The sequence below is a fragment of the Tachypleus tridentatus genome, chromosome 13 (assembly GCF_004210375.1).
Source record: "Tachypleus tridentatus isolate NWPU-2018 chromosome 13, ASM421037v1, whole genome shotgun sequence".
Classification (NCBI taxonomy): Eukaryota; Metazoa; Arthropoda; class Merostomata; order Xiphosura; family Limulidae; genus Tachypleus; species Tachypleus tridentatus.
In genome coordinates, this window is record NC_134837.1 from 80,368,903 (window position 1) to 80,513,081 (window position 144,179).

General features: G+C 32.2%; 2 protein-coding genes across 7 annotated transcripts; one reads left to right on the plus strand and one right to left on the minus strand.

The window, feature by feature from the left end:
* The first annotated feature begins 13,713 nt into the window (after positions 1-13,713).
* On the plus strand, positions 13,714-80,873 carry LOC143240275 (fatty acid CoA ligase Acsl3-like). Of its 6 annotated transcripts, none has more exons than XM_076482459.1 (18): positions 28,656-28,792; positions 47,472-47,580; positions 47,899-48,064; positions 50,200-50,406; positions 51,796-51,973; positions 53,785-53,891; positions 55,699-55,840; positions 56,816-56,893; positions 59,789-59,858; positions 62,559-62,617; positions 67,003-67,067; positions 69,087-69,158; positions 71,008-71,147; positions 72,279-72,451; positions 72,847-72,921; positions 76,083-76,271; positions 77,534-77,809; positions 78,821-80,873. In XM_076482459.1, the coding sequence occupies exons 3-18, from the start codon at positions 47,930-47,932 to the stop codon at positions 79,000-79,002; spliced, it is 2,148 nt and encodes a 715-aa protein (XP_076338574.1). In that variant the 5' UTR covers positions 28,656-28,792; positions 47,472-47,580; positions 47,899-47,929; the 3' UTR covers positions 79,003-80,873. The 6 variants fall into 6 exon arrangements, with proteins under 6 accessions (XP_076338576.1, XP_076338577.1, XP_076338574.1 ...); XM_076482460.1 differs by having other exon boundaries at positions 28,665-28,792; positions 47,503-47,580; XM_076482461.1 differs by lacking the exons at positions 28,656-28,792; positions 47,472-47,580 and adding an exon at positions 13,714-13,840.
* A 1,213-nt stretch (positions 80,874-82,086) lies between these two features.
* Positions 82,087-105,694, minus strand: LOC143240276 (ras-related and estrogen-regulated growth inhibitor-like protein). The gene is made up of 4 exons (XM_076482465.1): positions 105,251-105,694; positions 88,593-88,649; positions 87,128-87,204; positions 82,087-83,780 (listed from the first exon to the last, which is right to left on the minus strand). Exons 1-4 carry the CDS (start codon positions 105,309-105,311, stop codon positions 83,334-83,336), a joined length of 642 nt encoding a protein of 213 aa, XP_076338580.1. The 5' UTR covers positions 105,312-105,694; the 3' UTR covers positions 82,087-83,333.
* Between the last annotated feature and the right edge of the window lie 38,485 nt (positions 105,695-144,179).

Here is a 144,179-nt window from a genome sequence, read left to right on the forward strand (position 1 = left end):
CTCAGTAAATAAAACACACTATTTTAATTTTTTAGGTTGATCTTATTAATAGTATTGGTTAGAATTTCTGGTACAAACAGTTTATTTATTTTTATATTAATATTTTAATATAAAACTGATCTTCCATTATTGACTTATTATATACTTTTTGCTTTAATCTTGTTCTCATAAATCCGAACCTCATGAGATGTTATTAGTTTCACGGCCGAAAACACCGTTAACTGCGAGGGTAGTCACACCATGAAACAATGCATTATAATTTTAATAAGTGAGAATCTCAGAACAATGATATCAATCTTGCTCTGATCCAGGTAGATAACTTGCTCTTACCTAAGTAATTAGCTTGTTCTGATCTAAGTATATAGATTGGTTTGCTCTTATAGGTAGCTTGTTCTGATCACAAACTAATACCTATTATTCTAAATATTAATAATATAAGTCATACAACGTTTAATAATTGTTATTGCACGAAACTATATACGTACGATACTGTATTTTATTTGTTTTAAAGTGCAATGGGCTATATGCATTATGCTACCACAAATATCAAACTCAGATTGTTAGTTTCATATGCTGTACCACTAGAGGATGTTTACGTCTACAGAAAGTTACCACTGCTATATCACTTGATGTGGTATTATACTATTGTGACGAATTCTGATAACAAAACGTTTCTTTAATATTAGAACATCGTTGTCGAATTTATGAGAAAATGTTCAAAGTCCAATATATTGGCAATAAAAGCAAAAACATGTGCATACTTTTGATGTAAAAACAGTTAAAAAATAGCTGTAGTAGTAAAAAAATGTACGCGTGTCCTAGAAAAACTACGAAATCAAGGTTGAAGGTAACCTTATTTTAAAATTATAGCATCTGTGTTGTATCAGCCAGAAATAATTACATCTATCAGATTCGCTAGAGTGACAAGGCCGCGTTGTATATACGTGTTTATATGCATAACATTATTCAAAAGGAAATGTTTTTGGTTTGTCGATCATATGGCATCATTTTGCTACGGTAAAAGAGAGCCACATTATATACCATGAATTAACAAAAACTCTGGTAAACACACGGAGAATGATTGTCCTGCTGAGGTTGCATGTTTCTTACCGATGCAAAGTGTAAGAGGAGAGATTATAATACTCTAATGGGAAAACTCCAAATAAAAGTGAATCAGTAACCAGTCGTTTAACCACTTTTCTCAAAATGTTGGCCAAACACACTTGGTCACGATTATGTAGTGTCACACAGCACTGCAATACGTACTGTAATAAATATCTCCAAAGGAAGAAAAGGTCAGTTTTAGATCATACATCTTGACAAACTTTCCACACACACATTACAGTCCACATAGACGTCTACTTCCATAACATTTCACCAAGTAGGTGGTGCATCATTATTCAGTAGGTTATGGTGACATGGCATTGCTAGATATCTTAACTCTTGCTAGTTGACCATATTCAAGATAGCACAATTAACTTTTAACGACTGGGGACAACAAAGAGACGTTCAAATCATTCTTCAGACTACACATGAAACATAAACAATAAGTAATGGGATTCATCGGCTTAAATAATGGTTTTCCATTACAGCTTAGTTTCGACTTTCAAGAAACTGTCTTTTATTCACAGCCCATCCGAAAAATCCTGCAAGACGAATATTCCTGTAAACAGTGGACACACTGGCTAAAAGTTTTGTCCTGTCATTAAACTCCTGGATAATGGATTAAAAACCAGATGTGGAGTTTAATATTAGAACATGTTTAAATGTTCGCATGGATTGAAGAGCAGTTAATGTTGGGTTGTCCAGTATCCAACAGCATTGTTTCCAGTAGTCTTCACTGACTTACTCACAGTGAATTTCGATCAGAATAAACGTTCTCAAAATTTTATTATACTCATACAACCAATGCTGAATCCCATAACCATTCGTCTTTGAAAGTCTATGTTTTGTTTTGTTTTCCTCGAAAACTCTTACTTCCTACTGGATATTTGTTTCTTCTTTACTACCAGCTTATCTCCATCTGGACGTCTGTTTCTTCTTTACTACCAGCTTACCTCCATCTGAACGTCTGTTTCTTTTTTCCTAGCAAGTATTTCAGTTTAAATAAACAAAAGTGTTCAGAGATCAAATGATTCATCTTCGCTCCAATATTGTTTTGGAAGATATTTAGAAATTCTTTGTGAAAATAAATAAATAAAACTTCAGAAGCGAAGTAACGAAAAGCCCCATTCCCCTAAAAACACAACAACTAAAACTCCTGAGTCTTTTTGCTTGCTCGAGTTGCTTCTCTCTCTGATCTGGTCCATCACACTCAAGCGCTTTTTTTGTAAGGCCCCTTGCAATAGACTCACCCACAACACGGGATGGCCAGTATTATTTTCAATATACTATCAATTAATAGACACATTACACAATAAACCATTCAAATGAATCATTCGTGTTGAAATACTTTGCAACGCAATGTAGAAGTAACCATTACATGACTAAAACAACGAACTTAACAAATGACGTACCAGCAATGTTTACGTGACAGTATAGAATTAAGTAAATATCATTACAGTTTTTGTATGTTTTTAGAGAAGTGTTTGTTCTTGCTTGGTCTAAAGCCTGTAAAAGAAAGTCCTGGAAATGCGAAAAATGCTTAGGGGTGATTAATAGTTAGTGTTACGTACATTCAGGGAGAACATAACGTCTGATCACAGAAGTTGTACTTACCTCGATAGCTTTGAGAATGTGTATCACACGATCGCATTAATATCTTAACCACGTGAGCAGTTGTTAATTAACCTAGCTACGCTTTTAAAACTGCTGGCTGCCACAACGTGAAGTCTTTCCTGGGAACAGATACAGGGAAATACAGCTTCTGACAAAAGTTCCTGTCTGTTTGTCAATATCTTCCTCATTTTTTGATAAAACTGTACTAGTTGCATGTGAACGAACAACACGTACATCATTCACCATTAGTATGTTAGAATTTATACTTTTTGTTGAATTCGCCACAGAATAATTATGAAGAAACCCCCAAATTAAAATGATTATCTATGTATTCTAGGAAAACAAACTTCACCAGAAATGTATTGAAAATAATAAAGTTTATTCAGAACAGTTTCCACACGAAAATACAAAATCTTTCAAAAACGCTCTTACACTACTCAACTAAATCCCTTTTATCACAAATAACTATTGCTCTTGCGTCTCTTCTTTTAACGTCTCATGGTTGGACAGCGGTAGGTCACCGGACTTACATCGCTAAAATCCGGAGTTCGATTCCCGCAGTGAATACAGCAAATAGCTTATTGTAGATTTGGTTTAAAACAAATAAACCCCTAGTTTTCTTTAAATATGAAACTGACGATTTAAACGCAACACATATTAGTGTCTAGAATCTCTAATATCGTGCGATTGTGTTACAAAAATAACGGTAGTGTTACTCTAGTCAAAAGGCAATTCTAAATGAAAATTATATTTTCTCTTCCCGTACACTGCGCATTAAACCAGCAATATTTTGTAGCTGTTGAGTTCCCTCAAAAGAGATGATTATTACAATAGCTCATGAAAGTACAGGGGTCTATAAAATGCAATTTGTTTCCACAATTCAGATTTATTTAATTACACATATTGTGCTTGTTTAAGAGTGAAAATACATAACTGAATATCTGCGCTGTAACCACTTCAGAGATCGAATCAAATTTAAATGTTATAAACTTAGATCTATCGTTGATTCATTGGAGAGACACATATATCTTCTTCAACTTATCATAAAAATGTTAGAAACCATAATTTTATCTCCAACTCTCCCATAAAAATTTCAAACTTCTTATATCATGTACAAATAAATGTTCACATTCCATCTTCACTCATCATCCATTCTATCCTGAGACTCATCATCCATTATATGTTCCTGAGACTAAACTGGTTTGTATTACTGATGCTAGGTGTGCACAACAATTCATTACACAATGTAATAAAATTTTTACTTTTTCTTGTTTCTGGGCAGAAAGTGTTATTTTCCAATTGCTTATGCCTAAAGTAAATGGAAAAGACCTGTTTTTCTCTTCAAACTTTGCTTTTGTGATTTGAGTAATTAAATTTCAAATTTACCCATTTTTTCCAGAACATTCCAGTTAGAATCAGTGCTTAGTAGCTGATCAAGAATTTTGTCAAACTTCTAGAATTTACAAGAATGTTGTAGAACTTACGAGAATTTTCAAGAGCCATTTAGGAATTTCTAGAACTTTCCATAGTAATATATATAGAGGGGCTCACCACTTCAGTTTAGTTCTATCTGCTTAAGTGAACACATAGACCTATCTGATTTTATCAGAAATAGCACCAAGAAGCTGCAATCATTCTCCAGACGCATTCTACTAAGTATGCAGCCAATTTATCAAGACAAGAGCGAAAGTACTCTGTGACAACATCTACTAAAATGTGTGAAGCATATTTTGACATGCCTGTCGAGGATAAAGACAAACCCTGGGCACCTCATTTTACCTGCGAGCACTGCAAAAAACTCTGGAAGGTAAGACGGACAATTTTTGCTTGCCAGAATACTAAGATTTTATATTATACAAGTTTTAGACCTTTTAAAATTTAAATATCTTTTAATTTATTCTTTCAGTTTCCAATAGTGTATGTTTTCTTATAATAAAGCCGCATCCGGCTATCTGCTGAGCCCACCAAGGTGAATCAAACCTCTGATTGTAGCGTTGTAAATCCGTAGACATACCGCTGTACTAGCGGGGTGCTAATTTTTAATAGTATAAAAAATATCAGATATAAAATATTTTGCATGAACCTCTTACACATTAGTTGTGGATGAAATACATTTTTTTTTCATAATAACAATTTTATTTTGCTCTTTTGCAGGATAGTACAGAGGGGAAAAGAGAGACATGAAATACGCTATTCCAAGAATTTGTCATGAACCCACTGACCACTCAAGCAACTGCTACTTCTGTATGGTGGACTCTTCCAAACGTCGGGCTAGCAAGAATGCATCTGTTATCATGTATCCGGACCTTCCATCATCCATCGCCCGGGTGCCACACTGTCCTGAGCTCCCTGTACCCACTATGCCAGAGAGAAAGCAGCCATCCTTAAAAGAGAGCAGCATATCAGAAGAGAAGGTAGACGTTGAAAATCGAGATTACAATTTCAGAGGTGCAGCTGGTGAGAGAAACCCATACTATTCCAACTAAAGAGACCTCATTGACTTGATCAGAGATCTTGGTCTAACAAAGTCGAATGCCGAGCTTTTGACATCTAAACTCAAGGAGTGGGATTTATTAGAAAAAAAGTGTGTAAGTCGCAAGTCAGAGGAAGCATCACCGACGTTTTTTCAAGCTTCTTCACTCGTCATGATGGGCACTGCTTCTGCCACAATGTATCCAATCTGTGCGAAGCAACTGGAATTGCCTATAACCCGAACAAGTGGTACCTCTTCATTGACAGCTCATCCAGAAGATTCAAAGCTGTGCTGCTCCACAACGGGAATAAGCATTCGTTTCTTACCCTGGCTCATTCGATGCACCTGAAAGAGGAATAAAACAGCATCAAGACCTTACCAGAAGCCTTAAAGTACGATAAAAATGACTGGGAGGTTATCGGAGACTTCAAAATGGTGGCATTCCTGATGCGTCTCCAAGGAGACTTTACCAAGTTTTCCTGTTACCTTTGCCTTTGGGACAGCAGGGACACCGCAGCGAACTACAACAGGAAGCATTGGCCACAACGGACCGAGTTCTCTGTCAATTGTGAGCCACTAGTAGACTTCAAGAAGGTGTTGTTCCCACCATTGCACATAAAGTTGGGTTTTATGAAACAATTTGGCACAGTTCTTGATAAGGAGTCTGCAGTCTTCAAGTACATTTGAAACTTCTTTCCTAAGTTGTCTGAGGCAAAAGTCAAAGCTGGTGTCTTGGTTGAACCACAAATAAAGAAGTTCTTGGAGTGCACATAATTCCCCAAAATGCTCAGGATGAAGGGATAAAAGCTTGGAGCAGCTTTATCATAGTGATTCAAGGCTTCTTGGGCAATAACAAGGTCTAGAATTATGAGAAACTGGTTGAGACTCTGGTGAAGAACTACGGTAAAATGGGCTACAGGATTTCCCTGAATGTCCATATCTTTGACGCTCATTTTGATAACTTCAAGGAGAACATGGGAGCATACTCAGAGAAGCAAGGTGAGCACTTTCAACAATATATACTGGACTTTGAACGCCGCTACCAGGGAGTGTATAACGAAAACATGATGGGAGACTATATTTAGGGGATGATACGTGAAAGTGATTTGCACTACAGTCGCAATTCTCGAGAAACTACTCACTTCTAAACATTTTGTATAACTTGAATATAAATACATGTAAATGTTGATTCATATGTTGTTTTATTCAGACATTATGCAAATGAAAATGTGCAAATTTGCCAGTTTTTACACAGAAAATAGGTTAATTTCTAAATTTTATTATCTAGATCATAAAAGCAAAGTTTGAAGGGAATAATGGCCATTTTCTGTATTTTTATAACGTAAGCGATTAATAAATAACACATACCATCAAGGAACAAAATTTGTGTTCATAGTGTTACGTTTTCACCTGTGTAACAGGGAATACCAGTCGAGCATAGGTGATTCATGATGACAGTCATGTTGAATCCAAGAATAATACGCCTTAGCTCGAAAATGCCATGACCGAATTTTTGCATGAAAAATATTCACTTTGTGTGTGTGGTACTGTCTGTTTCAACTGGTATACAACCAGTGTTTGTGACTACTGAAATTCTTCAGACAATTGAAAATTTCAAAGGTGTATCATCTGATTTAATCTCTTTTATACATCAATTCTTTTCATGCTAATCCTCCGGAAAATACAGCCCGTGTTTTTTATAAAATGCCGGGCCTATAGCACTTACAAAGAACACATACAATTCACTTTCTTCTGAAAGGGACCTTAGGGTTGGTAGATAAGGTAATGTCTTGTAATTCCCGCTGTTTTACTAGATCACTTATTACTTCTACTGTTTAATGCACTTTAGTGACAAACCCTGAAAGATTGGTTTCCTCTTTCAGATCCTGGTTTCACCCTAAATTTTGCAAAATAAAAAAGAAAGCATGATATATTGAGCAAATCCAGCTAAAATATATCATTAAATCTTTTCCATGTCTCCCACCGGCTCAGCGGTAAGTCTGTAGACTTACAACCCTAAAAATTGAGTTTCCATACTCATATTCGTAGTTGACACAGCACAGATAGCTTTGTGATTAATAACAACAAAGGAACCTTTTTCACAATAGTCATCCTATGTGATTGTATCCATTTGCTAAAGTTTTCAACAGAAATTTCAAACTTATTATGAGTGACAGCTACAGTATTATTTCTCCCACAAGGAAGACATGGACCAAGGATCGACATAATGTACCCATCAGTGGATGCAATTATCCATGGTCTGACAACTGATTGCTGCTCGTGCAAACTGTGATATCGCTTGTAGAATTCACACTTGGAACTCTTCGCTTTCACAGATATATATATATGTAAATACAAATATATATTTACCACCAAAACGTTGGATGTCAATATCGTTGTTCCTTTTTCGTCAAAACAGTCCCTCGCAAGAAGACAAGGGTGTTTAAGTATCAGTTCTTGGCATCTGGTATGTTCAAATCCAAGATGCCCACAAACAAAACTGCTCATCGAAGCAGGAATAGCCGAATGCATTGCTGCCTCTTTAGCAAAGGCATTTTACAAACCTAGAACTCTAGACACAAATCTTTTTGGTAATGTAGTATGAATACTAATAAAGAGAATCCCTAAATAGGTTTACATTGATCTTACATAGACATTCCTTGAGGTTATAATTCTGGAAAACAGATAATCAAACTGAGACTTGATCATTTCAGCTAGTTTAAAGTTTTTACTCCTAATTAGATCATTAAGAGATATCAAAAGCAGTTTTACTTGATCCTTTATTCCCCTTTTTTTGAAGGGGGAGCTGTTGCTAACGAGTTCTCCAAAGGGTCAATCATATTTATTCTGTTGCACATTATATCATTTTTCATCTTGAAAATCATCAAATGGCAGTAGTCGATCACATATATTTTCTGTCTTGGTGGCTCTTGCAGTACCAGAATCTAACAGAGACGACAATATTATACATAATAAATATACCTTAATCATCATTGGTTACTGCTTTGCTCTATCACCTTTCGGTTTACATGTTTTCCTTTGTTGATGACTTTTGTCCATAGTAAATGCTTGGATCTCTGCTTCGAGAGTACCACAAACAAATGCATGCATTTTGTGGTACACAAAATCTTTTAAATGCGTCTTAAATGTTTAAGTCCTCTGGTGAAACTTTGCTCTCCTATGACAAGTATCTTGTAAAATATAATTAATTTAAATATTAGATTTTTTAAGTAGTCACGCATCGTGTATATTATCAAAATTCGTTAAATCTTTCGCTACTTCTATCCATTTCATAATCAACATGAAAACATATATAAGAAATATCCAACCAACATGAAGTTATCGCTTATGAGAAACAAAAAAGGGAGAAAAACCTTTTTGTTCGGTACCCACATTATTTTAACTTGTTTTCTCTCTGTAGAGAAACAAAGATAAGAGAGAAAAATACTTCAATATTATTTCAGCCTAAGATAAAAATACGTTCATTTGATACTTTGTATTCGTTGTGATCGCTAAAACTCAATTTGTTTAAACATCCTGTCTCTATTGAAATTGGCAGCTTCATTTCCCGCCTTCAAGGATATGAAAGTTTGACCGTTATCAATTAGGATGTCAGAAATGTGTCTGCCCATTGCGACAGCCATTTTTAACCATAAATCGACAATTGCAATGCTGATGACATGTCGTAGTCTCATGTGGAATGTAGTTTTTTTTTCAACATATCTTATTTACTATTTCTACATTTAATTTTAATTTATTACAAACGTATGAACCATTAAATAAGTTCGTTATTTAATGGAACATTCAGTACATCAAGTATGAGGTAAAAATGTTTCAGAATTTTTTTCCGTATTGTAAGCGTTCGGATTCTCTCTTGATTTATTTCTCTCTTTGGCTCGGCATGGCCAGGTGGGTTAAGGAGTTCGATTCGTAATCTGAGGGTCGCAGGTTCGAATCCCCGTAGCACCAAACATGCTCGCCCTTTCAGCCGTGGGGGCGTTATAATGTTACAGTCAATTCCACGGTTCGTTGGTAAAAGAGTAGCCCGTGAGTAAGCGGTGGATGGTGATGACTAGCTGCCTTCCCTCTAGTTTTACACTACTAAATTAGCGACGGCTAGCACAGATAGCCCTCGTGTAGTTTGAGCGAAATTCAAAAGAACAAACAATACCCAAGGTGGGCACAGCGCAAATAGTCCATTGCATATCTTTGAGCTTAACAACAAACAAACAAATGTTACCATGTTCATTGTTTCCAGTTGGATCTCTCAATTTTAGCAAATAAATTAGTCTAGTAAGTATATTAGTAAATAAAACCAGTTGCAGCACCCATTGTTCTTGAAAAATTATTTCAAAAAATGGAAAGTTATTTAGCTTATGCAATGAAACGAAGGTGTATCATTTTGGTATAAAAAACACAGTGAAATGTGTAGTTGTTCTCACAAAAGGTCACATATGTGATTGATAATATAGTCCTAAACATATAACAGGCTGTCTATTTCGTATTTCCTAGCATGTTATGCAGTAATAAATAATAAAAATAACTAGCAAATTGCTGATGAAACAGCAGTCTTATTGAAATATTTGTATAGCATGCTAATAAGTTATTATTTATTATTTTAATGTGTGGCATTGAGGTACATTATTAACATTATAAATATTACAATTATAACATAACTTCACAATTACAGCGCATTTATTGCGATAGATAACACTAATGAATATTGTAAGAAACGTGCCATTTTCCATATATCGCATATGTTAACTTCAGAGGCACATGAATTGTAAGCATCACAATTCAGAACTCTGAAAACTTCAAGATTACAGTCATTAACGAAATTAGTATGAAAACATTACTTGAAGAATAACTGTACGTGTTTTCTCCTGTGTAGCTTGTGTTTTTTAATGTGATATTAAAATGATGACGACCACGATAAAAATAAATAAAAAGTAATTTAACTTAAAATTTAAGTACCTGAAATTAGGCCTATACAAATTTCAGATAATTATAATGCCATGACGGTTTGTCTACAATAAAATCTGAGTTTTGATACCAATTGTGTTGATTTCTGCTTAACTTCAAAGAAACAAATATATTACTATACATGCTCCAAGTGTTTTGAACACAACAACAACAAAATAAGTGATCACAATTTTACACCTTGAAACGTAAACATCATTGGCTACTTTACTGCTGTTTTAGCTTTTCACGTTATTCTTTGTTGATGACGTTTTGCAATTTAAGCATTTCCATGGCTTAGAGGCTTTGTTCAGTTTTAGGCATAAATTGTGGAACCTTCCAAATGTCGATGTACATAACAACGTACAGTCATTGTCAACACTCTCTGGCTTAAAACAGTAGCAGCCAGAACCTTTAGTTGTACAGGTTAATTTTTCATAACTTGCACTTTTTGAGACTCGTGGACAGTGAACTATTTGCCAAGGAACTCTGGTATGACAGCATTCTTTATGAAGCCCGAAACTTAGGATAGGTTTTGCCAAAAATTCTCCACTTGACAAAACTCACTTGATGAAGCAGCCTTCCTGACTTCAAGAAAAAAAAAATCACAATATTTAGCATCTACCAAATGTATTAGGGCATGCATTTGATAGTGGTACGTATGATGTAGTTTTAAATACACGTTTTCATTATTAGTTCTTTATCTAATTAGAATATGAGGTTATCTAATTTGCCAGTTGCTCACTCGGTAGTCAAGCAATGGGGTCATTTTATTTTCAGCACTCCTTTACCCTGACAGTCACACTTAACATACCATCTAGCGGTGCTCCTGTCCATGAAAACCGAGAGTTGGTTATGAGACTTGAATCTTTCAGCTACAATAAAAAAAAAAAAAGTACAATCGAGTTTAAAGTTGGCACCACTTTAGACAGAGGCAGACCAATGGGGAGGAGGCATGCCCTAATAAACCCGACTTTTATGTGTTCTGGAACAGTTACGTGATTATTTTAATGTGTAATAAAGTTGTGCGAATTCAGCATTTAATAGCTTTATAAAAAACTGCATTTGAAATATAAATTTTTATATATTTTGATATTTAAAAATTCAGACTATATGTTCATAGAGAAATAAAAAAATCTAGTTTGATGAATAAGTTACCCAAAATATCATACAAATTAAATAGTTAAATAGTACGTTGCCTTCTAACAATTGATAAATTAATGTATGCTTTGCTACTATATTAGCTGATTGCTTCATTTGAGAATTTGTATGAAAGGGTATAGCAAATCTTTTTTACAGTTTTCTTGGGTTTGTCTTTACTGTAGCATTGGTTTTATGTATACACTTGTTTATATTATACAGTGTATAATAATTTATAAACATAATTGAATGTAATTATATTTAAAACTGTTGTTATCAAATCTCTTTTTTTTTCAGTGACATACCTCTGTAATATGCAATGTTTCAGACATTAGTTTATAGTCTAATTTGTCTATTATTTAAAACAAGTAAAACACTGCCTTTATGATAATATAAAATTTTAAATACTGTTTCATGTGCATGTATTGTAAATTTAAAATTATGTATACACAAACAAATCTGCTCAACTGTCAAAAATTTAATTTTAAAACGACTTTCTACTCTTTTACAGTAATTGTTGAATGTCCCATTCGAACGAATTACTTGAGTAGAGCGCTTAGGGATTAGGACAGATTAAGCTGAAGTCTTCGATGAATGTATCTGTCTAAATATCCAGGAACTACTGAAAGAACGGCACGTTCCTTCTTCTCTGATTCTTGAGCTTCACTTTCATGTGGCTTGGTGTAAAGATGTCAGTGGTCCTGGAGCAGCTGTCTTTAATAGGTGTATTTTATGCTGATTTCTAGTGAAACTGATTTTAATACTCTCTGCATATTACATTTTTCTGATATCTTCTAGGCTTGATTCATTTAATAAGCAAGGTCTTTCAGTACAGGTCTGTCCAGTTTTCATACGTACTGCAAATAGTACAGCTACCATATGTTAACATACCTCTCACAGGAAAACCACGTATTTCAAATAAACTGCAAGCACAACTCCATTCTCTTGGGTCCCTACCCATGGATGCGTTGGAGTTTCACTAAAGTTCAGCGAGTGGTTTACCTGTAACAGTTGCAGATGATATAAATGATTGTTTGTTTGTTTGTTTTTGGAATTTCGCACAAAGCTACTCGAGGGCTATCTGTGCTAGCCGTCCCTAATTTAGCAGTGTAAGACTAGAGGGAAAGCAGCTAGTCATCACCACCCACCGCCAACTCTTGAGCTACTCTTTTACCAACGAATAGTGGGATTGACCGTCACATTATACACCCCCACGGCTGGGAGGGCGAGCATGTTTAGCGCGACGCGGGCGCGAACCCGCGACCCTCGGATTATGAGTCGCACGCCTTACGCGCTTGGCCATGCCAGACCAATATAAATGATTAAAATACTGACTGGTGTTTTTTTTTAACTAATATTTTACTCATTGTACCTGGCTTGCACATAAGTAGCAGCAGTGTTGGTTTGATGTATGCACTTTTATAGAGTATAACGCATAATTATATATAAGTATAATTAAATTTTATTACATTTGAAATTATGTATATATATATAGGCCTATCACAATGAAATATGTACTTATTTTAGTTTACAGTGCACAGTGTATATAACTGTAAATAATTTTCAATAAAGTAAAAAATTATATACCTAGACCTCCGCGCATTCACGCAATGAAATATGATAATGACTGTTAGTGTCACTTACCCTAGTAGTGCTTTTATATGCCCTCGTTGTGTGCCCTGTGTAAGGTGGTAAGATTTCTACAAGGTAAACATAAATGTTGGCAGCTTCTATGTCTGTCTTAGGGATGTAATTTGACTCCCAGTATTTTCACTCCTCCATGTAAACAACATTTGAGGCGTTGTGGAGGGATCACAAACGACAAAATGGCCACATTCTGCTTGTATCTCTCAAATTAGTGTTCTGTGAGGTGTCTAGTATCACAAATGATAAAACTGTGACCTTCGGACATATTTATCTCACGACAACTGTTTATTTCATGCTGTAACTAAAACTAGCTAAAATATTTTGGTAAGGAAAATGGCGGACTCGACTGCATAGGTTATGCGAATGCAAACTCTCCATTGCAGCTTTCTTTATATTTTGATATGATATTTTTTAATGTACCGATTTAAAATATTTACTGTTAATACATGATGAATTTGACAAATATTCTATAATTCGACGAAGCTAAAACACTCCAGTCTATTAATGAGTATGTAGAATATTTCTTTACTTATAGTAACTGTTGGATGTAAACAGGGAAGAACACTGAGGAGCAAATACAGTGAATACGGTTGTTTTCCTGTTGTTACTTACTCAGTATATTATAAAATCATTACCTATATACTTTACGTAAATTACACGTGTTATATTTTAAATAGGTCAAGAACAAGTAGACTGCTAGCGTTGCAGACCGTGCATCAAAAAAATAAAATAAATAAAAAATTGCACTCCATTCTTTGGGATAGTGAGTGCGTTTTAAGATCTAAAGATTGTTTCAAGAGTCGCCAGTAGGTGGTAATGACTTGCTCTAGTCTATAACTTCAAAATTAGGGACAGCGAATACAGAGAGCCCTCAAGTAGCAGTTTTGCACGAAAAAATAAAAGGTAATGTATCGGAAACGAAATGCTTTTGGTGTTATATGGTTAACTGTATAAACATTATAAAACAATGGCATATAAATCAAGAGATATCAAGTTATAATTGCTGAATAAACAGCATGAATCTAATTTGTAGAGATTTCTGTCGTCTGAACGTGAGTCATGAGAGAACTTTTGGAATGCCTTAGTTAAGCCTAGTTAAATTTCGTCATTTTAAAGATTTGTTAATAGTATTCTGGAAGACTAGTGTATTGAATCTCATGTACAATATTAATATTTTTTGCATTATATATATAGTTTTATTTGCGAAATACAACTACGTAATTTGTGTTCTTAAATGCCGTTTCGCGTTATTGCCTTGATGTGTTTGTTTATTTGTAGATAAGCAGAAAGCTAGCTACATAATGGGTCATTTGCGCTGTACCCACCACAGGTATTAAAACCCGGATTCCAACGTTATAAATCTGCAGACTTACCGCTGTGCCACTAAGAAGACGGGAATTACCTCCAATGTTGTCAGAAATACAAGCGCTGAAATTATGTTTCTAACAGAGATCAAGAGAAACACCATACATTTAATTTCAAAATCATGTTTCAAGTAAAAAATTGTCTAAGTCAATATCTAGATATGAAAAAGGACTATAACGTAAAATGTCACCTATCAGTTAATTATTTTGGAAATATATAAATTTGTAATGATTATTATGACTTTTGATATTCGATTTGGTGATTTTTCTTATAGCAAAGCCACAGCAGGCTATCTGCTCAGCCCACCGAGGGGAATCGAATCCCTGATTTTAGCGTTGTAAATCCGGAGACATACCGTTGTACTAGCGGGGGGCTTTGATATTCGAAGCGGCCCTTTTCTATTTATCATCTATCTTCAACTACAGGCTTGGCATGGCCAGGTGGTTAAGGCACTCGACTTGTAATCCAATGGTCGCGGGTTCGAATACCCGTCACACCAAACATGCTCGCCCTTAAGCTGTGAGGAGTTATAATGTGATGGTCAATCCCACTATTCATTGCTAAAAGAGTAACCCAAGAGTTGGCGGTGGGTGTCAATGACTAGTTGCCTTCCCTCTAGTCTTTCACTGCAAAATTAGGGACGGCTAACGCAGATAGCCCTCGTGTAGCTTTGCTCGAAATTCAAACTAAACCAATATTTAACTATAAGTTTGTTTATATTGCACAACTAGTTATCTCTTATGCTGGCGATAAACCATAAACTATCCCATTGTTCGTAGGGCCTGGCATGGCCTAGCGCGTTAAGGCGTGCGCTTCGTAATCTGAGGGCCGCGGGTTCGCGCCCGAGTCGCGCCAAACATGCTCGCCCTCCCAGTCGTGGGGGCGTTATAATGTTACGGTCAATCCCACTATTCGTTGGTAAAAGAGTAGCCCAAAACAAATCCCATTGTTCGTTTGTAATTGTGACAAAGTTTTATTACGACCCCTCGAAATGTATTCTGACGTCAATCAGCTATTTATTATGTCACAAAAAAGTAACTTAAAAGTTAATATAAGATTTAGAAATGAATAAGTTTATAATATTTTAAAAATGAAATTAATTTCATTATTTCATTTCAATCTAGTCAGGTCTTTTTCTGAAACTTAAGTATTTGAATCGACGTAAGCAGTGCAACGTGACGCGTATATCTCGTGAGGTAGCTGTAGTGTTTGTTAGTGCACGAAACAATTGTTGAAACTATGTTACTAAAGTAACATTAATTGTTTAAATTGTTATTTATAGTGACAGAGACAGCGTTTGATAGCCTACGAAACAATAGCCTAAAGTATGTTACAAGAAACTGTGTTACAACAGAATTTGACATTAACGCTTTAAGTAAAATATTTTATGAAGAACAGAAAATTATAATTGATAAACATGCTAGACAAGTAAGTGACATAGTTTAAAGAAAAGAAATAAACGTCATCATCGCCAAATGCTTGACTCTTATCTCTGTGAATTTATAGAAATACAGATGAAAATCTGTTAAAAATATATTGTTTAATGTCGCAAAATCCACTAAATAAATGTAGTTTAACGTTTTATTATTAATTATTTTATTTTACTGCATTACTGGTGTTATTTTCTAAACAATCTGTTCACGGGCATCAAGCGTAAAAGACTCGTCAACTCCTTTGTGAACCAATAAAAATTAAAATCTTTCATTAAACGAATTCGTGACGTGTTCATAAAATACATGTAGGTAAAAATCAGTTAAATAAACAATATACAGAAAATCCCCTTACATTACATTTCAACAATGGCTTGAATGTCACGTTGCTTATCAACAAAAGTATAATTTAATATTGGTGTTTTCTATGTACTGAAAGAATAATATAAAATGTATGAAGAACAAAACTGGAAAACTATTTGTTTACTTCTTAATTTAGAGCCTCCGTTGATTGAAAAGGTTTGTTTTTATTTTAAACGTTGCTGGTACGACATAAAATATCTTAATTAAGAAACGGCTTAAATTTATAATTGAATCGATATTTCTACTTAAACGATAAATTTTATGCACGTTTATCTCGGCTAAGTAATCCTACGATACGTCTTTACTTTAAGCGTCATCTATAAGGTTTTATAGCATCTCTGTCATGGCAACCTTGCACCTTCTATCATTAAAATCGTAATGAACAGACAGCAATCGAACTATTCAATATGCGTAAATGCATTTTAGCTTTTATGACTCGTCCTATTTCGAGAAATCAAACGTGACATGACGTGACACACGTTGCCTAAACTAAAAACCAATAAAAAAAAAGAATGAAGTCAGAGCCTTAAAAGAATTAAGGTTTAACAATCGCATTTACATAACAAAGGTGTTTGTATTGAAGTAGTTGATAAAATGCATTGCAAGTACGAGGTCAACGTCCGACTAAATAAGCGGTTATATATTTTACTAAAAAGTCACTCCACTAACAAAGTTAGTTCAACCATTAAAAACTCGCTAAAGATTACCTTAGTTTGACTACTAGTCAAAACTTCTATTATGAGCACCCGCAATTATGCTTCCATTTTCTAAAAGGATAATATGGTCAGGTGGTTAGGGCACTCGATTCGCAAATGCGGGTCGCGGATTCGAATCCCCGTCACACCAAACATGCTCGCCCTTTCGGCTATGAGGGCGTTAAAATGATACGATCAATTCAACTATTCACTGGTAAAAGAATAGCCAAGAGTTGGCGGTTGGTGATGATGCACAGCTGCCTTCTCTCTAGTCTTACACTGCAAAATTATGGACCGCTAGCGCAGATAGCCCTCGTGTAGCTTTGACGAAATTAAAACAAATCAAACCTTACAGACCTATTGCATCCAGTCTAGACTCACTGGCATGAAAGATGCTAAAGTGTTTGTTGAGAAATTAAACTATTTACTCAAGAATATCTCCCTTTCTCTCAAAGAAAAGGAAGGAAAACGCTCTAGACTTTGTAGATATAATCAAAAACTTTGAATTAGATCAAGAAGAAATTTTAGTTCCTTTTGACGTAAAATTTGTCTTTACTTGAATACTTGTCGAATAAACTTTACTTTTAAAAACTGAACTAGATTGTTTGTTTAACTTAGAGAGAAGCCACATTAGGTGGTCTGCTGTGTCCACTGAGTAGGGTCAAACTCTGGATATTAGTGTTTTGAGTCCGTAAACTTAATGCTGTCTGACCGGAAGTCGAACTAAACAAGAACAAGACAGTTTATATTCTAATGATATAGACAATATAATTAGTCAAACATAATACTCTGTGAAAAATACTTAGTTTATTTACCATGGTCAGTTTTATGGGATCTACCCTTTTCCCTCTATTTAGTCACCTTTTACATATAAAACAACCTAAAATCAGGATAAGATAGTGAAGGCAACATGGAAAGGAACCTCTACTTAAGTTTACTGTGTTCTTAAAGGCAGGAAGTAAATGGTCGTAATTTTTACTAATGAAGAAGAATCTGACAGTTGTTTCCTTATAGGTTACCGTAGTAAACTAACTACCAGCGTATATAGCGTTGCAACACATAAGATCAAATCATCAATTTAAACAAAGCACGTTCTCCTAGTTTACCTATGTAGCGCTGTGTACCTAGAAAGAAGATAAATAATCTAAACTGAACACATTCAATAACACATCGTTTTCTATAGAGTTTTACCCTAATATCATAGCTAGAATTTTTAGTAAACTTCATAGCCGTAAAACATTGGCCTGATTGTTACTGACTACCATGTTCTTTTTTGTCTTCTGCTGTTTAAATTACTTCCAGCTTCTGTCTACCCTATGTACCGGAAACAGCCGAAATGATATTTGAAATAGAAAATTCTTAATATTGTTTAGGAGAGAAAAGAACTCATGATTCTGTCGAAACTAGTTTCGTACAGTCATGTTACAAAAGTGATGTTTATTTTGTTTAGGTTAATTTATCCAACATATACAATATAGTGTATTTTACACTACTGGTAAAATGGTGCTTATTTTTTCAAAACATTTTTCATAGAATTTCCAGAGTTTAAACTTCATGTGTAGTACAAAAAAAGGAAATGATCAATAAGGATACATTTAGAGAATGGTTACTGGTGGGTGTTCATAATTATTAATTCAACTGAGCTAGTTTGTACATGCAATCAAATGTAACAGTCAAAACTGTATAATAAAGTGGATAAGTCATTTGGGACACAACACATAATAGCTGAGGAAAATACGACTTAATAACACACAGGCTCTTATTTAAAAGACTTTACATCACTGTCTGTAAAAATATAATAGTATCGTCTGTTGTGTGTTCACGTAACACTTCGTAAGATATGATGTCATTAAAACTGGTATGGAGGTTCACTACGTCCAAGCGGTGGTACAAACAAATTTTCAGTTTCGCATTTGCGTTTTTTACCACTACTTTACCTTTTGTTGATGAATCTTCACCATAACTGGTATGAAGTCCTCTCTTTTGAGTAATTCCTTTTTCTTACAATATATATTTAATATTTCCTACAATATACAAAAATTGTCCACAGGTTTGCTTTGATCTGTTACTCTACGATTCATGCAAATCTTTTGCAGTGTTTACCTCACGACAATACGGGGGACATCCCAGATCTATCTACACTAGTATTCTTTGAACGTTGTATTTATAATTTAGAATACGAGCATAAGACAAATTAAATTTTTATTTTGAAAATGTGTACAACCCTAGTCAAGCTGTTTTCTTAAAATATATTATCCATTTATATATGTGCTATTGCAGTCAAAATTCATTCACTCTTTCAATGGTTGACATAAACAACTGTCCTCCGCTGATACAACGGTAAGTCAATGGATTTACAACGTTAAAATCAGGGGAATCGAACCCCTGAAAACACATAAACAACTACAGATTTGTAATCAATTCCAACGTTCACATAAAGTATTTTAAAAAATGTAAATTTTAAATTGTTTGTTTTTTGGAATTTCGCAGAAAGCTACTCGAGGGCTATCTGTGCTAGCCGTCCCTAATTTAGCAGTGTAAGACTAGAGGGAAGGCAGCTAGTCATCACCACCCACCGCCAACTCTTGGGCTACTCTTTTACCAACGAAAAGTGGGATTGGCCGTCACATTATAACGCCCCCACGGCTGGGAGGGCGAGCATGTTTTGGCGCGACTCGGGCGCGAACCCGCAACCCTCAGATTACGAAGTGCACGCCTTAACGCGCTAGGCTATTTTAAATGAATGTTACTGTTTTATCAACTAGTATTCAAATATGAAATGTGTCAAACACCGTTCCCCGGAAACTGTTTGTAAATTACTGTTGCTTTGATGTAATTACACATAGTGTAATGCCAGAACGTCATAAATTTCTTTGGTCACAGACTTGGGCACTTATGGATATATACTACATACATACAAAGGCACCACATGTCTGCAATATGAGAATATCCTGGTGATACAGGGCAACACTTTTAAGGCTTGTTCTCGTGATATAAAACACTGTGTAGTGTAGATATTAATTTATTCATTTTGTGACGAACACTTTATGATTGTTTAGTTTTTTTTGTTCGTAAAAAGTGTTAGAAGTGATTATTTTGAAGCGAATGTTATGACAAGTTTAATTACGTCAGTTGGTAAGAATCATACATTGAATTTACAACTCATTGATGTAGAGATTAGATAATTTCGCGTGAAATCTATTAATGTTGAAGATATAGCGATCAAATGATTAAGTAATAAACATATAAATAGTATTAAATGAGCAGGAAAATTAGACAGAAAAACAAAGACAATAACAAAGGAGAGTAAAGTCACGGCCAAGAAAAAATTCTGCGTGGAGTGATAGGCCTAATAATTAACATAGGCCTACCGTTTAGTATGTTAGAGTAAGATGAACAGTAGAAAATGAGATAAGAAGAGTACTTTTTGCGTTAAAACATGATTCTAAAGTAATTGAATTAGTCTGAGTGGACTTTGACAAAAGGAAGAGAGGATATTTTAAAGAAACCATACAATTACGTTAAGAGCAGCATACGACTGACTCCGGTAACTTGCGTCATACTGCATGTAAATGTACACAGTACTAGAGCCATATATTTAGGAAAGGTAGTTCGGTTTGTCAACTGAAATTCTAAAGTACAGTAAAACCTGTACAAGCAGGAAATATCAAATTTTTGCAACGTTATCTTAAGCTTTCTTTTATAAAAGGCCCTTTATATGGCGGAACCTGCGTAACGCGGCGAAAACCATCTTTCACCCACCTTATCTATCAACAAGTAGGATTAGAATCTGAGTAAGGCGGAAAAAATATTTTTTGATTAAATATTAATTTCTTAATTGATTAGTAATTTATTTAAATATTAGTAAATTCTTCTTTAATTAATAATTTGTTTAAATGTTAATAAATTCTCGGACATGTTGTTACAGTAGTACTGGTTAAATATATTCTGTTCTTTTTCTGCCGTCATTATTCCAGAGGTCATTATTCGAAAGAACTATTGGCTGATGGAAAACTAGAGAAACCACGGGTTAGAGCTAAAAGTGAAAAACCGCGCTATTTCGAAAATTTGAGGAAGAATCAATTTCCTGTGGAATGGAAAGCGAATAATAAAGCATGGATGACAAGTGCTATATTCGAGGAATTTTTGAATAAATTAAACAAAAGAATGAAACAAGAAAATCGGAATATTCCACTTTTCCTAGATAATGCAACATGTCACCCAAAAGTTCAACTTTCAAATGTTCGTTTAGTCTTTCTACTTTTATGTACAACATCAGTTCTACAGCCACTATATAATAGAATTATACAGCGTATAAAATTGAAATACAGAAAACTGATGCTTCAGCATATTATTGCAAACATGAACGACTGTAAGAGAACACCTGAAATGACCATGAAAATTGACGTGATAGATGCAGTTGCATTTTTAAGTCATTCAGTCAAATGCATAAGAGATGAATGCGCAATAAAGTGTTTTCGAAACTGTGGATTTATTCTTGATAATGGCGGAAATTGTGGAGAAGTTGTTTGTTATGACGATTCTAGTGAAATACAAACTCTTATTGAGAAGACTGATGCAGATGATTCTGTGAAAACGGTAAGTTTTGTGAACGTTGACAAGAATGTTTTAACACAAACTGATGAAATTAATTTAAAATCTATAATAAAATCGCAAGATGGCAACAGTGTGAGAGATTCAGAAGATGAACAAAATGGAAAAGTTAGTAAGGAAATAGAAATTCCAACTTCTTCGCAAGTGTTAAGTTATATTAACGCTATCAAATTGTATGCAAAAATAAATGGGGAAAATGAACTTCATGAAAAGGTGGTAGAATTGGCGTTCTTTTTTAACCGCATAAGAAAGCTTATTAAAAAAAACGAAACAGTTGAAATCGGACACTTTCTTCAAATAAATTGGATTAAGATTTTGTGTACTTATGTATATTTCGAATGTCTATTTTTGTCCTTATTCTAATAAATATAGCATAAACCGTATAATAACCCTATTCACAAACATCTTACTTTCCTTGAGTCAGGCCCAGCATGGCCAGGTGGATAAGGCACTCGACTCGTAATCCAAGGGTCACGGGTTTGAATACCCATCACACGAAACATACTCGCCCTTTAAGCCGTGAGGGCGTTATAGTGTGACGATCAATTCCACTATTCCTTGGTAAAAGAGTAGCCCAAGGATTGGCGGTGGGTGGTGATGACTAGCTACCTTCTCTCTAGTCCTACATTGCTAAATTAGGGACGGCTAGCGCAGATAGCCCTCGTGTAGCTTTGTGCGAAGTTAAAAAAAAAACATCCCTTGAGTCAAGCAAGTTAACGTTCTGCTCAAAAATTATATATAATTAAGAAAATGCGTAATGTTTAAGTTTCCGCAATAAGAAAGTAAGGACATAATAATTATCTCACATGGACGCAAATAAGGATCAAACTATAAATTAGTAACCTTCCCCCACCAGTAACTCATTGGTAAGTCTAAAGGTTTATAACGCTTGAAAACTGGTTTCGATGTCTGTGTTTGGTACAACATAGATATACCATTGTGTAGCTTCGTGTTTAACAACAAACAAGTAAGCTGAAATATGAATGTACTAGACATAAATTATGTTTATAATATATATATGTATATATTATTCACAGACAACGAGAAGACTAAGAATTATACTCAGAGGCTATTTTAAGGTGTTTGCAGAGCTACAAATTCCATCGGTTAAAAGTGTACTTCATTGTAACGTCATATAGAGAGTGTTAGGCATTATTTTATGTACTTATTTATTTATTGTCGATTTGCTTTATGGATGCAAATATCGATTTTTGCGCATAATAAAAATGCTAGTGAGATCACACATATTCTTTTGAGTAAAATATTCATGAAACTTTTATAAAAATGCTATCGAAGGATGTTAAAATCTACTTAATACATAATATTGTAACATCCATTGTTATACGTAAAATATGACACTTTTTTAAAATAAAGTTTGTGGTTTTGAAACTGATATTTATATGCAAATATGTAACTGCACAAAATTCAATATAAAGTGTATACTGAACGTTTAGAAATACAAAAAATTGTTTAAGATGTACGGTAAACTAGCTCTGATAACATTAAACGTAAACAAAAAAACAATCTTCCGACAATTTTCGGTACTCTTTATGTTTTGCTGTTTGTTTGTTTTTTTTATAATTGCAAGATATATGTTTTAGAGACATTTAATCATGTTGCAGAGGCATATGCAATGAACCTTATTCCATTTATATGCAAAAACGGCTCGTTTGGGTTGAGAAAATATTTTACATAGAAGAGCGAACAACGTTTCGACCTTCTATGTAAAATATTTTCTCAACCCAAATGAGCCGTTTTTGCATATAAATTTCTCAACAAGTGGGTTTCTCGACATCACTGAACCTTATTCCAGTTAGCAACATTAGTTAAATTCTCAGGACTAATATATAATTTCAAACTAACGTATATTAAATTTATTGTAACAGAAGCGTGGCGAAGAGCTTGTCAAATAGGAAATAACAGAAGCGTATCGATAGACAACATTTTCAAGATTTGCAAATTTACATACATCCTATCATTAAATAAGTCTCTCTAGCATAACTACACGTCTCACAATTCCAAAAAATATAAAACTACATTTTCACAAAAATATGCAGAGTACCTCGTGCAAGAAACGTTACTTTTACTCCTAAATACTCAAATATCTTGTTTTTGTCAGACAGATTTGGTTGTTTGGATTTCAGCACAAAGCTATACAATAGACCACCAGGGGTATCGAAATCCGGTTTTTAGTAGTGTGAGCCCGCAGACATACCGCTGTGCCACTGAGGGGCTTGTTAGACACCTTCCTAACTTGTTCAAGTACATATCATAGAGTCGGTTTTTCTTGTATGTGAGAATTCATGTCTACCCTGAAATATCCATGATATTATGATAAATAAACTGCATACCAATATTCGGTATTTTCTATCTTACAATTGCAGCAACATTAAAATTAAATATGCATTTTACAGTGTAATATTGAAAGTAATGTGAGGATGATCTGTTTTTAGCTGTATCATCCCATATTATTTTATGGATTCTTTTTAATATTGTTATCCCTACAACATTTTAAATTTACAAAGTCATGTTATTACTTGTTTCAAAACAGAATTTAGGTAAAATGTGCACTTCCATGTAACTTTAAACAGCTACACCATGCATGACGAGTGCAGCCCTAAGCATCTTTCCACTTTAACTGTAGTACATAGATTGAAATGAAATGGCCACTTAGTATTAGGCTAACTGAATTTCAGATACATATTTAATTTTGTTTTAAAAAGGAAATATGTGTGTAAAAAAAAAAATGTTTATGTCATGCAATGCAAATGGAACTGTTTTATGTTTACACAACTTTATGTGCAACATAACCAGTGAAAATCAACGCAATAATTGTACCCAACACATGGAAATGAGAGAAAAGGGTGAGGAAGTGTAATTTCTTGTGAACTTTTGCAGAATGCAAGTTTATCACAAATTGCTGAAATATTATTTGTATAGTTTATTTTTCATCGCGATTCGATCCACGTTTCGAACCAGGGAAGGTAAGATTCAACTTATTTCATCCTCTCTTATTGAATCTTACATAATAACTCTTATTCACAATAAAATCCTGTTTAGTGATCATACACACATGCACATAATCCTGTTTTTTTACATTATAAACCCTTTTTAAAATAATTATTTTTGTGCCTAGGATTCAGTTACTTTGGCACTGTTTGGCCTATAAGTTTCTTATTTATGATGTTTAGAGGTAAGAAGTACTTAGGACTTCGTGTATCATATATTATGTAACTCTTTAGTTTGCTCATCAGTTCATTTTTGTTAATATTTTTTTTATATAACTGAAGCAAGTTATCTAGAAGTCCATGTGATAGCGTTGGCATGTTTGAATAGTTGTGTAGAAATACTGAGTTTGTTGATCGTGATATTCTAGATGCTTTCGTTAAAATATAATTTTGTGTTTGCTTTATTGGTGTCTAGATTCTTTTCATAGTCAGCCATGATGTTTCACCTCTTCGTTCCTCCTGTACTGGTGTTTAGTTGTACTGTTAAATGTTTTTTACGAAATTAGTGGTTCCCAAATTCTATTAGTCTGAGGCTCCCTTGATGTGAATAAAAAAAGTTTGAGTTTCCCACCCCCAGCCTATAAAATACCTTATAATGTTGTCCTCCCAGTACTTTAGCATGATGACTGAAAAATAGTGTCGTAATAGAAACAACATCTCCTTTCGACAGTGTATCATTTTATGATTTCATCACAATTTTTATCAGCTTATTGTTTACTTAGAATTAAAATCAATTCAGCAATTTTGTTTTCTGCCCAATTTTTGCGGTGCCCCAGAAAAAAACAAATCTTTACGGCTCTCATTTTGGAAAACACTGTACTATAATCTCTCTCTCGCTCTCGGGGATAGGTATCATATGTACGTACCCTGGAGAGTCAGGTGCTCTTTGACCTCTTCCTCCTTCCTTTACTTGTGTGGTCATGCAGTGTTAGATGATGTTAGTTGCTGCTTTTTGGGTCAGAGTGAGCTGAATTACTCTGACCCTTTTCAGGGCAATGTCCATGTATTGATATACATTAATAGTTATTCTTTTGCCCTACCAGTAAGAAGTATAGTTTGTTGGTGGCACCTTTTTTATTACATTTTATTTATATTTTTAATATTTTATATATACATTTTTCATTTATTTATGGGGAGAGATATTTAGGACTAGCTTCATCATGTATGAGGTACCTGTCTAGTTCGCATAGTAATTCGTTTTTCATCCAATTTTTTATCAAAGTACGTTATTGTACGATGTAGGAGTCTATCTGGTATGGTTCGTATGTTTCAATATTTATGTATAAATTGAGATGATGTTTCTCTGGGAACTCTAAATGCTGTCTACACTATAACTCTCTCTATCTTTCTAGGTGTTTGGGTATATAAATTTGTACACCTGGGAGAGACAGGTACACTGGACCTCTTCCTCCTTCCTTTTCATTGTTGGAGTAGACTTATTAATATATTTAAAGTAAATACATGAGGGTCAGAGTAATGAGCATAACTCAGGCCCTTTTCAGGGCAATGTCCATGTACATTATTCTTTCAGATTTTTTCTAAGTCTAGAACACAGGTGAGCTGTTTTATTTTAGCACTAGTTTTTTTTTATTTAAATGCGTTTTTATTTTGCTTTTTAATATTATTTGTTATTTTTATTGCTTTTCATTGTGTTTTTTCATACTTAATTTTAACTTAATGATCTAATGTATAAGTTTATCTTGGAGAGGTGTTTAGGACTCTCTTAATCATATGTGCAATACCTGTTTAGTTCATATAACAGCTCATTTTTCTCCAATTTTTATCGAAATATTTTATTGTACTATGTAGATGTCTATCTGGTATTGTTTGTGTATTAGAGTATTTGTCCACGAACTTTGAGGAAGTGGTTTTAGGTATTCTATATGATGTTGTAATTAATGTATTCTGTAAAGATTGTAGTTTGGTTTGCAGTTGTTTTTTTACTTATGTTAATCCATGCAGGAGCTGCATAGTCTACTACTGGTCTTATATATATTTTCTATATTTTAAGGATGTTTTCAGGTGTTGTTCCATAACTTTTACCTGTTTGACTCCTAGCATTGTTTATTCTTCGACAAATTTTAGTTTTTTTATGTTATTATCATGCTTTATCCAGGTAAGATTAGAATCAAATGTTAATCCTAAAAATTTTGCAGATGTAGCAGCCTGATGCTTCCTAGAAACTGGGATGTATCCAGAGTAGAAAGATAAATTAAAGATAGTTAATAGATGGTCAAATAATTTTGAAGTGCCTTTTTTGAGGAGAATTGTTTGTATGCCATCATTTCCTGGTGATTTGTTTTGGGAATTCTTGATTGCTTGTTTGAGTTAATGTGATTTTTTTGGTGATCAAAAGAGTATTATAGTCATAAGAATTATCAGTGTTATTGTTAATAATACTGATTGGAAAGTATGGTTTGTATAATTCCATGTTATTTGTTACATGATTGTTTACTTTGTTGTAGAAATAGTTGTTCATGTCTAGTTCATTATATGTTTTGAATGTGTTTTGTAATTGATGTTTAAAAGCTTCTGCTGTTTTTCCTTTATTGGTGCTGTCTAAGGTGTTGTTATGTTTTTTAAAGTGACTTCATCGGTGAATCTTTTTAGGTGTGACCAAAACTTTCTTGGGTCAGTTTGTTCGTTTAGATGGGAACAGAAATTGTCCCATTTTTCTTGTTTTAACAGTTTAATTTCTATTCTGATTTTATCTCTGATACAATTTATTTGTGTTTTTGTTTCTTGATCTCTAGTTGCTATGAAATGTGTTCTTAATAGAATCTCTCACTCTCTCGGTGTTTGGGCATGATATGCTCGTACCCTGGAGAGTCAGGTTCTCTTTGACCTATTCCTCTTCTCCGTACTTATGTGGTCTTGCAATATTTAATAGTGATAGTTACTTTATTTTTGGGTCAGAGTGAACTGAATATTTCTCCGACCCTTTTCAGGGCAAGTGATACATATAAGGGTATTATTTTGCCCTATCAGCAAGATGTTAAGTTTGTTGGTGGCACTTTTTTATAATTTTTTTAAAATTCATTATATGTATTTTTATTATATATTTATTTTTATTTATTTATTTATTTTTGTTTAAAATATATATTGACTTGGGAGAGATGTTTAGGACTAATTTCACCATGTATGAGGTACCTATCTAGTTCGCATAGTAATTCGTTTTTCATCCAATTTTTATCGAAGTACGTTATGGTACTATGTAGGAGTCTATCTGGTATGGTTAGTATGTTCGAATATTTGTGTATGAATTGAGGTGATATAGTTCTTGGAACTCTGTATGCTGTTGTGAGGAGTGTGTTTTCGATTGTTTGTAGTTTGGTTTTAATTATTTTGTCACTTACACTTATCCATGCTGGAGCTGCATAATATATTACTAGTCTAATATATGTCTTGTAGATTTTTAGTATGTTGTCTGTAAATGCTCCACTGTTTTTACCAGTTAGACTCCTAGCATAGTTAGTTCTTCGCCATACTTTATTTTTAATTTCGTTGACATGATTAATCCAAATTAATTTTGAATCATAGGTTAGACCTAAAAATTTTGCCGATGTGGCAGTCTGAAGTAGTGTGCCATTCATATATATCTCTGGCTGTTGTTTTTTTTTGTGTTTTGTCAATTTCGTAAAGACTACGAGTTGTGTTTTTGCTGTGTTTATTTTTATTCTATATTTTTGACAGTATTCGCTCATTCTATTTAGTTGCGGTTGTATGTTGGTGGTTGCTATTGTTGGTGTTGCGGCACTTTTCCAGACTGCCACATCATCAGCGAACTCTGAAGCGAATCCATGATTAGGATCTTTCAATGGCATATTGTATACATACATGACGAAGAGTATAAGGCTAACCACCCCTCCCTGAGGGACACCAGCTTCTGGAGTAAAGTACTCAGAAAAGGTACCCTAAACATTCACTTTCACTTTCAATTTTCCAAAAAGTTGGATAGCCAGCGAATAATTGCACGCGGTAGTCCCATTTCATTCATTCGGATCCTTAGACCATCGTGCCATACAGTGCCGAACGCTTTCTCGATATCAAGGAAGTAAGCGACAGAACATTCTTTTTTATTGAAGCTATTTATTATAGTTTCGGTTAATCTAATTAAATTATCTTAATGTAATGTTGGCATATAAGTAATATTTCAAATTTTCCCGCGGAATTCTATGCGTTATATCACTAACTTCCTGGGTTCAAGGATGTATCACGCCACATGCTCCTAAACTCTGTACCGGCGTGTTTTAGTGTAAGTATGTGCGTCGTCGCTATATAACTTCTTTGGAAGCTAAGCCTTATTATGGTCATGTTGTTTACTTTATAATTATATCTTATTTATTTCCTAACCATAAAATCTTCTTTGACGTGAAGTAGGTAAGAAGCTTTGCATTTGTACTAAATGTTTAGGCTGATACTTAAATATATACAATTTAACATATATATATGTATATTTTTATTTTGATTTGTCATTGGCTTACGCAGTGTAATTGAACATGGTTACTGGCATTAACTACTACGGTGACTAAACAGAAAAATATGCTACTATTCCATGTGTCGTCATTTCTGTGGTTCACTATACTTTCTGTTAATCGTTGTTGCACAAGTTTAAATTTATATCAGTTTGGTTAGTATATGCAATATGGCTTTTGTTTGTTCTTAGTTTTATTTTCGTTAACTCTTATCTGTATTAATGTTATGGTAGTTACTTAATACTATTGGTAATAATACTAATTTACTTAGTAATACGCTTAATAATTTAAGTTAATAGTAATCGCGCAACTTCTTTCTGCAATTTTACTGTCTTTTGTCTCTTGGAATGTATTTAAAATTGTTAATAATAATTTACAGAAATATTAATTAGTAAGCTGGATTGTTACTAAACTGATGGAAAAGTAGATTGATACATTACTATTATTAGATAGAAAAATTGGTTCACAGTTAAAGTAGGCAGTAAGTGATAATAGTATGAACATTTTCATTAGGAAAATTTCTATTAGTGGTACTTGCAAAGGTGCCCGTGTTGGAGTCTGTTGTTTGTGCATTTTGTGCCATTAACTTGGATAATTTCAAGAACAGTAATATTTCCATTTTCTATAATAACACGAAAATGTTAGAAAAAGTGACATTGGTTATGCCAAAATGTGGAAAATATTAAGGATATGCCAGTTTTTAGAAGTGCAAACTTGTATACAAAAAATCTTAAAAAGGATTTCTTGTATGATTGATAGATTGATGTTTTGGACAATAAGAATATTTTTATGTGATTAGTTAGTTAAACTTCAACACTCTTCTGGGTATTTAGCTGTCTTGAAAAGAGCAAATTAAGCTTATTTTTGTGTTTATAAAAATTATACATTTAATAAAATTTTAATAAAGTTTAAAAATGGAGCTCCACCACTTTTACTGTAGAAAGACGAACACATTGATAAATTGTACAAATGGTCTGCTAAATGACACTTTAGTTCAATCATTTAAACTATGAAGAAAAGTTTTATTTTTTTTTATAATTTATAACAATTAAAGAAATGTAAGACACTCCAAATTGTTACATTTGGACATTTTTCTCGCTTAGGTGGTAGAATGAAAAGGTTCAAAATGTAAACTTGGAGTAAAAGGTTAGAAATTTGAAAGCAAAGATACACATGTGTTCATTGTAGAATTTTCAATTTGATGAGCCTTTAAATATCTTTCAAAATACAGTACACTGTTTGGAAAACTCTCATTTCTGAGAAATAAGTGTTGTTATCCTCATAGGTGGTAATTATAAATACTTAATTTTTTTTGAGTAAGTAGAATTTTGTACATTTTTATATAACTTTTAATAGGAAACCAATTAATGATGAGAACTGTGCCTAACTACAATAAAAATGAAGCAATGCTGTTAGCTGTCATATTACTTGCACATGCTTGTATTTTTTTTAAGTTAGATTAATCTTTTAGTTCTTTTGTAATGTGTTTTTATTATCTATGTTCATGATCAGATGTTTTTATTGTAGCAGTTTTATTCCTTCATAATCAATCACAATTATTAATCTTCCGATAATGGCAGTAATATAAAGAACAAAAGAGATTTTAAACAAAAGTTGTGTTTTATAAACATGACAGCAACTGGAAAGTTTTGAGATAGAAACTAACATATTTTTAATATGTATGATACAGTTGAGTGTATAAAAAGTTAGATAACTTGCCAAGTGTTTTTTTTTATCAGTTAGACATTGCAGTATCTTTCATTCTAATGAAATACAGCTTAAAAGTACAAGTAATAAATACAATATTGTGAAATGATAAAGGAAAGATAAATAATCTGAAAATGTGAGAGATAAAATGATTTATCTTGCAACAAAAGGTATAGTATCTGAAAGTGATATTGTAGCACCAGCTTCTTTTGGAAGCTAATGGTAACGGTAATTTCAAGGAATCAGTTATACTAGCACTTGAAGCTGTTTGTCTGACTGAAAAAATATAATGATGAAATAGTTGTTTGTTAAAATTTTTCCAAATTAAAACTTTTTTAAAAATCTTTATTCTTGTGTATTCTTTGAATACTTTTGTTTTATAGTTATTTTTATTTAATGTATAAAGTTACTGAGGAATAACATATATTACAATTTTTTTGTTTGTTAACATTATACAAAATACATGACCATCAATTATTTATTATATTTTGTGTGTTTATAGAATATGGGTATAAGGTGTAAAACCTGTTACTAGGGTTTATCTGTCAGCATGTATCCTAGTTGTGTACAAGTTAATTTTTTTTTGCTTAATTTTTTAAAATTTGTGTATAATTGGGTCAATTAAATATAGCTATTTTTAAGTTCTCTCTTTTTTAATATAATATACCAAATCAAGTAACTGATCCTACTTAAGTGTATAAAGTTTTTTCTTCTATGAACAAGGGGGGGGGGCACAAGAAGATCAGATAATCTTATGCAAAGTATGTTGCATAAGTAACCTTTCAGCTTCTGCTTGAAATGCTTTCCTGTGCAGACTTGCATTTTCTTTCACCCCTGTTATGTATATATACCAGGTCTGTTTGACATTTATCAGCTTTTACCTGAACTGTTTTACTGTTATACCACAAGTTTGTTTTGTGTGTTGCTTGCAATTAAAGATTAACTTTTAGTACTTTGATTAATTTTTTTATATGTTACAAATGAGTTATATAAAAGGTGGTTTGTATATCTTACTTTATATACATATGCTTGTAATATATTGCAATCTATTTTATTAATTTAAATATGAAATTTTTAAGTAACAGTGAGGAAGAATATATAATAATTTGCTAACCACATTAAAATCTGTCATATCTGATGCTGATGAGACTTTTCAGTTAATACCAGGGTTCATCAGGTATGTTTGAAGTAGTAGTGGTTTAGGCACTATTTATATTAATAATTTTCATGAACAACAACCATTAAGGTGTGATAAAATAAATGAATTGTAATTGTCAATTTTATTTAAGTCATAAATGTTTAATGTCAGTATTAACACTATTATTTATGATGTGGCACAAGTGCATGTGATATAAAAATAGCAAACAACTAAAGGTTTCTATAGGTGGACTGTTATAGCCAGGTTTTTCACGTGGGGAAAGAGAGGACAAAACAATTTCAGGACAGCAATAAATTTTTAATAAAATGGTCATTAAAAAAAGTCAAATGTAATACTGTTTGTAGAAGTTATATATATTTTTTTTTATTGAAGTATATACAACGAGTTTACTGATATAGAATCTGAAAAATATGTGATTAATATACCTAGATTTTTCAGAGGGCCAAGCCCCCTTGGCTTCAGTTCTGTATGTGGATCTGTTTCTTCGGGCGTAGAGGAAAAAATAATTATTTTCAGAGTAATAATTTCTATAAAGTTTTATGAAAATTTCTGTGACTTACGATATCATACTAAGCATCCGAAAAGTTATATTGCAAGTTATCTGGAAAACCACTACGTGTGCTATCTCGTTTACGTGTCGTAGTTTTCTCTTATCGATCTTCTTGTATTTGATATACGTGTACTACTAGCATGCGCAGTTTCATTCTGGAATGGTGCTGTTAGTGATAATATTCACAGTACAGGACTAACTTCATTGAAGCCTATTTCACAGTGCTTAGTCAGTAGTCGATGAGTGTTGTAGTTCATGAACTGACCGTCGCTAGTCGGTATTATAGTTTATGACAGTAAAAGTGCATTTGCGCAGGTTTTTCGCCATGTTGCGTGGATTTGTGTTTAATTTTCCATAAAGGCAATCTGAGTGTTTTAGAATTAAATTATCTTGCACTTTATTAATTTATTTTGTGTTAATAAACTTCTTTTAGTTACGGGTCAAATGTTTGGTATTCGTGTGGTTAATAGTGTAATAAAAATGTACATTTATGTATGTATGTGTGTACAACGTATATAATTATCGCTGTAAAAATACTATAGTTTGATTATTCTATCTGCGGTTATCTCTTTAATAGACCGTAGTTTGAACAGTGGAAATATACCACATACTTTTTATTTTTAGATTACCCTAAAAGGATACAATTGACTATTTAGATAACTAAAATGTCGGTGTTTTCAGTTAATATACTGGAATACATGATGCATTCTTTTGGGGTACTGCTATAAATGCGTAGGTAACAATATAATATTTGAATGAGTTCTTATATTTGTTTTAATAACGGTAATAGTAATGAGTGACGTGTTGTTTCTGGATATGACGTCACGTGATTATAAAAATATTGTCATTATCGTAAAAACCCATTTGTAGCTTTTTTTTTTAAATCAGATACAGTTGGAACAGTTTCACAGACAATGTTCACAAAGAGAAACATAAAGGTCTCTACTTTTTATTGGAGTGGAAAAACTTTCAATGTCGTGATTACGTGCAGGGAGATAACCAAATTTTCTATTTAAGAAAGGTGTCTGCTAACAAAATGCCAATTTTTAAGTGTATAAAGTAAAAACTTAGTATTCACTCTTTCACAGGACCGTCATGGCCTTGGAGTTAGAGCACTCGACGGAATCTGCGGGTTCAAATCTCATTATCGAGTATACTTGTCCTTTCAACTGTAAGGACGTTATAATATATGGGCAATCCCTCTATTCATTGGTAGGAAGGGTAGCCTAAGAGTTTGTGGTGGGTGGTGTTGGCTAGCTGTCTTTCCTCTAGTCTATCACTGCTAAATTAGGGACAGATAGCACAGGTATTCCTCGTGTAGCTTTGCGCGGAATCAAAAGAAACCACTGCTTCTTATCATTCCCATTACAGTAGAAGTGTTTATAAGCAGGAATAACTATTGGTGGACAGTCTTTCATATCTTACAGAATGGTAAAATTCGTGACACGTCATCTGGATTGCATCATACGACCTTTTGTGCAACTGTTTACTGACACAATTGACCCTAACTTCAGCCCTGTACAATGTGAATTGACCGAATGTCACATACTTCCCAAACACAGATCTCCCTGAACATTTATAGTATGGTTTTGAGGAACGCTTCACATTTTGTCAAGTAACTCCTAGCACTAAAAATGTCCTAGAAACAACATTTTGTCTGGAGAGAAAACAACATTACGGCTAGGCTGTACGTGGTTACCACGTTTTCGAACTTGAGTGAAATGCTATGAACTGTAAACATGTGAACCTTCTATGTTATATATTCATTTAAAGCGTTTGCTAAGACTAATCACTTGCACATCGGATCACATGACGGATTGCCAACATCGTTGTATAAAATAATATCAATCGCCTCTTAATTTTTATACGAAACATGTTGACAATCCGTCATGTGATCTGATGTGCAAATGATTAGTCTTAGCCAACGCTTGTAAATGAATGAGGATTAACTTCAAGACAACCGTTTTCCACAGGAGAGGTCATCGAAGTCCCTAGATTGTCATTTAATACTGAACTTTTAGTTACAGTTTTCCTGTGTTTGATGGGGTATAGTTTGTTAACTACTATGGTGTTAATTGTAAATAAACCTTTTTGAATTGGTAACTGTGCACTAATATGATGTTAAAATGTGATAATTGTAAGATTACGTAAATGCAGTGATTAGAAAAAAATATCGAGACGGTTACTTTCTATATGATAACTTGCTGTGAATGTCAAACAATAAAACAGTTGCTTATAAACCTAGTGCCTTAATGTTTGTAAGTTATGTACATTGATACCAGGTAAGTGACAAGTTAAAATGATTTAAAAAAACACAACCACCTTGGTTTTGGATGATTTGTTCGTGCTATCAGTTTCAGTCAATGAAATTGATTTAGAAACATTACATGAAACAAAAATTCATTATTTTTATTGAAATTTGAAAAGTTCAGTCGAACTCGCGGAATTTTTCTTTCTTTCAAGGAAAGTGTTTAAAGAAACCTGATCTGCTGGTTTTTGTAAGCATAACAACTGACTTGGTTCTTTTTCTTGTCGACCCCTAGTGGCAGAGTGGTGTGCCTACGGACTTGTACCACTGTGAACCGCGTTTCGATACCTGTGGTAATCAGAGCACAGATAGCCCTTTTTGTAGGTTTTTACTCAATAAAAACTTTTATTTTATACAATTGTGTTATAACAATAACAAACTTGAAATGTGTTGGTGGCCTTTATAATTTTTCATTTTATCTTCCCTTATGAGAAGTCGCCGGTAATAAACACATTTAATGTTAAGGTTTGTGTAAAGTATGACTTATATATATGAACCAACAACAACAAAAAAACTAATTTTCTAGGGTAGTTATATCTACATTTTAGCTTGTACATTTGAATATATTGCTTGTTTACAGAATAAACGCTACTAGAATAAGTGAATATTGCCAAAAATATAGAATCAAATTAAACAAAACTAGTAGTATTCGTAAAGTTAACATAAAGCACAACCTCAGATCTATATGAATGGAGCACTCCTACAGACTGCTACATCTGCAGAATTTTTAGGACTAACATTTCACTCAAAGCTAACATGGGTAAACCACATAAATAATATTAAAACAAAAGTTTGGCGAAGAACAAACTATGCTAGTAGTCTAGCTGGTAAAAATAATGGAGCTGGGGCAGATAACATCATATAAATATATAAAACATACATTAGACCCGTCACTGACTATGCAGCCCCTGCATGGATAAATGTAAATGAAAAACTATTAAAAGCAAAACTACAAATGATACAAAATACACTACTTACAACAGCTTATAAAGTACCCAGAACTACCTCATCAGAGTTCATACATAAATACGCACACATAGCAACAGTAGCATATACTCCTACATAATACAATAAATTATTTTGACAAAAATTGTAGAGAAAATGAACTAGTAAGCGAACTAGACAGATACTGCTTACGTGATGAGGATAGTCCTAAACACCTTTCCCTAGTAAATATATATATTTAAAAGAAAAGAAAAGGGCCACCTATAAACTAGACTCCACATTAGTTTGGGAGTTAATAAACATTGAAAGGGACTTATTTGAATGTTTTATAGTTACTACCTATCTGATGATGTGGAACTATAAAGAGAAATTTATTTGCACCAAATGTATGTGTAGGTAGTGCATGGACATTGCCCTGATAGGGGCCTGGGTAATGGCGGGTTACTCTCGCCCTCGTGTACAATGTATAAATACACTTTACATGCTGAAACAAATATAAGGGAAGGAGGAAGAGGTCGACGAAACCTGACCCTTCTGGGTATATAAACACATACCCATGAGAGAGAAAGGTGAACTTATCGATGGACACCAGCGGCTTTGTAAACACGATTTTCTAAGCTGTTTTATTATACAACACATTGTGAGTCTTTTGCTTGCATGTGAATCACTTAAAAATTATATAATGATACCTTACAAACTGTAATTAGTCACGACTAATTTCTGCTTGGTTTTCTTGTGTGTTTTGCACAAAGTACATGATGTTATTCAGTGTTTTTTTTAATATTTATACTTGATTGTTGTAATAGGCAAAAACATATAGTTACTCAGCTTTACGTCGTTGTTTGTCACCAGTTTAACAAGTTGGTTGTTTACTTATACTCGTATCACGCTGTTGTATTCTTTTACTTCCATATACTTACATAGGTTTTCTTCTGACCCTCGTATTTCATGAAGTATTAGTTGTACCAACATTTTTTTCCTATATAAAACTAGTATTAACATTCAAAACTTGCGGGTTCGAATCCCCGTCGCACCAAGCATGCCCTTTTAGCCGTGGGGGCGTTATAATGTGACGGTCAAGCCCACTATTCGTTGGTAAGAGAGTAGCCCAAGAGTTGGCGGTGGGTGGTGATGATCAGTTGCCTTCACTCTAGTCTTACAGTACTAAATTAGGGATGGCTAGCGCAGATAGCCCTCGTGTAGCTTTGCGCAAAATTCAAAAAACAAAAAAACCCTCAAAATATTGGATTTGGCGTTATAGTATATAACTAACATTTTTAAAAGTTTTTAAACTTGCACTTTGGTAGAAAAAATTATTTTAGAAGTGTTACTTTATGAACACACACTGTTCAAATAAAATTATAATGTAAATGAAAGTGTTATGATGAGAGTTGTCAAATATAATAATATTAATTTGTTTAATTTAGCTTCCTTTGTTTTGTTTCTGTTGGCCATTTTGCTTTGTAAGTGGTGTGACTTTTTGGTGTTGACATATTCATTACGTTCTTGTCAGTATCCCTTCACTATAGGTGAATAAATTATTGAATACAAGTTGTCTGTGGAAGTTTTGCTTTTTGGCGCATAATGTAATAGACTAGAAGGTTCTAGTATTTACGATAAAGCAAATATGTATGTATGTAAAAATACGCAAACGCTAGCATATAGCACATCAAAAATGACGGAGAAAGTCCTACCGCCCCCACGCTATAGTATACCCTAACTTTACATTTCATAGCTAACTGAAATAAGTTTTACGAAATCAAACATGACCAACAAAAAAGACAGAATAAATGCAGCTAAGGTAGTCACGTGTCAGTAAATTTTTTTGTGAGCCAATCAAAATTAAGATCATTCATGAAATGAATTCGTGGCGTGTTTGTATAATAATACTATGCAACACAAATTTTGTTCCTGGATAGTGTGTGTTATTTCTCAATTGCTTATGTTGTAAAAGTACAGAAAATGGCCATTATTCCCTTCAAACTTTGCTTTTGTGACCTGGATAATGAAATTTAGAAATTAACCTATTTTCTATGTAAAAACTGGCAAATTTGCACATTTTCATTTACATAAGGTCTGAATAAAACAACATATCAATCAAGATTTACATGTATTTATACTAACGTTATATAAAAATGAACAAAAATGTTTAGAAGTGAGTAGTTTTTGCGGTTTGCGACTGTAATGTAAATCACTTTCACTTATCAGCCCCCCAAATAGTCTCCCATCGTGTTTTCTTTATACGCTTCTTGGTAGCGGGGTTCAAAGTCCAGTATATCTTTGTGGAAACGCTCGCTTTGCTCCTCTGAGTATGCTCCCATGTTCTCCTTGAATTTATCAAGATGAGCGTCAAGGATATGGACTTTCAGAGACATCCAGCAGCCCATTTTGCCGTAGTCTTCACCAGAGTCTCAACCAGTTCCTCATAATTCTAGACCTTGTTATTACCCAAGAAGCCTCGAACCACTGTGACAAAGCTGCTCTAAGCTTTTTTTCCCTTCCTACTGAGCTTCTTGGGGAATTCTGTGCACTGCAGGATCTTCTTTATTTGTGGTCCAACGAAGACACAAGCTTTGACTTTTGCTTCAGATAGCTTATGGAAGAAGTTTCGAAGGTACTTGAAGGCTGCAGTTTCATTATCAAGAGCTGTGACAAATTGTTTCATAAGACCCAGTTTTATGTGCAGTAATGGGAACAACACCTTGAGGTCCACTAGTGGCTTACACTTGACATTGTGCATCCACACAGAGAACTCGGTCCGTTGTGGCCAGTGCTTCCTGTTGTAGTTCGCTGCGGTGTCCCTGCTGTCCCAAAGGCAAAGGTAACAGGGAAACTTGGTAAAGTCTCCTTGGAGACGCATCAGGAATGCCATCATTTTGAAGTCTCCGATAATCTCCTAGCTATTTTTATCGCACTTCAAGGCTTCTGGTAAGGTCTTGATGCTGTTTTATTCCTCTTTGAGGTGCATCGAATGAGCCAGGGTAAGAAACGAATGCTTATTCTCGTTGTGGAGCAGCACAGCTTTGAGTCTTCTGGGTGAGCTGTCAATGAAGAGGTACCACCCGTTCGGGTTACAGGCAATTCCAGTTGCTTCGCACAGGTCGAATACATTGTGGCAGAAGCAGAGCCCATCTTGACGAGTGAAGAAGCTTGAAAAACATCGGTGACGCTTCCTCTGACTTGCGACTTACACACGTTTATCTAATAAATCCCACTTCTTGAGTTTAGATGCCAAAAGCTCGGCATTCGACTTTGTTAGACCAAGATCTCTGATCAAGTCAATGAGGTCTCTTTAGTTGGGATAGTATGGGTTTATCTCACCAGCTGCACCTGTGAAATTGTGATCGTGATCTTTAATGTTTACCTTCTCTTCTGATATGCTGCTCTCTTTTAAGGATGGCTGCTTTCTCTCTGGCGGAGTGGATACAGGGAGCTCAGGGCAGTGTGGCACTCGGGCGATAGATGATGGAAGGTCTGGATACGTGATCGCAGATGCATTCTTGCCAGCCCGACGTTTGGAAGGGTCCACCATGCAGAAGTAGCAGTTGCTTGAGTGGTCAGTGTGTTCACGCCAAATTCTTGGAATAGCGAATTTCATAGCTTTCTTTGCCCCTCTGTACTATCCTGCAAAAGAGCAAAATAAAGTTGGTATTATGAAGAGTAAATTTATTTTATCCACAACTAATTTGTAAGAGGTTCATGCAAAATATTTTGTGATATTTTTTTCTATACTATTGGAAATTTAAAAAAGATGTTTAAATTTTAAAAGGTCTGAAATTTGTATAATATAAAATTTTCCGTCTTACGTTCTAGAGTTTTTTCAGTGCTCGCAGGTAAAATGAGGTTCCCAGGGTTTGTTATGATCCCCAATAGGCATGCCGAAATATGCCTTGTAGGCTTCACACGTTTTCTCAGATGCTGTCACAGAGTACCTTTTCGCTGTTATCTTGATAGCAGAATACTTGCAGCTTCTTGATGCCATCTCTGATCAAATCAGATAGGTCTGTGTGTTCACTTAGGGAGCTAGAACTAAACTGAAGTGGTGAATCCCTGTATATATATATATATATATATATATATATTACTATGGAAAGTTCTAGAAAATTCTGAAAGGTTCTTGAAAAATTCTTGTAAGTTCGAGAAGCTTCTCTATCTACTTACTTAGCGCTAAACGTACTTGTAATGTTCTGGAAAATTTCATTACTCAGGTTACAAAAGCAAAGTTTGAAGAGAAAAATAGGTCTTCACCATTTACTTTAGGCATAAGCAATTGGGAAATAACACTTTCTGCTCAAGAAAAAGTAAGAGTTTTGTTACATAGTGTTCTTGGTTAGACTAATGACTTCAAGTATATAAAAAAGCCAGTGCGTTTTCATTATACCATGGTACAACATTGGCTTTTGTCATGTCGCTTAGTAACAAAGGTTATTGTTAATGGTGTATGTACTGAGAGTATAAAATGAAATGTGCAGAAAAGATAACAAAACTGGAAAAGTATTTATTTCTTAATTTAAAGCTTTGGTTGATTAAAGAGTTTTGTTTGTTTTATCAGAAAATATCTTTATTCAAAAGTGGTTTGGTTTTCGAATTTCGCGCAAAGCTACACGAGGGGTATTTGCGCTAGCCGTCTCTAATTTAGCAGTGGGAAGTCACCACCACCCACCGCCAACTCTTGAGCTACTTTTTAATCAACGAATGAGATTGGCTGTCACCTTATAACGCCCCTACGGCTGAAAGGGCGAGCATGATTGGTGTGATGGGATTCGAACCCGCGATCCTCGGATTACGAGCCGAGTGCTTTAATCACCTGGCCATACTGGGCCTAATTCAGAAATGATTCAAGTTTAAAATTGTCTTTATTTTTACTTTTATGATAAATTTTATGCACTTGGCTCAAGACCAGGTAATCTCTATACTTAAGGTTTAACGGTACCTCCCTTTTGCATTGAAACTTTGTCACTAAAATTGTAATGGACAGACACTAATCGAACTGTTCTATTTGGATAAATGTATTTTGGTTTTTATGACTATTACTATTTCGAGAAATCAAGCGTGACGTGACACACTGTTTTTTAATATAAATTATATATATTATCTGCTTTTTCATAATCTTTTAAACTTTATTTTTAATGTTTAATTTGGTGTAATATCGTCTAACAAAAGCTTTTCAAAGGGGAGGGGAGTAATATTAAAAACATTAATAAAGTAATACAGCAAGTAATAAATGTATTACTCGCAAGGAATTTGGTAATTTATCTTTGCTGTAACATAAGTTGTGGTAGTTTATATTATTTTTATTATGTAGCCCGGCTTTCTGTAATCACTGAAACTGATAATAGTTTTTAATCTCAGTGATTACTTTGATCAGAATACATTTGAAAAATAGTTATCAAGATAATTAGTTGGAAATCGTGTTTCTTATTTTGAATGATAATTTAGTTTCATTTTGTTTCCTCGTCCTTGTTTTACCCTTGATATATCTTTGGAAGTATTTGTTATTCACAAACACGCTACGATGCAGCCAAGTTCTATTGAAACAGAAGGGTTGACATGGATAGAAATATGAAGCATACTTGTCCATTAAGTAACAAATACCACACCATAATAAGCTGGAAATATCAAATAGGGACATGTATTTTGTGTTTTTTTTTTGTTGTTTTTTTTTTGCGAATAAGAAAATATTCAAGATCTTTGTGATTCTGTGTGACACAGCAATTGTCAGCTGATGTGCATCTAGCGACATCGAAATTCAGTCGGTGTTAAACTAGAATGAATTTTTATTTGATTGTGCTTGGAAAGTAGATGCCATCTCTCAAGGGGCATCTGTTTTCAAGTGAATGCGAATTTAAATTCTGTGTAAAGGTCAAGAGTATCTCACACTTCGACTACTTTCAGGGCAATGTTCAGGGCAAGATACTTACATTTATATTAGCGTGAATAAATACATTTTCTCTTTATTCGTTGTTGCAAATTCCTGCACGTGGCGAGTATTTACATATGTATTTCTCGCATACGCTAATTTTACCGTAATAGAGAGCGTTCACGTGAAAACCATTTTAATGCAGTCATAGTAGCTTAAAAGCAATGCAGGTTTCCAAGTCTAGCATTTAGTGGCCTTACTAAATGGTTATTCGTATTGTTAAATTAACTGGTGAATAGAACTTAGGGCGATTTCTATCTTTTGTGCAGTAGCGATCTAATTCACACAGGAAAAAGATATTTTGTTTTTGATACCCTAGAATTTTATTCTGATGTATTTAGTTTGATAGTTTTTTTCATATTACACAAGTACGCTGTTTGTGGGTCTTTAACAATTTTAAATGTTGCAGTTTAAAACTGAAGAATTGTATCGATTTCTAATGTTTTTCAACATATTTTACTTTTGTAGCTACGCCAGTAATGAAGAAAAAATTACTGCGTATTGCTGTCGTTAACTCTGATTATTATCTGATTATATATAGTAAGAAATAGACCTTGAACCTTGAAAAATATAAACTTTGGTCAGTGGGAGCTCTCGGCTTCGACTTTGGTTATATTTTTATCATGTTTATTTCCGTTTTCTCATCACTGTTCAGCAATCTCAACTGGTTCCTCCATCAAACAGCCAATCATAGTTCCATATTCACGTGTAATATTTCCTTCTTATCGGTTGATTTAGTAAATTCCAACACGTGTATAAAATTTTGTTTGAATTATAAACGATATGATGCTGAATTCCTCGTAAGGTATTCGGGTAAGTTATCTTCTAGATAGTGGTGTTGTGGTATTACACGTAATCTATATGTGTGTTTAATAAGTTCTTTATTTAAGCCCGTTTCTTTAATTGTAATATGTATTTTGACGCAATATATATGAAAATTGGTTTCATTTGTCCTGCACTTTTTTTTAATATATTAGATACGTTTGTTGAGATTAAATTTTGTGTTCATGTATTTATTTTATTTATTTACTCCATAATCTCAACAAAGTGATGTAATTTACACGTTTTAATGTTTCAGTTTATCTTCTAGTCATTGCACTAAGTTAATTCAGTTGATGAGATAATGACCAAGCTTGCTTGTTCTCCACGATTGTGAAAATCGTCCTAAATTTGCCGTTCCAAAGTTTTCATTTACTCGTTGACTTAAGATCGACGCCGAATAGACATACAACTTAAACATACGTGTAAGAAATAAGGTATAAGAAATCCCAAAGTGACAACTTTATGTTTGAAGAACACTCAAAATAACAATATTTTTTTGCCTTTTTTTTTTCTTCAGGGGCAATCTGAAGAAAAAAGACCCACGTTTCGAAAGCGCTCAGGTTACAGGGTTGTTATTGCTTTATGTTAAGACTTCTTAATCCTACATATTTTTCTGACATTGAGTACTTTTTACCATGGCGGATCGGAATATAGAAAGGTTTGATTTGAACTTCATTTTGATGCAGTATTATGTATTTGCACATGCTATCCTGTGTCAGCAGAAACTTGACTCGTTTCATTAATGCGTCATAGAATCCATTAACTTTAATCTACATTTTATAAGGCGGTTAATTTTTGAGTTACATTTACGTCACAATGTAAATGTAGTTAGAACTTCTAAACACATAGGAACTTTATTTATTAGAATGTGCTTAATATTATCGAAGTTAGTGATATTTATTAATATCACAATTAATAAATTGTGAAAATTATAAATTAGCTGAGGTGATGTACGTTGTCGTAATATAACGGAGATGTAAAGAAGAATCGCAGAAAAAGTTAAATCATATAACTTTATCACTTTAATGATGTTGGTATGGAAATAAACATTGTAATCTAACTTTTCTATTGTTGGCAATATATTAAAGATGATATATCAAGCCAAATGTATCTTCTACAAGAATAACTAGTAATGATGGATTTATACATGCATTGAAATCACTTCTGAAGTTGACAAATGCAATAGCCTTTTGTTTATGTAGTGGCGCAGAGGAGTCTGCATAGTAAGAAAGACCAAAAACAAGTAAATTTCTATTTGCTTAGAACATTTTCAGGAAAACGTTATATATCTTAAGGCTTGACTGTGACTGTAAGGCCAGGGGGTGAGAACAGGAAATCCACGTGCTCTAAACCTGAAAATAATTCGACATCCTTCTGCGATGCAATCGCAACAAAATAAGTTGGAAAATCTTTCATAAGAAGGAAGGTATTCTACAGAGCTTAGAAAACTGACTAAAACATTAGGGTTGGTTATGGATGGAAAATAGTGACGACCAGCTTCAAGATATAAAAATGTAAAAGAATGAGAAGTTATTGATAACTAAATTCTTTGCAGCAGAACATAGTTTTCGAAATCACATCGAGTACTTAATTTCTATACACGAATGCGACCATTTGGTATCTCGAAGAAACATTTTCTGAGAGTCGAGTTCTGTCATAAAGTTTTAATTCTGTAGGATGCCATACATGAACCTCCTGTTATTGTGGTACAACTTTGTTTTATTAAAGTTTCAAAATTAATGTATTATAAAATAATGTGTCTGAAGTTTAAAATGTCAAACCAGAACATCAGTGATGGTACTTCACTTCAGATATCGTAAAACATTTTTTTAGTCAGAACAGTTTTGCTCTAAAGTGTACTTCGTAATTGTCGTTGTTCCTGTGTACATACTAAGCCATGTTGTAATGCATTATTTGGAGAATTTCGTTTCACGAATGGAAAAATGTTGTTAGCAGTGAAGTATCTACCTATCATGTAATAGATGTTAGGTGCAGAATGCATTTATGTTGGTAATCATGTGTAAGAGGTGTTATATGAACGATGAAGTGGCCCATTGTATATAATTGATATTAAGCAGACAGTGAAATGATATTGGCTTATCAGGTTCAACATTAACGGTACCTCCACAGTTCGGGAAAAGTAAGAAATGCATTCCAGTCAGTAGCTAACATCACACACTAGATGGAACTAGCGGTTTAATAATGTGTTTATTTTAGTTTTGACTTGCTCACAAGTTTATTGTTTTTATTTTTTCACTGTGATATCAGTTCCCAAACACAACATGAACAAATTGTTTATTTCTGAAAGCAGCAAATCAAGTTGTTTATAGCCAATCAGAGACATATTTTCTTTATCTGTGAATCGCTATACTGCTCACTTTGTTGAATGTTATTTCCAAATAGCACTGATTTCTCATAACAGTGACCAGGTAAGCCCGAAGAATAACGGAAGGTTCGTTAAGATATTCGCCGCGAATGAGTTTTGTGTCCTCTGGAGTGCGTTCGCAAAAAGTAAAAAGACTAAAGAAAAATGTGAAATCACAATAAACGGTCTTTTATTCAAACAAACGCAACGGAAAATATTCTATACTTGTGGCAACAGACTGTCGCCTATACTGTAGAGTTACGTTTAAAGCTATAATATTTTACTAAGCTGAAGTCGAAAGAAAAACATGCTGTTGAAAATCAGTCCTGGCACGTTAGAGGAAGAAGTGGGTCTCGCCCTTTCAAAGACTTTGAACAAATAAAATATTCCTTATTTTTACATGAATACCTGCGTGTTATTTGAATAAGGCTTAAAACTTCCGAAAATCTACATATTTTTTGCAGCAAATCAATCAATCTCGTTCTTTTTCACTGTGTGCCATACACAGAGGCGACATCTCGTGATGTACGGCACAGAATAGCCTTGCATCTCGGCACTTTTATTATCTGTACGCTTTCTGTGTACTCGCTTTGTAAACAGCGGAGAGGAGTCGAGCGTTATTATCCGGCTTAACAATGATATTGAAGCAGGCAGTAGAGCTAATGGAGCCAATCAGAATTTTGGTTTAATTAGAAACAACCAGTAAAAACATTTTAAGAAAAGTTTGCGACAAGAGAACATACAAGCCTGGCAAGGTTTCGGTGATCAAGAGCTAGTATAGATGTAATGATGTGTGATTAGTCAGCTTATCTTAAGTATATAAGCAACTAAATAATGATGCACAGTCACTTGATAAAAAAAAAAGTGTGACAGTTTATTTTGTTTTTTGAGGTTATTGACTGGAATGATGGTGATTGGGCTTACAGTTATGAAACACGAAATCACATATAAATAAATTAGGACACTTAAAGTACCTTTTTTGTGTTCTTTATTTTGAGGGTTGGGGTTAAAACATCGTCTGCCTTCTCTGAAGTCTTGTTCCAAACTGAATAAACCTTGTGTTAAATATTTAACTTGTTAATTTTAGATCTACCCAGAGCTACTAGTGTAACAAGAAGTCATTACCTTAAAAACATTCCTAACACTACCTTTACAAATACGTTTAATTTCATACACTAAATTTCCCATTGTAGCTACTTTATCACTCTATCACAATGTGCTATTGTGAGTGAGTGATACAGGGCAATAGGTATCTAAAGCAAAAGGAAATTAACAATCTCATTTACCAATGTGCTATATGAATATCGCATATACCGATACAGTAACAAATTTGAAAAATTACTGTATCAATATAAATGCGTAGAAAACACACGAGGTACTTGTGTACCAGAACACTACAGTTGTTTGTAAGACTACAATCGCAGTATTATACCAATTCAAAGCATTGTGGCCCGGCATGGCCAGGTGGGTTAAGGTGTTCAACTCGTAATCTGAGGGTCACGGGTTCAAATCCCTGTCACATCAAACATGCTCGTTTCTTTCAGCTGTGTGGGCATTATAATGTGACTGTCAATCCCACTATTTGTTGGTAAAAGAGTGGCCCAAGAGTTGGCAGTGGGTAGTGATGACTAGTGTAGATAGCCCTCATGTAGCTTTGCACTAAATTTAAAACAAACCAAATGAAAAAAACACAGTCAGAAGGTTGTCTGTATTCACAATAATAGGGAAAATCGAACCAAACTTGAGTATATAATAGTTATTGTGTCAAGCTGCTGAATAATAGGCTAAGCATTTTAAGGTGTAACTGTGAATATCCTTATTTTGTTCCAAAGAGACAAAACTGCTTGCAGCACTGGGTTGCTAACAGCCATCCTTCTGATATGTACTATGAAACTTGAGACAGCTGTGTTTAAAACATTAGCTTTGTGCGAAATTCAAAACAAACAAGCCAAACTTGAAACATAGGTGTATCTAATCTGATAATCTACCTCACGTGCTTATATATTATCCTTCAGATTGAAAATTCCAATTCCACATAAAACATTTTTTTGTTTAAATTATGAAGCTGATGGGTATGGTTCACATACGTGGTTTAAAAATAAATGTGCTTTTCAAAGCAAATTCATTTGATATGTCCTGTTTACAAAACAATAAAATTAAAAGAAAGCAAATTATAGGATGATGTTAAGTCATTTTAAACCTATGCTCTTGCATAACCATTGCATCAGTTGTGTATTTGTTGTAGTTAAAAAAGTAATGTATACATTATACTTATTACATAGCAGTAATTTTATTATATATTAGGAAAATTCTACCAATTTCCTTTATTCACGATCTACAGCTAAGATGCAAGAACAATTAATCGTAGAAAACTAGTCCTTGTAATAAATATGATCATTAATTAAACAGCTAATGAGTGTTAAATGAAGTGTGGTAGTTTAATGTTTATATAAAATTTTAAGGTAGGAAAAATGTGTACAAATGGTCAATGGTTTGTGGGCACCAGCGGCTTTTATGACTGAAATGCTTACAGACTCACTCTGTATTTTAAATTTTTTGTAATATTTTATTATTATTATAAGTGTGACTGTACTTAACAGATTTTTTGCAAAGTACAATCAGCAATTTTCGGACATTTCGTTTTTTTAAAATAAAATAATTGTATTTGATATTAGGTAGTTCCTGTAAACTGTGTTGAATAAATTACACATGTGTGCAATGGTTTTATTGTCTTTATGTTACATGTTCTACAGCAATTACTGTCCACTGAATCCTAAAACGATATACATTTTTCTCCATCATGTACAGATTTTTAACGAAATGTCGTACTTTTACATAGATGAATCATTTTCAATGAAATCATGACATAGAAGTCTTTTCATCATTATGGAACCTAAACATAATAATGTTCATTGTGGTAAGCAAGATAATAATTTGATACAAGTAAGTTTATCTTCCTGATTTGAGAAAAAAATAAAATTACAATATGATAGAAAAAATGGATATTTCTGAAATTTGCATAGTTGAGTAGTGGAAAATCTGTTAAGACTAAAACAACTTTAATGAAGTTTAAATTCACAGGCCTATGTTATTGAACCATATAATTTAATCCTACATTTCTATTGTACTGTTATTTTGTTTTTTGATTATTTTCTATTATCAGAATTATATATGAAAAAAGCAAAACATTGCAAAAGCCAGGTATATTTTTAAAGTTATTGAATTCCTTTTGCAGACATTTAAACAAAATCAAAGAGCTTTAGAACATGGAATTTGGTCTTGGCACAACAATAGTTATCAGTATCTTAAAAACTCTGGTTCTTGTGTACGACATTGTAAGTCTACCATTTTACTTTGTTCTACAAAAACCATGGGAGAAATGGATGAAGACATCAGTTTGGGTATGTCCAGACTCAACTAAAACTTTTATTGCTTACAGTTTGCAATTAATGTGTGTGTTTTATTATATTACATATTTATTATTACCAAAGATAAGCCTTGCATGCATGGAAGTACAAAATGTGATTGTTATTTTTATTTTTTTATTACAGTACAGAGTATTAAATTGAAGACCACACTGTTATTACTAAAATATGGGTTTGAGAAAGGTGAACATATCAGTAGGTGTCTAGTGTATGTAAACGTTTAAGAAAGAGCTGTTCATTATCTTCAAAGCTTTTGAACATTTTGTATTTTGTGTTCAATGATTTTTAAACCTTTCAACAGACTTATGATAGTTTTATTATCCTGCTTATGTAGTGTCTACATGTTTAGTTTCAACTGTTACGTTAATTAGGGTCTACCAGATACACAGATTGTGGCTAAGAATGTGAAAAAATGGTTTTTAGTAATATAATAAATTACAAAATACATTTGTGAAATTCATAAGATGGTAAAACCTTGAATAGTATTTGATCAGAGAAGTACTACATGTAAATAATTAATTACCAGTCTTAAATTATATCTTTGAATTTTGATTAATTAATAAAATTATTTTGACATAAAATTCCATAAAAATAATTTAGGTTTTACATTTTTCTCTGTTGGCATCATGCTAGCTCAATTTATTTATATTAATTTTTTTTAAAGATCAGAAAAACAAAACAAAAACTCCAATCAGTGAAAATTAATTAACTTGTTACACTTTAAGAGCTTATGGTTGATAATATTTCGTACAAGTAAAAGTACTCATTCCAAGTGATGGAGAAAGTTTAAGTTAATCTATCAGTTTAAATTATTTCATGGACTTTAAAAATGTCAATTGTGTTGCACTCTTGGTTTCACTCAAAACAAAAGCCCCAAGATACAGAACTCGCTGTGAAAAGTAATTGAACATACTGGTCTTGCCAAGAGCTGCTCAACGATAATATATAGTAAATTTTTTATTATTCAAGTAACATCACATTTTAAAATTTAGTGTGTGGTTTTTCAAACAGGTAACAGACAAACATTCAGACAGACACATTTTGAAAGATATATACATATAATGAACTTTTTCAATCATTGGCTTATAACTTAAACAAGCTCTTATGTTTTTATACATTGTTTAGCATAGTAAATGAAAATTTCTAAAGTTCTTTTGCTTTCTAATAAGACTGTGTTTATATTATGAAATTGTAAACTAATTTAAATTTTTATTTTGAAAATCTGGTATTTGGTATTTTTAAATGTTACTAATTATGTACATATAGTTGGTGATAACTAGATATACAAAATAGTTACTGAACTGTATACTTCCATTTAAAAACAAAGTACATTGACAAATTGAGATACATGGTACTCTGTGTTGTCAAGTAGGTGTATGTAAATGGACTGCAATGATGAATGTTGTTCATTTTCCGCCTAAGTAGAAGAATCTCAATGGCTTCACAAAGGACGTAACAGTGTGAGCCCACGCAGTATGGTTCCTCATTAAGGAAGTAGCTCAGTTGGCAAAGAAAGAATGCAAAAGGATCACAAACAACAGAAATTGCTGACTCACTAGATGCACTGTGAGTGGCTACAAAGCATACAGTATTTATATGATTGGATAAGATCTTGTCATGTGACAATATACTGCTGGGAACTGCACAGTATTGGGTTTTGTAGTTAAGTGCCTCTTCTCAAGCCCATAATTTTAGACGAGTACTAGATATTAAAGCTGGACAGTTAGTGCAATTTGATAATCAGTTACTCATTGGATTCATTAATCAGTTATGTTTAATTTGTAAATTATTCTTACATAAGACTTGAATAATCAATAATAGTAACATTTGAAACCACTAATTTGGATTAATTGATTATTTTATGTGACATTAATGGGTAATCAAGTATTAAATACTTGGCTGTAATAGTTATATCACTTTCATTTCTGCAATGACTGTTGAGAATACATTCTAGACCAATGGAGGGAAATCATAAGGTCCAAAAAATTTGTTTAAAACACATTCATGTGGATATCTACAGAAAGATAACTGACAAAGTTGCAGTGTGTAATAAGTTATAAGAAATTACACTTTTTGATTTATAATGTGTTTATAATGTATCTGTCACTCAGAGCAAACATCAGATACCTGGAAATGTATTCAGCCCATTGGTTAGGGTTGACGATGATAATACAGAACCTCCTCTCCAAGGAGTGAAAACAGTAGATGAACTGTTTCGTTCCTCTGTTAAACGTTATGGAACAACTAAATGCTTTGGTACCAGGGAAGTGAGAGGATCAGAGGAAGAAGTCCAACAAGATGGGAAAATTTTCAAAAAGGTTTGTTAATGACACCTTGAAATAATGCTTGTTTCAGATCTTAATTTAAAAACTAAGTACAGGAAATTTATCTCTTAAAGTCAAATAAAAAATATTCAGAATATGGGATCAAAATTTCATAAAGAATCTAGATATTTAAGAAATTATGGTTTATTGTAGTTGTTTAAATAAATGTTTTAAACTAATTTGCCAATAAAACATTTCAGAGAAAGAAGTATTCAGTGTACTGTGTGAGTATAAAGAGTATTGTTGTAAATACAGATGATACAATTTTATTATAACATCATTTGTAAATTTTGGTATATGGAATAAGGGGTAGAAGTGTGTAACAGTAAACAGAAAGGTCTTGGAGAGCTGGATATGGTTTGGGTTTTAGTTCTTTGTGTAAACTTCTGTGTTCAATATTGATATGTTTAAAGTGTTAGGTAAAAAAATACTAGTTATGATTAAAAAGTTAATTTCAAATGTTTGCTATAATGAAATAAGAATGGGATGTAAAAAAAATTGTGTTTATTTGAGACTGTTTAAACAATAAACCTTTTTACACAATCTAATAGGAAAGTTACTGAACAAAATATTTTCTTATTTGGGAAAAGAGACTATTTTGATTAGAAGCCAGTTATTCAAATTTCCAACATGTATACCTTCAACTCGAATTGAGATAAGTTTTCAAGTCTGTTTGCAGATTAGAGCATTTCATTGGGTAAACAGAATGAATACCTAATTGAAACTTCTAATGTGACACCATGGATATAAATGTTCTAGGGATTATTATGGATCCATCATTAGGAGATTAATAGTTTACATATAAGAACATGAAAATTCTAGATTTGTGTTAGTTTTCAGCTTTAAGAAATATGCACTCAAGGCATGTAATGAACCTGTAAGTAAAGAACAATCTAGGATCCTTCCAAAGGTAAATGGGGACTGTGCAACATCTATTGATTGAGAGACTTAAACTGGGATTCAATCAAAATAGTGCAGTTAATGTATCTGAATTATAAGTGTTTACAATCATACTGGAATGAATAAAATGCCTTGTATTTTTGATGTTATCAGATTTTTCTTGATACGTTCTGAGCAATGCTGTGAAAGAAAGCAAATAAAACTTGTGTTGCTGAAAAGACTGAAATAAAGACGTTTCTGACTGAAGTTCTGAATGTTGTTTTTTGAAACATCATTCTTGAAATGAAAGAATTACTAATTTATTTCCTTTCTGTGATAAAATGACACAAGTTTTTATGTTGAGTGCAGACAAGCAATTTTCAAAATTTCTTGTAATTAGATTTCATTTTCTTTGTATATGATCTGTGATAATTTATTTTGTATACCTAAGCTTCTTTTGTGTAATATACTGATCATAAATACTGGCAACAAATGTTCACACAGTTAATTCTAGGAGTTTATAAGTGGATGACTTATGAAGAAGCTGACAAAAAGGTGGAGCTCACAGGTAAAGGACTTATGGCAGTTGGAATTAGGCCCAGGCAAAATGTAGTTATTTTTGCTGAAACACGAGTGGAATGGATGATAACAGCACAAGCTTGCCTTCGATTCAACATTCCAGGTACATATACATTTATTAAACTGTTTTATTGAAAAGAAGGGAAGATTTTATTGGCTAGAAACAAGAAAGAAAAAACTACACGTGATTTACATTGTACTGTTAAATAGAAATTGAGATGTTCTATGAATGGACATTCATGTGTGTGTGTGTTTTCAACTCTTTGAAATAAAGTTCAGCCATAAAACAGTTCAAGATTTTTGAATATATAATAAATGTGTCTCTAAGCTGTGTGGTTAAATTACTCTACCTATAATTTATCATTATTAAGATTTAGAACTTTACATCATGTTAAAAAATGTTTAGGCCTTGTTTGTATTTTTTTATATCTTAACACTTTTTTATGAAAAAAATAACTATTACTCTTTCTCAACTTTCTAGAATAGAAGTTGGTGTAATGATTTGAACAGTACACAAAATTATTCTTTTAAATTGAAACCCACACAAATAAAATGTATATGGTATTAAATAGTATGCACTGTTATCTGGCTATGTTTAATTGGAAATGCTTTTCTCATTATGCAACAACATATTTTTTTAATGAAATTTCTTTGCATATTTTATGAATGAAAAATAAGTTTGAGGCACATTTTACACAACTTTTAACTGTTTCAAAATTCTAAAGCTCCTGCGATGTTTCAAAAGGTGGGTTTTATCCTGGTACATTTATTACCAACATATTAATGTTGGGTATTAAGTTATACTTTGAACACTGTATTATAATGTATATATCTAGATAAAAGTGAAGTACTTTTAAGTTACAAAGTAATAACAAAATCATGCTATTACAAGTTAGACATAATTCTCTAAGGAAGAGTAAAAGAAATTATTCTTATACCACAGTTAAAAGGAGGTACATGAGAAATAATTGCTTTATTATTTAGTCTATTCATATCTTGTTGTTAACTTGCCATATACTTCAAGAAGTTTCCTGCTGGTACAGCAGTAAGTCTACAGATTTACAATGCTAAAATCAGGGGTTTGATTCCCCTCGGTGGACTCAGCAGATAGCCCGATGTGGCTTTGCTATAAGGAAAACACACACACAGACAGAGATTTGTAACCTATCCCAACGTTCACATAAAATCTTTGTTGACTTGTCATTCTGTGGAATAAATGGCAAGATATTTTTTCATTGGAATATTTACATTATTGTAACTTGATTAGTTTATCAAGCAGGATAACTATATTATTTTCTGTCTACCATTCATTATGTTGAATATTGAAATAGCAACCAATTTTATGAAGCAGATTATTTGTACTGTCATTGTAGTTTACTCACTTTGAATACTAGAATAAAAACTAAATTTGTAAACCAGTGTGGTGGTACCATATTTGTAAGCACATTATATATTGGAGCAGTAACTACTTTTATGAATCTGGGTTTTTATATTGTTTTGTATGCTATCCACTTACTCTGAAAGTGTTTATAACTGTTTAATGTTTAGTTTTACTGACATAGATATCAATATTCATACACTTATTTAGGAGTACAATTATTACAGGAAAAAAAACACTTTTTTTTTTTTTATTATAATATTTCCTCTTCAGTTCATGATTGTAAATTTTGTTTTGTTAAGCCATTAAGTTTAAAATTCAGCAAGAATTCAATACTAAATTTCCTATAGTGCAAATTGTGCAATAATTATATACGTTTAATTAAGGTTGTAACTAAGGTATCATAGAGAGAGAGAGAGAGAGAGAGTTTGCTATAATATTTCAAGGCCCATTTAATGGTAAAAGAGAAGTGCATCTGTTTAGATATATTAATAGCTGGATTAAATTAAATGCTGCTTTTTTTCTTTTATTAATAGTTGTTACATTATACTCTACACTTGGAGAGGATGGAATTATTCATGGAGTTAATGAAACGGAAGCTACACATATCATTACCTCCCAAGAACTACTGAATAGACTAAAGGTACAAATGTAGTAATTTTTAGAAACTGTGCTATTAGTGATAACCTCTATATAATGGTTAAATTGAAGTTAGTATAATAGAGCAATAATTTAAATTTGAGAAAGACAGAATATCTTGTGCAACAGGTAAATTGCACACCCCTGGGGCTATCCTTGCCAGTGGAAAAAATTATATTATCACAAAGTTTTTAGTGACACTATGAATGTGATGTCACATGTTAGAAAATCATATAGGTTCAAGAAGTCTTGATGGAAATGAATAAAAAACCTTATAACCTGAGTTCTTTCAAAATATGGATCTTTAGAAAGCACTTAGGTTACAAGGTTTATATTCATTTCTAATGTGATGTTGCAACATTAAACCTAAGTATGGTGATTCCACATCTGTATAGATCTACTGTTATGGTGGGCTGAAGGTGTGGACAAACACAGATTTTAGTTTTATATATTACATGTTTTTGTGTATCAGTAATACCAAACATGGGACACATGCATATCTAATTTGATTTAATTATTCATAAAAATCTCTACCAGCATGTTTTCAAATTGAAATTATTTCAGGCAGAATTAGAAAAAATTATTCTCTGAAACATTGGAAGTAGTCAGTGACATGAGTCAATAGGGTTTGACTTACCGAGTTGAGAACTGTAATTATATGTCAACAAGTGATGGAACTGTGAGCTAAACGTTTATACTTGGTAAAAGACAGATGATTTTGGAGTCATTCTATGAGCTGATATACCATGGCTGAAAATTATCTGAAAAAGCTATCTTTATTCAATGGGAGCATTTATGATGTAAGAATGATGGGTTTTTGATTAGATGAAGTAATAATACTGTAAAATATTTTTTTTCTAATTTAATAAGATTGCAAGAAAAGCATTTTTTAAATTTTAGTAAATAAATTCTAAAGGGTAAAGAATCTTCTACCTCCTAGGGCATGCTACATGACGAGTAAATTATTGTGAACTATAAGTAATTTGTATTTTAGAAACAATTATTTAATATTGTAGTTGGTGTAATGAATCAACACTTAACAAGCGCTATTGAAAATAAAACAAATCATAGTAAAGTCCAGATACAGGCAGAAGAAGACAGAGATATGAATATTTGATCTGAATTAGTTATCAAAAATCATTCAAAGACATGTTGGTAGAACTGAAGTTAAAGGGCAGTATGGTCATAATAAATGAAAGAGGATAAAAGTTGCAGAAATTAGATTTACTCATCAACTGGATGCCAATGTTGAATAGGACTGAGTTCATTTTAATTAGATATATTTTATGATTGCCTGTGAGTATGTTAGTTCTCGACTGTAATTTATATGAATATATAATGAGACATTGCAAGTTTTTAAACAAATAATTTTGCAGTTCCTTTTGTTTTTTAACAATAACAGTTAAAGGTTTCAGAGATCATGTTATTAAATGGTACTATAACTGTTTTTTTCACTAAGATTAATCTGAAGGAATTTTCAATAATTGAAATTACAGGTAAAGAAAGTTTATTTCTTTAGGATGGTCCCTTGGTGGGACAGCAGTAACTCTGTGGAATAACAACCCTAAAATCATGAGTTTGCTTCTCTTCAGTGGACACAGTACATAGGTCAATGTGGCTTTGCTATAAAAAAACACATTTATTCAGGATATATGTCATGTGTTTCTTAATCATCATAGAGCTTTAACACTAAAAGTATGCACTATAGTTTAACTTTCTCCTGAAAGGTTTAACAGTTGTAAACTGTTTGAGATTACTTATTCTAATATTATTAACAAATACAATATCCATGTAGTCTTCTTCATTCACAGAAAGTTATTGATGAAATGCCATCAGTTAATCATATTATCTACATGGAAGCACTTGAGGATCCAGATCTGAATGGGTTTCCAAGTTCAGTAAACATACGACCTTTCTCAGAGATTGAAGAGCTTGGCCATAAAGCTGATCCAGGTGTGTTAAATTTTATAAATAATTTGATATAAGAGTTACATTTAGGTGTTTTGTTCATTGAAGAATAGATGTAAAGGTAAGCTGGACTGTAGTTCTTATTGTATTTTTAAGCTTCCAAGTTGAAGATGTATTAGTTATTTAGGAAAATTGATATTGTTTGTTCTTGGGAATTTTCTCCTTCATATAATTTTGTGTGATTTGCCTTAACTGTGAGATTTGTTCTATTGTCTATAGAATGCCATTGTATTGCCATTAAAACTTGAATTTGAAAGTTGTACCCAACATGTACATCATCACAATGTTTACAGTAATCATGCAGATGAATATATACACAGTTCTTTAATTTACTTCTGGCTAATATAATCCTAAAGCTATAATGCTACTAAAAATCACTTTAGTTTATTAGATTTCAGTTTAATTTTATATTTTTATTATGGATTAATGTTTTATATTTATAATTATTTTTGATTTGTCTATTTTTGTTTCAACAGTCTCTCAAAAATAGCTAGATTTCTTTAAAATATTGGTAGTAAAACTTAATAAATAAATCAGATTAAAAAAATTCATGAATTTCAGATAAAAAATGATTACATAGTAATGAGAGTACAATTGCCTATTCCAAATAAACACACCAGAAAATATGATTTTGTAATCATTGAAGGAGTTAGGAATTAAATTGGTTAATTTGTAAGACTCAAAATAACTTAATTTGAAAAAGTTCAATATTATCTTTACTCTCCTTTGTGCCTTTAAACCTCTCATCGTGTGAGAAGTGTTTGAGTTAGGTTTTTAACTACTAAAATAATGTAGCCATTTTTTACTGGTTCACTTTGAGTTTATCGTTAAATATTTTTCTCATGTATAAGTTACGTTTTTGAAAAGTTTCATTATATTTTGAATCAAGCCATTTCAACTCCACAGTATACTGCTCTGATCCTATTAGATAAAAATAAAATAAAAATGTGACTACTTCAGAACTAACAGGAGAAGTTCCTGGACCAGACGACATTGCCATTATCATGTACACAAGTGGTTCAACTGGTGTTCCTAAAGGTAAACATATTTCAATAATATTCTGCTGCTGCCTTTTGTCAAATAAGTAAAATATTTTTTAACATTTGTTTATTTATTACAAAGTGACAACTTGCTTAAAATGTCCTCTTTTTTTATGGATAATATCACTAGTAAAATAGGGCTAATGAAAATAGATACAGAACAAGAAATACCATTAACTGAAGTGTTAGGTCAGGTCTGACTAAATCTTTGTTGATAAACAGTTATAAAATTAATGCACAAAATCTGTAAAAATTAAAGAAGGAACTACAGTAACACAATGACATAATATCAAGGTACAAATTTTATATTGGAGATATATAGTATATATACTAATTTTGGAGTATGTATATGTATTTTAATGTTTCAAGTTTTATTTTTGTAAATAGTAACTAACATTCAGTTATTTATACTAAATTGTATTATTCAATGAAGTTTGAAGAGAAATTTAATATAAAATAAAATCCCAAAATATGTTTTAGACTATAAATAAGTGCCCTCTAAGGAAAATTTATTTTCAACATTTTTTTTTTACAGTGTTTCCTTGCATTTTAGTGCTGGTTCTGTCATCTGTGATTAGTATCTAAACATTTTTCTAGTTTGTTTTCTTTATAAAACAACATCTGGGCATGCTAAACTTTAAAACAATTCCTAATTGAAGGTATCATTTTCAGTACCATGTTTTTACAGTTGCTGTATTTCACATTTGATAAATAATAAGATTATGGGTAAAGTACAACAAAACATTGTTCTTAGGATTTTGTAATATACAAGTGGGTGGTGCTTATTATAGTAATTTCCATTTTATGTACAGGTTATATTTAGTGGCCAATTGTACTTTTCTTTATAAACCTTAGAAGATTTGCTTCTGGAAAAAATTGCATCTGATCTTTGTGACTTTTATTATTTTTCTATAGTAACTTAAATCATGCCATATGTTTATATTTATCCATATTAGTCATTATATTGAAAAAGTAATTCATAAAAGATTTTTTTGTGAAAGAAGTTGATCCATGAATGTTGGGGTTTAAGATCTTTTGTGTGGTAAGTACATGATCTTCACGTGGATTAGACTTAACACTTTAAACAAAAGGAATTTGTGATTTTTTATATTATTTTGCATTTAAATTAGCAGTTTTAAGTTCAGTAATTTAGTATAATTTTATATTTAGTTCATAATAAAAATATGATTCAGTATAACCTTGTGTGATTTGTACATATTACTAGTACCATGTAAGAACTTTATTCTTCCTTCCTTCATACTATCTTTACTTTGTAGTAAGATCCACACTTCTGTTGTTGTTACATTATAATTGAAACTGTCTGATATATAAAGCTTATTCTTATATTTTGTAAAGGTTTTAAAACTCAGTGTACAAGTAACAACAATAAAACTTGTATGTTGGTTGTGAAATAGTCTAGACACATTCATCTTAATAACACACTGGAAGCTGTGACATTCTCATAGGTGGTGTATCAATACAGTGAAGTGTTTAAGTTTTGAACTTTAAATCTTGTTTATAATGAGAAGAATGTGACCAGGACTAATCTTACTATTATATCTGTAGTAATGTTGAAACATGACTGCACTTGACTGAATGAGAGTGACCCACAACAGATGTGATAGTACACAGCAAGTGTACCAAGTTCACTTTCATGTTTTTTTTTGATACAATAAACAAAAGTATGGCTGCAATAAAACATAAATGGAACATAAAACTATGGAAAAAGATTAAAATGCTTATCATTTAAATGTGACATGCTATTTAAAAATAAACACACTCGTTTATTGTTTAGGTTTATTTTGAAATATTATTTATTGTCTTGTATATTACTTGAAACCATAAAGGAAAGTAGTTGATTATTAAAAATATAAAAGTAGACAAAATTTGCATTTTATGTACAATAAGTTATTAAGAATTTTTAAAATAATTTACTAAAACGTAGAGAGTAAGAAGCTCAAATCTGGAACCAATATAAATATTGTGATCATATTTTTATAAATATCATTTTCTGAAGTAAGTTTCCAAGGTGATAAAATACGGTGATGCAAAATAACTAGTTATATTAGTAGTAACTGGTGTTATGTTTCTTAAACTACATACAGTGATGAAAGTTATGAATTTTCAAACAATTTCATCCACTAGTTTTATTTTTGGAACAAAATATAGCAAGAGTTGTGTTGACAATGCAGCAAGTTAGTAGCTGGTAGTGATCTGGTTAAGATCAACTGTAGTATCTGCAACTTAAAAAAACCCAAAAAATAAACTTTTTAAAAACTAATTTACCTTCAGTCATGGGATGTTTAGTTGGCATACTGTCACCTACTAAGAAATAGCATCTTGCACACTTGCCTTGCCCAGGTTTACTTAATAACAAACCCTGTGAAATTCTATTTAATTCAAGTATTAAAGTTTTTAACATCATTGTTGATTGTAAGTCTTCTAAATAATTCAATATTTGTATTTATAATCAAAAATAAGTTTGCCATTTTAGTATTTTTTGGCAGTAAAATTTTGTTAAAGTTGTTAGTTATTAATACTTTTAGTCTGATGCAAAAATCATTAATTGCCTCAAAAAATATGGATGATCTGATAAAGAATATATTGGTAAAAGTATTAAATGCAGTTTTTATAGCATCCAAACTTAACTGGCAAATTTTTTAATCTTGTGGATTGGTCTTGTGAAATTATTGTTGCCCAAGTATTTAGTAGAAATCAACTAAAAACAATTGTACAGACAAAGTAATGGATGAAATAATCATTTAAGTAAGTTATTTATATACAAGTTTATGTAATAAGTATAATTAACCTAATGATTACTGTAGAGCATAGATATGATGGAATGTTGTAATGGGCTTGACAATTCCATTTAATGTACTTGTTATTTCATTAGGTGTGATGATCACCCACAGTAACGTTGTCGCCACAGCAAATGGCTTTGCAACTGTGACAGCTGGATTTTCGTAAGAAGACTTTGTTTTTTTGCAATTAGATTATGTTCGTATTCTGATTAAATGTACTAAACATAAGCTTCTGAAAGAAAGTCGCATAACTTTATAAGATTGTGTGCTGTTATACATTATACTAAAATATGTGTGGTATTTAATTAAATAAAATATTTTATTTTAACAACTTTAGCTACATTGCTGAATAAAGTAACTAATATAAAAAGGGTGTATAAATGATATTAAATCTGACAAGTGAATTAAAAACATACAAAAGCTAATCTATACTGCCTTAGATGGGTCTATCTTCCCAAAATGTATGGATTGTTAGGTTTACTGTTTTGTGATTCATCTTAACTAGTTGCTATTAAGAGCACTAAGCATAATTGTGCTTGGTGTTTGATACTTTTCTTTTGGCTTGTGCATGAATGTCATGTCTAAATTATAGTGGTTGTGTAATGTTTTTATAAATTGATTGTTTTTTGTGTATTTTTTATTTTGATACTTTTTTAAAATGGTGTGGAAGTTTTTTTACTTTCTCCTGAGTGAATTAAGAGTACAGCAAACACCCTACATTGATCAGACAGTCCACTCAGCCCAAAAGATGTAATCAGGGTAATTACGATGCCCTGTCAGGCTGCCATATAGATTTTCTGTATCTATGTACAGATGTAATGCACCATTTGTCATTTATATAAACAAAAGCTAACAAAGTTTGACATCAATTTCTGCTTTGTTAATGTATGTATAAATCAATGGAATGTTTTCCTCATTATTAATCTTCAACATTACTTTTTGTTTCCAAACATCTGTTATGCCTCCTAAATTTTCTCACATACTTTACTTTTGCAGCAGTTCATCACATCAACAAAAAATTGTTTATCAACTGAGAGTGTAATAATAATCCAATATTAACACTAAAATGTATATTATAAACAGATAAAGTAAGTAAAACTTTCACAGTAATATTTCCTGTTGTTGTACACTCAGACATTCTCACATCACTGGTGTTTCATACTTGCAAGGAGTGTAAGAAACTAGCTACATGTAGAGCAGAAAATGTCAATTTTTCTTCAGTCATCCTTTGGTTAAAGGTCAAGTTGCTCTATTTATTAAAAACATCTGATTTTTTTAATCCTTAAATAAGTTTTGATAGAAATAGAATCCTAAAAATTTTAAGATAAAGCAGTTGTGAAGTATACTGTGCATGGTAATTAACAGCTTTTTATCACTAATTGCTTTATAATACAGATAATCACATATCAGTAGTCTCTCTGTTGAATCACTTGTTTGTTTTGACATGTTTGAATGATGTATTTTATTATTGACAAATGTAGTGATATTTATGCCTACTTATGAACCTCTAAAAATATTCAATTCAGTGACAGTGTTTTCTAAATTTTAAATAGTGGGCACCACCTGACTCAGTGTTTTGTTATGTAACCCCATTCACATTAAAATAATATTCACAAGTGATAACAGCAAAAACTGATATTTTCTTTGCCTCTTTTTAATTTATTTTTAAAATGAAAAAAAATGTTTATAAGGAGTGAGTAGCAGCAACAGGAAATGTTTTGATCACACAGTGATTGACTTTTATTTTTTTTATGTTACTGTCATCTCTAATTCTTGTTTCTTTTGTCATTATTTTTGGGCTCTCTCAACAAAAGGATCTGCCCTTTCCAGCAGTTTGTCCTCCAGGGTGTACACCCTACAATTTTGAAAATGCTGTAATTGTAGTATAATGGACATTGTGAAGTGTGTACATGTGTATGTGATCGAGTCTAATCACAAACAAAAATCCATAAAAAATTCGTACTTTGGGTACTCAAGACTCAGACACTTAGAAAAATAATTATGGTACATACAACAACATCAACCATTTCTTTATCAGAGAATATGATTTTAAATAAAAGTATTCTTATCACAACAAGAATACGACTTTCAATAGGACTGTATGTGGGGATTTGATTACAACTTTATTGATATAATTTGTAAATAGTTCTCAAAAAACCTTTTTTTTTCATTAAAGGTATACATCTTTTATTATATAAAAAACATTACAGTTGTTATCAGTACAATCCAAACACTTTTTCTGTGCAGTACTTTCCAGAAAAATCTTTTTAGGAAATGTTCACTTTTCTAAACTTTTTTTCAATGAGGTTTGAATATTATGATTAATAATTAATAGCACAAGGAGCCATACATTGTGGGCATTTCTGCCAGTATGGAATAATACTTGATATCATGTTTTGTGTACATACCTATAAAGATTTCTCATTATGACTCTCAAATTTGTAGAACATTTATCATTAAATGAAACCACTTATTTGAGCTAATATATACCAAAGTATAAACAGAACATAAATGTGGGGTTAATTTATCTGTTAGTGTGTTCTAATTTTAAGTTGCAAATTCCTGAATATGCCTTGAAGCATATAGTTAAATAGGTGGATTGATAAATGCTATCAGACCAACTTTATTATTGTAATTATTAACTGTGAACTCCTAACCATGTCATGAAGTGTGTTGTTAAATAAATGCATTTGTGATATAAAATAAACCTTGAGATTATGTTATTCAGTTTTCTTGTCATTTAAAGAAATATAGGGTAAGCTGATTTAGTGGTATAGGGTGATTTGAATGTTTACAAATTGTAGGGTTAACACTAGTTATTTTTCCTGTTTTATACTGTAGAATTCATTATTTCTTTTACAGAAACAATGAACTCTTTATGGCATATCTCCCATTAGCACATGTATTCGAGTTAGCTGCTGGTAAGATATTTCTTAAGTTTTTTAGTTCTCATATTTTCATAATAGACTGTTTTATTTTTTGAAATGATGTACCATTTTTGAGACAAACATGTCTTTTTTTTTTCAACTTTGAACTGAGTGAAAATATCTAGCTATTGGTGGTTAATTTGTGATAAATGAGGTTGGATGGAATATAAGTTAAAACAGCAGTTTGTAGTGATGTATTATTTTGTTAAAAGTTTCAGTGTTGTAGCTGTTACTGAAGATCAAAGAATGTTTGTTTGTTTTTGACCTTTCAACATTTTATCATTTTTATGTATGTATTAAAGTATATACTATCACTACAGATTTCAACTACATCATTAATGAATAACTTTCACTAACAGTGATCTTGATTTGATGTTTTAGGTTAGATTCATCTATCTGAAATATATCTTAGTTTACTTTTCTAATAATGTAATAATGACTTGTTTTTTTTACAAACTTAAATTATACTTTTGAACACTAGAAATACAGTCAAAATATATATTTACATATCAATAGTAGTTAATGTCAGCAAGCATACTAGAACATTTTAAAGTTTTGAGCCTGTTGTTTTTACTAGTTTATAGTATGCATGTGACATTTCAAATTGCATGCTGCATGTGATGACATTCAGGTTGAAAATATTGAACACTAAAGACTCTCTCTCTCTTTTTTTTTTTTTTTACATAATTGCTGGAATATAACATAATTATTGAAAAAAGAATGTCTTTATGTGTTTTTATGGAGATACATGTAAAATTTATTTTTTTGTAGTTGCAAAATACAATATTTGGTGTAATTTGTTTTGCAACTATGGTTGAAAAAATTGTCTTTGTTGAAGGACAGAATAACTTTACGACTAATATAATTAATTCCATACTTTTATTTTATACAAACACAGAAATTCTTTAGTGTACTCTGATTGCAGTTTATATTTTTATATATTGTTTTTGCATTAGTTTAAAATGTCATTTGATACTCACAAAAAATTACATTAAAATGTTTTACAGAAATGTAAGTATAAATGTTGTACTCATGTTTTTAAATCATGCTTGTAAAGTTGCTTCCACAGCTTAGTTGCAGAAAGTTCAGAACTACCTTTCTTCCACTTCAATCATGGGGATTATATATCATAACGGGTGTGTAATGCTTGTTTACATCTTTGAAATGTTCGTGGATGTACTTGAACACCATAATTTACAGTATACTTAGTTTTTTGTGCACTTTATTAGCATTTATTACCATGAAAACAGCTAAAAATCATTTACACTTTGATGGAATAAATTCTATTTATTAATTTATATTTTGGTATACAATTTACATTTTACTATTATACACTATTTATGCTTTCAATTTTCAATGTTTTCAGTATTTTATTAGGGTGTGATGGTCTTTAAAACATTCTACAACACACAGTGGCACTTCACACTCCTTGCACATGTATGTAGTGAGCTTTTACTTCCACTTGTGGTAGACATTATGCATGCAGACCTGACACTGTTACCGGCACTTTTCTTGAACGTAATAACTGGTTTATGTGCTACATAGCGATATCTGATTGTGTTCGTATCATAGAGCCTGCTTGTCAGGTTTATGTGGGAGTTTCTACAATTTTGGTCAGTAGCCACAGGAGTTCCATAGTGTTCCAGAGACTAGTACACCACATTATGACTGAATTCATGCAGATACATTTTTTGTGTGTTTTCAATAGGTTTGGTACAAGTTATGGACATTGATCATGTAGATGTCCACCAAATGAAGTGTCCTGTACATCTGATATACTTTTGTGTATATTTTACTGATCATATCATCATGTGTGACTGTCCCCTAACTGCATTTTCTGTGTATAATCAGTCACTACATCTGGCTTCATAATTATTATGTTAATAGTGAAGTGAACTTTGCTACTGTCATCAACATGTACAGATCTTTCTTATCATACCATTTTATTGTCAGCCTTCTGTATGTATCTGCAGTTCACCATCTGTTAGTCAATTATGTGCAGAGAAATCTATCATAATTTTTTCTTTGCCCATACTGTACCACAAACAGTGTTATTGTCAAAGAGATATTGACAGAAAAGGTGGTGTGTACCAGTTGTCTAGGTATAAAATATGATTTCACTCCAAAAAACTTGTTCATCATTGTTTTAACCACAGCACCTGACAGTCCAAACAGGTCTTTCTTTGGGAATGTCTGGGTGTAAGATCATGTCTGTAACCATTCCTGTTTCCCAGTCTCAAAGCATGAGTAACATTAGGCCAAAATGATGATGTTTACTGGAAATGTATTGTTTGCAACTGACACAACCTTTGAATGAAACAAGTGATTCATATTTGACCAGCTTCTAAAAATCATGAATTTCATTCCACTTATTCTTGATGTATTTGTTGTATGATGAGTTGATTATAGTTTAAGATCAAGTGAAGTATGTAGTTGATTGTTCAACTTAGCTTACAAATTAGGAGTGTTTTCCTTTTCCTTTATATCCATTTTTCTTTTGCTGACTATTATGTTGAAGTGTCCACTGTTCAGTTTTTCATCAATTCTTTGTTTAGATTGTAGTAGATGCTAGAGTTATTGAAAGAGCTATTATACACATGCTACTTGGTTCTGGTGATTAAGGTCTGAGTCATTGACTCAGAATAGACTTGGCTGCAGTGAGAATGCACACATTAGTATACTATCAGCAACATTTTTTTGAAGGAGGTATTTTGTCTTTAAACAGGACAAAATTGCATATTCATTTGTTTGGTTTGATGATTATTCTTAGACTGACTTGGATATAAGTTGATTGTAGAATGCTTTTGATTTTACTTTTTAGTTTGATACCATGGGAATCAGTGAGATGTTGCACATTTAAGAATGTTGAGATCTGGAATTTTGGAGTTGTGACAAAGTGTCTGGGCTGGATAGTGGCTAGGTTACGTCATTTAGGACCATGTGGGGTAATACCAAATCCCCAGCATCCACATGAGCAGTATATTCTCCACTTTGCATGACAATTCCATATCCATTAAATACACAACCCTTTTTTCTACCACCTTTTAAACAATGAATTCTGGGGCAGAATCATTCAGAAAGTTTTCTTCATCACTATATTCATGTAAAGTCTTAGTAACTGGGCAGTGGTAGCTAGGGGTGAGTTTTTTTTTTCAACTCAACTTGAAACAGGCTTCTGTGGTTGCTTGGAACATATGAATAAATAAATAGATACACAAACCTTCATTTTAGTGATTTTTGTTTTTATTTTTGTCAAAGAATGATGGGAAACCATAAATATATTGTCAATTAACAATAATAGCAATTTGCAGTAAGTTGTTAGATGACTATAATAGTAGTTTATAGGTTAAATACATAGCATTATAGTTTATGCATTATGCCAGTTGAGACAGAAGCAGTTTTGCAACTTGACATCAATTTCATGCACTTATATATATCAAATTAATCATTTGAAAAACAGTTATTCCAGTTTGTTTGTTTTTTTAAATAAGTTATAATTTTTCTAATATCCACCTTTAAAAAATTGATAAATTAACTATGATAAATTGTATGGAGTATTTTCTAACACTGAATAAACAAAATATTTTCTCAATAGAAGAAATATGCAATCTTTTTTTTTTTTAAAGTTTAATAATCAGGATTGACTTTATTTTTAATAAATCTGGTCTATAAAATAGTTAACAGAATAATTTTCAATTGCTGTATTCATGATGGAATTATAAAAACTATGAAAGTTGACTATTTTCTAACACTGAATAAACAAAATATTTTCTCAATAGAAGAAATATGCAATCTAATTGTGTTTTAAAAGTTTAATAATCAGGATTGACTTTATTTTTAATAAATCTGGTCTATAAAATAGTTAACAGAATAATTTTCAATTGCTGTATTCATGATGGAATTATAAAAACTATGAAAGTTGACTGGATTTGGTGACATAACTTGTTTTTTTAGTGTATTTAGCCATGCAAGTAGACAACAGAATAATATTAAAAATACCATGACTATTAGATACAGCAGTTGACATTCCCTCAAGCTAGAATATATGCATCCTGTGGAAACGGAGAATTTAAATACTTCACAATAAAAAGTATTCTGCTTTTGGTTAATAGTAAGTTTACAGATGTGTAGTACTAAAATCTGGGATTTGAATCCTCTTATTGGAGTGCAAGATAGCCCATTTTGAGGCTTTGCACAGAAATGGGCAACAGCAGCAGTAATACAGTAATTGAGTTTATTGTTAAAAATTAGTGTTAATTTTAAGTACCCAGTATCAGAATTACACATGTAATTACCATTAGAAGTTCTCAATCCTTCTTGTATTTTATTGTATTCTTACTTTATCTTTAAATAACTTAATATGTTTCTATATATTTCAGAGAATTTTTTCTTGGCAAAGGGTGTTCCAATAGGCTACTCTTCACCACACACGATGACAGATAAAGTAAGTTCCAGCTTTCTGTTATTGTAATAAGTTAATAAATGAATGCTACATTTTTGCCATCTTTAGAAGTTTACCATTAAGTTATTTCAATAGTTTTGTGTGTGTGTGCGTGAAAAAATAGGCTCGTACACTTTTTTTTTTCTATACTGGAGGGATTAAAAATATTTATGCCTATAATATATATACTGTTTTGCTCAACTGGTCTGAAAGAATTACGTTAAAGTACACGTGGTATATCGCTTAAATTGCATATCTATCTGTTAAAATTATTGAAACGTATCTCCAGTAATTTTCATGTAAGCATGTTATTTTTCACATAGCATTATAATTAGTCATTTTAAAAATGTATGAAAAAATAAATATTTTCCTGTCGTAATCCCTCTGAAGCTGCACCGTTTTGATTTAAATCATATGGTCTTGCCCTATTTTTGTTTGTTTTTTTGATAATTTGGTACTTAAGTGTTCTTTAGAATTGAAAAATATTTCTGATTCCTCGTTTGGTGTGTGAGCATTTGAAAATATATTGTCTAATCAATATTTCAGTGAATTAATTTTACAAAAATAAAACAGCAAATAGTGAATTCATTATGATTCATTAATACCTTCTAGGATATGAACAATGAAAAAGTAAATTATCTTTAATGCCAAAAAGAATTGCATATAGGTTAATTCTAGCACATCTGGCATGTCAGTATGTTTATTCTGTATGTAAATATTGTTTTGTTTTCATCTTTATTTTTGTTTAATGTTAATTGTCACAATGGAAAGTGTAATAGGTTACCTAAACAGTAGCTAGGTTCCATTGTTAGCAGTGTAAGGGTTCTAGACAAGGCTTTGTCACATCTTCCAAAATTGTTTCATTTTGTTTCTACCTAAAGATAGGCTGGTTCCATAAAGTAGACTGTTTAGATCTTATGGATATTAGTACTTTTATGTAGCATTTCCAGTCATAAAAGGAAAATATATCTTTGGTATAATTTACTATTATGATATTTGTGCAGGGAAGATGTGAAATATGTCTGTACAGAAAAACAAAATGTTTGGTTATTTTTGTCAAATATGGCACAGGTTTTGTGATGTTTTTCTAATTTCTATATCTTTATTTGTGCTCACTCAGTTAATTATTAGAAATAATTATATAAAATAACTTGTCAGTAAATTTGTTTTAATTTTTTATGAAACAAAATATACATTATTTAGTGTTATATGGCATTACGATGCATAGTACAATTTGGGCAGGAGTCATTAATTGGTATATCTCTACAAGATAACTAGAATATCAGCAGTGACATTTAAGGGAAAAAAAACAAACCTGTATAAAACAAAATATGGATGACGATGTTTAATAACAGTAACAGCAAGTTATGGAGAAACAGTTTAATTAAATACTAAAGTAATTAATGTTTTATTAACAGTTACTAATAATATAGCAGGTTTAATGGTTTCTTAAAATATATTGCTGTTTGTTATCTGTGAATATTTGTGTAAACAGGTGATCTTGTACTGCTGAATAACTAATTACATTATCTCTACTTAATAATCTGTAATTCAGTGAATCAGATATCTAAGTAATATGTTAAGAAAAATTTACTGTTTTTCAAGTAATAAATGAGATGCTTGGTATAGAAAATAATAAAAATTAGAGGTAAAGATGAGAGTTTTCAGCTTCACAGGTTTGGATTAATAATTGTGGCACTGTGCTGAAACAGTGGGCCATGCAGCTTGTGTTATCCTTATTAAACACCATATCATTAATGTTCTGCAGTTAAAAATGTTATAGTTTATGTAAATTGTAAGTATATATCAAATATTCAGAGAAATGAAATGTATGTTGAACAAAAAAACTGTTCTGTACAAGGTATGGGAACCATATTTACAGGTTTTCCTATGTAATATTGTTTTCTAGATGTGTATATAACTTCAGCTAATCTATTTCTCTCTGACAAAATTATCTTTGTGTAATACTGTGGTACTGTATGTTCTCTCTCTACTTCTGATGTAAAAAATTTTTATCTTTAGTCTACAGCAATCAAATCTGGATGTAAAGGAGACGCGTCACTTCTTAAACCGACAATCATATTGGCTGTTCCTGTGAGTAGAATACTGTTTTTTGGTTGTGTATGAGTGAAGTTATCATGTTATTTTAATAATCTACTGTGTGAATTTATAAAATTAAATAACAATTAGATATTTTTACCATCTTATGAATTGAAGATTTTTTTTTTGGTTTTTACTTTTTTCCTAACTTTATCTTTTATCAAGTGTAATATTTTTATTGCACAGTTGTTGCTTTTCATGAATTTAAGTGTATAGTTTACTAGTTTTTGAACAGGTTAATTTTCTTCAAGCAAAATGTTTTGAATAAATAAACATGGAGCAGCTTCTGATTATTTCTGGTTTTATTCTCAGACTTGAGGTTGGTCAGTGCTACATATGGCTTATATAGTTTTTTAGTGAAACCAGTTCAGGATTTAAATAACTAATTTACAGTAATTTTGTTTAAATGTCTAAAATACAAATATGAAAGAACAGTTAGGGGGATTTTAAATTTTGTTCTTTTAATTGTTGACGGTTTGTGGTGTTTGAAAGTGCAGTTGTGTTAGAGATATTGTATATTTGTGTTAATGAGTTAACTTATAACAAGTGTTTAGACTACATATCTTATTGATTTTTTTTAACTAACTTTATTTTGACTCTCAAACAGTTGATTTGATGGATTTATAATAATTTTGGATATGTTAATTTTTTAAAGTTATAAATGTGTTGACCCATGTAATGTAGTTTTAATTAGTTAAAATAGTCAATTAGATTTAATTTTATATTTGCTGTTAATAAACCTTTTGTTCATCCTGTCTTTTCACATTCATCTTAACTTTGTGGTATCCAGTAGTCTAAGAGTTAAATTCTATTTGTAGCATTCTATTAAAAACAGGTTTATAAGTATTGTTATTTTTATTTGCTCGTTCCTTGATTTAAAGCAAATGTTTATAAGTGGTTATTATATTGCCATCTGCTTTTAATACTGCAGCCACTAATTAAAAAATAAACCTGTTTGATAAGAAGAAATACTTTAATAATACATATAGTAGCTCATTCATTTGACAATACCAAGCATAATCAGTAGTCATAAAGAACTGTATTTCTTAGTATGAAATTTGTAATTTTATGACTTGTTCATAGGCTTTAACTTTGTCTCAGTATGTATATGGTGAGTGTATTTACTGTCAATGTAAATTTATGGAGTGTCAAAATTAAATATTCCTAGTTTTCATCTGAAACTTAACATTCTCTTGTAAATATAGTTTGTTGACCATATTTTTGCGTGCCAGAAGTGGTAACCCAAGGTTCATCATTTCTTGTTCTAAATGTTATATTTATATTCAAACATATGAATTTGAATATTTTGTCAAGATATACTGTATAAAATAAGTTTGAAACTTTCATTTCATTATTGATGTGCCAGCCTAAAACCCAGGCCTCTTTCAATACCTGTGCACTTTTTATAAAATGATTTAATTATTATTCTACACATTTTTAAATTATAAGAGTAAGCTGGTTTAAGAGTATTTATTTTAAATTTTAAATTTTGTGCTTCTTCCAAAAATAATTAATAAAACAAATCAGAATATATGATGTATAGATTTAGTTTATTTACTTAAATTATTAACAAATCTAAATGTTTTTAATTTCATGAAAAATGGTCATTTTTAGAAAGTCTTTTATAGGAAATTCTTTTGTGTATCTTGTATACTGTATTTTATGCTGATGAGAAGAATGTTGGACAAACATTCAGACAAACAAATGTTTTTATAGTTAATGATTGTTTTTCAACTGTTGCTTTTACTTGCAAGAATTTATTGAATTCACTGTTGAAACATAGTTTATTTGTATATGTGTTTGTACACACATGCACACTTTCTTACTTCTTATTTTGTTCCAGCTTATTCTAGACAGAATTCGCAAAAGTGTAACAGAGGTAGCTGAAGGAAAAGGTGACTTTTCTAAAGCATTTTTCAGGTTCGCTATAAAATACAAAGTGTGGTGGATAATGAGGGGATTTGACACACCTCTGTTGAATACGTAAGTTTTGTCTCTTATCGGAAATTATACCAGATTTGTCAAGCCTTTAATATATAATTACCCTGTAGATTTTATTGAACAATCATTGTATCAGCTTTATTTAGTTCAATTTTAAATTAAATTAAAAATCTGAGAAACACATTATTCTATCAAATTGACTTGCTGCATAAATGTGAAAATTTATATAATTCCATCAATATATGTACACTGTGGTTACTTAGCAGGCTCCATGGCAATGTAAAAACCATTCTTGCCAATTTTTTTTTTTTTTACATTGACCCATGGTGCTTTTATTATAAAATGACAAAAATAGTAATGTCAGTTTCAAGTTATTTGAGCACATAACAGTGATTTGGTATTTGAAATGTAATGAGTGCTGTCTAACTAAATGATTGTTGAAATGTATGGTATTGTATGTATTAAACACTAATATTACTTCTTCCAGCCAGCAAACAGTTTTTACTTGTTCCTATGCATTATCATTACTTTTCTTTCAACTAGTTTTATTTTGCCATTTGTTTGAAGTTAGGTCCAGCATAGGCAGGTGGGTTGAGCCGTTCAACTTGTAATTTGAGGGTCACTGATTCAATCCCGTTGCACCAAACATGCTCACCCTTTCTGCTGTGGGGGTGTTATAATGTGATGGTCAATCCCACTATTTGTTGGTAAAAGAGTAGCCCAAAATGTGGTGGTGATGACTTGCTACTTTCCCTCTAGCCTTACACTATTAAATTAAGGACAGATAGTGCAGATAGTCTTCTTGTAACTTTGTGTGAAATTCAAAAAAATAAAAAAAATTCTTCAAAGTTACACAGTTGACAGTTTTATTTAGTCAACAACTGTACATTATTTCGTTTCGTATTTTACTGTTGTACTCAAATATCCTAATTTATTTTATTGAGTGTGCATTAATAATTAAAGTGTAGTTAACCTGATTCTTTACAATGTACAAAGGATTTGTGTTAAAGTATATGAACGTTAAACATAATGATAATACATCTGTCTAAGACAAAGATTTTAGTTGGGTATATGCATGCAGGAAGAGTGGCTATTTAACTTTGTATTTGTAAAATACAGTAACTATTGCTGATTTTGAAGAGTATGTTTGTAAAACAGTAACTTGTATTTCAGAATTGTTTTTAAGAAAGTCAGAGAACTGATAGGAGGAAGACTGAAGTATGTGGCAAGTGGTGGAGCTCCACTGTCTCCTGATACTCATAACTTTATCCGAGCAACTTTGTCCAAAATTGTTATTCAGGGTTATGGTCTAACTGAGACTGCAGCAGGAGCAACTTCTATGGCTTGTAAGTTTTTTTTTTGTTAGATAATGTGGGGTGGAATAACACACTTAATTCATACTGTTATTGTCAGGATAAGTTAATTTGTTGGTTTTCATGCATTGGAAAAAACCTTCAGAAATAGCAGATGTTTAATGTAAGATTATTTTAAAGAATTAATATAATATTTATCCCTTCATTTAAAGTTATGTTTTCTGTCTCAGTTTTAACAAATTTGTTTTTTGTTTGCTAATGTAAATAGATTAGTTAGTAGATTCTGTGATTTTGAAACCAGGTCTTAGTATGTTGTTGTTATTGCTGCAAATGTATTTGAAAAGGGCAGAGAGGTTTTTGGTGTTGTATTACAAAACTTAGGGTATATTGTAATAGTTTTATGTACTAAAAGTTGGTTATTTCTTTAGTGGATGATTGTAGCACTGGTCGTGTTGGAGCGCCATTAATGAGATGTTACATACGTCTAGAAGATTGGGAAGAAGGTACATATTTTACATTTTCTTAAACTGTTATATGAAATAAATGTTTGCATAGGACATTGTACTAGTTTGGAGTAAGAATATATTGAAGACCTTTTATTTACATTTATAAATGTTGGTAAAAATGTTTCACTGTTTTAATTCACATGTACATCTGTCTGCTCATATAAATGTAAAAGAAAACTGTCAGTACAGAATTTTACAGAAGATTTAACCCTTTTACTGCAGACTTAGCATAATATAAACAAGTGTCTACACATTTGCACTGTAACTTTTGATACAGCATGTGTATTTTCACAAAATTTGGTAGATTTTATTAAAGATTACAAGTATTTTGTGTACAAAAAAGTCAGATTTCTAATGAAATATTCTTACTAAAGATTTGTTTGTAAAAATATTAAGTTTGAGTGCAAAGTGATTTCATGTTATGGTTAAAAAACTATTCTTCATCCCAGAAATGTCAAATCTTATTTATGTGATCTCCAAACTTCCTAAACACATTTTAAATCTTTGTTTTCAGTAAGACTTTATATTTTGTTACTTTCTGTACTCTAACTTGACCAACCTCGTAACCATCATAAAAGAATTAGGAAATAAATATAAATTGTTTTTATCATGCTAAAATAACTACATATCATAACACAAATACAAATGTTTAGTCTTAGTAGCTTAAGTCTTGTAATGCTGTATGTATATATTATTTTTTTATTATGTTGACCTTCCAGTCATGCCTACCTAACATTACATTACCTGCATTGACATGGTGCATGTACACTCATGCTACATGTCCAATAATATAAAACTGACCTTTAGTCTTCATTGTCTTTGCTGTGTTTTATTGGACTAGCATTTTGTAATATAATCACATTTCAATAATTATACATTATATATGTATGTAGATTATTACTGTTTAGAAATAAATTATTAAACTTGTTTCACTTAAAATAAGAGAACAATAAATCAAGAAGTAAAGCAAACAATTCTCTTCTCACTATGACTTTTGAACTTGGTTGCTGCTGGACATCGGTTACTAAGCCTTTTAAAATTTTGGACATGGATGATATCATCAAACAAAATGTTTTTTAGATTTTATGTATATATAGCTAACTAATCAAAAAATCATAGATAACTACACTGATACCACAAAATTCTACTATAATTTATTAAGCTTAACAACTACGATGTATTTAAATTTTAAAAAATATGGAACTTTGAGTAGACTAAAGAAACAACCTATTTTCTTGAAATTTTTGGTTGAAAGAATGTGGTAGTTTTCTCACAGATTGAAATGGCTGAGAAAATCACCAGGGAGATATTGTAAGCTGTCAATTGGTTATTTACATGAAAGTGTTGGAGAAAATGTATATAAGGGATTGTTTCCAAAAATGGAAAGAGGGTGAACAGGGCCACTGTGTTTGATCAGGGCTACTGTGTTTGATCCCTTACACAAGCCATATCTCAGCAAAATAAAAAGATGTGAGCTTCCACCAAAACCATCTACAAGAGTCATTTTGATTTTATATTCTAGCTTGTTAGTATTAGTAATTTAAGTTCCTTATTTGTACAAAATTATACACTTAGTATTTTAACATCACAAACATATAATTTTAACCAGTGCTGCATTTAGCATACCATGTGACTCACTAAAATCTATATTTAGATGTGTTCTTTTAATATTCACTTTTAAATTAAGAAATTAACCCATATATAATAATAATAATAATAAAGTTTGAACTATAATCAACAATTTGATTCCAAACTTATTAACATAAATTCATAAAACAGTAGTTAAATAGCATTTTGAATGCAAGTCAATAAATGCAGTGACCTGACCTTTGACTTGTCACAAAAGGGTTAACAGAGCATCATAATGTATGTAGTGTCACTGTAGGAATTCAGTGCTGTTTATTTTTGTATTTTATTTTTTCCTTCATTTTTGGAACTTTTGTTTTCAAGTGCTTGGTGCTAAGAAAGTAAATCCTTCTCAACTGATTTAGTAAGCTACTGCATATTTACAAGTGTTGATAGTGTTGTCTGAATAAACTATTTTCATTAGTTGTATGGTTAAACTATACAATATGTCTTGTAATAAAACAGCTTTTAAATTAATTTTATTTTTCATTGTTTTTCTCTATTGAATTTATTGGTAAGGATGTGACTATATTACAATAAAATATAAAATATGACTATTAGATTTGTAAAAAGGGACTAGTATATGCAGTTAAAATATGATAGGCATGATTTACAAGTAGTAGAAATAAAACATAAATGAAGTTGATCAAAACAGTTAAGAAATTATTCTTTATTTTATGCAAATAAATTATATGCTTTTTCTTCAATGTTTTCAACTCTCTTGTGTGCATTATACAGCTCATATATTAATCCATTTGATGAGTATTTTGGATATATCTAGATAAATATATATCCTCACTAACTATGAAATTCAAATTTACCCCATGGTTATTGAAAAAAAGTTTCCTTTTACTAAGACATGCTGCAATATCTATTTCCCTGTTCCCGGTTGCACCAAACATGCTTGCCCTTCCAGCCATGGGGGTGTTATAATCTGACGGTCAGTCTCACCATTCGTTGGTAAAAGAGTAGCCCAAAAGTTAGCAGTGGGTGGTGATGACTAGCTGCCTTTTCTCTGGTCTTACACTGCTAAATTAGGGATGGCTAGCGCAGATAGCCCTCGAGTAGCTTTGTAGAAATTCAAACAAAAAAAAAATCTCCCTGTACTGCATGTGTGCTGCCATCTGTGTTCTGTGTCGTGAAACCTGGATTTTATATACCCCATTACAAAATTGCCCACTTTGCAGGAACACTTATAGAATCTATATCAAGACATATTCTTTATATCTTGGGTATAACCTAAATCTTTTTATATTTTGTAATGACTTGGAAACACTTCTAATTTTCTGAAGTTTTTCTCTTAAATGATTATTTTTCACTGTCCAGTGTGAGTTTTTAGAAATGTTACTGTCAGATGTAGAAAATACAGCTTCTTTCAGGGTTGAAAAAGTGATACAAAGAGTCAAATTCATACTTTTAATATTGTGGGAAGAATTGATACTTTAGGAATTGGCCTGCAAATTAATTGTGCAGAGAAAGGTTTAACAACAGTTTCATTTGAACAAACCTTATTTTATATCATTACTCCTTAGGAGATTATCATAAAACAGATTACCCTAATCCTCGGGGAGAGATTATAGTTGGAGGAGATACTGTTACTAAGGGATATTACAAGAATGAACCTCTAACAAAAGAATGCTTTCAAGAAGAAAAAGGAATAAGGTGGTTCTTCACAGGTGACATTGGGGAAGTTTATCCAGATGGAACCATAAAAATTATTGGTGAGTAGAGTTTTTAGTTAATATTTACAAAGTAATATTAATAATACATGCCTAAACTTAAAGAAAATGATTCGAATTTAGTGTAAATTGTAGAATTACATTATTAAAAATTCTGTATTACTAAAAGTAGCAAGATTTGTTATTTATGTACATAATTCATATCAGTAGAAGAAAGGTTATTTTCCATATATTTCCTTTATCTTTGAATTAAGTATGTAATATGTTAGCACTAGCTAGGTGTTTGATGTACATTTCATTTAAGTGAATTTATCTTTTAGAACTAGCAAGATATTACCTGTGCAGTATCTCTACTTTTAAAACGTAATAAATTATTTTCTACAGTTTTACATCACTGGTGGGCCTAATTGGTAGCAGGATCGAAACCAACCACTAAATGTGTTTAACTCTTCCAGCAGTGGAAGTGTTACATTGTGGTTGTCAGTCCCACTATCCTTTTTTTGTAAAACAATAACCCAAGAGTTGGTCGTGTTAACTAGCTGATCTCCTGAACTAACAGCTTCATTTCAACAAATAATATCATTAGAACTAGCAAAGTGTTTATCTGTATTACTTGTGACAGCAGTGTAATTGCTATACATCTTCTATATCTGATATGATTCCACTGTTGGAAACTTACATGTATACAAAGTTCATTCTGTTTTTTTCTTTTTTTCTCTTTTGCCCTTTTAACATGCAGTCTGAAATGGATTTGTTGTGGTCTGGAGATTAATTACTGGAATTAATTCTGAACATGAAGTCAACTTTGTCACAAGGAGTTTTTTTAAATATTAAATTAAATTTCTTAACATTCCTGTTACATTTCTCACACAAACTATTCACTTGAAGTTAGACAAGAAGTAGACCCAACTTATGAGTCTTGCATGTATTTATCTTTTCTTGTATTTTATTTAAGCATAGAAATAATGTTTATAGAGTTATAAAAAGAACTGTAATATTTTTAGAAAATTGGAACAACTGTACTTGAATAACTTTTAAAATAATTAAGAAAGGTTTGTGTTGTCAAGACCTCCTTCACTTTAAGCTTCAGGTAATTCAGATCTTGATAATATTCCCATGTTAGGCAAAAGTATAGTCCAAAGCTTGTTTGAAGCAGTGGATTTCACTTTTTGTATTAATGGCCTTTTAATTTTTTTTTTTCTTTAGATACCTTCATACATGGATTCATAAACCTTATAGAATACAGTGTTTTCACTTACTTTAAAACAATTTTTAATAAATTATTCTATCTATTATTTTTATAGACAGGAAAAAGGATTTAATAAAGCTTCAGTTTGGTGAATATATATCACTGGGGAAAGTGGAGACAGAATTGAAAACTTCTACACTCCTTGATAATATCTGTGCTTATGGAGACAGTTTTGAGTCTTACCTAGTGGCTTTGGTGGTACCTAATAGAAATCAACTTCAACAACTAGCCAAGACATTACATAAGGATCATCTGTCCTTTTCAGACATGTGTCAAGATAGTGAAATTGTTGCTGCTGTCCAGAAAGCTTTAGTAGACCATGGAAAGAAAGGTCAGCTCAGGTTAAGGCCAATGAGAAAATGTTTCTATTAGCTTTTCAAAAGTAAAATGACAATATAATTTTGCTAAATTTCTGATTTCACTTGAAAACAAAATGTATCAATTGAAAGTAAATAATGACTGCCAGTTTGCCAATACTTATATTTACTGTTAAAAGAAATATTGGATAAATTATGGGTCGTAAAAACCAGAAATGGTTTCTTTATAAAATAATAGATATAACACTTGTCCAAAATAAAGCATCTAAGTTAAACCACAGTGACATAGGAAAAAAGGTAGACAAAAAAGAGAAGTGAAATGGTCTGAGCTTCCAGTTTTAGACTTTTATTACAAATAAATGTTTGTAAGGCAATGATTAGTATAAATAGTTTCTGTTATCTGCATGGAAGTAAGTTTATTAAAACTAAGTTTAAAAATGTTTACATTATTCTCCTAAAGAACTAATATAAAACTCTCATCACACATGAGCTTTCTCTTAAAAATATTCCACAAACTATAGAATTATTGTTATCTCAGTTGAAAGATGCACTGATATGCTTTCCTAGCAAACAGTTGTACTAGTAAAATAAAATAGTTTGTAGATGTAACAATATTACAAGAACTTTGAATTTTTATATGGATTTTTTTTGTTTTGTATAGTTTGCATTTTATCTATTTATTTAATATTCTTTGTAATGTATTTTGTGATCTTTTTATTCATGGATGACCCTTAATTTTTTCCAGAAGATATGCCATGATCATTTTAATAGATTTTTATAAAATTCCTGACAGATGTTCACATTAAACGAAAAAATAATGTATATAACTTATTTTCTAATTTTGTATTTATTATAGCTTAACAATATTGTTACATAGTTTTACTGAATGTGTGTTTAGTATCCCATAATAACATTGAGTCTGAACTTTGATTATTGAGGCACAAAAGCTAAATTCTTGTAATGTCTTTCTTTCATTATTTATTTTAAAACGTATAAAGAATTAGTTTTCATCTGATACTTTGCAGCCTGCCTGCAGCGAGTAGAGATTCCCACAAAGGTGAAACTTGTTACTGAAGAGTGGATTCCAGATACTGGTCTAGTCACTGCAGCATTCAAGTTGCGCCGGAAAATTATTCAGAACTATTATAGATGTGATATTGAAACAATGTATGGCCGGATTTCTAATGGTATTTCAAAATCAGCATAAAATCAATTTGAGATTTGACTAGATTGACAAGAAAAAAGTGTGCTGCTAACTGGATTCCATATACAAGTCTTCATTCCTTTAATTAATGCAAAATGTCTGTCTCTCTTTTTTGTCATTTGGATGTCCCAACAATAATCAGGGCAGCTAGTTGTGTGTATTTAGTTAATAACATAATGTGCTTTAATTAATTAAGAAAACGTATTAAAACTGTAAGGAAGTACTGGTAATCTAACTTAATAGTTATATATACATATAATATATACCACATGTATAAAAATGTGGTACATTACATTTTGTGTGATATTTTGTCAGATAATAATTGGGGTACTAGTTTAATAAAAACAGAAAATTGTTGGTTGGAGTTTAGGAATGCATGTTTTCATATTTAATTTTTGTGGATACTTAAGGGCATACTTTAAATTTGTATTCCTGCATTAATGATCTCAAGCATACAGAAACGTTATTGTAATTGTAAAGTTCCAAGTAATATGTTATGTACTTCAGACTATAGGTTTAATCAATAGCTACCAATAACTTATTATAAATCTTGTTTGTTAACTGGCCACAGGAAATTTATTAATTCAAAGCAAAATTTCAAGTACTATTGTGGATATCACAGCTAATTAAGTTAATTTTGCTACATTTTTTTCCACGTGCATATTTGCTATTCAGTAGTAGTATATCATAGGCTATCGAGGTTTTATGACCTTATTTCGATTACAGGTGTATTATTTGCACTTGATACTCTTTTGCTAAAATAAGTGATGCCATTACTACTGGTAAAGTAATTCATTACAATGACATTATTCATTGTCTAATAAAAATATTTGTCTCTATTTATTAAACATATTTTTGTTCAGTGAAAATACTTTCAGTTTGCTTAGAAAATGTTATTGAAAATTGTGCCTTAATATTAACATATAAGCTATTGGCAGGACTTTTGTTTGAGTAAACAGCAATCTTATAATGTCTTGTAACTTGAACAACTACAGAACATTTTTATATTGGGTAATGCTTTGCTGTGTGTGTGTACCAGATACCAGTTTGTCATTAAGCATTTGCAATACTAAATTAGTTGAGTTGAAGTTCTCTTGGAGCATTTAAAGAAATTAATTTTAATATCATTGGTAAAACAGAATTATTGCAGAGTAGTAAGTTGTTTGATGTCAGTTACATATCTTCAAATGAGTTATTTGTGTACCTAGAACCACAGAATGCAAAAGAATCAAATTATGAAGTTTCTGCTTTATTGTTGCATTGTATTTAGTTTGTTTAGTATGCACTGTGTTAATAATAGCTTGATAAATAATGGTTAAATATTGTTAACAGAACTTTCCTTTTACTAGCTAGTTCATTGACACTTTTGTTCAACTAGATTTACTTGTACACCTTCTATCAGAAACAGTTTATGTATTCTAAAGATAAAAGATAAGAAAGGAAAATTGAGCAAGTTTGTTGTTAAAGGGTAGGAGAGATAATTCCTTTAAATACTCTGTTTTACTTAACATGTTAAGTTGTTTATCTTACCATGTAAGAGTTGTTCAATTATGTGTTCTGTGTATTTTGACTTGCTTATGAAAAATGACCATAATTTCATTTCTTGATGTTAAATCACAAAATATTTTGTGTAGAATTTTACCAGTTATTTTTTCCACTGTTTCCTCAGCTTGTATTGTTATTATTATTGCAATATTTTTCTTGTTGTGGACTTGGTAAAAAAAAAAAGACATTGGTATAAAAAATGGCATTAAAACTCTTCTTACTCCATTGTTCACCGTCAAGGTATCTGTTGGTGGTTGTACAAATAAGATGTTATAATCTGGTGTATACAGTAATTATGTGAATGGATTAAAGGGTTAACTTAAGAAAAACGTTGTTTGTAAAATCAGTGATGTGCTCATGCACACACACACACACACACACACACACAGAGCTATGACAGAATGTAAATTTTATCTTATTTTGAAAGTTGTAACACTAACATCAAATTACCATGAAATTATAAAGAGACTTGTCAGTTTTTTTATCTTTATAATTTGTTTTCCCAACTTGTTATCTGTGTTAATTGAATGTGCACCCTGCAAGATTTTTTCTCACTCATTGAGAGTTGAAGAAAGAATTCCTATTTTTATATAAGGCAGCTTACTTACAGTAAGTACTAAGATGCTGCACTGTAATTTTGAAGTAATGATGTCAAACCTATTTTTGTTGACAGTTTGGAACAACAAAACTTAACTGTTTATAGTTATTCCAACAAATAGGTTTAAGTCTTTTTACTTGAATTCAAATTTTTTTTAATTGGTGTTTGGAGTAACATTTTTTTTTGTCAAACAAACAAAAAAAGAACACTAATTAACCATTAACGAAGTTTGAAACCAAATGAACATTGGATCAGCCATATTCAGTCATAAATTTATTTTTGTCACCAAATTCATACCGAACATCTTTTAAACTGACAAAAAGTCTTACTGGATTGTAAAACCGGAACCATACTGGGATGTAGTAAAGGAACCTTTTTTTTTTATTTCTGGAAATGTTCCATTTTTATCTTGTTTGAGTAACAATAGCTTTTTTGTGTTTGTGAATCATTATTTAAGTGTATAGAGAAAATGTTTTGTTTTCAGAGTATCAGAAGTTGATTGTTGTAATAAAACATTTACTACTTTTGTTGTTAACTCTACTAGCACTGATAGAGAAGTTTTATTTTCTCTGCATAATGCTTCTAACATTAAACACCATGAAAGATTTCTAGAAGAGCTGTTGTAGAGCTATACAACATGATGCTATTAGCACAAGTTTGTTAGCTGATTGTGATTTGGTAAGGTTCAATTGCATGTAATCGACAAATAATTTAACTTAAGTGTTGAAATACATTTTATAATTTGTATAAGTTCTTTGATCCAATGTTGTTTAAATAGGCTACTATTTCTGCACATTTACTATATCATTTACACAAATATTACTATAACTTTAATTTTCAATAAATTCCACTCCATGCAATACGTCATGATACTCAAGTAACTTTCTACAGTTGTAAAAGTGTGAAATTATATTTTGTATGAAATACATGTCATCAGAACTATGAGACAGTTGCAACAGTAATTTTATGTAATTAAGTATACAAACATGTAATAACAGAACTACAAATACCTTCATCTTTATTTACAAGAACCACAGTCAACTTCTCTATCACTTTATTATTGTGAAATTAATGAAAACTTCTACGTTCAGTACAAGAAACAGTTTTTAAGTATTAGGTGTGGTAAAGTATATTTGTATATGAGGAAAGAATGCGTATTCGATTTTTATGAGCCATATGAACATAATTTATATAAACACTACAAGCTGTCCAATATAAAGGTACAAATTATTTTGATAAAACAATCTTCATAATTCATGGGTAACGAATTAATAATGCTACATTTACAATTAATGAAAGTGTGAATAATAGCACAATTTGTACATCTCCATTCCTGATAAAAACATTTCGATTTCATTGTCCAATGATGCTGCAAAAAATACCTTGGAACTAAAAAAAGTAAACTAATAAAAACAAGACTGTTATATTAACACCAAGCGTCTTTGGACAATATTTTTCAATAGAAATGTTGGACACAGAATTAGTTCTGTTGTTCTGCAAAAAAAAGTTGTATTTTTTTGTATATTACAATATGATGGTGATTTCTATGGGGTAATTTCATTCAATATATTTTTATGCTGTACAGTAAAATATGTGGACCAGTTGCTGGTAAACTATGGGGTTAAATCCACTCATTATGTGCTTACATGTTTTTGTTATGGTGGACAAGTGGTTCAGTTACCATAGAACTGAATATATCCATATTGTGTTTATGTAATGTTGAACAAGTTGTTAATGTAACTTAGAATTGAATATATCCAGCTATAGCTAGGTGTAGCCACCTTGTAGAAGATGGATTGGAGGACATTGTTAGAATCGCATCTTACACACTTTTGAGTAACATATCTACAACTGTTCTAGAATTACTCGCAACAAAAAATTAAATATATCCGTTTTGTAATTTTAGTAACTTTTTCAAAATTAAAATTTATTTGGAACATTTCATCTCTTCAGCTGTTCTCCACGAATGGTGATCATTCTAACAATGAATGTTTTTGTTTTTTTCAATATTTCGATTGATAAGTTTATATTGCACAAAACAGTAATAAGTAATGTAATTGACTGACTGTAAGATATTTTTAGGGAATACGGATTAAAAACACAAGTTGTACAGAATATTATTTGGAAAAGTTAAGAGTTGGTTTGGTTTCAGTTAAGAATATTGTCAGTCGCAGTCTATGAATAAGCCAACTTATAAAGAAAATGATGGACGTTTGCTTTTGATAGCAACTTTTGGCGAGGTTTTTCCAAACATAGCACCAAACATTTTAGACACTGTAATAATACTGAGTTTTCTCTGACGAGGCAAAGAACGTTGAAGCTGCAGTGATCTAGCTTCACGGATTAAGTTTTCAAAAGCTGTAGAAACATCAACGAAAGTATCTGCAGCCGAAACTTCACAAAACTGACAACCATACTGACTAGCAAGTTCGTTTCCATCTTCCAAAGACACTTGTCGACCTTGTTCCAAGTCTTTCTTGTTTCCTAGCAATACAACAGGGACGTAACTTGGCGCCCTCAGACGATGAATTAAATCAAGACATTCGTGGGCTTTGTTAAAGCTGTCACGGTCACAAATACTGTAAATCACTGCACATGCGTCAGCCCAACGTACTTCCTCTTCTGGCACAGAATCGTTCTAAGAAAAAAATTATGAATGAACATTAAAACACAAGTTGAATTTCATGAATTAACGTATATCCAGATATCTGTACAAACTGAATTAGCAAAAAAAGGCAAATTAACTAGGGATCTGAAAACCCTTCACAAATAGCCTTTGCATTTCATTATAAATTTAAAAGCATTAATTTAAATCTCTGAATAGTTCCCGGAGAGCCATAGGTAGATGTACGAACTTGCAATGTTACAATTCTGGGTTCGATTACCTGCCATCAATACAGTATATCGCTCGAAGTGACTTTGCGCTGAAACATTTGTTTTTTTTTTATTCTTTGCAAAGCTACACGAGGGCTATCTGCCCTTAATTTAGCAGTGTAAGACTAGAGGGAAGGCTGTTAGTCATCATAACCCACCGCCAACTCTTGAGCTACTCTTTTACCTAGGAATAAGGGATTGAGCGTCACATTATAAGTCCCCACAGCTGACAGGGTGACCATCATTGATTGATGGGGATTCGAACCTGCAACTCTCAGATTACGAATCGAGTGACTTAACCACCTGGCCGTGCTTGGCCTCCGCTAAAATAAACAAAACCTTTCCAATATATGTTGTATTCTTCGATAGCATAAATACAGAGAGGTGTAAGTGACAGGCTAACCTGTAAAAGTAACGCGTTTATATATATATATATGGAAATTTATGTACCATTCATGAATACTGTTTGTAAGCACCTAGAAGAAATTAACTGTACGAGGAGTGTTTGAAAACTTCGTGGTCCAACCTATAAAGGAAAGAGATACAGGTTCAACTATGATTTATTTTTCAATTTAATCACCCTAAGTCTATACACTTTGCCAGCAGTGCTTTAAAGCCTTTATTTCCTTCTGAAATAATTCTTGCTCTTGTTACCCAATCTATGATTGGAGAGTGTGTACCAAGGACTTTATGGTTAAGGAAAATGCAAAAGTCACCTGGAAATAAATCGGGTGATTGAACAAATTAAAGTCAGCATCATGTATAACGTTCAAAACAACATGGGATTTGTGAACTGGGACATTAAAAAAAACTGGGACCTGATGAAAAAGACACCTTTTACAGCAATCCTCTTTTTTAGGTTTCTTGACGCAAAATTGTGATTAAGGAGGCATAGTAATCTTTTATAACGGTTCAACTCTTTTTCTTCCAAATAATCTAGTAGTAAATCGCCTTTGAAATATCCCCAAAATTGATGCCATGACCTCTCCAGCAGAGGGTTGTGACTTGAACTTGTTTGGATTGAGTGAAGTTCAGTGTTTCCATTGCAAACTTTACATTTTTATCTCTGGGTCGAAATAGTTTACCAATATTTCATCTATAATTATGAATCGAAAATTATTTTAACAACTCGTATTACATTGAAATAAAAAGGTACCTTAATATCGTCTAATTACATTATCTCCAAAATGTCTTATTTTAGTTAGTCTGTTAAATTATTCCTTTAAAACTGCTGTCATACCTATCATTTCTCAAAAGTTTCTCACTTTTAGCAAAAACGTAAATTTACTTTAAAATCAGGGGTTGAAATTTCCCCACAGTAGACAGAGCAAATAGCCCTAAGTTGCTTTTATCTGGAACAAACATACTTAGCTAAAAATATTATAATGAAGTTTTTTGATGGTTTGTTGGATTTTGTGTAAAGCTACACGAACACTATCTGCGACAGTTATCCTTAGTTTTCAAATAATAACTGATCAAACACCATCGATTCTTGGGCTACTAAATAACGGAAATTGGCTGTCATTCTTATTCTGATTAGTTTAGTGGTTAGGTCGCGGGATCGAAACCTGTTACATGCTGCCTTTTCAACCACGGAGGCGCTATAATGGGACTTACTGATGAAGAGTAGTCCAAGAGTTGGTGGTGAGTTGTGTTGACTAACTGCCTTTCCTTTAGCATATCACTTCAAAATTAGGGAAGGCTAGTGAAGATAGCCCTTCAGTAACTTTGCGCTAAATTCAACAAAAAATCTTATGCTTCGATAACGATCCCAAAAGCAGAAGGCATTTCTTGGATGCTAGCTTAACGCGGATCATGAAATCTCAATTCCACAATTTAGCACTTTATGAATAGCCATTTACTATAGAAGAAATCACATAAAATTATCCTGCACGTTTACCTTTTTTCGTTGCCTCACCCACTATATTAATTAATTGATTCACGGTCCGCTAAAATGTTCTTTCTTAACCTATAAGCATCTTGAAGTGAACATTTTACAGGGGTGACCAACGTCAGGTTCTTATAGGTATGGATATGTATGGGCAGGATTCTTTACATAAGGTGTGTGTGATTTGTCAGTGACAAATTTCAACAATAAACAAACAGCATACAGTCCACTTATTTTCAAACAACGTGTTAAAACGTATATGCAAATGTTCGCTACATATCTGATTACCACAGTTGTATCCATTCTCTTTTTCGTTAGAAGTACATAGAGTCAGGTTGAGATACTTTAGAACCTAACTGGCAAGAAGAATTATTTTTCGTACTCTGTTATCACAATACAACCTGTAATAAATTCAGTTACATTATCACGTTGGTTACCACAGTTGTATTTATAGCTTTATATAATTCTTTTACGTCAAAAGTACAGGTAATCTGGTTCCGTTGCTTTAGAACTCAGTTGACAAGACGAGTTATTTTTCTCTACTCTGTTATTGCAATACATACTGTGATTATTACACTATAAAAGTTGCGACTGTACAGTCTTTATAGCTAAACTAACAATCGCCCAGTCCTATTTAACTTGTTTCAGCTTAAGTTACCTTCTTCTCTCTCTAAGTTGGTCACATATATATATGTATACATATTCCCCGACTGAGGTTTAAAACTGTCTACAAAGTACGAGATGTTATGATGCAATAATACTCATTGAAAGCAACGAGAAAAATCCAAAAGGTTCAAGTAACGTGACGTCAATTCACAACAACTGAACTACACAACAAATAATTCTTAAAAAGTTACAATAAATTATCTAAAAATACAAAATTTAATACTCTCGAATTAGATTTAAATGAAACAGCCGTGTGTGTCTAACAACCACCATTTAAACTTAGTGTGAATTATTATAGATCAATATTTAATTTGCTTATGTATTTGTTAGTATTAGTACTAAAGAAAGAGCCGTTACATAGATGATAAGAACGGCAGCAACTTGCATTAGACATAAAATTCTTTATTATTATTAAAAATATTTATTTGTTGGTATGTACTACAGAAAAAATAATAGTTGAAATAGGCTTGTACAATCAAATAGACAATTTTTTTATTAGATTTTCGTTATTACTAATTGCCAACACAAGTATAAATGTATTCCAAAACACGACTTACAGGGAATCTGGACACGTCGAATATCTCAACGTTATTGACCATGTCATCAAAGGTTACTGCATGTTTATACAGCCAATCTGTAAAAGAAAAGTAAATATGATACGTAATAATAGCCTGCATAAAGAAGAAACAATTGAATTTGCAACATGACCTAGCTTATTTACTTTGCCTCCTGAGGAATAAAGAAAAATGAAACAAAATTACTGACGCACACTGAGATATATATAAGGCAAAAAAAAAAAAAGAAACTAAAATTAATTTTTTTCTTTAAATATAAGTTCCTATGTACAGGTTCATTAAACATTTATCATTTATTCTCGATTATCGAGTTTTAACTTTTGGTTTGTGACATTATAAATTAAAAACGGTTATTCTTCCTCTTCTGATTGGTCCATCAATTTAATGAAAGTATTCCCTTAATTTATTTTTGTCTGGAGTTCATGTTGTTTTTGTTTCGTTCAAAAGATTTAATTCTATATGGAATCTAATAACGGTAAATAACGTTTGTTTGTTTTTTTAATTTCGCGCAAAGTTACACGAGGGCTATCTGCGCTAGCCGTCCCTAATTTAGCAGTGTAAGACTAGAAGGTAAACAACTAGTCATCACCACTCACCGCCAACTCTTGGGTTACTCTTTTTACAAGCGTAACATTATAATATCCCCGCGGCTAAAAGACCAAGCATGTTTGGTGCGACGGAAATTCGAACCCACGACTGTCAGATAACGAGTTAAGCGTCATAACCACTTGATCATGCCGGGCCTAGTTTCTGTGAAAGATTACATAGGTTGGTGTGCTTAAAACAATTTTTTTATTTTTTAAACAGAGATTAAAAGTTAATGTTTGATTTACTTTTACTGTCAAAATTATGGAAATGGACTGGGTGATGATTCGAAAAGTGTGTGTGTATATATGTATATGTAAATATGTGTAGTTAGCAGAAACTGGATAACACTAACTCTATTTAATTTACCATTGCTAAGATTGTGTTTTATACTAATAACATTCATATGAATTTTATTTAACAACTGTTATACTAGATAACACTGGCACACATCGTCTTTTTAGATGTTTTATTACCAGTAGTAACTAAATATAAGGGGGCTTTTTTACAACTGTACTGTTTCGCTAATGATGTCATTGATGTATGGATGTTTTGTAACAGTCGTATTTCGTTAATGAGTGAATATCTGATAGATGCTTATAACAGCAGTGTTTCATTAAGGGTATGTGGATATTTTATAACCGTTGTATTTCACTGAGGTGTGAATACCTGATGTATCACATCAATGTTGTTAAGTGTTGAATAAGTCCTTCAAGTATATCTGCTCTTTTTTTTTTATCAAATTTTTGTTAGCGAAAATTTCTCATCCCTCATTATCTTAATTTGAAAATATCATAAAAATAGTGATACATTAATCAAACATTTAATTCAAAATATCTTCCTTCGTGTACTTTGTTATTACCTGTATTAGACTTGTATTCTCCGATATACCTCTTGGTGAGAAAACGAACGATGACAGCTAATGAAGAAAAACAATCAATTAGAATGTATTCCAATCACTATAACACGTAAACTTCCTTTAAAAAGTGTTAAGATAATTATTAAAAATATTTAGAATTTTTTAAGAGGTAAAATATAGAGAAAAGCAAGTCGAGGATTTCTACTTAAAAATCATATAGCTTGGTGCAAGTTCTATATTAATTTCAACCGAATAATGCCAGATAATTACTACGTTATTGCTTATTTCCATTATCAAAATCCCTAGTCCTAATACATGACAAATTTGAGTAGCACTTTCAAACAATTGTCTCCAACTGTTCCTTGTTTTTAAACAAGCTTTTAGGGTATATTGGGTGGAGGTCGAAGTAAAAGAAAATACGAGATAATTGAAAAAAAATAGTATGAACCACAAGTCAAGTGGTTGTGTTTAAATTTTCTGTTTTCTTCACTTAGTAGTCATTCTAAATTAACGGTTTTGATTTTAAAATATCTTTGCACTTGGTGTTCTTGAACGATGGTTATGATAAAAAATGCTAGTTAGACATAAATGTCGAGGTTTCATCACAGCAGATAGTGGTACTAAATGGCTGCTGTAGAACCCATAAAGATTATGATATGTACGAATTCTGGAATGTGACGTATATGTCAGGTTTTATCACAGCAGATAGTGGTACTAAATGACTGCTGTAGAGCCCATAAAGATGATGATATGTACGAATTCTGGAATGTGACGTATATGTCAGGTTTCATCACAGCACATAGTAGTACTAAATGACTGCTGTAGAGCCCATAAAGATGATGATGTGTTAGATTTCTGGAATGTGACGTATATGCAGTTTGAGAATCGAAGGCTTCCTGTGTAATTTGTCATCACTGATATACGCAAGTTCATAATAACTCGTCGCCCAACACCTCCACATTTAACCCTATAGTTGATGGTTCTATTCGTTGTTTAATATATAGTGTCGTTGGATTGAATACGAGAGGTTATTCTTCTATCTCATTCACTTCATGTTTCTAAATAATATTTAAAATAGTTCACGTTCGCTTGATGAACTGAAGTGGTTCATTAAAAATCACAATATCTGCTATATCACTTGATACACTGCAGCACATCGAGGATGCCATAGTCACTATGCCACTAGACACACTACAACAGTAACGGCAAAAAGGTGTTACATCGCTTTGAACTTTGCCATGTACAGCTTGGATGCTATATGAAAGCGTAATGGTTATTGAAGTTACAGAATGTGCGTCTACCGACTAGACAAACCAAAATGGTCTTCTGGCGACTTTTTAGAAGTTTAAAATTAAGTGCATCATTAAAGTGCAAGTAATTTAGTCCAATTACAAACGGACCTTAGATCACTACAGTTCACTTGAGTTGATTTTTACAATAGTAATTTAGATAAGAACTATAGCGAAACAAAAATTCAACCTGGCAATTCGTATAGGTAATTAAATATACTTTTCACACGTTTCTACTTAAAACGATTTGAATATATTCTTCCGTCATGTAACTATCCTCTCTATTATTTTTCGGCCATAATCCCACTAATATATCTGGAGGTTCAGCCAGCTTTAGAAATTTAGGTTAGGCCTGAATCTATAAATTTAGTTAACAATGAAAAACAGTCTACAATAAAAGCATAATAATAGTAGAAATTAATGATAATTGATACATTAAGTAGTATAATCAATACTCTTTATGAGTTATTTTTTGTTTTGTTATTATTCACAAAGCTATAAAAAGGGCTATCTATGTTCTGCCCACCATGCATATCGAAACTTGCTTTCTAGCAGAATAAGTCTGCAGACATATCGCTGTGTCACTGGGTGCTACTCCTTATAAAAGTAATAATAAGTAAATAATATAATATACCTTTCTCAGTAAACTTACGAATTATTTTTATTGTATATGAAGGTTAAAGTTTATACACACACAAACATAACACTATTATTTCTTCTACTAGTAACATATTTAACAGGTATATGTATGGACAAGCACATAGATAGAAAGAGGAATAGACCTTATACTTTTCTAAATGAAGTGTCTTTATTTCTGGACCATTACATTTTGTTTCGTATTTTTATCTTGCCTAGGCCACAGGCTAAGTTGGGATCTTCCAGAGAAACAACGATTTCTATACAAACACAGATCTTTGTCTCTAAAACGAGTGAACGTATACTGGCAGTTATACTGTGTAAGCTTTGTGGAGAATTATAAAAGCGTAGCGACTGTAATAATTCGAAATGAGGTTTTACAAAAAAAAATCGTTTTATATCTGACTGATGTGTACATGTGGAAACAATGGCATCTGTTTGACAGTTAAGCAACACGACAATAGGTTATGGTGCAGAATAATACTGCGAAACATACTGTGTAAAATGAATAAAAGAAATCACAACTTCACTTCTTAAACTGATGTACGTACTTATCAAATAAAAAAAGTGGTGACAGACTATGTTGTAATATTTATTCATTCAACTTGGAATGACACTTCTTCATAGTTTAATCTAGCTCTTTAGTCTACCTCTGCAAAGCGGCAAAACATAGCGAGGTAGGTAAGGCGCTCGATTCGTAATCTGAGGGTTGCGGGTTCGAATTCCTGTTACACTAAACATGTTCGTCCTTTTAGCGGGGAAAGGCGTTATATGTTATGGCCACTCCAACTATTTGTTAGTAAAATAACGAAGCATTAGTTGGCGCTGGGTCGTGATGACTAGCTGCCTTCCATTTAATCTTACACTGCTAAATGAGGGACGGATAATGCAGACAGTCCTGCGCGAACTTCAAAAGCAAACAAACAAATCAATTTCTAATTTGCTTTTCTTGAACCGTATTCTTCTCTTTATTAATATTATCAGAACTATTAATATATTCTGACTATTTTTTTAAAGGCGAGACAATGAATATGAACGCGTATATATTTACTTTAGGATATTTGTTAATGTGCCGAGATTATTTAATATATTTTTCTCTCTGTGTGTCACCATATTTTATATTAATAGATCTATAGATTATTCAACTTTAGAACATGGCGATCGCGAAAAGGTTACTCGTTAAGGTCAAGTTTGACGTCCTTCGTGTTTTGAGAGTAAGACCACTTTCTTTGCACTCAGCGGAAAACGTTTACAAACCTAGTCAAGGCCTGGGCTTCGTTCTTAACTAGTACTGAAATATGTTTATCTTACCTGCCAGCTACATTCACAAACTCGCAAAGATTTTATTTATATTAGTTTAGATGGCTCTCAGCAAAGTGACACGAACTAAAAGTTAACTATTTGTTGATAATAAAAATATACAACATATTGTTTAAGTACTCCATAGTCGAAAGTAGACGATGACGCACGCCACGATAATAGTATTTATTTATACAAATCTGAGATGTAAAACAGATTATTATTATTTTGTAACTAGTAACCCAAGTCGCATATAAACGCTTTTTAACATGCACTTTCTCTCTCATGAGTGTAAAATCTACTGCAATAGTTCTTAGCCAATTTGCAGCTGTGTATGCACGGGAAGTATTTAGAACAACGGTTCTTAGCCAACTTGCAGCTGTGTATATACAGCAAGTATCTAAAACAACGGTTCCTAGCCGACTTGCAGCTGTGTATGTACAGCAAGTGTCTAAAACAACGGTTCCTAGCCGACTTGCAGCTGTGTATGTACAGAAAGTATCTAAAACAACGGTTCCTAGCCGACGTGCAGCTGTATATGTACAGGAAGTATCTAGAACAACGGTTGTTAGTCGACTTGCAGCTGCGTATGTAAAGGAACTTTCTAGAACAATGGTTCTTAGCCGACTTACAGCTGTATATGTACAGGAAGTATCTAGGACAACGGTTTGGAATCAACTTGCAGCTGAATTTTTATAAGAAGCTTTGGACTCCTTTAAAATGATTTAAGATTTCTAGGGAGTTCGTTGATCACAGGTTGAGAACCACAGATATATAGAAACTGAAAAAGCGATCTACAAATAGGCCCAATAACTTGACCATAGTCGTACAAAGTGAAAATAGGATTGATTGTTCAAAACATCATCACTATGTAGTTAATGTTTTTACAAGTTGTAACGTATAGGTAACAAATCTATCTTTGTTCCTTAATAATTATGCAAATTTTCAATTCTGTAGTTGAACGTTTTTACAAGTTTAACAAGGAATACTAACACCTTAAATAAAATTTGAGTGTTTCCAGTTTATCACTAATCATTCTGATCTGCATCTCGGTTCTCGTTATGAAAACAAATAACTTGTTTCTGATGTAACATGATTCCCCCTTTCAATAAGCCTTTCACACAACAAATGAAACAACTCATGTTCGATGTTATATCAGAGGAATATCCCAAATAATATACTCCTTTTGTTTGGTCAATAAACTACTGTAAATATACTGAAATTATATCTTTAAAACTTAAAACAAATTAAGATTATTTTTTGATGGAAGCTGAAGTACTGAGTTAAGTTTCGTATAGACTCTGAAAGCATTTTAATCTGGTTAATATCTTAAAAGCGAAAGTTATTGTTTGAAACCTCTTGTAATTTTAAATTTTAAGCATTATGACAGTTTTCAAGAAATTTATAAAAATATATAATTTAATTTTAGAGACACCTATAACTTAGGTAGTTTAACTATCTTAATTTAGTGCATGATACGTATATAAAAGTAAGTTATACATCTGATAACACATTTTTTCAAATGCTTGAAAACAGTGGCTCGTGAGTTTTTAAATAGCACCACCTATTGTTATTATTAAAAGCTATCATCAGTGCATCACATGGCTTGCTGCGGAGCATAAAAAAAGAAAGCGAGAAAAGTGAACAAACAGCCAATCAACTGTGTCTATGCAAATAAATTATGTGTCAAAAATAAAGTTATATTCTGCAAACGGGAATACAAAAATATTCACATCCCAAAATGTAAATGACTTATTGGTTATAGACTGTATTATTATTACTCTTTAGCAAAGAGATAAATTTCACTTTGAAATTATTTTATCGTTTTAAACCGTGGGGAAATTAGTAAAGTTCGTAAAGAAATATGTACATCGTAAACATCCATAAACGGAAAACCAGTTCTACAGGGTGCATGCGCAGTACATAAATGCTGCGCGAAACTATCGGTGTAGTGGAATAATTTTTCTCACAAGAAAGATAAAAGTGCGCCCAATTTATGTACGCGATACATCCAGCCGTACTACCTAAAGAGTTACAGGTGGAAATCTGTTCAACCATTCTATCTTCGGCCCATAACGAGACAGTAAACGTTATTTGATTCTAACACTATATTCAGAACAATAGAGAGGATATTTTCTGATATTTGAGAACTGTCTTTGTCTTAGGCTTCAGTTCTTAAAAACATACGAGTAAGAGTGCACAAGGTTATTACACGTGACTGGGACTTAGCTCACGTGTTTTAATACAGTTCATATTACCTTACATGAAATGGAAAAATATGCGATTGCTCTGAAGGTCAACGCCTGTTCTTGAATCTCATAATAACTCGAGGATTTATCTATGTGATACAGCAGTAAGTTAATCCACTGAAAAACAGGACAGATTCAAAGTTAAAAATGGGAAGTTTTGTTCACTTAATATCTACGAGAAACAACGAAGCCACAGCTGAAGATTAAATTTGTAGCTCAGTAGGTGTTGCTGAACGTCAGTGTGTAAAGGAATTATTAATTGGATTGAAAATGCAATATTAAGTTCGTGCCTTTTAATTTTATTATATTATTTATACACTTAAGTATACTTTAAAGTAAGTAGTAGGTTTGTATATATATATATATATATATATACTAAAATTTTAAAATATAAATATGGATAAGTTCAAGTCATAATGGTGAAACAGTTTTAATTTTTCGTGGGAAAGGCTACACGGTGGGCTGTCTCTATTTTGTTCACTATGCGGTATAGAACTAGGTTAGAGTAAGTCTCTGAACTTACCACTTGCCGCTTACCAGCTGAGGGAACAAGATGTTTAGTAAGCACTTCATAGGGTGTGTTAGTGGTAAATTGCCTGATATGTTTTCAGTAGGCTCTTCATACGGTGTATTGGTGTTAGATTGCCAAATATATTTTTAGTAGGCGTTTCATAAGATGTGTTAGTGTTAAACTGCCTGATATGTTTTTAGTAAGTACTTCATACGGTGTGTTAAATTATCTGATATGTTGAATAAAATAAATACAATAAGCTTTTGATTCGTTGTGGCTTCTTGGAATATGGTGTTAAGTCTTGTTTTTGGAATTTCGCACAAAGCTACTTGAGGGCTATCTGTGCTAGCCGTCCCTAATTTAGCAGTGTAAGACTAGAGGGAAGGCAGCTAGTCATCACCACCCACCGCCAACTCTTGGGCTACTCTTTTACCAACGAATAATGGGATTGACCGTCACATTATACACCCCCACGGCTGGGAGGGCGAGCATGTTTAGCGCGACGCGGGCGCGAACCCGCGACCCTCGGATTACGAGTCCGGTGTTAAGTCAACAACACAAGTTCACAACAAAGTAATGACCAAATTCCACTTCTTACAGTAAGTAGGTTTGAATTTCAAAAAAACACGAAAACATTCATGATAAGTATTTTCTTTCTCACATTATACTTCTGACCTGAGAAACTTTGTTCATAATAAGATAGATTAAACATGGCAGTGAACCTAAACTTCAGTAATGTTGCTATACTAGCTAAGTAACAACATATAAGCAAAACTAAACTCTGGATAAGATAAAGTACCACTTTACTAAAGTGCTTTAGAGTTGTTGGTGTCAGTTTCTATAACTCGTACTGCAGTGTTGGAGTGAATAATATAATACGAAAAAAAATAATGAAAACAAATTCAACAAAAAGGAAAAGCAAACAAACTTTACACTGATTTGTTTATATTTTAACTAAACGTAAGGAAGTCTACATGTATTCTCTGACTAATACATAGAGTTTACCCTTACTTCACAGTTTACATATAGAGAAATAAATCCATAAAAAGCGACTGTGCTTCTGACGTAATAAGTTAACCATAATTCTTGTTTCATTATGTGTCGACCAACATAATAACACCTAGTAGTGTTGGTATTTAAATCTCCAGAAAGTTTAACTTAATTCTTAGCTTTGTTTAATGTGTGTGTTTTCTTATAACAAACCCACATCGGGCTGTCTGTCTGCTGAGTCCATCGGCTTTGCTTAATGTATAATATAATAATGATAATAGTCAATCAAAAAATATATGTGTATTAAATTTAAATAAGAAATAAAGAGAAGCCACAAAGGCAGCGTGCACAAAGAACATTTTAGTATAGTGCAAGAACAAAGACAAATTAAATATCAACAACGTGGAAATACACAGACAGAATGATCAACCAAGCTGCAAAGTAGAATACAAATGGAGGGATCAACCAGAGCGTAACAAAAATCATCCAGGGTGCAAAGAAGAAAAGTTCAAACCCAGACATATAGATTATTCAAATGATAATTGCCGCAGAAGAGAAATAATAGTTTGTTTGTTTTTTGTAATTTCGCGCAAAGCTACACGAGGGCTATCTGCGCTAGCCGTCCCTAATTTAGCAGTGTAAGACTAGAGGGAAGGCAGCTAGTCAACACCATCCACCGCTAACTCTTGGGCTACTCTTTTACCAACGAATAGTGAGATTGACCATCACATTATAACGACCCCACGGCTGAAAGGGCGAGCATGTTTGATGCGACCGGAATTCGAACCCGCGACCCTCAGATTATGAGTCGATCGGCTTAACCCACCTGGCCATACCGGGCATAGAAATATTAGCGAAGAACATTTCTCTACTCACGACAACTAAGTGTTTTAGTACTAAATATAGAAACAATGACAGAATACATAAGTTTTATTATTCAGTTAGAATAATACCTGGACATTCATCACGTTTGTTGAAATATTGCAAGAAACTCAAGAATATTTCACTATAAACACACACACACACATATTGAGTAACATTATACCTAGTTTATTAGTTTAGTCGTTATTAAGGAAAGTGAAGTTACGTATGCAGAAACTTCATGTGTTTTTTCTCTCATTAAATTTCACTAGTTATACAAGCACAAAAACTGGTTTGTTGGACAGACAAGTGAAAACACAACAACTTCATTACCGCTTGTAATGAAATAATGACATGTTTGTAATCGCGTTAAACGAGAGAGACGAAACCGTTTTCGACAAAAGTACATTCGTTTCCTTGTAACGGTCTCTCATCACGGTATGTTTAACCGTGACGTCTTTAGAGAAAAATAAAAAAAGACGAGATACAAGTTACACAATACAATCTAGGAAACTGTGAAAGTAACAAGCTGTTCAAGAGGAAACTGTGAAAGTAACAAGCTGTTCAGGAGGAAACTGTGAAAGTAACGAGCTGTTCAGGAAGAAACTGTGAAAGTAACAAGCTGTTCAAGAGGAAACTGTGAAAGTAACAAGCTGTTCAGGAGGAAACTGTAAAAGTAACAAGCTGTTCAAGAGGAAACTGTGAAAGTAACGAGCTGTTCAAGAAGAAACTGTAAAAATAACGAGCTGTTCAGGAAGAAACTGTGAAAGTAACGAGCTGTTCAGGAAGAAACTGTGAAAGTAACAAGCTGTTCAGGAAGAAACTGTGAAAGTAACGAGCTGTTCAGGAAGAAATTGGACTTAGGTATCCATTCTTTTATATTGTTACTTATTCTTGAAATATCAACCAGGTGGTAAAGACTAGCATAGCAAATAGATCAATAAAGTGGTAAAAAATATCAACAAAAGAAATAAATCAAATGGTAAATCATAGCATAGATAAAAAAGATAAATCAAGTGGTAACCAACAGTATAGACAAAAAATCAATCAAGTGGTAAAGAATACCACAGACAAAAAAAAATCAACTGGTAAAAAATATTATCGACAAAAAGATCAAACAATTAGAAAAGAATAGTACAGCCAAAAATATCCTTCAAGTTTTAAAGAATAGTACAGACAAAAAGATCAATCAACTGGTAAAGAATAGCATAAGTAAAAAGATCAATCAACTGGTAAAGGAATAGTATAACCCAAAAAATCAATCAACTGGTAAAGAATAGCATAAGCAAAAAGATCAATCAACTGGTAAAGGAATAGTATAACCCAAAAAATCAATCAACTGGTAAAGAATAGCATAAGCAAAAAGATCAATCAACTGGTAAAGGAATAGTATAACCCAAAAAATCAATCAACTGGTACAGAATAGCACAGACAAAAAGATCCACCAAGTGATAAAGAATCGCGTAAACAAAAAGATCAATCAACTGGTAAAGAATAGTATAGACAAAAAGTTCAACCAAGTGGTAAAAAATAGTATAGAGAAAAAGATCAGTCAAGTGGTAAAATAGTATATACAAAAAGATCAATCAACTGGTAAAGATCAATCAAGTGATAAAAAATAGTATAGACAAAAAGTTCAATCAACTGAAAAAGAATAGCACAGACAAAAAGATCCATCAAGTAATAAATAATAGTTCAGACAAAAAGTTCAACCAAGTGGTAAAAAATAGTATAGAGAAAAAGATCAGTCAAGTGGTAAAATAGTATATACAAAAAGATCAATCAAGTGATAAAAAATAGTATAGAGAAAAAGATCAATCAAATGGTAAAAATAGTATAGAGAAAAAGAACAATCAAGAGGTAAAAAATAGTATAGAGAAAAAGATCAATCAAATGGTAAAAAATAGTATAGACAAAAAGAACAACCAACCAAGTGGTAAAGAATAGCACAAACAAAAGATTAATAAACTTATAAAGAATAGTGCAAAGAAAAAGACATATCAAGTGATAAAAAATAGTACAGAGAAAAATATAACTTAAGTTATAAAGAATAGTACAGAGAAAAATATAACTTAAGTTATAAAGAATAGTACAGAGAAAAATATAACTTAAGTTATAAAGAATAGTACAGAGAAAAATATAACTTAAGTTATAAAGAATAGTACAGAGAAAAATATAACTTAAGTTATAAAAAATAGTACTGACAAAAAGATCAATCAACTAATATAGAATAGCATACACCAAAATAACAATCAACTGGTAAGGAACAGTATAACCAGAAAGATCAACCAATTGGTAAAAATAGTACAGACAAAAAGATCTATCAAGTGATAAAGAATAGTAGAGACATAAAAGATCAACCAGCTGGTAAAGAATAGTATAGACAAAAAAATCCATCAAGTGGTAAAGAATAGTATAGACAAAACGATCCATCAAGTGGTAAGGAATAGTATAGACAAAAAGATCCGTCAAGTGGTAAAGAATAGTACAGACAAAAAGATCCATCAAGTGGTAAAGAATAGTATAGACAAAAAGATCCGTCAAGTGGTAAAGAATATTACAGACAAAAAGATCCATCAAGTGATAAAGAATAGTATAGACAAAAAGATCCGTCAAGTGGTAAAGAATAGTACAGACAAAAAGATCCATCAAGTGGTAAAGAATAGTATAGACAAAAAGATCCGTCAAGTGGTAAAGAATAGTACAGACAAAAAGATCCGTCAAGTGGTAAAGAATAGTACAGACAAAAAGATCCATCAAGTGGTAAAGAATAGTATAGACAAAAAGATCCATCAAGTGGTAAAGAATAGTATAGACAAAAAAATCCGTCAAGTGGTAAAGAATAGTACAGACAAAAAGATTCATCAAGTGATAAAGAATAGTATAGACAAAAAGATCAATCAACTGGTAAGGAATAGTATAGTAAAATAGATCCATCAAGTGATAAAAATAGTATGGACAGAAAGATCAATCAAGTTGTAGATAACAACGTAGAGAAAGAGATGAGTCAAGTTATAAAGAATAGTACAGACAGAAATATCAACCATCTTTAGAAATAGAGCGCAAAATGGTCAATTTATTGGAGAAAAGAGCTACATATGTGTGAAGTTAATAAAGGTTTCTAATATGTATATGTATTCAATTGTTCATGTACAAATATGTATTAACGGAACTTAACCAACACGGACGACCATACTAGTAGACTTAATAAAAGTAAATAAAAATAGACAATCTACTTAAAAGCTGTTTCTCTGGACTTTTATTTAATGTGTTTAGTGTATTTCTCTTCTCATGATAAAATTATAAATCTGGAGATAAGTATCTTTTTAGCAGTCGCCCAAAGAAGTTATCTTTGATAAACACGATCGTGCTAGTCGAGCGTCTATCATAACGCTCCTTCAGTAGTCGTAGAAATCCTTCCTCTTTTTATTGTTTTGCAGACGAAATATGATAATACTCTGGATTAACGAGGCTTAAACAATTACCTTGTTACATTAAATAATAAGTTTGTTTTTAGCATTTAATAGATATTATTCTACTTCGATTTCACTACTAGTGAAAGTTTATTTACAGTATTTAGTGTTCTTATAACAGTAGCAACGGCAGTATGTTAGCATGTAATGTCTATTTGTTAATGGTAGTAGTATCTAATAAACGTTGTGCGTTAGAAAAGTGTGTAAAATATCATGGAACAACACACAACTAAAAGTTGTAAAAATATACAATTTATTTCTTGTCTATCATCTATTTTCCGGTCAAGCTGCCAGTTTTATCATTATCTACAGACGCCACAAAGGCCTTAAAAATTCATCAATCGCTTAACAAAGTGTTATAACAAAAGTTAAATTCCTTCGAGGTTCGTCAACTGTAACTTTATGAATTTATAACATTAAAATCTCTGGTTCGCTTCCTCGCCACAGAAAGAGTGCAGATAGTTAAAAACGGCGTTCAAAAGACCAAGTTTTAATACCTACAGTAAATGTGATAACAGTGTCGTCTAGTCACAGGTAATATTTTCAGGATGAGGTGGTTCTAGAGATGGGAGTATTAAGGCCCTAATCAAATGGTCGGTCAGTATGTAGACTATTTCTTATACAACAGATCAATTAGTTTCATGTTGTTTAGTTATATGAGTACATTAACTTTATTGGGCTGTAAGTGAAACATAAACTAAAATATACACTAAACACAGTTTCTTAAGTCGCCTATATGTGTCAAGGACGTTTCGGTTAGAGTAATATTTTTATATCTAGGCCATTTTAGTGAGTTATAGAAACAAACAAATATCCTATTTCTGTTTGCTGCTTAAGTAGAGATAATATCCAACAGAGTATAAATGGAACACAAGCAGGAGATCTCAGTCACGTTAACGAAGCTAAAATTAGAAAAGAACAAGAGCAGTACTGAAACAATCTGTAGAACTTTGTCAAGAATTTCCAATATTTTATGAAGTCCCCAACAAACACACCTATCTTTTTTATAATGCTGTCTAATAATTCACATGCAAACTACGTAATCTTCCCCTATATGGTGACTCAACGGTAAGTTGGTAAGCCTACAATGTTAGAACCCAGGTTTCGTTACCCATGGTGTATACAGTGCAGAGAGATCATTGTATAGGTTTGTGCTTAACAGTAAACAAACAAAAATTATTTCATCTGGCCCGGCATGGCCAAGTGGGTTAAAGCGTCCGACTCGTAATCTGAGGATCCGCGGGTTGGAATCCCAGCCGCACCAAACGTGCTCACCCTTTCAGCCGTGGAGTTGCTATAACGTTACGGTCAATCCCACTATTCGTTGGTTAAAAAAACACATGAAGTTTCTGCATATGTAACTATTCACTTTCCTTAATAACGATTAAACTAATAAACTAGATAAAATGTTACTCAATATGTGTGTGTGTGTTTATAGTGAAATATACTTGAGTTTCTTGTAATATTTCAACAAACGTGATGAATGTCCAGGTATTATTCTAATCGAATAATAAAACTTATGTATTCTGTCATTGTTTCTATATTTAGTACTAAAACACTTAGTTGTCGTGAGTAGAGAAATGTTCTTCGCTAATATTTCTAGGCCCGGCATGGCCAGGTAGGTTAAGGCGTTTGACTCATAATCTGAGGGTAGCGGGTTCGAATACCCGTTGCATCAAATATGCTCGCCCTTTCAGCCGTGGAGGCGTTATAATGCAGCGGTCAATCCCACTATTCGTTGGTAAAAGAGTGGACCAAGAGTTGGTGGTGGGTGGTGTTGACTAGCTGCCTTCCCTCTAGTCTTACACTGCTAAATTAGGGACGGCTAGCGCAGATAGCCCTCGTGTAGCTTTGCGCGAAACTAAAAAAAAAGAAGATAATTCTGCATATTCATCAGGTTAAACATTCAATGAAATGTACTAAAATATTGATACACGCAGTAAAATTTAAACTTTTATTATTAACTTTTGAAATAATTTTAGTTACATTTATTCATTCATTCATGTTTCTCGTAATAACACATCTCTGTAATTAAATTCATTCGTTTGTTTACTCTAAGACTCTTTCATGAGTGAACGATCTTACATCAGACATTTTTTTCATATATTTAGAGAGCCAATTAATGTAAAGTCCGGGAAACAGAAGATTTTGGAAACAAAAAAATCTGTGATACTCTTCTGGCTTATAGAAAGTCCATGCGGTCAAACATCAGGACAAAGCACGTCCTCTAGTAATGATAAATATAGGTTACACTCAGCCTATTTTCAGAGGTCAACAGCGTATTGTAATTAGGGTATAACTGTCGCGGATATTATAATTCAATCAAAGCTTTGTTTCGTTAAGTTGCTCTCATATACTTCCGAGACAAACTGTCTCTCTAGTTACTTAATTTCAATACACAAAGTTTCACTTTCTCAAGCCTGCTAGAGTTCCTAGATGCATTTTCCTTTTTAAACAAAGTTTCAGTTTTGTTATTTTAATAAATTGGAGCAGTTTATTGTTGGTGCATATTACCGTTTAGAAGTGCTTGTCAACTTCTGTAGTGGAATTGAAGACTGATCAGAAGATAAATAAATGGTTTTATAACAAATAGAAAAAATGGAGGACCTGTCAGAAAGAGTTTGTTTGTTTTGAATTTCGTCCAAAGCTACACGAGGGCTATCTGCGTTAGCCGTCCATAATTTATTAGCGTAAGACTAGAGGGAAGGCAACTAGTCATCACCACCTATCGCCAACTCTGGGTTACTCTTTTACCAACGAATAATGGGATTGACCTTCATATTATAACGCTGCCACAGCTGAGAAGGCGAGCATATTTTGGTGTAAGGGGATTCAAACCCGCAAACCTCTGATTACAAGTCGAGTGCCTTAACCACCTGGCCACATCAGGCATAACTTTCAGCAACTCTTAATAAAACATAAAATCAGATGACAAAAACTTTAAATATTGATTAGAAAGAGAAGAACAGCAACAAAAGTTTTGATATTGAAAACAAAGCACAGATATTTCTTCTGAGGTGTTGATAGTGATAAACCATCAAATACTTTCATTAAGGATGAAAATGTATCAAGACTATACGGGGTTCGCATTCGAATCGTGGTTCCTTATTCGTTCAAGAAAGAGAAAGAATGTGGGGAAAGTAGTGGAGAGGCGTGTGGGTAAAATGTTTATACATGTAAAGGAAGTGTGATTCCTGAGATGCCAAACATTGATTGGCTGTATCTAGCTTCTTAATACAAGATAACACTCTCGTTGTGGTTGACAGCGAATGTGACGTATAACTTGCAAAAGAAAAAGACGACTTGCTAAGTCAATAAATAATTCAAGACTACGTGTTGGCTTCTTCTCTCCTAGGCCCTAAATCCATCAAATACCAGTCAAACGATATGATCAGTGTTGATATGCTGCTCAATTTAGAAGTAAAATGTGTTTTTTCTGACCAAAATGATACCCAAAATAACCCGTAACTAACACTTTGCGGACGAAATTAGCTCCCACGTTCTTTCACGAAGTCAAGCCAGCACAAACAACATTTATTCCTGCACGAGCACATATATTGTATTATATTTCAATAAAAAGGTGCAGATGCTGGAATGAACTTAAAAAAAATCACAATACTATAATAATATAGAAGATGAATGATTTTGGACAACAGTTATTTTAATAAAACATTGTAACAAAATAAAATTAAAATATACGCTTTTTATGTAGCTTGAAACTTCTGCAAACTTGCTTTAGGAACTGTTTACCCCTTTTTTCTATTTTTTAGATACTTTTACGACTGATAAGATAGAAGAAAATAATGTATTACTTTAAACGTCAGTTTGATAGTTTTTTATGGATACCATAAAACAATGGCTCCCAATTCTCAAGCTATAGCTTGAAAACATAAAATCGTAGATAATTGGTTCAATTGTAACTTAACTGGATCTCATGGGAACATCTTAGAATCCAGAATTTTAAAAGAAAATATAAAGTGTCCCTAATCAGTCCATTAACATTAAGAATTACCTATAGTCCCCTTTTACCCAGCACTGGTCTATAGAAGGACAAACAATATATGTTTAAATAGCTACAATAATTTATTAGAGGAGCTTTACTCATCTCACATATTTAATAATAATAATGGAAAGAAAACATACACCAGATAAAGGAGGTATTCGTGAAATTAAACGTATAATACAGATATCAAATGTCATAAAACAATAAACGGTATTGCCCACGAAAGTAATGTTTAGATTGGCTTAAATTTTAGAAACTAAATCTAATGTAATGGAAACACTGCAATGATCTAACCAGTAGACCACTTTACATTACTAGTAAAGCTAAGTAAACTAGAGTTTTCCATAATCACACTTAACGATATAAAAGTTTCATAAGATCGTCCGGTTTCTTTGATCATGGTAAACTGATCAAAAGTTGCGTTTATTTCAAGAAAAAATATATCAAAAATTAAAACGACCACTTTAAACTGACCTATTTCTACTTAGCATCTATTGTTTTTAAGCGATTTTGGTCATTTTCAAATGACCACGTTTAAATGTGCACAATGGATAAATGTAGGTCACTGAAGAACTTGATATGAAAATGATGAATAAAAGTCGATTTCTATCAGAAGGAACTCTGATTCACGAGAAAATATCATTTCAGTTTCCATAGACACGCTATGCAAATCAGTGTTTTTCTCTGATATTATTCAGCAGCCTATCGTTTACTGTGTTGTCATGACATCGTGAGGGCGTCTAACTACAAAGTGATTGTTTGTGTTTAAAACAACGCGTGCCCGGCATGGCCAGGTGGGTTAAGACGTTCGACTCGTAATCTGAGGGTCGTGGGTTCGAATCCCGGTCGCACCAAACATTCGCGCCCTTTTAGCCATGGGGGCGTTATAATGTGACGGTCAATCCCACCATTCGTTGGTAAAAGAAAAGCCCAAGAGTTGGCGGTAGGTGGTGATGACTAGCTGCCTTCCCTCTAGTCTTACAGTGCTAAATTAGAGATGGCTAGCGCAGAGCTACAGCTCAACCATTTTCGTCATTCTACATGTTTTATTATATCTAAAGTTGTGAACAACAACAAAAGGAGATTCATTATTACACCAATAACTGTAAACACAATTACGTAATTACACAAAGCAAAGTTATCGAACTTACACTGGTTTAATACACTGATACAAAAAAACTTTGGATATTGAATTGAGAAAACAAATAAAAACTTTACAGCTACAAAAACAACAGTGCTAAAGGCGTCTACTTTTAAGTGTGAATGTTATTTTTTAATAATAGTCTAAATTATATCTGACAATATTTTACTCGTTTCTTAAAGAACTCTTACGATTTCTGACGAACTCACCTGTTTTACCAACCTGTTTACTTCCTAATACCACGATGCGCGCAGACACGAAATTTGTCATCGTAAGTTAAACACTGGTGTTTGTTACACACTAGAACAAAAACAGTTTGACTACTAACGTTTCTTGATATGTTACAACACTGTCAGCATGAACAGAATCGCACAAGATATACCACACTCAACAATACTTGTCTCTATTTAATGTCATTATTATTGCGATGTCACAGAACAGTCCAGACAGCGTCCTGTAAAAACGCGCAGCTAGTTAACATGGTTTACCTACTTTGTTGCTTGCTAAACATTCTGAGAGCTAATACGATCCAGCTTAATTTGGATCATTACTGTGGATTCAGAAGCTCTGTGTGATCCTTAAATTTACGTAAACTGAATCACCGACTTAATTCTTCGAAGTCTGAACCCAAACAAACGTAGCGCCTACACCTTGACGTGACGTCATGCTCTATCGGGAAATACCGTGATGTAGTTTATATTTAGCGCCTCCTATGGCCAATACCGCATTCAAGATATGTCTGGCTTAATCAGTCCGATACTCTCAAACATAGTGTGAGCTTGACTTCTAGGATGCACATCCTTGAAGTTGCTTTTGCTCATATGTTTATATATATAACATATCTCATGGACTCAGAATTATATCATAGTTCTAACATACTTCAAGATGTACGTTGTATCATAACCGGAAGCGTGAAGGACCATTGCTGTATTTACGTTTAACACAAAAGATTCAAAATCTCGTGGGATTTTTACGTGATACCATTTATTCAGTGTTAAATGATTAAATAATGTTATTAACACCTTTTAAATGACACGCTGCTGTCACAATAATTAACATTGTTACCACCACCGTGGTGGCTCAATGGTAAACCTGATGACTTATATCTATAAAATTTAGGATTAGATACCTACGGTAGGCACAGTACAGAAAGCCCATTGTGTACACTTGCGACGAAAAAAAAAGGTTTGCTTGCGTTCATAAGGCAGCTTGTATTGTCACCCAATGATATCACGCCGTTTTTATAATACAATCATTTGATACTAAATGTATAGTTTAAAATCAGTATTAAACCATTTATCCAAGAGATCCATTAATTTCCTATAAGTATCGGTTCACTTGTTATTTCCTCAGTTCCAAACGATACTTTATTGCAACATATCGTAACCAATTTGTGATGTTTCTTTGGTCAATTATCTCAGGTTTCAAAATAAAGCATGTTGTTATTCACTTTAGTTTGATTAAATGGCTTTTATCAACGCAAGTAAAACCTGATAAATGAACGAAGGTTTTTATAATTAAATCAAAAAGATAAGGATTTATAAAATAGAAATCTTTTCCATTCTTTATAGTGTTTACTTTACACAAGTTTTGCTCACATTGTACTACAAATGTTGGACACTACGATAGCTACCGGGAAATCACTTTTAATCTCGTTCACAGCCTGTAGCGTCCTGAACATTTGCACGAAGAGCTGAGCCTACGACCCACGTGCTGTTTGAGTCCGAAGAATTATATTACTAATATTATGTGTGCACAGCGTCCTTCTATTCTGGTCCCTCAACGATTCAAGTAATTTCAGGATACTCTGCTGTCAAGGGGCTGAATCATCGCACAATGAAAAAATAACACCTCTGCGGCACTGATTCACAGATCATTCTTTAAACGGAACAGAATTATATTATGTTACTTAGCTTTATTACATTTTTCAGTATTAAGTGACGATAAACTTACGAGTTAAGTCTTTAGTCTGTATATATGGTTAAATGGTAACTCTTGCTGAAATGTTCAAATACAAGATACAGAAGAACAAAACTAATTACACAGTTTTTATGCTCGTAGGTGAGAACATTGTTCTGACCAAACCTTATCTTCAACATTCACGTATAAAACTTCAAAGTTTCTACAAACCACAAAAGCTTCTTTCTTTTCAATCTTGCCCGAAAAGTTACACAAAGGATTTGAATATCACTTTTTTAGCATACTTCCAAATTTTAGATGCAAAACTTATTTCTATAGTAAAGAGACGCGAATCAGGAATCTTATTATCTACAGTCCAGGTACACTAACCGGTTGACAACGCTCACCTCTTAAACCACAGCTATACAACAGTTTCTCGATGTGTCACAAGTTAACGAAAAAGAAGTGAACTTTGTATATATTATGCAGTATTATACTGCACGTATATTTAGAGTTTCAATGAATCTTTGGTACCCCAACCAGTTATTTTACACCTCACAAGTCAGTTATATCTTGACACTAGTTATTTTACACCTCACAAGTCAGTTATATCTTGACACTAGTTATTTTACACCTCACAAGTCAGTTATATCTTGACACTAGTTATTTTACACCTCACAAGTCAGTTATATCTTGACATGTAATTCAGTAAGCGTTCACAACCTTCCTACGTGCACTTTGCTACATTATAGCACCTTCATCTGGCCCTGTCTAACCTGTGGTAACACTTCTCAGATTTCAGTCTTTCTCCATTTCTAGATCTTCTGCAGATTCTAGAGCATCATGCCATTCGTCCAAATAATAAACTGTCAGATCATTCATATAACCTCGCATCAAACATATTTTCCATCTTTGTATACGCTATGTCACTCAAGATTTTAAAAACAAAATTATTATTACTAATGATTTGCTTAGCAAAAGGGAAGCTACTTTGATCACTTGATAAACTTATAAACATGAACTTCATGTCACTTCCTGAAACTCACCACGACTGTGATACTATACCAATGATTAATTTAACCCAGTTACCTTACTATACTTACTCACAATAAAAACTTAGTATGTTTCAAATTGTTTGTGGTATACTACGGATAGTGTGTCACATATTTTTGCTTTTTTACATTTGATATTATTTATCAGTCACTGCCCAGTTTCTACTATTTTTTTTCTTAACCAACACTTGATACATGTTTCCTTTCTGCTAGAAGTATTTTTTCTTACCCTAAGAGAGGGGGGGGGCCTTCTGAGGAACTGCAATCTATAATGTTCAAATATATATCTATATTGTCTTTCTTAGTCCAGTATAACTAGCGAGTTCTGGTAGTGCACAAAAAGCCTCTTGGACAGCGACTTGTGGAAGATAAAAGTTCAATCTAAAAATCAGTTTTTACATACTCCTGATTTCGAATTCAAGATGGATATATTAAGATGAATGTGGATAATAAATAATCTGCAGTTTACGTGATTTTTGTCACACATATTAAATTATACTGACTGTATCTACGTTCGGTTTTTGACATATCACCGAACCTCACTCTTAAAAACAGTTGATAAATTACAATATGAAACTTTTATTAGCTATTTGTGTTTAGTAAATTTAATGCACCTATGTCGAAACAATTTCTAAATTAAAATAATGTGTGATAGTTTTATTTGTTAAAAAGTGCCTCACTAGCACTTACTAAATTTTAATCCTTTAGTTATCGCTAGTGAGCACTTTTTCAAACAATTCAAATTACCACCAAATTTATTTCTCTACGATTACATTTTAAAACTTGCGATGCTGTGAGATAATAAAGTACCTTATATTAATATCATTATCATTGTGAGATAATGGAGTAACCTATATTAATATCATTATCATCATGTGCCGTCTTCGTCAGGAAGGTTGGCTGTCACAGTCCTCCACTTCTGTCTCTTCTGTTACTTTCTCACCACGTCTTCATATTTTGTTATCTCAGTCCACTCTTTAATATTTGTTATCCATTCTGTTTTGGTTTTCTCCTGTATCATGTCCCTTCTATATGACCCCCTAGTGGGGCCCGCTGGATGTTGTCTCGTGTCATAATATGCTACTTCCTTCTTCTTGATAACTGATACAACATATGTTTCAACATTCACTTACTGAGAACTTTTTCATTTGTTACTTTGATCTGTCCAGGATAATTTCATCATCTTTCTGTACATCCACATTTCAAACGCTTCAGGTTTGTTAATCAACGCTTGTGTCAAGGTATATGTTTCACAACCATATAAGAGACTTGACCATATATATCACTCTTCCTTGTTCGTATACTATTAAAGGCACCTCTTGCCATCTTAATTTCAGCTTCATGTTTTCCATCACCTGTTATGGTTTGGTCCAATAATGGAAATTTCTCTACTCATTGTATGTTTTTTCTTCTGTTTTTGATCTGAATTTCTGGCTTATTATCATGTCCATTTATCAACATACTTTCAGCCTTCTTAACATTTATTTTCATTCAGTATCTCTTTCCTGTGTTATTTTTAAATTGTTCAAAATATCTTATATGTTTTATTCTGTTTTACACATCTGTAGAGTGTTATCAGCATATCTTAAGTTGTTTATCACCATGCTACCAGCCTTAATATCTTTATGCAAAAGATGTTTTCTGTCTACAAATTAAATAGACATTGAAATAGGACACACAATTGGTGTACTCCTCTTTTAAATTGTATTATATTTCTGGTGATAGTCCATCTTCGGTCTTTATGAATGCTTTTTTGATTCCAATACAGATTTCGTACCAACTGCAGATCTTTGCCGTCTATAGCTAAGCTCTTGAGGAATTCTATCAACTTTTCATGGTTGACATTTTCGAAGGCTTTCTCATGATCACTGAAGCACACACATATATGTATCTTTTCCACTATTCAAATGTCTTTCTGTTATTGTTATAAAATTAAAGATTTTCCTCAGTTCTTTTCCCTGTTATAAATCCACTTTGTGCTTCATTTATTTATTTTTCAGTTATTCAACGATTTCTCTGTAGTATGACACTTAATGTGACTTTTAATATGTGACTCATCAGACTTGTGTCCTTTAACCTGAACATTTTGTGACCTTTACTTTCCTTGGTATTCTCACAAACATTGAATCATTGTATCAGATAGAATGTAACGTGAATTGTAAACAAGGCTACACAACTTTCTTCACATCTCCATCGTCTAACACTTTCAACATTTCTGCATTGATGTCGTCAATCCCATTTACTTTGCTACGTTTCATACCCTCAATAACCTTTTCTACTTTTAGTTTCATAATGAACATTCCTTGTTGGTTGTGAATATTCGGTGGATCTTCTCTCTCATTGCAATAGAGTTCAATCACAGATTCGATCCACCTCTTAATAATTTCTTCTAAATTAAACAATATCTGTCCATATCTATTACAAACACAGTTGTTTCCACTTTTAGATCTCCCATTGTTGATCACCTCTTTCACCTTTTCACACAAAAATCAATTTGTTCTATGCTCTCTCTTCAGAACATCTGTCTCTTTACACTTCATCAGACTTCTTCAGTCTCTTTATCATTGTTTCTGATTTATTTATCTATTTCTTTGTATCGTTCTGTTCCTTTTTTACACTTCCATCATGTGCAGTATTTTCTCTGTCATCTATAATTTTCTCTTCACATTTCTCTCTATTGGGATAATTTTCTTTGCAGTTATTTCGTTTTTAGTACTTTGTGACTTACTCGTTTCATTTTCAAAATTATTCTTTTACTAGCTGGAGTATTGTTTGTAAATTATATTGGAGTATTGTATTGTTATGTAAATTCATGATTAATGAAAGGTTATTTTAGGAGATGAAAAGGAGCTTTTCTTGTATGTAATTGTAAAAGAAACCCATAAAAATGCAAAACTGAAAATGCGTATGTATCACCCAAAGGAGATAGTGAGTCTTCATACCAATTTGGTGAAGATCTATCTAAATACTGCGAAGTAGTTACACGGCCATACAACAGACACTAACTACTATTATATTTACATAGATTCAGGTGTGTATTTTGCATATCACGTCAATCAAGAAAGTTGCTAAATTTCTTTTGCTCTTGTTCTGTGTCATTCACTAAAGATAACGTCATATCCGCCCAAGGGGAAGACGACTGAAAACTTGTACTTGGCTATAACTGGTGACACAAGATTCCCCATACATAAGCCGTTTATTTGTAGGGAGTTTTGGTTATTGAACATAAAGTTAGTTTCGGTGGTAGTGAATTCTATAAGGGTTGGTAATTGGTTGCTGGGGATGTGTATCAGTGGATTGGGGTCTTGGATATAAAGTTCTAAAGCTATCTTGCATGCTTTGGTGGTTGGGACTTCTGTGAAGAGGGAGATTACATCAAAAATGGTCATTAAGGCTTTATGAGTTAGTTGATTAGGAATGGATTTCAACTTAAAAGCGTCTTTGAAAAAGGAGAAGCTGATATTACATAGAACTTTATAACCAAGACCCCAACCCATTGATACAGATCCCCAGCAACTAATTAGCAACCTTTATAGAATTCACTACCACCAAAACTAACTTTATGTTCAATAACCAAAACTACCTACAAATAAATGGCCTAAGTATGAGAAATCCCGTGTCACCAGTTCTAGCCATCACTTTATGACACAGATTGAATCTGAAAACTTGTATTTGGTTTGTGAAAGCAAACAGCTGTTTTCCTCATTGGCAGGTCACGTGATATATTAACGCTACAACTTCTATTATTTTCTAACAGAAACGAATAGTGGCGTGTTAGCGCAAATCGTCTTATAACAGCACGACTCTATAGTTTTAATTATAGCACGTGATGTTTTCTCAGACGGAACTTCGTGTAGGGATTTACAGAAAATAGTATAAAAAAACTACGGTAGATTGAATAGCTCTTAGGTTTCACCTTACTAGTAAAAGCGACTGTCTGTCGTGCTAAGTACACATACTGTTCTTTGAAAACTCAATAAATTACTGTTTACTTCAATTTTTAAATTTGCGCTCTGTCTCTTTCTTGTACAAATTAAAAGTAATAAAATTCATAATTACATTAAAAACATCTTGGTTAAACCTTCTGTTATTGTACGGATCTATTTTATTTACTACAAAACATCTTTATATTTTCTGATAATAAACTGTTGTTAATTCATTTTATTATTGTGCATTTAAGCTGAGAACGTAGCTAGTTATGATGACATAACTTACCAAGACGTATATCTGTTTCCTTAGACAATTTTTTCAATAAATTCTTGATAAAGAACGTCTAATTTGTGACGTGCATGAAAGGAGTAACGAGATTCCCACTGTCCCTATCTACTATCTAGCGAAACCACAGCCAATGGAACTGGCTTTGAGAAATGCCCACCAATTCAACTTTATCTGTCTCACTCAAATATCGACAGGCTTTATCTGGCATTGATAACATACACTAATAAGGTGAAGGTTGCAGAAAATAGTAATTTTCCTCTTTAATGCCAACTTATTTAGAAAACGTAGAAAATATACATTGGTGAGATATGCTATATCATGTTTAAGTGTACTCTAATAACATGCCTTAAGAGTTGATGGCGACATTCTATTTTGGTAATCTTATTAATGTTAACTCCTGATCAAAGTATGCCATCTACATAGATGGAATTAAAAATATATATCTAGTAACTAATATAACTAATTAGAAATACTTTCTAAAATTTGTACTTTTTACGGATAGGATGCATTGTCTCTTTAACTAGATACTCTAATTCTTAGCGATATTTTCGGTCATAACCCTAATAGTATATTATCCTATTCATAGCTTCTTTTTAAATTGTATCTTTAACTAGATACTCTAAAATGACGTCACATATTCCCTCTTAACGTTGCATTTTGTACTGTTGTGACGCCAGTAAAACGTGTGCATCCCATAAATCACGAGAACAAGTATATTCTCTATAAGCTAGAACAAAAGTTTTATTTACTTTCGAAACAGAGCATTTTCGGGGATCCTGCGGATGTACATCTAGTATGTATTCTCTACCCAAATGATAGTCTTCGTAACGTTCACCAAGTGTAATTAAGTACAATCTTGACAGAATAACGACAACAAGATGGCGTTTCTTTAAACAGGTCAATTTCTATCATCATCCTTTATTATTATTATGTTATTTTAAGCTTATTAAATTGTTTTATCACAGCTATATCTTTAACTTGTTTTAAAGGCAATTCTCGAAACTAAAACTAACTGAAATTCAAACCTTCTTTTAAAACAGTTATTTTATTGTAAATAACGAAACATTTTTTCTCACACTTACACATTTCAAATAATTTCACATATACCCATGAAGCACATTCTCAAGTATTTACCCAGTTTGTAGTTTATTCTAAAAATACACACAGATTGCCTAATGAGCATTACTAAAGTAATGTGTAAGCATTACTGTTTGTCGATGACAAATTATAAATTTTTTTCTACACACATTTATATTCTTTTTTAGTGATGGAATGTAAAGACATGACCTACACCAGACAACTCACCCCCCCCCATGTCTTGTGAGAGTGGGTGTTCTCGGGCCACTCTCGTTTCTCTACACAGCAAATTCTAAGGCAATTGGATTTATTGGTCCTAGCATGATCACGGGAAGTTTGTTGAATACTTTGTCGAACGTTTATCTTCTTGCTTCTTTTCTTCCTCCATTTTCAATGCCACGTCGCCGGCCTTGATCATCTTCTCTTGGTTGCCATGGATTCAACTGGATCTTTCACTGCATTTATTTGTCTCACTCAAATATCGACAGACTAAAGTGCCCCTTTCTCACCCACCAGTTTAATTTAAAAGTCACAAATATAAGAAGTAAAATTCTACCGCGAGCGGGACAAAACGGGATATTAATATATCCCTGATTATCCTAGTTGAGAAAAACGACTTTTCTTTAAAAACTAAATTCCTGTCATGATAGTTTGATGGGTTCTTTATTCACCCTACTTGTAGCATGTGTGTTTCCTTATAGCAAAGTCACATTGGACTATCAGCTGTATCCACCGAGTGGAATCGAACCCGAACCCAACCCCTAATTTTAGCGAATTAAATCTGAAGACTAACCGCTGTCCCAGCGGGGTACTCATACTTGTAGCACGCACTTATTCGAATTAATAAGAATTGATACTGTTCACAGCTACAGTCCTCAGTCGTTTTCTATATCGAATTTGTCCAATGAAATTAATTGCAGCGTGGTTTGTTGAAAGAAATGGGGTACATTTTAGAAAAATAAAAACCACTCTAGACACCCAATTATCTCATCACTTGATTTCAGAGTTTACACGTATTAATCAGGGGATTCTTGGGGATTGGTAACAAAATATCTTTACACAAAGTGATATTTTCAATCTTTAATAATTTCATCTTACCAGTTACACGAAGCCATGACACTGAGCTCTAACAAGTACGTTTTAGATACAACTGTGTAAAAGGAGTAACAGTTTAAATTACAAGCTTTGTAGTTCATTTGTTTTGTTTAGAATTTCGCTCAAACCTACACAAGGGCTATTTACGATAGCCGTCCCTAATTTAGCAGTGTAAGACTAGAGGGAAGGCAGCTAGTCGTCACCACCCACCACCAACTCTTGGGTTACTCTTTTACCAAGGAATAGTGGAATTAACCGTCACATTATAACGCCCCATGACTGAAAGGGCAAGCATAATCGGTGTGACAGAGATTCGAACCTGCGACCCTCAGATTACGAGTCCAGTGCCTTAACCACCTGGTCATGCCAGGCCTTGAGATCGTAGTAAGACTCGTGAGATTGACTAATTTGTACTCGTCATTTGGGCATTATATTTAAGTTTCTTTTTTTCAGTTTTGTACTCAAACACGAAATAATTAGTTTTTCTTCAGAAATAACTTAATTTACACCTATAAAGCTCTGCGTGTCTGTTCTGCATCATTATACGCAAATATGTAAAAAAAGTAAATATTTCCTTAAGTTTCTTACTAGTCTAACGCGTACAGCTACATGTATTTTATTACTGATACGTAAAATATCAATTGATGGTTTGTTTGTTTTGAATTTCGCAAGCTACTCAAGGGCTATCTGCGCTAGCCGTCCCTAATTTAGCAGTGTAAGACCAGAGAAAAGGCAGCTAGTCATCACCACCCACTGCTAACTTTTGGGCTACTCTTTTACCAACGAAAAGTGGGATTGGCCGTAACATTATATCACTTACCCACGGCTGAAAGGGCTAGCATATTTGTTGCGACGGGGATTTGGACCAGCGACCCTCAGATTACGAGTCGAATGCCTTAATCCACCTGGCCATGCTGGGCCATTCATTTAACGGACAAAAATGCGCCGACGACTAAGAGACCACCTGAGTAGTGAGGTAACAGTGACTCTGTCCTAGGAGCACTCAAAAGTATTTCAAATTTTGAATATTGGAATTGAGAAAACATTCTATAACACGGAAAAAGTTTAATGGGTGAGGGCGACAACTACTTTTACCCCAAGGTTCTTTTTTGACCTAGTTACCTCTACGTGCCAGCACGTCGCCGTTTCGACCATATTTCAATTATGTATACACATTTCAACTTAATATCTTTTTATCGAAAAAGGAAAGCTTCCGATCAGATTACGATTAGGAAGACATCCTGTTGAATGGGTGCCGAGGTGGATGTTACTTGGAGCGTAAAAACTCACTACACGTTATGTGACGGCATGTGACCTCGAGCATCTCGAAGTTGTCAAAAGTGGCGCCAATATTAACAACCATAGTTACTTAAGACTTATAAAAACACGAAATGGTATGTCAATCATTCTACATACTGAAGCACGTTTAAGAGCTCATAACGAACTTGTGAGCTACGATTTGTCCGTGTTCTTTTTTTTTCTATCGTAAATGGAAAACTGTTATTATTTTAATTGTTTTTTGAATTTTGCGCAAAGTAACTTGAAGATTATCTGCGCTAGCCGTCCTTAGTCATCACCATTCACCGCCAACTCTTGGGCTACTCTTTTACCAGCGAATAGTGAGATTGACCGTCACGTTATAACATCCCCACGGCTGAAAGGCAAGCATGTTTAGTGCGACCGAGATTCGAACCCGCGACTATCAGATTAGGAGTCGAACGCCTTAACCCACTTGACCATGCCGAGTCCTATTGAAACGTGTGACTCAGAATGATAACAGATCCAAAATATTTTATTCATAACGTATAAAAAAATTCAAACATTTGTTTTTAATATTACATTAATGCTTTTTTAGGTCAAGCAAAACAAGTGCTAATAATCTAATTTTTGTCAAGAGGAATTTTGTGGAAAAAATGTTAATAGCTAAAAAAATAACAGGAACAACAAAAAAGGCTTTTATGTGTGGTGACAGGCGGAATGAAATGTTTATCCAAACGTCCTTTCCTGTGGTGTTAGCTAGACGATGAGTTAAAAAAAGCTCCCTATTTCAAGCTAAACAAATGGGATTATGGGAGGCAAAGTGCTTGTATTCTTCAATGTACCATCTACCTTGAATAAATCTCACACAAAAGGTGAATTAACCACAGGCGAAGTTCAAATAATCCACGTGCGCTAGTTCAGTTCCTGTTCCAGGATTTCAGCCCTTGCCTCCTCCCTCTTCACTTGTTTGCACCGACGTGGGGGACTGTGGGGAAAACGTTGCCAAAATTCTCGGCATACCATTATACATTGAAACTAGCTGACGAGGCTCCATCCCAAACCACAGAGGATGTTTGCACTCGCTCCACAAGTTCATACAGGTTCCAGACCTTTTAAATATTTCTTTTGGAATTATTTTAAAATATTTTCTTCAGTATAATATTTACTTAAATTTGAGCCCACGTTCTAAGCACGTGCATGTTCATTCTGATAATAATCAACCTTCCAGTAATTAAAATTTGTCTTTTTGTGAACACATTCAAAATGTAAAGCTAAATGACTTATCAAAACCTTGGAAACAAATGTTTCCAATTAATATTAAAATGCAGAACAGAAAATCATTTAGATTTTTTCTTTCATTTTTTAATCATTCCGTAGTGGCACAACGGCTTGTCTGTAGACTTACAATGCTTGAAATCAGATTTCAGTAACTGTGGTAGGCAGGGCATAGATAGCCACACAACTTTTTTACTCTCCACATTATCACTTTTGTTTTCTATCGTGATATTTCTTATTTCGTGGAAACCCTCTCGTGTTTTTTGTCTAAAAATAAAATAAACTCTTCATCGCATTTATTTTTACTTGTTTACTTGTATAATAAATTCAGACAAAGCTATTTGCGATAGCCATTCCTAATGTTGGAGTGATACACTGGAAGGAAGGCAGTTCGTGAACAGCACACACCACAACAATATGAGTAAATCAAGTAAACAGATTCGCTTGTCGTTTTTCTGAAGTATCCAAGGGCCCAAAGCGTGGAGTGCAATTTTGTAGCAATGGGATGTGAACTTCGGACTATCAGAATCACAGTATGGCATGCTTATCACTATGACCCACCTGACATACTGACTATTCGATAATTTCCAATAAACTTAAATATATTTAAGATTCAACATGCAATCTGCAGGTCGACAACTCCGAATTCGAAAAACTGGATGGTATGCAGAGGAGTGTGGCGGTTTTAGTATTCAAGTTATAGCCAGTAAAAGGCTTAAAATGTTAACCTAAAACAACTAACAATAGTGTTGAACAACAGCTATGTTATTTAGAACGAACAATGTAACGGCTTTAAATTCACGTCAAAGCTAAACGCTATCTATAAAGTCACCTTATGTCAGTGTCTCAAAGTAAACAAACCATTACTTTCTCTCACTCAAAATCCATAAAGTTTGCTTGTTTGTTTCAAAACTGTCGCCCGATGTTACACAAAGATTTTCTGTGCATAGCCATTCGAAATTTTAAACTGATAAACTAGAGATAAAGCAGCTAGTTAACAGCAACCATTGCCAGTTCTTGGGCTTTTTTGTCTAATTGACACTTACTCTTATAACGCAATTACCTCCCTAAAGCGCAGATTGCATTTTTTTTTTGTCAAACGGATGCAGATAATATATCACAGAATGACATTATATGCAGCGCCATCTTATGTCATGAAACTTCATTGGCAATACAATTGTTTGAATTTTCTGTTTCGTTTGATCGACAAGGAGGTGCAGCAAATCATCGTTATCCAAATGATTAGTTAGTTTGTGAAAAACTCCCGCTTTTAGATTTTGAGCTTCAGTACTATAGTTTCAAAACTTACTTTTTATTTGTAATGCTTAATAGTTATTTAAGAAATATTCTAAAAGCGTTGAGTTGAAATGTATTTTGATATTTATATGCTATAAATATATTTTCTTACTCCTTCTGAATATTAATAATTCAATATATTTTGTAAAACTAATTATAATTATTATCACGATAATACTCAAGCATTTGTGAGTTTAGAAACGAGGATAATCATTGTTGTTTTGTGTTACATAGACATATTATGGGCTGTAAACTTTCATATTCTAGTACAGGCACTTTTGAAACATTTGCATTTACGTATTATGTATGTGTATATGTGTGTGTGAGATTTCGTATAACACTTTGCTCAAAAAGGTCATTAAGTTTCTGTGACTCTAGGTATGTTCTCTATTAGTTCATTTTGTGCGTTTACGAAATATGTTCCGTATTAATTCACGTTGTATCTTTATGAAAATATCTTCTGTATTAACCCATGTTGTGTCATTCACCTGAGATAACAGCCTTTTGTTTTCCCGTGGAAAGGATAGCTGTAAGGCTGTACACAGTAAATAAAGTTAGACAATCGTCTCTTCCCTTGGTAATCGAATAATATTCTGTGGCTATAGCCTGCCTTATGTTCATTTGGAATGGCCAACCAATTGTTTAGCGCAAGTTGTTTTAGGTAAGTTTGGCGTTACTCACTTTCAGTAACGAGAACATAGCAGTCTGATACAATATCTGTAATTTCACTGTATAATGTAGAACTAATCTTTCCAGCAAAAATCTATAAATCGCATGAACGTAACAAATAAAATTATTACAAGCGAGGCGAGGGAGGATAATGATATACCTGAACACCACAGTTATGGAAAGTTTCCTGTCTTTAAAAACTAACTTCACGTCACAATTTTTTTTGTACGTTTCCAAATAGTTCTGGAACAATTCTTGAGAGAGAGAGAAGCAGTTGCGGCTTTAACTTTCTGGAAAATGAGACTGTTCAGTGTGGGAAGTAAATACATGCACACCATCTGTAAAATAATAGATTATTTATAGTAATGGTACACTTGTGTCCAGTTATTTTCAAATATTTTTGTTTGTAATTAGGCACAAAGTTACACAATGAGCTAGCTGTACTCTGCCCCTCATGGGTATCGAAACTCAGATTCTCGAGTAATAAATCCGCAGACATGTCGCTGTGCCACTGGAGGGAAGGGGCTTTTAATTTTTACAAACACAGACAAAAAATGAATAATTATTTGGTGATAAAAATCTCGATTAACTTCCCGTTATTATACGGATCTGCCTCGGAGAAAATCAATATCACTTGATATTCGCACAGCATTTCTTTTTCTGTGTATATTTTCAGCTACCACATATTTTTGTTTCGGTTTACCATAGCATAATACCTGTTGATGTAGAACAGGTACAAAGCGTGTTTAAAATGATCCATATCGCTTGTTTCTTTGTTTTGAATTTCGCGCAAAACTACTCAAGAGCTATCTGCTCTAGCCGTCCCTAATTTAGCAGTGTAAGATTAGAGGGAAGACACCTAGTCACCACCACCCACCGCCAACTCTTGGGCTACTCGTCTACCAACGAATAGTGGATTGACTGTCACATTATAACGCTTCAATGACTAAAAGGGCGAGCATGTTTGGTGTGAGGGAGATTCGAACCCACAACCTTCGGATAATGACTCGACTGACTTAACCGCCAGGCTAAATAGATTTGTGAAGCAATACATAAAAAAAAATTGGTTGAACAAAATAAATGTTTTATTTTCTGACCTGATTAAAGTTTCCAACGTATAACTTATCTAAACCTAACAATTTGTTCAAAAGGTTCCACTTGCACTTTCACGTGCGATGGGATCACCAACTGTAAAAGCTAAGAATTTTACGTGTAGATAATATCGAGTAAGTAGTGACATCTATTGCAAAATATTTCTTTAAGAAAAAATAGGTGTTGAGTAAGCCATAACTAAACGACCTATAATAACTCCAGAACGGTTTGAACGTAGTTTTTACCGTTATATTGATTTACTTTAAGCTTGTTAGCATAGAGAATAACTAAGTGTGGCGTTTTCTTTTTTGTTTTATCGCTTTGAAATTTGACTTTTGTTACAACGAACACCTACCATGCATATACTGGTTGTTGGACAACTTCGCTAAGTCTTTCTATAATTGTATAATAAACACTGGCTTTACAATATCATATACAGAGAGATCATACGTAATTATAAATCCATTATTGTCTTTGATACAAAAAATAATCACTTTTCAAACATTGATTGGATGCAATAGAAGAAAAAAAAAGCAAATAAAACTGTACAGTGTGTGCCGAATTATTACGCAAATTTTGTGTTTGTAAATATTTCAAAAAATATAGCTTTGAATTAAAGAATTTTACATACGTTAAATATCATATTATCATATAAAAGTTACGCAGTTTTCATTGAAATCCACTAACAAATAAGAAAATTATTAGAGACTTTCTAAAATATTATGAATTACACAGTACCAAATTATTAAGCAAGTTCCTGACAAACGAGTCTACGGCACAAAAATGGCAGTCGTTGGATATAATAATAAAAATACACAATAAAATTAATCTTTAATAACCAAACGAAACACAGAAATCGTTTAATACATAAGAATTGGAAGAAGATAATTTATTTATTGATATAACTTCAATGAGCCTGTGATCGACAGAATTGGTCAGTTTTTGGTTGTCTTCTGCTTTAACATCTGTTGCAAATGATGGTCCAGAATTCCAGAGATAATTATTTGATGTAAATTGCCTTCCATCAGCATTAATCGTACATTTCATAATACTACAAAGGTTCTCTATGAGATTTAATTCTAAAGAGGGGCTGGCCATTCCAAGACACTTGTTTTTTAAGCCTAGCTGTGACAAATAACCCAGTGTAACACGAGCAGTATGAAATGATGCGTTATCTTGTATAAAAATGACCTTTCATTTGAATCCCAAATACTTGTTCTTACAGCAAGGTTCCAAATTGTCCTTAAGAAATGTAATACACGCTTCAGAAGTCATTTTTACACCACAAGTAAAAATATAATAAGTATATTAAGTATAATATACCATAAGTATATTACCAATGACACCAGCCCAAAACATTACTCCTCCTTCTCCGTGCTGACGTCTTATTCTGGATGGGGGTGAAGTAACTTCTCCAAGCCTTTTTCTGGTCCATCCATCTGGGTCATCAAGAGCTGCACGACGCTTACCTGGAAACAAGACTTCGTGAAAACTGGTTTTCAGATACTGGCGACTCCATGCAAGTCGCTGGATTATATGCCTAGTTCCCAGTGGTGATTGAATTCCAGTCTTAACACATTTTGGAACATTTGAAAGGACCTTACATCTTAATGACTTTGGAACGTACGAGGGCTGTTCAAAAAATACGCGGACTGTTTGAATTGCGCGGCTCCAGTTGGTTCCAGGGTAATCCGCTTGGTGTCGCTAGGTTCGCACAGATCAGCTGATTACGACCCCATTTCCCGATTGCAGATATCGTTATTTGTGTATTAGCTACGCGGTTTTAAGTGAAGTGCGATTTTTTCGTTTGGCGGATTTCAAAATGAATGACCTGAAGGAGCAACGACTTGCTGTGAAATTTTGTGTTAAACTTGGAAAATCTGTGATTGAAACTTTTGTTATGCTTAACACGGCTTACAGTGATGTTGCTATGAAGCGTACGGCATGTTTCAAGTGGCATGAACGCTTTAAGGATGGTTGACAGCCTATTGAAGATGATGAGCGTCCTGGACGTCTTTCCACGTCAACTGACGACCCACACGTCGACAAAATCAACACCCTGGTGCGGGCAAATCGACGTCTGACTGTCAGGGAGCTTGCTGAAGAGTGTGGGATATCAGTTGGATCTTGTTACGAGATTTTGATCGAAAAATTGAAGATGCACCGCGTTGCTGCAAAATTCAGCCATCAGAACTCGTGAGTTTTTGGCCAAACACTCGATCACTGTTCTTCCCACCCCCCTACTCACCTGACCTTGCTCCTTGCGATTTTTTCTTGTTCCCCAAACTCAAAAGACCCTTGAAAGGAAGAAGATTTGAGGCGATTCCCGAGATTAAGGCAAATGCGACGAAGGAGCTGGAGGACATTACAAAAGAAGCGTACCAGGACTGTTTCAACAAGTGGAAACACCGTTGGGATAAGTGTGTGCGTTGGGGAAGAGAGTACTTTAAAGGGGTCCCAGACCTGTAACTTCTAAATAAAGTACATTTTGTTTTATGACGTCAGTCCGCGTATTTTTTGAACAGACCTCGTATGGAGCTCCAGTTTCCTGGAATGTTTCTCTACTCGATGAAAGGGGATTCTTTATAATTGCTCGCTTGAAACTGGAAAGTTGGCATCTTGAAATTACCCTTTATCAGATTTTGTCCGCTTAACATTGGAATCATCTAGGCAATTCTTAATAATTTTAATGTCTCAACAAAGTTATTTTTTGTTTTGTTTTTCTTTTAGCAAGACTATTTACACTTTTTTTTCTCCCTTGATGTTAAATCCTTCTTTTTGTTCATAGTTTCGATCAAAATCTGTATCAAACAAAAATTTGCTTAATAATTTGGCACTGTGTAATTCATAATGTTTTAGAAACATTATTATAACTTTGGTATTTGTTAGTAGATTTTAGTTATAACTTCACAAATTATGTATTATAATATGATGGTTAATCTACATAAATTTAATCTAAATCAAACATGTATTTAAGATATTCGTAAAAATAAAACTTGCTTAATAATTTGGCACGCACTATATAATTTTCTGACTCTCTCGTTATTACCAGGTTTAAATTGTATATGAATTAGATATTGTTCTTTCACAACTTGACACATTAATTTCCTAAATTTAATGAAAGATATTTGTATTTTCATTCCTTATTGAAAAATCGGTGCCGGAGTAACATAGATATTTAGAAACGCTTGATCACTGCATAAAATATATAAAATACTACCAAATACATTTTTCTGTGCTAATTTTTATTAGTTACAAATATTCTTGGATTCTGTTTCGTTTCCGATCTACAACTGTTTCGCAGAATTATACTTTCGAATTAATGAATGCGTATCATATGGTAACAAATATACTACGAATATACTTTTTGTATAGAATACAGATAAATATATTTAAATAGACAATTTTACTAATATAATTTAAAATTCAAAACTCATAATCTAACTTCTTTTATGTTTACTTTTTACATACGTAATAGTCGATTTATTTAAAGCTGTTGTAACAATTATGGGTGTTTAATCTTAGAAGTAGTTTCAGAAGTCTTTTATTACCTTCATTTGATAAATACATATAGGTAATTGTTTTTTCTGGTGTTAGAAGTGGTTTAAAGAGCTTACAGTACCTTTTGTAGTTGTTTTAGAAATATGTTCTGTATTAATTCACGTTATGTGCTTACAAAAATATGTTCTGCGTTAACTCATTTTGTGTGTTTTTGAAATACATTCTGTATAAGTTTACGTTGTTTGTTTTCGAATTATGTTCTCTATTAGTTCAGGTTAAGGTGCTCGACTCGTAATCTTGAATCGTAATCTTCTTCGCTATCCGTCCCTAATTTAGCAGCGTAAGACTACATGGAAGGCAGCTAGTCATCACCATCAGCTCTCGGACCTTTCTTTTACCAACAAATTACTGTCACTAATAACGCCTCCACGGCTGAAAGGGGAGCATTTATGGTGCGACGAAGATTACGAGTCGAGCACCTTAACCTGAACTAATAGAGGGAAAGCAGCTAGTCATCACCACCCACCGCCAACTCTTGGGCTACTCTTGTAGCCACGATTATCAGCAGCTTTAATTTCTATGCGTCATATGGTAATGTTTGCACGGATGTCAGGGCGAATACGTTCAGTGCCGGATCTTGATCCCCATACCCACAGGTAACCGTACGGAATTGTTATCAAATGATAAAACACTAATCAGAAGACACAAACTCACAGCATTAGCCTACATTTAACCTTGAACAACGGGCAATGGACTAATAACCACAATCAACAACTACTGGCGTGAATGTGTTTGGAGTTAATTACTTCTCTCGATACCCAGGATGATAAGATAACCATGATAATATGTGATTTCACTAACATTTCCTGTTAGTTAAGGGATATGGAAAAGTCGCTATCCGTTAAGAATAGTATATTAGTTTTCTGTCTGGTCGCTGTTAAACACTGTACACTGACCACCACGGTTATCAAAGTTCAGTTTTTAGCGTCGTAAGTCCGAAGACGTGCGCATGAGTCATTAGTGGTCGTGCATCATTTTATATAGAAGAAACAGCAAACACGATTAATATATGCACTGCACACAACAAATTAAAGAAAGGAAGAGAACATTTAATACGAAATGGGGACTTACAGTTGAAAACATTTCCAAAAAGTCATATGTCATTGGTAATGTAAATACTTTACATGGAAATGCAATTCTGGATTGAAAGTAGCGTTACCTGGTCCTGAAAAGTCAGTGTCCCCAAGTCGTCTTAAAATTTGTTTATTCGCAGAATCAATAAGTAAATCATTCCCTGCAAACTAATGAAACCACTTTTGTTGTAAATGGAAAACAATAAGAATATTTTAAGAACTTTGAGTGAAAATAAAGTTGAAAGTATAACAATATGCCAACCACACTATAACTGCTATATTTAGGTCCGGTGAGACCTTTTGTCCAATACCAGGACTTAATAGATCATGCTGTTCCTTTTCTCTTCTGTTTTCACCGTGGAACAATTTCACCCATATGTAAAATATATTTCGTTTCTAACAGTTAAGATTTTTCATATAAACAACGTGACTTCGAACGATTTTCATCTTGCGATCGGTCGTCTTCGTGAGGTTTTTAAATGTTGTTTTTGATGATAAGGCATCCAAGTCTCTTTCGTTTTATTCCATACCCTTCTTATTTATGACCTAAATTTAACTGGATCAGTTGAAGAAATTGCTCCAGGAGTCCACTTAGCAATTCATTCCCAATCGAACGCCCAAAATTAATACTTTTATGCCGAGAAGAATATAACTACCCATTCCTATAGAGATGACTTGTAAGAAAACAAAATAAACGTCTTGGGACCCCAGGAGCCCCCCTGATACATAGTTTCAAGTCATTAAAGCCTCCCATGTGAACAAAGTCTGCTTAGCAACCTCGTTAGTACTCCTTGTGAACAATTAAAGTTTTTTACACCTGACAAAATATTACGTGAAATAATCGTAGACAGACTTTGATTTTAGTTTCATTTTGAGCTTGCTTCCTGATAACTAGTTTCATTTTGAGCTTGCTTCCTGATAACTAGTTTCATTTTGAACTTGCTTCCTGATAACTAGTTTCATTTTGAACTTGCTTCCTGATAACTAGTTTCATTTTGAACTTGCTTCCTGATAACTAGTTTCATTTTGAGCTTGCTTCCTGATAACTAGTTTCATTTTGAGCTTGCTTCCTGATAACTAGTTTCATTTTGAACTTGCTTCCTGATAACTAGTTTCATTTTGAACTTGCTTCCTGATAACTAGTTTCATTTTGAGCTTGCTTCCTGATAACTAGTTTCATTTTGAGCTTGCTTCCTGATAACTAGTTTCATTTTGAGCTTGCTTCCTGATAACTAGTTTCATTTTGAGCTTGCTTCCTGATAACGTACATTTGTTTACAAAGTTTTTATAGTAAGTACTTGGTACTGATAACACCAGTGATCGAAACGTCATACCTGTTATAAAAAACTAATCTTACTTACTGTAAAAAACTATTCTTACTTACTGTAAAAGCTGTAATTGCAATAAAAGGTTTTTTATTCTATTTGTTACAGTTTAGTGCGTTATTTATTTACGTAACGTTAATAGGATCAGACTGCGAAAGAGAAAAAGGTGAAAATTGTTTTTGCCTCAGGGTCTTCACAGGTTCACACACGTCACTGAAACAAACGTATGAAAAGGCGTATAGAGAGAAACATAAATCATTGATTCCTCGGCAAGCCCACCTGAAACTGTACTTTAAAGAGCTGACTAATTGATTTGAAAGACAAACGGCTATACAAGACAAAGTAATTACCAGAACAAGACATCACATAACAGATTGTGTTTCTTTACGACAATGCAGCTTGTGTTACAGATTTTGTGTAGAAAAAACAAAACAGTCTTGGACGTAGGATGTCAATTTCCACTTGTAGCTATACAACTAAACATTTATCGGCTCGCTATTAATATCGAACTTGAAACTCACAAGTTATCATCAAAATTAAAACATGCCAGGAATCAGAACATAAAGGAAGAGTAATCAATTGAAGGGTTTGCGATCTGTAGCTTTAGCTAATACGTGCTTTACTGTCAAGTAATAAACATATTTCGGCTCCGAACGGGGAAGTCGTATAGATTAAGAATTAGTTTGTGATTTTTTATCAATAAATCGGTTACCATGTACATGATATTAGCGCGTCAGTGTGTATGCGTAATTACATATGTAGGTGGATAAGAAAGCATTGATGAACATTCAACAAAATACTATTGTTGAATATATATATATATACTGCTGGCCAAAATCTTGAGGCAAATGAACAGAAAGAAAAAATATGCATTTTGCGTTGTTAGACTCAACCACTTATTTAAGTAGAGCTTCGAAAGATGAAAATAAGAAAAGGGAAAATAAAAAACGATTTTAGCATTTAATAGGGAAAATGTGAACACTATGAAATTAGCCTAAAAACTAGCTGGTCAAAAGTTTAAGACTATACCAAAAAAAAAGTCCTAAACAGGGAAGGAAATGCCAAACAAGTGGTCTCAGTAGTGTGTTGCACGGCTGTCATTGCGAATAACTTCAAACATTCGCTTTGACATGGTCGATGTAAGCGTTTGCAGAAGGCTGGCTGGAATGTTATTCCAAGTGGTGAAGATGGCATACTAGCTTCTATATAGGTTAGATTGCAATTAATTAAACGAGTTATTAATGAAAAATAATTTTTTTTACTATTTTTTTATTGTTTTGGTAGTTCTCTTGTAACCTAAGTTACTCATACACATAAACAACCTAATGCAAAGTCGTGACGATATATTATAGACTAATTTACTATATAATGGGTTTACAACACACTGTTTCTCTTAGTGTTGAGCCTATTGAGCCCTAGTATTTAGGCCTGGCGTGGCCAGGTGGGTTAAGGCTTTCGAGTTGTAGTCCGAGGGTTGCGGGTTCGAACCCTTGTCGCACCAAATATGCTCGCCCTTTCAACTGTGGGGGCGTTATAATGTGACGGTCAATCCTACTATTCGTTGGTAAAAGAGTAGCCCAAGAGTTAGCGGTGGATGGTGATGACTAGCTGCCTTCCCTCTAGTCTTACACTCGTAAATTAGTGACGGCCAGCGCAAATAGCCCTCGTGTAGCTATGCGTGAAATTAAAGAAGAAAGAAACAAAAATAACCCTAGTATTTAATTTATGAACTGTAATCGATTAAAAAAAAACATTATCCACTCTATGTAAGCTAGTCAAAATGTTTGAGGAAGTATTGTGATAATAATTATATTAATAAAAACATTACTGAAATAAATTACTTAATGCTTATTTGTAAATATAGTTTTTGTCTTATCTTTAAATCTTTGTGTTGGATACCATTCAAGCAATGCGTTTTTGCTACCTTAGTATGAATAGTAACATTTCATATTGTTTCTGTTTAAAACAAAACAAAACATTATTACCATAGTGTTAGTAACGTGATGGCAGGGATATTAACTTCATGTTTTTTATGCTATTAAATAGTACTTGTCTAATGATACTAGAATGCCTACAACGTTAATCCATCTAATTCCCGTGTTCCGAAACGAAACCTTGTGTTTTGTAGTTATAATTTAAAAGGAATAAATAACCGTTTTTTTTAATAAACCTTCCGATGTTTTGAACCATCAAAAGATTTTTAACTTCGTCATCTTTAGAAATTAAAGCTGCTGATGTTGGTGTCGGCAGGCATACAAAATGCAGTGAAACTTTAACGTGTCGTTCACAATCACTACAAAGGTGATGTCTTTACTCCTTCTAATAAAGCTTAATCAAGTCAAGAGGTCAAAAAACGTTACTTATCTCTAAACTAATAAAGGTAAAAGTGGCTAAATATTCTTAGACCTTGAACCCTTAATATTACGCTTAAAACAGTGTAATCGTGTCATAAATTAGGAAATGGAAAAAAACATTATTAATAATGAATTGTTCACTGTGAGTATAGAAAACAACGATGAACTATATTAAGTTTTAATACTTCTTCTTAAAAATAAAAAAAATATTAAAAATGCATTCGTTGGACTACTTTGAAAGGTTAATTGGTATGTGGGAGAGTATTCCATAGTTCGTTCTTACACAGATGAAAGAAATTATATCAGCAGCTTCTCGGTGTTGAGTTCATGAAAGTACTGAAGCATGTTCCACAGTGACCTCTTATTAATGACTTCGGACGCTCTTTTAAAACGCAATCTACAAATAGTAAAACATGGTTAAAAATTAAAAACGTTGTTGATAATTAGAATGACTTAAGACAAGGCGTGTCTTATATCTTTAGCACATCTAGTTAAATACGAAAAAGAAAATCATTTTTATCACTCTCTGAAACAGATTTTAAAAATATTTCGTTTGTGTAATTGCTACCACGAGAAATTATTTTCTTTTCTTAGGTAAATGGTATTTCTTAGGTATTGGTAAATGGTCAAGACGAGAATTAACCTATCAAGTTGAAGATTACCATCATATAGTAAATTAGTCTATAATATATCGTCACGACTTTGCATTACGTTGTTTGTGTGTATGAGTAACTTAGGTTACAAGAGAACTACCAAAACAATAAAAACAATAGTAAATAAATTTTGTTATTCATTAATAACTCGTTTAATTAATTACAATCTAACCTATATAGAAGCTAGTGTGTCACCTCACGTTACGCTTGATGTCTTGAAATAGAAGTCATAAAAGCCAGATAGCATAGCTTGATTACCGTCATCTCATTATGATTTTAGTAAAGGAGGAGTGTCATGAAACCTCATAAGTGTAGTAAATGTTGATATAATAACTCTTAAGAAACGATTTAGTAGGAGATTACCTAGCCTAAAGTCAAAATTGTGTCATTAAAGTGAAAGAATCGATTCAGTTTTAAAGCTGAATCATTTCTGAATTAACATATTTTATGTTATATCATCAGCGTTTCTAATAAACTCAATTTAAATATAAGTAAACGATTCCGATTTGAAGCTGAAGTGTTGTACCATCAGTTTCGGTGTGCTTAGTGCACGATCCCGAAAAAAGTGTAGTAAAGTGAAACTTTTTTCTCAGTTAGAATATGCATTTTTGTAGAATTATATTTACAGAGGATCTTGAAAAGTCTATTCTTCAGTTTTAGTTGTTTAGTTATATTACTATAATCTCTCAGTATTGTTAAAATTGAGATTAAATATCTTTCTATTGAAAAATGTTGCAAAATTACGCAGGCTTTCATAGGGTGTCCTAACTTTTTCACATGACTATATATGTATTGGAAGTTGTTAATCTAGCTGATTGTACTAATAAGTATTTTATGAATACACCATGAATTCATTTCATGAATGAGTTTAATTTTGGTTGACTCACAAACGAGTTTACTGACGTCTGACTGCCTAAACTGCACTTTTCTGTCTTTTCTTTGGTCAAACTTGATTTCGTAAAATTTACTTATTTCAGTTAACAACAAAATGTGAGGTTAGGGTGGTAGTACCTGCCACGACATTTTTAAGGGACTCTACGCTAGTTCTAATATATCTCAGAATTTGTAAATTGTTAAGAATTCTACGTTGGGAAAAAGAGATATAAATGTCGTGTTAGATGTTCGAAGAAAAAAGACAAGTAAATGCCGGTAAACCTTTTAGAGAATATATTTTGAAATATTTTTAAAAATTATTAAAGAACCTTATTTTCATGTATTTCTTTTCCTTTTTGTGCATGTAACGAGAATGAAATAAAATTATTTTACGAAAAATAGCTTAAAATGTTTTGGCGCCACTTGAAATAGTTCGCGTTAAGTCAGTTGAAATTGTGAAAACTGTTACTAAGACTTATACAAAATACAATAACGTTAGTAAGAGGTACGAGATTGTGCAATGAATAAATTGGATTTTTATAACAGAAGAAAAATATAATTAGAATCATTTTACATTAAAAAGGAAAGTATATAAGATAAATTCTAAATAATCTTAGCTATTTTTGAACATTTTTTAATATACTAATTTAAACATAGAGTGTTTGTATATTTGAAAATCGAATTTAAATTACTTACATTTAGATGAAAAACGGTATTTGAATATTTTTGTTATATACCTTTAAAGTCACGAAACAGGTAGAAAAAATTAATGGAGAGAAAAAATAGAGTAATCTAATATTTCAGTGTATGTGTGGATTGTATCTGCTTTGAGTTAACTCATAGAAAGAGAAGTGTCGAATAACCAATAAACTGGCTTATTATTTTATAAGATCTTCTACTGTTTGTTGATTGGAATACTTATGGTTGTGCTGAATAGTCGGATTCGGTGTAGGGAAAATCCCATATGAAGTGTGAAGCTGAGTCTAATTGAAGCCCATTCGCCGAGAAACATGGATTGCAGTTGTCTCACAGACGATACCAAAGCCTACAGATATACGACATTCAAGCCCATCTTAAAGAAGTTTGTTCAAAGATGAAATATAGATATGTTCGAAAAGACTTTTGAAATACAGAAAACACACGAAATCTATTTTACATATGTACATAAGGGTGAGGAAATTGAAACAAACAAATAAAATCAAAGTCGTCTTAAAAGCTAAATTTATAAGACATTCAAACTAATCTTAAAGATGTTCAGTCGGTATGACATTTTGACTGTGCCTGCCATGAAACAGAAGATTCACACATCATTACACCACCTCTAGCAGCTTACACTTTTAGATAAAAAAGAATCAGGATAAAATGCTTCATATAATTTTAATTATATTTTGACATTTATGTCAGTATCAAAATGATATGTGGCTCATCATACGTCATAATTTTATTTATATTTTGACCCTTACGTTAGTATAAAAATGACATGTGGCTAATTATACCACATGATTTTATTTATATTTTTCTCTTACGTTACTATAAATATGACATGTGGGTCATTATACCATTATTTATATTTTGACTATCAAGTTAGTATAAAAATGACATGTGACTCATCATACCTCATAATTGTACTTATATTTTGACTATTACGTTAGTATCAAAATAACATGCGGCTTATCATACCTCATAATTTTATTTATATTTTGACTCTTACGCTAGTATCAAAATGTCATGTGGCTCATCATACCTCATAATTATATTTATATTTTGACTCTTGCATTAGTATCTAAATGACATGTGACACATGATACCCCATAATTTTATTTATATTTAGCTCTTACGTTAGTATCTAAATGACACGTGGCTTATCATACCTCATACTTTTATTTATATTTTGACTCTTACGTTAGTATCTAAATGACACGAGAATAATCATACCTCAAAATTTTATTTAAATTTTACTCTTACAACAATATCAAAATGACATGCAGCTCATCATACCACATAAGTTTATTTATATTTTGCTCTTAAGTTAGAATCAAAATGACATGTGGCTCATAATAAACATAATTTTATTTATATTTTGACTATTACGTTAGTATAGAAATGATATGTGGTTCACCACACCTAATAATTTTATTTATATTTTCATTCTTACGTTAGTATCAAAATAACATGTGTCACATCATACCACATAATTTTATTTATATTTTTACTCTTACGTTAGTATCCAAATGACATGTGGCTAACCATACTTCTTAATCTCATAAATATTTTAACCCTTACGTTAATATCAATATAACATGTGGCTCATCACACATCATAATTTTACTTATATTATGACTCTCACATTAGACTCCATATGACATTTTAATCATCATACCTCATAATTTTATTCATATTTTGACTCTTACGCTAGTATCGAAAAGACATGTGGCTCATAAATTCTCATAATTTTATTAACATTTTGACTCCCACGTTAGTATCAAGAAACCATGTGACTCATCATACCACATAATTTCATTTATATTTTGACTTTTACGTTAGTACCGAAATGACATGTGGCTCATCATACTTCATAATTTAATAAATATTTTGACTCTTACGTTGGTATGAAAATTACATGTGACTCATCATACCTCATAATTTTTTTAATATTTTGACATTTACGCTAGTATTCAAATAACATGTGGCTCATAAAACCTCATACTTTTTTTAATATTTTGACACTTACGCTAGTATTGAAATGACATGTGGCTCATAAAACCTCATAATTTTATTAACATTTTGACTCTCACGTTAGTATCAAGAAACCATGTGGCTCATCATACCTCATAATTTTATTTATATTTTGCTCTTATGTTAGTATCAAAATGAGAAGTGGCTCATCATACCTCATAATTTTATTTATATTTTGCTCTTATGTTAGTATCAAAATGAGAAGTGGCTCATCATACCACATAATTTCATTGGTATTTGGACTCATACGTTGGTGTGAAAATTACATGTGACTCATCATACCTCATAATTTTATTTATATTTTGCTCTTACGCTAATATCAAAATGAGATGTGGATCATCATACCTCATAATTTTAATTACATTTTGCTACTACACAGGTATGAAAATGACATGTTTCTCCTCATATCTGATAATTTTATTTATATTTTGATTCTAACGTTAGTATCGACATGATATGTGGCTCATAAAACCTCGTAATTTTATTTACATTTTCAGTCTTATGTTGGTATAAAAATAACATGTGGCTGATCATATCTTATAATTTTTTTTATATATTGACTGTTACGCTAGTATCAAAATGTCATGTGGTTCATCATATCTCATAATTTTATTTATATTTTGACACTCACGTTAGTATCTAAATGACATGTGGCTCATCATACCTCATAATTTTATTTACATTTTGCTCCTGCACTGGTATCGAACTGACATGTGCCTCATTAAACCTCATAATTTTATTTATATTTTGCTCTTATGTTAGTATCAAAATGACATACAACTCATCATATTTAATAATTTTACTTATACTTTGACTCTTATGTTAGTATGAAAATGACATGTGACTCATCTTACCTCATTTTTTATTTATATTTTGCTCTTACATTAGTATAAAAATGACATGTTGCTCCTCATATCTCATAATTTTATTTATATTTTGACTCTTACGTAAGTATCTAAATAACATGTTGTTCATCATACCTCATAATTTTATTTATATTTTGACTGTTACGCTAGTATCAAAATGGCATGCGGCTCATCATATTTCATAATTTTATTGATATTTTGCTCTTACGATAGTAATAAAATAACATGTCACTCATCATACCTCGTAATTTTATTTATATTTTTATCTTACAATTGTATCAAAATCACATGTGGCTTATCCTACCTTATAATTTTTATTTATATTTTTCTCTTACGTAAGTATTAAAATGACCTGTAGCTCATCATACCACATTGTTTTATTTCTATTTCAACTATTACGTTAGTATCGAAATTACATGCGACTCATCATATCTCGTAATTTTATTTATAATTTGACTTTTGCTTTAGTATCTAAATGACATGTGATACATGACACCTCATAATTTTATTTATATTTTGCTGTTACGTTAGTGTCAAAATGACATGTGGCTTATCATACCTCAAAATTTAATTTATATTTTGACTCTTACATGAGCATCAAAATGACATTTTGTCATTATACCACATGATTTTATTTATAATTTGACTCTTGTGTTAGTATAAAAATAACACTGGCTCATCATACATCATAATATTATTTCTATTTTGACTGTTACGCTGGTATCGAAATGTCATAAGGCTCATCACACCTCATAATTTTATTTATATTTTGACTCTCACTTTAGTATCTAAATGACACGTGAATAATCATACCTGAAAATTTTATTTAAATTTTGCTCTTACAACAATATCGAAATGACATGTGGCTCATCATACTACATAAGTTTATTTATATTTTGACTATTACGTTAGTATCGAAATGATATGTGGCTCATCATACCTCATAATCATATTTATATTTTGATCCTTGTGTTAGTATCTAAATAATATGTGACACATCATACCTCATAATTTTATTTATATTTTGACTCTTAATTAGTATCTAAATGACATGTCAATAATCATACCTCAAAATTTTATTTATATTTTGTTATTACGTTGCTGTCAAAATGACATGTGGCTTACCATACCACGTAATTTTATTTTTATTTTGACTCTTACGTTAGTATAAAATGATATGTGACTTATGAAACCTAATATTTTATTTATATTTTGCTCTCACGTTACTATCAAAATGACATGTGGCTCATCATACCTCATAATTTCATTTATATTTTGCTCTTACGTTAGTATCCCTATGACATGTGGCTCATCACACCTAATAAATTTATTTATAATTTGACTCTCACGTTAGTATCTAAATGAGATGTGGCTTATCATACCTCAACATTTTATGCAAATTTTGCTCTTACAATATTATCAAAATAACATGTGGCTGATCATACCTCAAAATGTGTTTTATATATTGCGCTTACGTTAGTATAAAAAAGAGAAGTGACTCATCGTACTACATAATGTTATTAATATTTTGACTCTTACGTCAGTTTCCAAATGACATGTGGCTCATGACACCTCACAATTTTTTATTATTTTGAATTTTACGTTAGTATAAAAATGGCATGTGGCTCATCATTCCACATAAGTTTATTTATATTTTGACTCTTACGTTAGTATCTGAATGACATGTGGCTCATCATATCTGGTATTATACTTGTATTTTGCTGTAACGTTAGTATCAAAATAAGAAGTGGGTCTTCATACCTCATAATTTGATTTATATTTTGACTCTCGCGTTAGTGTCTATATGACATTTCAAACAATATACCACATATTTGTATATATTTTGCTCTTTCGTTAGTATAAAAGTGACATGTTCCCCATCATACATTATTATTTTATTGATATTCCGACTCTTACGTTTTTATAAAAAATGATATGTGACTCATCATACCTCATATTTTATTTATATTTTACTCTTTCGTTATATAAAATGGCATGTGGCTCATCATATTTCATACTTTTATTCATATTTTGACTCTTACGTTAGTCTCTAAATAACATGTGACTCAAACTCTTTCATAATTTGTTTATATTTTGACTCTTACGTTGGTATCAAAATGACATGTGACTGATCATACCTTATATTCAATTTATATTTTACTCTTAGGTTATTATAAAAATGGCATGTGGCTCATGATACCTCATAATTTTATTTTTATTTTTACTCTTAGTTAGTGTCTAAATGACATGTGAATAATCATACCTGAAAATATTATTTATATTTTGCTGTCACGTTAGTATCAAAAGAAGAAGTGGCTCATCATACCACGTAATGTTATTTATATCTTGACTCTCACGATAGTATCTATATGAGATTTTAATCATCATACCTCATAATTTTATTTGTATTTTGCTCTTACACTAGTATAAAAATGATATGTCGATCATGAAACCTAATATTTTGTATATATTTGGTTCTTACGTTGGTATCGAAATGACATGTGACTCATCATATTTTACATTTTATTTATATTTTGAAGCCCTACATGGCCGAGCGTGTTAAGGCGTGCGACTCGTAATTTGAGAGTCGCGGGTTCACATCCCGGTAGCGCCAAATATGCTCGCCCTCCCATACTTGGGGCGTTACAATGTGACGGTCAATCCCACTATTCGTTGGTAAATAGTAGCCCAAGAGTTGGCGGTGGGTGGTGATGACTAGCTGCCTTCCCTCTAGTCTTACACTGCTAAATTAGGGACGGCTAGATAGCTCTCGAGTAGCTTTGTGCGAAATTTCAAAAACAAACAAACACACATATTTATATTTTACTCTTACGTTAATATCAAAATGACATGTGGATCATCATACCTCATAATTTTATTTACATTTTGCTTCTACACTGGTATCGAAATGACATGTGTTTCATCATACCTCATAATTTTATTTATATTTTGCTCTTATGTTAGTATCAAAATCAGAATTGGCTCATCATACCAAATAATGTTATTTATATTTTGACTCTTACGTTAGTTTACAAATGACACGTGGCTCATCATACTTCATAATTTTAGATATATTTTGACTCTTGCATTGGTATCCAAATAATATGTGGCTCATCTAACCTAATAATTTTATTAATATTTGGCTCTTACGTTAGTAAAAAATGACATGTGGTTCATCATACCTCATAATTTTATTTATATTTTGACTCTCTCGTTAGTATCTAAATCACATGTGACTCATCATACCTGATAATTTTATTCATATTTATATCATACAATTGTATCAAAATCGCATGTGTCTTATCATACCTTATAATTTTTTATTTATATTTTTCTCTTACGTAAGTATCAAAATGACCTGTCGCTCATCATACCACATTGTTTTATTTCTGTTTGAACTATTACGTTAGTATAGAAATGACATGTGATTCATCATATCTCGTAATTTTATTTATAATTTGACTTTTGCTTTAGTATTTAAATGACATGTGATACATGGTACCTCATAATTTTATTTATATTTTGACTCTTACACTAGTATCTAAATGACACGTGGCTTATCATACCTCATACTTTTATTTATATTTTGACTTTTACGTTAGTATCTAAATGACACGAGAATAATCATACCTCAAAATTTTATTTAAATTTTACTCTTACAACAATATCAAAATTAAATGTGGCTAATCATACCACATAAGTTTATTTATATTTTGCTCTTAATTTAGAATCAAAATGTCTTGTGGCTAATCATACCTCATAATTATATTTATATTTTGAATCTTGCATAAGTATCGAAATGATATGTGGCTTATCACACCTAATAATTTTATTTATATTTTGATTCTTGTGTTATTATCTAAATAACATGTGACACATCATACCTCATAATTGTATTTAGATTTGGCTCTTACGTTAGTATCAAAATGACATGTGACTCATCATACCTCATAATTTTATTTATATTTTCCTCTCATGTTAGTATCAAAATGAGAAGTGGCTCATCATACCACATAATTTTATTTATATTTTTAGTCTTACGTTATTATCCAAATCACACGTGGCTAACCATGTTTCTTAATTTCATAAATATATTAACTCTTACGTTAATATCAAATAAAATGTGGCTCATCATACCTCACAATATTATTTATATTCTGACTCTCACGTTAGTATCCATATGATATTTTAATCATCATACCTCATAATTTTATTTATATTTTGACACTCACGTTAATATCTATATGACATTTTAATCATCATACTTCATATTTTATTTATAGTTTGCAGTTACGTTAGTAAAAAAAAAATGGCATGTGGCTCATCATACCTCTTAATTTACTTATATTCTGATTCTTACGTTGGTGACAAAATAACATGTGGCTCATCATACCTCATGATTTTTTTTTATGTTTTGACTTTTACGCTACTATCAAAATCTCATGTGGCTCATCATACCTCATAATTATATTTATATTTTGATTCTTGTGTTAGTATCTAAATAACATATGACACATCATACCTCATAATATTATTTATATTTTGACTATTGCGTTAGTATCTAAATGACACGTGAATAATCATACCACAAAATTTTATTTAAATTTTGCTCTTACAACAGTATCAAAATGACATGTGGCTCATCATACCACATAAGTTTATTTATATATTGCTCTTAAGTTGGAATCAAAATGACATGTGGCTCACAATAAACATAATTTTATTTATATTTTGACTATTACGTTAGTATCGAAATGATATGTGGCTCATCACACCTAATAATTTTATTTATATTTTCATTCTTACGTTAGTATCAAAATAACATGTGTCTCATCATACCTCATAATTATATTTATATTTTGATTCTTGTGTTAGTATCTGTTAACATGTGACACATCATACCACATAATTTTATTTATATTTTTACTCTTACGTTCGTATCCAAATGACATGTGGCTAACCATACTTTTTAATTTCATAAATATTTTAGCTCTTACGTTAATATCAATATGACATGTGGTTCATCACACTTCATAATTTTATTTATATTATGACTCTCACATTAGTATCCATATGACATTTTAATCATCATACCTCATAATTTTATTGATATTTTGCTCTTACACTAATATCAAAATCACATGTGGCTCATCATACCTCATAATTTTATTCATATTTTGACTCTTACGCTAGTATCGAAATGACATGTGGCTCATAAATCCTCATAATTTTATTAACATTTTGACTCCCACGTTAGTATCAAGAAACCATGTAACTCATCATACCACATAATTTCATTTATATTTTGACTCTACGTTAGTATCCAAATGACATGTGGCTCATCATACTTCATAATTTAATGAATATTTTGAATTTTACGTTGGTATGAAAATTACATGTGACTCATCATACCTCATAATTTTATTTATATTTTGCTCTTACGTTAATATCAAAATGACATGTGGTTCATCACACATCATAATTTTATTTATATTATGACTCTCACATTAGTATCCATATGACATTTTAATCATCATACCTCATAATTTTATTTACATTTTGCTCCTACACTGGTATAAAAATGACATGTGCCTCATCATACCTTGTAATTTTATTGAAATTTTGACACTCACGTTAGTATGTTAATGACACGTGAATAATCATACCTCAAAATTTTATTTAAATTTTGCTCTTACAACAATATCAAAATGACATGTAGCTCATCATACCACATAAGTTTATTTATATTTTGCTCTTAAGTTAGAATCAAAATGACATGTTGCTCATAATAAATATAATTTTATTTATATTTTGACTATTACGTTAGTTTCGAAATGATATGTGGCTCATCACACCTAATAATTTTATTAATATTTTGACTCTTACGCTAATATTGAAATGAGATGTGGATCATCATATCTTATAATTTTATTTACATTCTGCTCCTGCACTGGTATCGAACTGACATGTGCCTCATCGCACCTTATAATTTTATTTAGATTTTGACTCTAACGCCAGTATCGAAATGACATGTGGCTCATTAAACCTCATACTTTTATTTACATTTTTACTTCTATGTTGGTATCAAAATGACATGTGACTCATCTTACCTCATTTTTTATTTATATTTTTCTCTTACATTAGTATAAAAAATGACATGTTGCTCCTCATATCTCATAATTTTATCTATATTTTGACTCTTACGTAAGTATCTAAATAACATGTGGCTCATCATACCTCATAATTTTATTGATTTTTTTGACTGTTACGCTAGTATCAAAAATGCATGCGGCTCATTATACTTCACAATTTTATTGATATTTTGCTCTTACGATAGTAATAAAATGACATGTCACTCAACATACCTCGTAAGTTTATTTATATTTTTATCTTACAATTGTATGAAAATCATATGTGTCTTATCATACCTTATAATTTTATTTATATTTTTCTCTTACGTAAGTATCAAAATGACCTGTCGCTCATCATACCACATTGTTTTATTTCTATTTTAACTATTACGTTAGTATCGAAATGACATGTGACTCATCATATCTCGTAATTTTATTGATATTTTCACTCATGCTTTAGTATCTAAATGACATATGATACATGATACCTAATAATTTTATTTATATTTTGCTTTTACGTTAGTAAATAATGGCATGTGGCTCATCATACCTCATATTTCATTTATATTTTGCTCTTTCGTTATATAAAAATGGAATGTGGCTCATGATATCTCATAACTTTATTGATATTTTGACTCTTACGTTAGTATCTAAATAACATGTGACTCATTCTCCCTCATAATTTGTTTATATTTTGACTCTTACGTTAGTATCAAAATGACATGTGACTCATCATACCTTATATTCTATTTATATTTTGTTATTACGTTGGTGTTAAAATGACATGTAGCTCATCATACCACATAATTTTATTTTTATTTTGACTGTTACGTTGGTATAAAAATGATATGTGACTTATCAAACCTAATATTTTATTTATATTTTGCTTTTACGTTAGTATCAAAGTGACATGTGACTCATCGTATCTTACATTTTATTGATATTTTACTCTTACGTTAGTATTAAAATGACATATGGATCATCATACCTCATAATTTCATTTATATTTTGCTCTTACGTTAGTATTTCTATGACATGTGGCTCATCACACCTAATAATTTTATTTATAATTTGACTCTCACGTTAGTATCTAAATGAGATGTGGCTTATCATACCTCAAAATTTTATGCAAATTTTGCTCTTACAATAATGTCAAAATAACATGTGGCTGATCATACCTCAAAATGTTTTTTATATATTGCGCTTACGTTAGTATAAAAAGGAGAAGTGGCTCATCGTACCACATAATGTTATTAATATTTTGACTCTTACATGAGCATCAAAATGACATTTGGTTACTATACCACATAATTTTATTTATATTTTCCTCTTACGTTAATATCAATATAACATAAGTCTCATCATACCTCATAATATGATTTATATTTTGACAGTTACGCTGGTATCAAAATGTCATAAAGCTCATCGCACGTGATAATTTTATTTATATTTTGACCCTCATGTTAGTATCTATATGACATCTGACTCATCATACCTCATAATCTTATTTCTATTTTTCTCTTACGTTAGTATCAAAATGATATATGGCTCATGAAACCTCATAATTTCATATATATTTTGACTCTTACGTCAGTATCAAGAAAACGTGTGACTCATCAAACCTCATAATTTTATTTGTATTTTGCTGTCACGTTAGTATCAAAATAAGAAGTGTCTCATCATACCATATAATGTACTTTATATTTTGACTTTTACGTTAATACCAAAATTACATGTAACTCATTAAAACTAATATTTTATTTATATTTTGACTCTTAATGTAGTATGTAAATTACATGTGGCTCATCATATCTCATAATTTTTTCATTATATTTTGACTCTTAATGTAGTATGAAAATGACATGTGACTCATCTTACCTCATTTTTTATTTATATTTTGCTCTTACATTAGTATAAAAATGACATGTTGCTCCTCATATCTCATAATTTTATTTATATTTTGACTCTTACGTAAGTATCTAAATAACATGTTGTTCATCATACCTCATAATTTTATTTATATTTTGACTGTTACGCTAGTATCAAAAATGCATGCGGCTCATTATACTTCACAATTTTATTGATATTTTGCTCTTACGATAGTAATAAAATGACATGTCACTCAACATACCTCGTAAGTTTATTTATATTTTTATCTTACAATTGTATGAAAATCATATGTGTCTTATCATACCTTATAATTTTTATTTATATTTTTCTCTTACGTAAGTATCAAAATGACCTGTCGCTCATCATACCACATTGTTTTATTTCTATTTCAACTATTACGTTAGTATCGAAATTACATGCGACTCATCATATCTCGTAATTTTATTTATAATTTGACTTTTGCTTTAGTATCTAAATGACATGTGATACATGACACCTCATAATTTTATTTATATTTTGCTGTTACGTTAGTGTCAAAATGACATGTGGCTTATCATACCTCAAAATTTAATTTATATTTTGACTCTTACATGAGCATCAAAATGACATTTTGTCATTATACCACATGATTTTATTTATAATTTGACTCTTGTGTTAGTATAAAAATAACACTGGCTCATCATACATCATAATATTATTTCTATTTTGACTGTTACGCTGGTATCGAAATGTCATAAGGCTCATCACACCTCATAATTTTATTTATATTTTGACTCTCACTTTAGTATCTAAATGACACGTGAATAATCATACCTGAAAATTTTATTTAAATTTTGCTCTTACAACAATATCGAAATGACATGTGGCTCATCATACTACATAAGTTTATTTATATTTTGACTATTACGTTAGTATCGAAATGATATGTGGCTCATCATACCTCATAATCATATTTATATTTTGATCCTTGTGTTAGTATCTAAATAATATGTGACACATCATACCTCATAATTTTATTTATATTTTGACTCTTAATTAGTATCTAAATGACATGTCAATAATCATACCTCAAAATTTTATTTATATTTTGTTATTACGTTGCTGTCAAAATGACATGTGGCTTACCATACCACGTAATTTTATTTTTATTTTGACTCTTACGTTAGTATAAAAATGATATGTGACTTATGAAACCTAATATTTTATTTATATTTTGCTCTCACGTTACTATCAAAATGACATGTGGCTCATCATACCTCATAATTTCATTTATATTTTGCTCTTACGTTAGTATCCCTATGACATGTGGCTCATCACACCTAATAAATTTATTTATAATTTGACTCTCACGTTAGTATCTAAATGAGATGTGGCTTATCATACCTCAACATTTTATGCAAATTTTGCTCTTACAATATTATCAAAATAACATGTGGCTGATCATACCTCAAAATGTGTTTTATATATTGCGCTTACGTTAGTATAAAAAAGAGAAGTGACTCATCGTACTACATAATGTTATTAATATTTTGACTCTTACGTCAGTTTCAAATGACATGTGGCTCATGACACCTCACAATTTTTATTATTTTGAATTTTACGTTAGTATAAAAATGGCATGTGGCTCATCATTCCACATAAGTTTATTTATATTTTGACTCTTACGTTAGTATCTGAATGACATGTGGCTCATCATATCTGGTATTATACTTGTATTTTGCTGTAACGTTAGTATCAAAATAAGAAGTGGGTCTTCATACCTCATAATTTGATTTATATTTTGACTCTCGCGTTAGTGTCTATATGACATTTCAAACAATATACCACATATTTGTATATATTTTGCTCTTTCGTTAGTATAAAAGTGACATGTTCCCCATCATACATTATTATTTTATTGATATTCCGACTCTTACGTTTTTATAAAAAATGATATGTGACTCATCATACCTCATATTTTATTTATATTTTACTCTTTCGTTATATAAAAAATGGCATGTGGCTCATCATATTTCATACTTTTATTCATATTTTGACTCTTACGTTAGTCTCTAAATAACATGTGACTCAAACTCTTTCATAATTTGTTTATATTTTGACTCTTACGTTGGTATCAAAATGACATGTGACTGATCATACCTTATATTCAATTTATATTTTACTCTTAGGTTATTATAAAAATGGCATGTGGCTCATGATACCTCATAATTTTATTTTTATTTTTACTCTTAGTTAGTGTCTAAATGACATGTGAATAATCATACCTGAAAATATTATTTATATTTTGCTGTCACGTTAGTATCAAAAGAAGAAGTGGCTCATCATACCACGTAATGTTATTTATATCTTGACTCTCACGATAGTATCTATATGAAATTTTAATCATCATACCTCATAATTTTATTTGTATTTTGCTCTTACACTAGTATAAAATGATATGTCGATCATGAAACCTAATATTTTGTATATATTTGGTTCTTACGTTGGTATCGAAATGACATGTGACTCATCATATTTTACATTTTATTTATATTTTGAAGCCCTACATGGCCGAGCGTGTTAAGGCGTGCGACTCGTAATTTGAGAGTCGCGGGTTCACATCCCGGTAGCGCCAAATATGCTCGCCCTCCCATACTTGGGGCGTTACAATGTGACGGTCAATCCCACTATTCGTTGGTAAATAGTAGCCCAAGAGTTGGCGGTGGGTGGTGATGACTAGCTGCCTTCCCTCTAGTCTTACACT

Coding starts and splice junctions, on each gene's coding strand:
- LOC143240275 (XM_076482461.1), top strand. CDS start 47,930: ATGGAATTTGGTCTTGGCACAACAATAGTTATCAGTATCTTAAAAACT. Junction 50,407..51,795: donor ATGGGAAAATTTTCAAAAAG/GTTTGTTAATGA, acceptor ATGTTCACACAG/TTAATTCTAGGAGTTTATAA. Junction 55,841..56,815: donor TGGCCATAAAGCTGATCCAG/GTGTGTTAAATT, acceptor TGACTACTTCAG/AACTAACAGGAGAAGTTCCT.
- LOC143240276 (XM_076482465.1), bottom strand. CDS start 105,311: ATGACAAATTTCGTGTCTGCGCGCATCGTGGTATTAGGAAGTAAACAG. Junction 87,205..88,592: donor AGAATACAAGTCTAATACAG/GTAATAACAAAG, acceptor TTTCTTTTACAG/ATTGGCTGTATAAACATGCA. Junction 83,781..87,127: donor TCGACGTGTCCAGATTCCCT/GTAAGTCGTGTT, acceptor TTTTTTTCTTAG/AACGATTCTGTGCCAGAAGA.